This window comes from Scyliorhinus torazame, chromosome 15 (genome assembly GCF_047496885.1).
Source record: "Scyliorhinus torazame isolate Kashiwa2021f chromosome 15, sScyTor2.1, whole genome shotgun sequence".
NCBI lineage: Eukaryota > Metazoa > Chordata > Chondrichthyes > Carcharhiniformes > Scyliorhinidae > Scyliorhinus > Scyliorhinus torazame.
The window spans coordinates 198982789-199092014 of NC_092721.1; the positions used below are offsets into that span (position 1 = coordinate 198982789).

The following is a 109226-nucleotide window of genomic DNA, read 5'->3' on the forward strand; positions in this document are numbered from 1 at the left end:
GGACACCATTTCAGAGTTAAAGTTCCACAGAAGTAAAATAATTTCCCAAACAGGCTGAACCCAGTCAGACTAAACCAGCACCAAAGGTGCGCAAGTGCTGGTCAAAAATGGGATCTGCGTGTCTAACAACTTGGTTGAATCTTACCATGAAATAGCAAAATTAAATCCGGTAGTACATTAAGACACTAAATTAGGGTTGCAATCTGGGGAATTTAGAAGATTAAAGGGTGATTAATTGATGTTTTCAAGATTCTAAGAGGAACAAATAAGGTAGATTGTGAGAAACTATTTTCACTAGTTGGGTAATCAAGGACTGGGAGCATAGTATAAAAAACAGAGGTCTTTCAGGAGTGGAATTTGCAAACATCTCTCACAAAGGGCAATTAATAGACTTTTAGGATCCATGGGTATTAGAGGACATTAGGGAAAGGCAGATATTTCTGTTAGATGAGTTAGGATGTAGATCAGATATCATCTCACTGCATAGTGAAACAGGGCAGAGGAGTTAAATGGTCTACTCCAATCCCCAAGTTCCTAGTCAAAAAATGGTCAATAGACCAAAATGAATGATTAGTCAATTCTGTAAAGGGGCAGAGCCACTTGTTCATACTGACGAAGTTCAATTTGGTATCCATTGCATGGTATTCTTAGGATGAGAGCTACATTCCAGATTTGTCTCTCTTTCGATGGAAACCACAAACCACTGCACTTTTCAGAAGATTGAGAATCTTTCTTTGTCTGCTTCCACTGATAGCCTGTCGCCCTTTCAAAGTTTCTGCTCACCATTTGGGTGCTGAAATTTCCCCTCCCTTCAATAATTACAAAATAAACAATTTTAACTCTTTCCATTGTCAGTTCGGCAGGGCACAGCAAATAATTACCCACATATTGGTTCATGTATTTAGAAGCTGAGTGCTGTAATCCTGGGGCATCTCCCAGGTGCCACAGCCAGCCTTCTGTAGCGCAAAATTGGAATTTATCTGAAAACAGACAAATTCATGTGCTTATTATATGTTTTAAATCTAAAGGAATACTCCAGGGAAGACACATATACACATGTACACGCACACACACTTGTGCTGATTTGTTTAGCTGAGGACAATTCTCACTATGTTTTGGACTTAATTTTTGTTATTCTCCATCTGTTTCCATGTAATGTCCTATGAATGCAACTATACCCTATTCATGCATATTGTTGGAGTGCCAACAATCACCTCAGATAAAATTATTATTTATTGTTTAGTGAGTTCGGATCTCCAGAAGCAGGTAGAGGGAATTGAAAATTAGATGAGGCATGGGATGGGCTTGACTGATAACATACATCTGAATGGTCACTTGAAGTCTCTTTTGCACCATTGCCCATTTGTACAGGAAACGCATAACATCAGCGATACTGGTGTTACGAAACACCCAAGTGTGCAGCACAGTGGGTTAGCACTGCGACCTCATGGCGCCGTGGTCGCAGGTTTGATCCTGGCTCTGGGTCACTGTCCGTGTGGAGTTTGCACATTCTCCCCGTGTCTGCGTGGGTTTCGCCCCCACAACCCAAAAATGTGCAAGCTAGGTGGATTGGCCACGCTAAATTGCCCCTTAATTGGAAAAAATGAATTGGGTATTCTAATTTTTTTTTTTATTAAAACAACACCCAAGCAAACTTTATTGCTTATCCAAGTGCTCTGTAGCAAACAGTGAAACAACCCTAAAAAAAAATCTTTAGTTTAAAAATAAAATTATGGTAGGCATCGAAAAGTCCAAAGAAAATGCACTGCTAGTGCACTAGCTGCACTGCAGGCTGCATCTGAATAAATTTTAAAAGGCCAGGCCACCAGAAAAGAAATGGGTCACTGGATTAAGAATTGTTTCGGGTCAGTCGGCATATTTTTGTGCCTCGCACCTCCACATCACTGTCATTTTAAGCAATCTCGAAACTTGCATTTTTATTCATTAAGTTTTACCATAATTTCTTACCCATGAATTTAGCAAATACAAGATGAAGTCTTTTTAAAAATCCGTTTACATGTGCCATACCTCTCGAGTAGTTTTATTGAAGTAGAGGTAATAATCTACTTACCATGCATAATACTTACCCATAGATTTCACCATCTTTTCAAATTCTGCGGAACCAATATCCCCACACGATTTTCATAGCAAATGAAATAATTAATGCTACTAGTTTAAAGCAATGACCAAATAATCTTAATGTAGCATTCTCCTGGTGAAATGTGACCGTGTAATTCTGGGTCAATGAGTAGATCTTCTGGCTGTCTCAGATTATCACGGTGGGAATTTACTTCACTGAGCTGAATTAGAGAGATATTTCTTCTTTATTATTAATGGTACACGTGTCAAACATGCCCCTGCCTCAACCCCCCCCCCCCCCCCCCCCCCAGGAAATTTCATTCTGAAATCCTGATATGCTACTAGCACAATACTGTGTGATCTCTGAAAGTTACTGGAAGGGTCACAATAATGTGCCGAGTCCTAGTATTCCAATAGGAATGTTGAGCAGAAGAATTCTTAGAGATATGACCAATTGTCAGGAAGGTGGAAATGTTGGGACCTTCTCCAAATTGTCCAGAAAAGTTGTTTTTTTTACAAAAAGGACTTCCTACACAAGTTTCACTTTTAAAAGTCTAAATGTATACAGAAATTTCTTTACAGATTTTTCCTTTTTTAAAAATGTTTCTATGTACACTTTTTCTAAAATAAAAACACAAAATGTTCGTCTCTTGTGGACAAATTCCTCCAGACTTTGAAGCGTTTTGTTTTGCCCCTTTTCCTCTTAATGTGGCTGTCCTGTGGTGCTGTCTGTTGAACTGGGTTCCATACATTCTTCATTACTACTATCCACATCGTGTTCCATGGCTGAATACTGTACAGACTCTTCATCGGCGATTCGCTGGCTGGTAAAGTTTGTGATGTCCAAGAGACCACTGGGTTCGACCACTACATTTGAGCTGGATTGACTGGGTATGGAATATTGAGGTATAGACTAGGAAAGAAAGAAAATAATCACAACATTTGACCCACTCTACCTGTGCAGATGCCAGCTCTTCAATTGAGTTATCAAAGTTATCCTACATCCTATTTCGTTGTGTTTTTAAATTATTGAATTTTCTTGAAAATAATGTTACAGAAAATAGTCACGTGCTCTAATAACCCAGTGCAGTAAAATAATTCAAATAACTCTCCCCATCAATATTCTAGAATTAAATCTAAATCTATAAAGGAAATAATTTGCTTTTGTATAACATCCTTCATGGCCTCAAGACAAACCAAAGCATTTTCACAATCAATCTTACAGTAATTGTGAAATTAGTCACTGCTGAAATGTGGGGAAATGCACCAGCCAAACTGGGCACAGCAATGAATGCACAACCAGACATTCTGCTTTTTCGGTGATGTTGCTTAAGGGGTAACATATCCAGTAGCACAGTGGTTAGCACAGTTGCTTCACAGCACCAGTGACTCGGGTTCGATTCCCGGCTTGGGTCACTGTCTGTGCAGTGTGCCCGTTCTCCCCGTGTCTGTATGGGGTTCCTCCGGGTGCTCCGGTTTCCTCCAAGTCCCGAAAGACGTGCTTGCTAGGTGAATTGGACATTCTGAATTCTCCCTCAGTGTACCCGAACAGGTGCTGGAATGTGGCGACTAGGGGATTTTCACAGTAACTTCATTGCAGTGTTATGCATGTCTACTTATGACACAAACAAAGATTATATTATTATTACATATTGGTGAGGAAACTGGGATTGGATTAGGGTTAACTCCCCTGATCTTCAAATAGTAACTATGGGACTTTTGTCATCCAGCTGAGGGGGCAGATAGAGCTTCTGTTTAATGTCTTATCTGAAAGAGGACAACGAAAATCTCCCTCAATGCTGCATTGAGGTGTCAGTCTTGATTATATGTCAACGTTTCTGGAGTGGGGTTTAAACCAGGACCTTCTGACTCAGAGGCAAGAGTGTTACCACAGAGTCAGAGTCCCTGATTTGTGAAAACAGCTTCACATCACCTACTCCTTCACATTTTGTGACTTTGAAAGCCTCTATTAGACTTTCCCCCTTAACCTTCTTCATTCCAAAAATATTCCAATTGCTCAATGACTCATTATAGCGATACCCTCTCATTTCTGGTATAATTCTGTTGAAATTGTTAAGTACAGACTGTGCACACAGCAACAAAAGACAAATGAATATAAAATACTGTTGTATATAATAATAATTTTTCCCCAATACACTATCCCTTCTGATTGCTGGAAAACTACAACAACATATAAGTGAGTCCTGGATTATGAGGTGAAACCTTAAAATGTCCAAACATATTGCAGCATTTAAAATAAAATCGCTCTATGAAGGACAAGGCTCAGTATTAGAAATCAAAGCTTAGAAAGAAAACAACAGAAAAGAAGGATAACATGAGACCACACTTGGGTTTCAAATTGAATGAAGTAGGAGAGGGAAGCTGTTTCCAATTTTCATATCCTCAGAAATGACCAGGTAAACCAGTTCCTGATGAAAGATCATCAACCTGAATGATAATCTATTTCTCTCAACACACATGTTGCCTGCCTTGATATGGATTTCCAGTATTTCCTGTTTTTGCTGTAAATGCTTCATTATTGTATTAACCTCATATTAGTAAACTTCATTCTCATTTTATTGCGAACTACTTTTACCTTCAGCTAAGATTTTCTGCTAATGCCAAATATCCTTAAAAAATCTTTTTTTACAGACATGAACTTAGGAAGTTACCATTTACCGATCTTCATGGTTAGCTCTTGCCATGATTTTCCCCATTCCCTATTGCTCCAGAAGTCAGTAACTACAGCTAATTGCAGTCCCACATGTACTGGTTATCGTTTGATAGTCAACTTATGCCTTACTTAAATCATAAATCAACCTTGAAGGTGAGCACCAAGTCAATTCAATTAATAGGTGCCAATCACAGCCAAGCTAAATCCTGCCCTCAACTGGCATTCTTACACGCGCATTTCCAGTGGGAGTTGCTGGATAGCAATCAGGAGCAGAAGGCTGGGAAATATCCCCCTCCAAAATACAGACACCAAGGCTAATTGTAACAGCTATGTGACAACCACAGGCAGGATAAGCTAAGTTCGGACAGACCAAGCATCGGATCTGGGACCTACTTGTGCTGCATGGCTCAGCTGCTCACTGACTGAGTGGGTTTCTTAATCTGGTTCGAAGGCAAGGATTGGGGTGCAAGAGACTGTCATAATCTCCTAGTCATTAAATAAATACATTTTAGGCCTTTCGTTAACCTGCTTTATCCTGGTTATCTATTGTCCGTTTTGGGAATGGGAGCACTTGCTACAAGTATTGCACTTTCTCAGCCAGACTTTGGAAGACAGAAGGCGATACATTATAGATGGGACAATATTAAATGTTGACACTTTTTAGCAAATTTGGAAGCTAACCCATCAGTGGCCCCCAGAGTTGGCAACAGCCAGATGAGTAAGCTCACCTACACTAGGATTTCTTTTTGCTGTTTCGCTTCAGAACGTTCATGTTATGATAATCATCAGTATCCTTGTGTGTAGTAACATATTTTCAGTGAATCCAGACATCATGATTTAGAACTTTTAAACAATATTTGTAAGGGAATTTTGCCAGATGCAGACTACAGTAAACCATAAACGTGCAGGTCTGTAACCCAAGCTCGGTATTCAACAAAAATGCACGAGCCATTTACAACTGCATCTGGAATGACATTTTTCCCTGGTACTGTTTATGAAAAATGTGGTTTAATCGGTCTTGGGATCATTTCTTTTTGTGTTGTTGACACATGACAGGACAGAATGCCTGTATGTTGCACGCTCTTCCAGGCTGCGTCAAGATTTTAAACAGATACGCATGCTTACCTGAATAAGAATATCTGCAGATATTTCATCGGACTTCTCTTGTGTTACATTCTGAATTTGAAGAAAATGGCTTTGAACAGCCTTTCCAGATCCCTCAGATTCCCTAGGTGGAAGGGTCTTCTCTGGGAGCTGTATGTTTTGCTGTTCTTTTAGCACAGGGGTCACAGATGGTTTCTGGAACTGATTTGAAGGGCCTGACTGCAGTGAGCTTACTTTCTGTGCAGTGGGCTTCCTCACTCTGCTAGCGTCTACACTGGAGGCTTCCGCATTCATTTCGATCTGGGCCTCCATCATGGAAATCTTTAAAATGTCTGTTTCCATTGACTTTTTGGAAGATTGCACCGTATAATAGTTTGTCGCCATTATTGAACTCTTTGAGCTGCCACTGGCCGTTTTCGTGATGGTAGTGGCTTGGTAATTTCCAAAGGTTATTTTGGTGACCGTTGTTCCTTGCGTTATGATGGGTGGCTGTGCCTGCAAACGTCAACAGAAGCCCTACAGTAACCATTAAATGACAATGGGAGAACAGAGCAGAACAGTCTGGGATGGTTTTAAAAGTTAGTCTGAATCAGACCAGTTCTGATGCAGGGTCTACAACTAAAACATTTTTCCAGATTTCCTCTGTGTTGCTGTGTATTTCCAGAATTTTCTGTTTTTATTTCAGTTTCCAGCATTTGAAGCTTTCTTTGCTCTGTCTCTCTGAATCAATCAAGATCTGGAATGTCACAGTAGGCTGATCTAAGGACCGAGCCCTCTCCTCCACCTGTAGTTCCCTCTCCCCTCAATCCCATCAAACTCAACATCAGTCTTCCACCCTTGGATCAGTTCTACGTAACTTTCCAGTGTCAAGCTGAATCATACTTTTTTTTCAGGCCAGGAAATTCCCAGGTTTGATTCCGGTCTGTACTGAGCGACTGAATCTTTAGACAGGGAAGTAGGAAGGATTCTAAAATTGGTCATGGTGCCCTAGAATAGCGACAGAGATGAATCATAAATGCTATCCGTTCCTGATTGCTATTCAGTGACCGTTCCTGAAAATTGCTTGTGCGCCGATTGTCAGTAAACGCAGGATTAGACTCGGCTGTGATGCTGTCCACAGTCAAATAGCCTCCCCATTTAACCTCACACTTGAAGATTGGCCAATTGTGCAAGATATGAGAGGGCAGTCAGAATTCATGAAATTGTAATTCAACATGGGAGGGAAGGAAAAGCAAACTACCTACAGAAGGAAATGAGAATATTCACAGTACTTATAAAATAAAATATTAAATTTGTAATACTTACAACTTAGACTGGCTAAAAAGGAAGCATTACCTTATGCTTAACTCTCCAAAAGTATTTTTTTTAAAAATAATTTTAAATTAACCTGCTTCATCAGCCTTGTTGGCTGAGATACAGCAAGTCCATTCCTGTACACAATGTTACTAGGAAAGTGCGAAGAGGCTACAACAAACAAGGTGCAAGTCTTGCCTGCCTGTTCACTGAAAAAGGAGTTCAGTCTCAATTCAGCTCCTGGTGGGCATCACCCATTGCACCAAACTGCTCCTATTTTGACACTACACTGACAATCTCAATCGCCGAGCCACACAATGTCTGTCCCAGGAAATGGGAAACTCTCATGCTATAATATGGGGTACCTTTTTGAATGAGATTGAATGTCGAGGCATGCTAGAATCCAGAAGTAAAAGACCCGTTTTCAATCCAAAGACCAACAACGTGCTGGCTACAGGGCAAGTAGGGGGAGATGGTGGCATGGTGGTAATGCCACTGGACAAGTAATCCAGAGACTTAGGCTAATGCTCTGACAGGGGTTCAAATCCCACTGTGGCTGGCAGCTGGTGGAATTTAAATTTAATTAGCCTGGAATATTAAATAAATATACTTTTAAAATATAATTATCATCGGTTGTTGTATAAACCCATCTGGTTCACTAATGACTAATGTCCTGTAGAAAAGCAAATCTGCCATCCTGCCACAGGAATGCAGGTTGATTCTTAACTGCCTCTGAAATGGCCAAGCAAGCCACTCTGTTCAAGGCAATTAGGGATGGGTAACAACTGTTGGCCTTGCCAGTGATTAAAGGATAAAGAGGGGGGGGGGGGGAAGAGAGCATGCATTACATAGTTCGAGTAGAGAAATAGGCCATTCAAACAGGTCTATAGCAGTTCTTTTATACTCCACATGGGCCTCCTCGCACCATATTTCAACTAACCCGATTGGCATTCCCATCCATTTCTTTCTCTTTCATGTATCTATCCAGCTTTCCGTCAACACAACAATGCTATTCACCTCAATTAAACTGTGAGGAAGTCTAGATGCAAAGATTCTATAAACTACATACAGCTGGAGCTCCAAAGCACTATGCTTCTTTATTTAAAGGTGCTACTTTTAGCTTCAACTCCCAAGTTATCACACCTGGAAGGGTATTACTATTCCAAGTGAGCAGGCTCACCTCATCTACTGTTGACACCACAGTCTTAGCAAAGCAGGTCTTGCAATTCTCATGCTGCAACTGAAATTAATAAATATTCCAGAGTGTCTTTTACTGGATAGAGGGAAGAAACACTAAGCTAATTAATGCAAGATGCAAAGGCCAAGTGTATTTATCAGCTACAGACTTTCCGTGCAAAAACAGAATGACAAAATTTTAGAATTAGAACAATGTTGGCAAATAGCAGACCGAAGAAAACCATCTTTCAAAACAAGGGGTTGTGAAATACAATGCCACGGGAGATAGTCACAATGAAGTACAGGTATTAAGGAATATGGAGAAAAAGTCAAGGAATCTGGAGTAATAGAGTAAGACTCACCTACAGCTAACAGAATGGCAGACTCACTGTCATACAAATTGTTCCAAGAGACCAAAATATTATATTACATATTTAGTAGAGTACTGATAGAAAATTAATTGTGGCAACTTCTAGCAATCTCTAATCTCCTGAAACCATTCTGATTTTTACAGTGCACCTACTGAATTCATCTGCCAAGCCATCCTTAGCAGAAAAACCTGTATTTTTTAAAAATGCAGTGGTCCTGGCAAACAGAAATAACGAGGCATGTCTAATGTATAAAACAAATATTTATAATTAGTAATTAAACTTCTTAAAGTCCAATCTCTGTGTCAAAGCAAGTCAGTAACTTTCAATAGAATAGTAGCAGGTTTGCTACTTTTGGCCTCATACTCCTGGTTTGGAGTGGGATTGGGAGATCAGCAAAGTTTTCAGCTACTGATCATTATCCACGAGAGGCATAAATAATCAGGTTAAGACACACACACATACACACCAAGTGCACTTATCATAATCGAGTCCAGATCACTTCCGAAAATTCCAGTGCGTACATCACAAACATTGTGTGAATGTTACCAACCAATTTCATGCAGCAAACAGACCATTGCACACTCTGGTCCCTGCTATCTTTAGATCACTGTAATGAGCAAAAACTTGCCGAGTGGTATTATACGCTCCCAGCTATTATGCTTTGGTATTACCTGGCCAGGAAGAGGTTGTTCGGATGAGATAGACTGCTGCTTTATGGTTAGCTGGGTCCTATCCGGCTGATGCTGAAAATGTGTTGGGGGCTGTAACTGTGGCTTGTGTTGTGCTTGCTGCAGCAGTTTAGGAAGCTGCTGCGGCTGTTGTGCTTTCACTGCGATCACCTGCAGCATGGTTTGTTGTGTCTGGGTCGTCGCTGTGGACACTTGCTGCAGTGCTGGGGATTTGGTCTGTGCCACGTCCTGAAGTTGCTGTTGTTGTTTCTGTTGCTGATGGGATGGCTGCATTGAGGTGTTCGACCTGTAGAAGAGGCCGGTTTGCGGGTCCAAGGTGTCCCCTTCCTCTACTTCACTTTCTTCAGCCTCAGAGTCGTCTTGCTTGACAACAACACCCTGGCCAGTAACTGCTTGTAATTTTATTGGGATCTGGATGCGGAATTCAGGAATAAAATAACCAAAAGATTAATGCAAGACATAATTTTTAAGGCAGTTTCAAGTTTTTCATTCTTTTGAGATAGGACAAAGAGAAACACAAACCATGTTATGTTGCTCCAAACGTTTAGCACTATCGTAAAAATTATCAACTGCAATGAAATCCTTACACCAGAAGAATGGGTTCAAGTCCTATTCCAGGATTTAAGCACATGATCTAGATTGGCCCACAACAGTGCAGTACTGAGGATTGTTCTACAGATGAAGATGCACCATCCTTCCAAATGAGACATTAAAATGAGGCGCCGTTTATCTGTTCCAGTAGGTAGAGTTGATCTTAAATCCCGTAGCACTTCTTGAAGAGTAGAGTTTGGCTAGCTTTATGCAAATACATACTCCTCGGTCAACGCAACCATCAAAAACGTGTAGCCATTTGCCATGACAAGTTACTACACTTCAAAGAAATTCTTTGCAAGTGAAGCATTGGCATTTCTAGGATATGATAAAGTGCCAAGTAGTCTTGTAAAAATAAAGTTACAGTTGGTTTGCATATTTTAAAGTAAGAAACTTGTTTTTACCCTTCTAGTCTTTGAATTACTTAAATCAATCATGTCTCAAAATGTTTTAAATTTCACCTTTGCATTACTGCCAAGTATGTAGCCAATAAGCATGATTGAAATTGACAATTTTAAGCTCCCCCATATTTGTTCATAGGGTGTTGTGCACGCTACATGTACAAAAACCTGAACTGGGAATAATGTTTTGAAAGCAAACTAAATTAAAAGGGACTGTGTGGATGAGAAAATCACTTGTTCTCAGTTTGCAGATGCTGCTGACAAAGCAGCATTTATTGCCCATCTGCTGCTTATTGAGCTTGCTTCCAGATTTTTAATGCATGGTTTTTGCTGATCCACTTCAAGGTGCAACCGAATAGCACAAATCTGGAGTCACCTGTAGACCAGATAGAGTCAGTAAGTATGGCAGGTCCCCTTCGCTGAATGACATTAGCGAACCAACTGCATTCCAGCAATTTCCATGGTTCTTCTCCCTGCTTCAAATCACAAATTCAATTTCACAACTCACTATGGTAGAATTGGAACCTAATCAGAATGGACAGAGAACATGGGGGTATATTAGGGGTCTTTGCCTGTAATGTTCCCCCCCAAGAAATTCCAGACCTCGTCTTCACTGGGCGAAGAACAAGGCTCTGCACTATAGGGGGTAACAAAGCTGGATGATTTTGGCTGCCCAATGTTACTGTGCAACATTGCCAGATGCCTGGGGAAAGTACATATGCAGCAAAACTATAGGACAGGAAATGGTGGAGGGGGGCGGGGGGAAGGATATACAAGCAAAATAGGAGAACTTAATGTAAATGAGACAGCAGCAGAATGGACTTCCCACAAAGTTGAAGGCTTAGATTTTCATTGTAATTATTAATAATTTCAAAACAGGATATTAAACACAGATATTAAAAACAGGATAAGTGGTTATTGTTTAATTGCTGTTTGTGGAATCTAGTGTGGAAAATGACTGCCTCATCAAGTCTATTTATGTATGAGATGCAATTGGCACTATACAAATCAAGCGGTTCTTTATTCCAGTCACTTACACTGACCAAATTTCACATACAATGCAAAACAATTGCATTCCCAACACTCGAACCTACATAACAAGATTAAAAGAGGGCTGGATATGCCCAGCATGCCCATCAATGCGCACTCAGTCATTAGACGGTAGAGTCTCCTGCACAACGCTTCCCAACTACCCAGGCAAGGGGAAAAACCTGTGACCAATTTTGGGAAAAACCCTGGGAAATTCTTCCCCACTCCCTAAAGCCTTCATTAAGCAAGTGTGGAAAGCCAACTCAATTGATTTATGAAGCACCATGACTCCACTTTCTTGTAGGTGACATTTTTCTGAGTGACTTATAGTGGTGCTGCAAGTCTGAGCAGGTGCTTTGAATCTATTTGCTCAACCTGCCCTTGGTCAATGTGCTGTGCAAGGTTGCAGTGCAAATGGAGTTCTGAAGAATATACTAAAACACAATGACAGCCTAGTAAACCAAAAGCGCGTCTCAACGAGATTGTTTACCTCACATCAGTGACTCTATTACTTTTAATCCGCTTCTTGCTGGTGTGAAGTACCAAAAGTACTGTAGCAGCAGTTGTCCTCCGATGCCTCACCTAAGTGATCAATTATTCTACCTGAGGCTCAAATGTTTAGACAGCTTTTTAAATCATGGGTCAGACCCAGTCATACTCTCACCTCGCAGCCACATGCACAAGGCCAAAAAGATCGTTGACTAGCAATCAGGAGTGGAAAGTCTAGTTGATTTTCCTCTCTCTAAGGGAAGCAATTGTACTGCAATATGATTTTAAAGCCAGCAGCTCCCAAGCGCCAATTGCAGGAGAAACTATGAGGAGATCATTGGAGCAGAGTGCACAATATCTTGAACTCTAATCTCTCCAGCTGGAGTGCTCAGACTTGGATCTGGGAAACATTTTTGGCTGCCTCCTTTGAGCCTGTTGCAGGTCCTGTGACTGTAACTGGGAGAGCTGAGAGTCACCGGTGCACTGAGCAACAATTGATTGGCGCTACTCCTGCAGCAACAGCAATGGCTAGGAGTACTGGTGAAGATGGCAGAAGCAGGGGACAGCAAGAGCCAATACTTACAAAATTCAAAACAGTAAGCCCGAGTGCAATTATGGTACTTTAATATCTACCAGCTTCCAACCCAAGAAGCAACGGGAGCTCTCCATTACAGCAAAAAAAAATCCCGTTAAATAATTTTCTCTGAACTAACCCTGCTGGCAGTCCTAATTGTAAAAATATTGTGCACTGCCAATCCGAAAGACGTGCTGTTAGGTGAAATGGACATTCTGAATCCTCCCTGGATAAAAGCAAATTACTGCGGATGCTGGAATCTGAAACGAAAGAGAAAATGTTGGATGATCTCAGCACGTCTGGCAGCATCTGTAGGGCGAGAAAAGAGCTAACGTTTCGAGTCCGATGACTCTTTGTCAAAGCTCTTGACATTGAGTCATCGGACTTGAAACGTTAGGTCTTTTCTCCCCCTACAGATGCTGCCAGACTTGCTGAGATTTTCCAGCATTTTCTCTTTCGTTTCTGAATCCTCCCTCCGTGTACCCAAGCTACTGGAGTGTGGCGACTAGGGGATTTTCACAGTAACTTCATTGCAGTGTTCATGTAAGCCTACTCGTGACACTAATAATTATAACATTAATTAATTACCTGCTGTAGAATGTGAGTCACTGCAATCGCTGAGGATACTGGAACTGATTTAATCATTGCAGGAGGCTGTGTTGTTGGCTGCTGTTGACCACTTGGTAAAAGCGATGTCAGTGCTACTTCGCCAGGACCAATACTTGAACTGGACACGACTGGTTTGATACTTTTCCCTATATGAAAAACGACCCTCAGTCATTAATGAAAATATGCGAAGAGGTAAATAATAAAATTGAGCAAGGCAAAACTGCATGAGTTTCATGTGCAAATAGAGCTGGAAGAAAGTTGTGAAAACAAAGTGCGGCACTTTCCCTTCCTGCCATCCTCCCCTCTCAGACGTGTGGAGACCAACTCCCCTAACCCTTAGCAACTTGACACTGATGATAGACTGAATTTACAAATGGGGCAGGGGACAGCTTGTTTCTACTTCAATATTTCATTAAAAAATTCCATGGCTTTCATGCATTTTTAAACAGATTCAACAAAAATGATACTATGGGTGGCACAGTAGTTAGCACTGCTGCCTCAGTGCCCCCAGGGACCCAGTTTCAATTCTGACCTCAGGTGACTGCGTGGAGTTTGCACTTTCTCCCCGTGTCGGTGTGGGTTTTCTCCTGGCGCTCCGGTTTCCTCCCACAGTCCAAAAGATGTGCAAATTAGATGGATTGGCCTTGGTAAATTGCCCCTTAGTGTCCAAAGGTGTGTAGGTTACATTAAGGGGTTACTGGAATAGAGTGGAGGAATGGACTTTGGTGGAGTGCTCTTTCAGAGGGTCGGCGCAGACTCGATGGGCCGAATGGTCTCCTTCTGTGATACTAGCAGCCAACAGACCAACGTGCTTTCTGGCTCAATTGCCAACAAAATCACCAATTGTGTTTCAAAACAGGCTTCAAAGAATTGGCTTCTTCATTTTGTTGGGTTGGTTTTGCAGACAAATACATTCTGCTGTATCGGACTCAGAAATTCTCTACCTCAGAATCAACTTCAGGCTTTACAGATAATTTTTCATGAGGTAGGTTGCAGGAATTTAGTGCTGAAATTAATAGTGCAGCACAGAGTGACTACAGGCATTTGAAATCACTATCTGTCTTTAGATTGAACAAAATGCTGGTCAGGCTACAAAGGCTAATCCATGGGGTCAGCTGTGCCAGGCTCCCCATGTCCCAGCCATGTTCTGGTGCTCATCATCACAGATAGGCTATGAGGAAGAGAGACGGATAAATGAACCGGGAAACACTGGTTCATCTGGAGCTGCGCCATTACAATCTTCGTAACAACACAGCTTAATTGCTAAAACACGTATGCAAGGAACACCTGAAAAGTAACCTAAACCTGCCCTGTTATTAAATAAAAATGTTCTCCCTGAACCACTTTCGCACAGAAAATAAGTATGTTAGTGTGATGACTCAAGTTCTTTGCGAATGTGCAATGTCCCCTTTGAGACCAAGGATGAACTGGGAATTTCTGAAAGAGGGTTAATTGGTTTCATGATTCTGACACCATTAGGTTCCAAGAAATGCCCATATAACTGGAGGTTGCCATGGGAGTGAGCAGCTAAGAAGCAAAGGGTAAATAGAAAGCTAATTGCATTGATGTAGGGTTTTGGCCTGACTTACTTTTTCGCGGTTCAAAACACAGAATGAGAGAGCAGGGAAACAAGCATGGTTCTCTCCGAATAGAAGTTATTTTTGGCACTTTTCAAATAGGTCCTTGTGGTGAAACAAGTCTCTGAGAATAGAACAGAGACTGTATTACTGGGACTGTTATACAGTTGGAAAGAGCAGAATGCTGAAGAGCAATGGATTGCAGATTGGACACGACCATTGCTGCTGTTTCAGTGTTGCCAGGGCACAACCATGTTGGTGGGAGAAGGAAGTCTGAGGATTCTGCACCATTAGGACTGTTGTGGCCCGAGTGAGGGGGGCCTTTGTAGGTGTGCACCTTCTCAATGCTAACCGTGTCCCAGTGCTTTGGATGAAATACAACTGCTCGTGAATGTGACTTAAGGACCAAAACAACTGAGTAAGAAGTGAGATATCCGACATAGTCTTCCCAACTCGGCCTCTGTTACAAAACTTCACAGGGTGCTCCATTTATGTGGAAGTATTGCAAATCTTGTAAATATGTGCTGCGTATCTTTTCTGTGTTGGCTATTTACGGGAAATTAACCTTTTTGTTTAAAATAAGATTCACCTATTAATTACTGTAATTTGGTCCAGTGGTTTTCTTTCCGTTTGTCCATGGGATTCCTTTTTTGAAAAGTTATCAATTTCTATGCGAATTATAATATTAGTTTAGCAGATATTTCAGAATAGACAAAAGGCAGACATCCAAAATCTGTCAGCGAGTGAAAACATGCTGGCCAATTGCTCGAATAATAGAAACTAAACCTTCAAGTGTTTAAGTTAAGCTCAAACATACGTACATCTATAGTTTGCCAGGTTGTTTAGGCAAGGACGGCAGGTAATGCCACAAAGGGAACATTTAACACAAATTACAAACATTTGATGATGGCAAGCGAGAATTCAAGGCACGCAAGTACAGATCACTGCATGCTGTCAATTCTCCTGTTCAGATGTACAAGTCCAGTCAGTGCCCAATATGCAAAGCAATTTCATAATGACCCAGCACCATTAAGGTGTCTACACTTGCTGCAGGAGTTCTGGCCCCAACACAACTAACACACACACAAACACACTAACAAACATACACAGACACAAACAAACATACACAGACACAAACAAACATACACAGACACAAACAAACATACACAGACACAAACAAACACACACAAACAAACACACAAACAAAAACACATACACACACAAACACAAACACGCGCACAAACAAACGCGCGCACAAACAAACGCACACACACACAACACGCACACACACACAACACGCACACACACACAACACGCACACACACACAACACGCACGCACACACAACACGCACGCACACACAACACGCACGCACACACACAACACGCACACACACACAACACGCACACACACACACAACACGCACACACACACACAACACGCACACACACAACACGCACACACACACACAACACGCACACACACACACAACACGCACACACACACACAACACGCACACACACACACAACACGCACACACACACACAACACGCACACACACACACAACACGCACACACACACACAACACGCACACACACACACAACACGCACACACACACACAACACGCACACACACACAACACGCACACACACACACAACACGCACACACACACACAACACGCACACACACACACAACACGCACACACACGCACACACACACAACACGCACACACACACAACACGCACACACACACAACACGCACACACACACAACACGCACACACACACAACACGCACACACACACAACACGCACACACACACAACACGCACACACACACAACACGCACACACACACAACACGCACACACACAACACGCACACACACACAACACGCACACACACACAACACGCACACACACACAACACGCACACACACACAACACGCACACACAAACACACACACACAAACACACGCACACAAACACACGCACACAAACACACGCACACAAACACACGCACACAAACACACGCACACAAACACACGCACACAAACACACGCACACAAACACACGCACACAAACACACGCACACAAACACGCACACAAACACACGCACACACGCACACACGCACACAAACACACGCACACAAACACACGCACACACGCACACGCACACGCACACACACGCACACAAACACACGCACACAAACACACGCACACAAACACACGCACACAAACACACGCACACAAACACACGCACACAAACACACGCACACAAACACACGCACACAAACACACGCACACAAACACACGCACACAAACACACGCACACAAACACACGCACACAAACACACGCACACAAACACACGCACACAAACACACGCACACAAACACACGCACACAAACACACGCACACAAACACACGCACACAAACACACGCACACAAACACACGCACACAAACACACAAACACACGCACACAAACACACGCACACAAACACACGCACACAAACACACGCACACAAACACACGCACACAAACACACGCACACAAACACACGCACACAAACACACGCACACAAACACACGCACACAAACACACGCACACAAACACACGCACACAAACACACGCACACAAACACACGCACACAAACACACGCACACAAACACACGCACACAAACACACGCACACAAACACACGCACACAAACACACGCACACAAACACGCACACAAACACACGCACACAAACACACGCACACAAACACACGCACACAAACACACGCACACAAACACACGCACACAAACACACGCACACAAACACACGCACACAAACACACGCACACAAACACACGCACACAAACACACGCACAAACACACGCACAAACACACGCACAAACACACGCACAAACACACGCACACAAACACACGCACACAAACACACGCACACAAACACACGCACACAAACACACGCACACAAACACACGCACACAAACACACGCACACAAACACACGCACACAAACACACGCACACAAACACACGCACACAAACACACGCACACAAACACACGCACACAAACACACGCACACAAACACACGCACACAAACACACGCACACAAACACACGCACACAAACACACGCACACAAACACACGCACACAAACACACGCACACAAACACACGCACACAAACACACGCACACAAACACACGCACACAAACACACGCACACAAACACACGCACACAAACACACGCACACAAACACACGCACACAAACACACGCACACAAACACACGCACACAAACACACGCACACAAACACACGCACACAAACACACGCACACAAACACACGCACACAAACACAAACACACGCACACAAACACACGCACACAAACACACGCACTAACAAACACGCACTAACAAAAACTAACACACACACAAACACACACACAAACAAACACACAAACAAACACAAACAAACACAAACAAACACACAAACAAAAACACAAACAAAAACACAAACAAACACACACAAACAAACACACACACACAAACACACTAACAAACACACACACTACACACTAACAAACACACACACTACACACTAACACACAGCGTGTAAAACTACCGGAATGCTGTCACCTGGTGGATTTCAAAAAAACTGACTGGAAAAATTGTATTCCCAATTATTAGATGAATTACTGAGACGCACCAACTTAAACACAGATTGCCTAAAAAAAAAACTTTCATGACAATAAAGGCATCTTCATGGAATTGTTCTTTTCCCACTCTTGTTCATGTTAATTGCATCGTTGTCTAACGTTCACTGCCTGCTTACGACTCACACGCAATCATACTGTAACATCCGCAGCTCCGTTTCTGAAGGAGTTTCCCGTCTGCCTTTTCCTTTGGTTTCCCAGTAATTTTGTTTGCCACTCGTGCATCTTCCTTCACTGATGTACTCAGTCTGTCTCACACCTTTTTAAAAATAACCCTCCATCCACATTACTACCCACCATATGCAACATATATTCTGATTTGGTCCAAAGGGATTTTTTTTTTTTTTTTTAAACAACATACTGAGCAATTTGTCTGATTTCACTCACCAAAGACTGTTTCCCCAGAGGAAATGATCCAATTAGGTTCAAATGCAGCAAGTAATAAAAGAGAAATAAAGAAAGTTTGGAAGTGGAAGGACAAAGACACGGGGTTAGTTGCAAGCTACTGAGTTTCTTTCCCCTTAATTGGAAATTGGAAAATAACTCCTGTCAAGCTAGCTGGTGAGCACACTTTCCAAGCCTAATAGCTTTAGAATCTTACTTACACACTGGAGTTGCTGCAAATAACTACTGCAGAGTGAAGAAAATAAAGTTTGGTGAATAATTCAATGGCCTTTTCACATACAACTTAAGTGACACCTCAGTTACTTAGGGGTACAGTAAATCCCTAAAGTGTTAAAGGTTTAATCAGTTTGCTGCTTCGACGCAATGCTCATTTGGCACAAGGAATCAAAGTTTCTGAGAATTCAGTACAGCAATGCTTCAGACACACGAGGGAGGCGAGTTTGACAGCAACATGGATCACAGTACCATAATGAAACTGGATACTTCAATAAATGCAAAGCTGAGCTTGAAACTCCGCATTGTTTCCTCCTGAAGACCATGGCATTTGTTGGTGTATTGTGACAAGGTTGCTGTTCAACATTTATCATTGGTGATTTTAAGACAACAAGTGGTGCAGGCTCTTTAACCATGGAAGCCATCACAACTAAACCCAAAATTGTCAACCAATGCCTGTAACCCCAAACCTATTTTAAGTATCAATGAAAACTAGTCAGTGGAGAGAACCCTTGGTTGTCTCTTGTTCCGCTGCTCCTCAACCTAGAGTAACTAATTGTAGAACACTGCCTCAAATGAGCCCAACTGCAATCTAAGAAATCTGCTTTATTTTCATAGATTATCATAGAATTTACAGTGCAGAAGGAGGCCATTCGGCCCATCGAGTCTGCACCGGCTCTTGGAAAGAGCACCCTACCCAAGGTCAACACCTCCACCCTATCCCAGTAATCCCACCAACACTAAACCTCAAGCCACCTTGAAGGGCACTTACCAGAGCTGAAGTACTCTGAAGCCAGCTCCGAGTCGAGTGCAGTGATGGCTGGACTTTCTGGTGACAGTCTCTTTTCCTGTGTCATTTGGATTGGGACCGCCATCTGGCTGAGATCGATGGTAGGCTGCCGAGATTTAGATTCCAGCTTTTCTTTACCTATACCTAAAAAAAAAAAGTGTTGAAAATCATTTCCGTCAGCCCACTTGGTTCCTCATCAAGATCAATCCAAACAAACTGCTCAGGAGTCACCCAAATTAGCACAGGAGGGGCTGTTTAGCACAGGGCTAAATCGCTGGCTTTGAAAGCAGACCAACGCAGGCCAGCAGCACGGTTCAATTCCCGTAACAGCCTCCCCGAACAGGCGCCGGACTGTGGCGACTAGGGGCTTTTCACAGTAACTTCATTTTGAAGTCGACTTGTGACAATAAGCGATTTTCATTTCATTTCAAATTTAATCGAAGCCTAAATGCATAAAAACTTCAGTGAAATCTTGCCCAGTGGGTTTCTTTCTGTTGGTGCATGGGACTCCTTCCTTTTTTAAAAAGTTCTGCTTTAGGAGTTACTGGATTACAATCTCTGGCAGGAATACTGGCTAATTTCTTTGCACCAGAGGAGGTCAGCGAAGTTAGTGCCGACCAGAGACCAATATAGGTGGCTATCTACTCACTCCTGCTGCAGTGTGCATGGGTGCGCACGTGTACAATGTCAATGAAAATACAAGATGATAAAGTCACGGGGTCGAAGTTAAAAAAGTAAATATGCAACAGTAAATTTGTATAAAGCAATGGGCAGGTGGCAGCTGGCATTGTGCATCCTTTAAGACACCCTATCATTGTAAGAACATTCAAAGCAGAGATTGCAGAGCAGAGAATGGCAATGACAATGCACGGTGGCGCAGTGGGTTAGCCCTGCAGCCTCACAGCGTCGAGATCCCAGGTTCGATGCCGGCTCTGGGTCACTGACCATGTGGAGTTTGCACATTCTCCCCATGTTTGCGTGGGTTTCGCCCCCACAACACAAAGATGTGCAGGCTAGGTGGATTGGCCACGCTAAATTGCCCCTTAATTGGAAAAAATGAATTGGGTACTCTAAATGTTTTAAAAAAGACAATGCTAGGGATGCGAAACTAAGGGCGGGATTCTCAGGCTTCCCAGCTACATGTTTCTTGGCGGCTGGATTCACTGCACCGTTCACTGGCGAGGATTCTCTGCTGCTGTCACTGGAATTTCAGGGAAACCCACGGCAGGGGATGCGCTGCCAACGGGACCAGAGAATCCCGCCGGAGTGAACAGCCGGAGAATTCTGGTCTATATTCATGAAGGTCAGAAAGATACTGGGTCAAGTTTCACTGGAGCAGAGAAGGGCAAGAGAAGATTTTATAATGATTTTCGTATTAGAAAAGTTTTTAGTCATTTCCGGTGGTGGCAAAGTACTGAACAGTTGCAAGAAAGGTGACTCTCCCTTGGGAATTTCGAATTCGGCCCTCTTAACCCGAAAACCAGACACAGAAACAGCAAAAGAAACCCCCACCCACCCTTACCCTAAATTAACAACCACCCGAGGAAATGCCCTCAAACAAGCCAGAGTCAGAAAAACCGTAAAAGCAAGAGTCAGGAGAACAAGATCCAGACCGCAGACATGCGGAGCAAAGTGGAGCAGGATATGGCAGATTGAGAGGGATCGCCAGCGCAAACTCTGGCCCACCCAGCGGGGCAGTGTCTGGAGCTCCTTACACAGGAGCACCAAAAACACAGGGACTCCATCAAGGAGGACCTCATGGCATCCATGAGATCGGCCATAGAAATTGCAATGGGTCCTTCAAAGAGGCGCTGGAATGAACGGAGATGAGACTGGAGAACCAAGAGGCGACAGCGAGGGTGCTGCAGAAAGTGGCCACAGACCAGAGCAATTGGATTGCCTCGAGGTAGAAGTGACAAGGTTGGTGATGACACAGAGACGGCTCAAGGAGAAGATAAAAGATCAGGAGCACAGGTCTTGCCACCAGAAGTTAAGGATTGGATTGTTGGACCAACTCGGGGCACAGAGGGCAGAAACCAATAGGAAGGGAGGAAAGATGCAAACACTAGCCACTGCAAATTCAAATTAATTGCAAATTCAAATTAAACTTAATTTCAGTGCTACAGCATGGGGAAAATAAGAACAAACATTGAATGCAAGACCATTTAAAAACTTCCCCGTGGTCAGAGAAGCAGAGAGAGGGGCACACAGTCAGCACATCCGTGATTGAAAATGTGTTGACGAATGCAGGAATATTTGGAGAAAGACTTTTTGAGAGCAGTGAGCTGAACTAGATGGAAATGGAGGAGTAATTATTGAGGACTTGAGATGTCTGGAGCTCCAGTAATCCAGGACCTGGCTATACTGTAACAATTCAAGATTAGCAGCAAGATAAAGAAGTGTTTTCTAATGCAAGTAGTTTGAACATCCCAAATCACAACTTGACCCGACTGCCTATTCCTAGGTCACCTTCCCCTCCTTTGAGCATCTCACCTTGTTCTCCACCTCACTTTCAAAATGATAATTTTCTCCTGCCCTCCCAAGTATGATAAAGATTTTATCACTTGGGTCTCCTCCATCCCATCATGATCTTTCCCTCAGTTAGTTCACTGCCCTCTTATCCTCCCTAATTCTCTATAATGTAAACAGATCTCTCCAGGTGCTGTCGCTTTCTCCTTTAAATCTATTGTCATCACCCATCTCCTCAAAAATCCAACCTCTGACCTCACCACCTAACCTCCAAGCTCCCTGTCCCTTCCAAAGTCCTTGAACATGTTGTTTCCTTCCAAATTCCTGCCCATTTTTCCTAGAAGTCTAATCCCGCTAATCAGGTTTCCACCGCTGCCACAATGTCACCGTAGCTCTTATCCGCCTCACAAATGACATCTTGTGACTGAGACAAAGGTAAACTTTCCCTCCTCATCCTTCAATGGCAGTCTGTGTCTGTTTCAGCTTATCTGCTGCTGAAACCCTTAGTCATGCCTTTGTTACATCTAGATTCAACTATTTCAACACTATTGGCTAGGCTCCCCCACCTGACCTGCACATCTTTGGACTATGGGAGGCAACCGGAGCACCTGGAGGAAACCCACATAGACACGGAGAGTCACCCAAGGCCGGAACCGAACCTGAATCCCTGGCGCTGTGAGGGGCAGCATTGCTAGCCACTGCTCCCCACTTTATAGCAAAATTAAACTAGCAGTTTAAAAGGAAAAAAAATGCACACCCGTCTGCTGGAGTTCCAGCAATGCTTTAATGGTGGATGTTGCTGATTGTGGTTCCCCAGAAACATCTTGATAAATAATTGTGGGGCTGGTGTCCATGGCAACTTCATGTTCTGCCCAATCCTGGCTCCTTGATGAAATAACATGAACCACTTGCTGAGAGTCTGCAATTAAAAGCAGAATTTTATTCAAACTGCAGGATGTTTCAACTTTCACTTTACTAAACCAGAAATAAACATGGTTAAGGTATTATGTGGCAGTTAGCACGCGAAGCCAAACACTCTCTCATAATATATGCATATAGGTTTTCCTAGGCTCAGTTGATAATGATTGCGTGCTGTTGTGCTGTATAGACGAGATTGAGTTCCCGCTTGTGCCAAGTTCATTGATCTCAGCTGGGTTCGCTGTGAGGAGACAACAACCTACACCAGCACTCCTCAGCTGGAGTAAGCCAAGTTCCTACTTGTGATCTTCATTCAGGGATATCACTTTTAATGACCAAATAACCCACTAACAGATCATTTTAGCTCTCAAGAGAACAAATGTTGTTGGAAATCAATTCGCCATTGATATCTTCATAGTGAAAACGGGAGAATGTTAATGTATTTGCTTAGGAAAAGGTGAACTGATGCATAGGCACAGGAATATAGGCCACTCAGTTCCTTAAGCTTGCTCCACAATTCAAACCAATCAGTTCAAGGCTGGTCTGTACCTCAACGTTCCATTTACCCACCTTCAACTGCTTCCTGATTTCACTCTGAATGGCTTACCTTTAATTTAAGATTAAGCTTTCTTGATTTGGATTTCCCACCAGAAGAAATGATTTTTCAATGTCTACTCTTCTTAAATATTATTACTTTAAATATTGGACTTTTAAAATTATTTCATTGGATCTGCTGGTGTTGGCAAAGTCACCCATTTCTTGCCTACTCATAACTAGCCTTGAGAAAGGGACGGTGAGCAGCTAATCTTTACCCCCCCAACCGTCTAAACTGAAGAGAATAGAAGGCAAGTTTATGCAGTCTATCCATTTAATTTAATCCTTTAAGTCATGCTATAATTCTGGTGAATCTATGTTGCATTCATTCCAGGGCCAATATAGCCGTATGTAATTGCCCAAAACAGAATGCAGCCTGCCAGATGGGGTCTAAACAAGGGTCATTACAACTAAGCATCACTTCCTTCTCTTTGCATTCCAGTGCCATTGAGATAAAGTCTAACAGGCTAATAGCATTTCAGATTACTTAATGTACGCTAACCAAAGATATTTTGCACTAACAGTGTTCCACTTATGGTAATGTTCAACATCCCAACCAAAAAAAAAACCAGTAATTCTGGGAAATGTGCAAGTACTTTGTGAGGACAATGTGGGGCACAATGCAACAGTTATCAATGTTTTCTTAACTTCACTTCCTGATGGAAGTTACAACTTCTCTTATCACAAGATAACTCAAATAGGTACAAGTAATCTGACTTTACCTTCCAAAACATTAATATAACATTGTTCACTCTTCAGGATCGCCTAAAGCCTCAACAGTTGTTAAATTAGTCACTGTCATAAGGTAAGGAAATACAGCAACAAATGTGCACAGTCGAGGCTCACAAACATCAATGAGATAAGTGACTAGGTAAACCTCTTCAGTGATATTGGTTGGGGGATAAATATTTATCAACACATTGGAAGGAACACTCCTGCATTTATTTGAATAGCGTCATGGAATTTTTACATCTGCTTGAAACGGCAGACAGTGCCTTGGTTTAACATCTCATGTGAAAGGTGGCGCCTCCGGCATTGCGGCACCCCGTCAGTTCCACAATGAAGCGTCAACCTAGATTACAAGTCTCATGAATGGAGCCGGAACACACAAACCTTGACTCAAGACTTAAAGAGAGATTCAAGTCATTGGACTGAAAACGTTAGCTCTTTTCTCTCCTTACAGATGCTGCCAGACCGGCTGAGATTTTCCAGCATTTTCTCTTTTGTTTCAGATTCCAGCATCCGCAGTAATTTGCTTTTATTTAATGGAGGGCTTCAGTTACAATGGAAATGTGTCAATAGCTTGGTGGGAAGATAACTGGGAGGCTGGCGGTGGTAGGAAAGGGGGTTGGATGGAGCAGAAAATGTTCTAACCCTGGTAGTTTTTATGTTCTTTACAAACGTCAGCAGATTCTTTAAAAATTGGGTTCTTCCATCAAAACCATTTGATGTCCCTTAGAACACCAATTTATTGTCATCTGCAAAGAATATTTTTGGGGAACTGAAACTTGTCCCAATTTGAGTGGGGGAAAAAGTATTTGAGCTTTTGAAATTTGCACGCTTACACACCTGGATAAGACATAAATTAGGGTTCAGTAAAAACTCTGTTGCTCACCACCCTCAGCTCGTCTATTCCAACTACCGGAATTTCTGTCATATCAATTCAAGTGACAAAAGAACTAGCAACTTGGTTGGTCCCTGATAAAACTCAGCTCACCAGCCATATGCAGGCACTGTATAGACAGCCTGCCTCAGGGATCTCACATTGCTGCATTCCAGAACAAGACCCAACCCTGGCGTTTATTCGGCTATTTTCCTGTTGCTTCAAAGAATGAATACACCTTGCAGAAATTAACAAGTGGTACGGCAACTGGCCCATTAAAACTACAGCATGTGTAGTTAAAGTAGAAGCTAGATTTTGCAGACCCATTCAAAATTTAACTTCCGGGATATTCAAGGAAATACAGAAGCTTTTTTGTTTGATCAAATAGAATATACTACATAACAAAGTGTTATGCCGTTAAGGATCAAAACCTTCAAGAAAATCAAGTTTGAATGGAAAAGTATTTAAAACAGAAAAAAAATCTTTAAAACAAAGAGGAGCCAAGGGACCTATGTACTCCAGAGGATTAGTGCCAGAAAAGAGCATGCTTGCCTTCATTAAAACATCCTTCCATTTAAGAATATACAGAGATTATTATATGCACCCAGCACAACATTAATTTAAACTAAATGTCAACAATTTCCTTACAACTCACTTATATCACTTATGACTGATCTGACAAAAATCGCCATAAAGCAATATTAAGGATAAAGCTCCTCTATATCACTTTAACTTAACCATATTTTTCTGGAAAGGTGTACTGATTTATTTTTCCACAACAACACATCCAGGGAGAATAGATCAACCTACATGTGTACATGTGCATACAGTTTGTTGTTTTCAGAATAGCCAAAATGTTGAACTGTGTTAGTTTAAACAGAACAATTCAATTGAAAAGGGAGTAAGGAATTAAAGCAGGGTGATGTATGGGAATAATATGATGGCCTTGTGATTTAACAAAATGATTCCACACGAGTTGAAATGGACAATAAACCTTATAATCAAAAGGAAAAACTAAAAAGAGGAAGCAGATACAAAATACATGTTGTGAAAGATATCCCACAGAGACTTATACATGGTGGGCAGTTTTACAAAGTAACAGGGAAGGCATAATGTCTGGACTTACTCAAGTAATTATTTCGGGTTTTCTGTATCTCGATGTACGATCTGGTTTTGCCTAATATGACAATTAAGACAAAACAACAAGCAGGGGTTAAGGAAGAGCACATAGCTTTGTATTTAAAATGCTACCTCAACAAAGTAACTTTCAAATCTACAATGCACTTCGTCCTCCACTTTACTTAATGAGTAGAAGACTAAATTCCTTATCGATCAATCCTGAAAACTGTTCTGCATCATTAACAAGATACCTCTTCACATATCAGACTACAGTCTACTCTTATATATGTTGAGGTCCCATACTAACCCTCATTTAGCTACAAAACCACCCCTTTAAAATTTTAGACTAATGCTTTCCTTTCACATGACCCTGTACCTCACACCATTTCCAGTTGAGAGGGGAGACAAACTTCACTGATCCTGCTCTGCCATCAACCACAAGGAGAAATGCAGGAGCAAAGACAGGAAGAAGCACTTGCATTTGCTTAGCAACCCAAGAGACCTTCATTCAGTGGAATTACTTCAGGAGTGAGGTAGTCACAGCTTGCAGCAAAAAAATGTCTTGGCTCCACTTAGCATCTTTCACAATGACAAGGTAGAGATGAGGAAATAGTTCCGTGTACCATCAAAAACCACTCTGAGACACAGCTTGATGGAACACCAATGCACCAAGATATATTTTGTATTTAAAATACTACCTAAACCGCATGATGGACGTTCACCAAAATGGGTTCATACAAAATACGAGAGAAATATTTGAGCACAGCTACATATGAAATAAATCAGCCTTTCGCTCTACGAGAAACGCATGTGAAATATGCAAAAAGTCAGTAGAAAAGTAGATGCTAATTTTTAAAATGTGGGACACAATGATAAAAAGCATGAATTTACAACATTGGAGATATCGAGTTTCTAAACCAACATCTAACATAGCGTAACACAAAATTAAAATCATAATCCGTGTGTTAGTTCAAAATTTTAAAAGCATGCATTTTATCTACTGAAACTTTGCGGAAACATAATTTTGTAAACTTAATGAAATTAGGTTTATTATTCACACACCATGGTACATTCAAAGCAAGACATGGAAATTTCCTAGCTAGACAACTGAAAACTAAAATTAAAAATCCACTACCCAATGTCGATAGGTACATGGATTTCTAGAAATACTCAGCAGGTCAGGCATCATCTGTGGAGAGAAAAAAAGAGTTAGTATTTCAAGTGTACGTTCTAACAAAATATCTGCTTCTCTCTGCACAGGTACCACCAGACCTGCTGAGTATTTCCACCATTTCAGGTTTCCAGCATTCTCAATATTTGCTTTTACATCTGACAATGGAAATTCCAGTTAATCGTGTCTTTGATTACAGACCTGCATGAAAAGTGTGGTCATTAGGCTAAAATTTTAATCAACTACAGTTTAACAACAGGTATAGTTTTTTTTGATTATGCAAGGGCTCAAAACACTGTAGATTTGGGAAATGTGCAGGAAATCTGTTGGAAAATACTACACACTATTTCTTGATCAGAAAATAAGGTGTAGTCAGGGAGTTGGCAGGGAGGGGTGGATGATACAGCCCATTCCAAATCAGAAAGGGTGTTGAATTTACTGAGTTACAAGGTGACCTAATAATAACTGGCTGTGGCTTATAGCGACTGAATAGTCAAAATACCTTTGCAAATTCTTATTACTATTGGTGGTTTTGTGATTGTACCTCCCCATCCGCAAAACTCATTCCATAAAAAGGGTAAAGGGTAGCATAACAGCAATTTGATTATGCATTACTTAATTCAAGTACACTAAACAAGATTGCATTTTAAGTTATAAAAATACAACTGGTACCAGTAGGAATAAACCTTTTGCCCTTTGCTTTCCCTTCCAGTAACTTGAGGCTTATGCATGGTCTAAGTTGCTGCTTTGGGATTTCCTACCTACCAAAGTAAAACACAAGGCCGTTGGGGGGAGAGATGGTGGAATGGAGACGCACAGACATAACTACTGTAACTGTATCCTTTTTTCTTTATTGTCCCATTCGGCTATTAAATCTGCTGTTCACACTTCAACTCCACATCCTCTGAAGTCTGACCTTCCTTCCTTCCTTATCCGGTCATATGCATTCACAAGCCTCAGAAGATATATTCCAATCTTCACTTCCCCCAAATAAAAAAACCCATAAAAGATAAAGCATTTTGAGAGTTTGTACCATGCGAGATTTGTACGGTGTCACTAGAGGAACCACTCCCACTGCTGCCCTCAGCAAAGGATTGTGCCTCTTCCTTCAGGCTGCCTTCTTGTCCAGACAAGCTACTTCCCTCTGTGACCCTCGAGACCTGCTGAAGAGTTTCACTCACCAGCTGCCGGGTCTGCTCACTCACCATCGTGGCCTGGAAAGCTACAGGCTTTGGTTTAATTAGAACCTGTAATGTAATGAAAAGTATCCTTTATTAGTATAGAGGCCACAGGCTATTAAAACCTAGCAATTAGCAGGAAGACCTGGGAGGTAAGGAGGGAGGATTCTAAACTGAGCAAACCGTAACAGCCTCATCTCAGTTCCCCTATGTACTCCATATATAGAATATACTGTGCTTAATTATATCCACTTATTCAAACAACATAACAAAAGGCATCTTTTACACTGCCCATCCAATATTCCAAATCATTTACCATGCGTGTTCCAAGATCATAAAGTACCATCTCCAAAATGATTTGCAGTTCCAAAATGTGGGCAAACCCCATCTCAATTCTCTTTTCTACCAGCTCTGACACACTGAACCATAGAAAAGTGACGGTGCAGAAAGAGGCCATTCAGCCCATCGTGTCTGTGCAGACCAAAAAAAAAAATAACTAGCCACTCATTTTAATCCTATTTTCCATCACCTAAACTGTACCCTGGCAACATTCTTGTAAATCTCCTCTGCACCCTCTCCAGAGCAATTATGTCCTTCCTGTAATGTGACCAGAACTCTACTCAAAACTCCAGCTTTTGTATTCAATACCTTGTCCAATAAAGGAAAGCATTCCATATGCTTTCTTGACCACCTTGTCCACCTGTTCTGCCACCTTCAAGGGCCTGTGGACATGCACTCCAGGGTCTCTCACTTCCTCAACCCTCTCAATATCTTCCTGTTTATTGAGTATTCTCTTGCTTTGTTTGCCCTCCCCAAATGCGTCACCTCACACTTTTCCTGATTGAACTGTATTTGCCACTTCTCTGCCCACTCAACCAAACCATTTATATCATTCTGGAGTCGACAGCTATCCTCTTCACTATCAACTACAAAGCCAATTTTCTGTCATCTACAAATTTCCAAATCATGCCAACCACATTTAAGTCTCAATCATGAATATATACAACAAACATCAAGGGCCCAACACTGAGCCCTATAGAACACTATGGTTAAGACGGCAGCTTTTTCCCTACTGATCAGATGCCTGCCGTCAAGTACGTTACTTTGCGCAACTGCAATTTGGGAATGAGTGTCCCAATGAGTGTTTGAGTATCTGTTCCGATAGCTCTCTCACTATGACTGACCCAATTCAGTAACATCTATAGTGATGAACATCCAACCTTCTCTCCTTGTTTGACCAACAAGCAGCTCAGATTTGGGGAGGTTAGGTTGACTAGGTCTGTATTCACTGGAATTTAGAAGAATAAGAGGGGATCACATTGAAACATATAAAATTCTGAAACTGATGGATAGGCTAGATGCAGGGATGTTGTTTGCCCTGGCTGGGGTCTAGAACAAGGGGTCACAGTCTCAGGATAGGCCATTTAGGACTGAGATGAGGAGAAACCACTGAGCTCAGAGGATAGTGAACCCTCAGAATTCTCTACCACAGAAGGCTATGGAGGCCAAGTTACTGAATATATTTCAGGAGGAAATAGATTCCTAGAAACTAACAGCGTCAAGGGGTATGGGGAGAAAGCAGGAGTACGGCATTGAGGTAGAGAATCAGTCATGATCATATTGAATGGCAGAACAGGCTTGAGGGATGGACTGGCCTACTCCTGCTCCTATCTTCTGTTTGGTAACTCGCTGATGGAAACTCAACACTAACACTGACATGGCCGGTGAAGGAAAATAAGCACAGGACATGCTTGGATAGCTGCATGAAAAAATAACGACCTCATTCCTGCTTTCACGAGTAACATTTACACACGCAGACACATATTTGGGCTGGGATGGGGAAAGAGAGAGAAGCGGGGAGTAAGGAAGAATTTGGTTTTACCTCAAAACTTAACAGGTCCTTGCAAGGAACCCAGACTGCAGTTGTGGTGCACCCCAATCAATGACTCATCATTGAAACCATCGATTCGCCCCCGGGAACATGGATGGAGGGTTGCGAATATGGCGGCGGGCGGGGGTGGGGAGGGTAGGCGATATGTTCCTGGAGGGAGCTTTGCGAGTTTGAGGGGCTTGGAGGAGAAATTTGGGCTGGTAAGGGGAAATGACTTTAGGTACTTACAGGTGCGGGACTTTGTACGCAGACAGGTCCCATCCTTCCCACGCCTCCCGCCAATAGGGATCCAGGACAGAATAGTCTCTAGAGGAGAAGGAGGAGAGGGTAGAGTCTCGGATATCTACAAGGTGCTCATGAAGGAGGAAGAGTCCCAGACGGAGGAACTGAAACTCAAATGGGAGGAGGAGTTTGGCGGGGAGATGGAGGACGGGCTGTGGGCGGAAGCTCTGAGTAGGGTAAACTCAACCGCAACATGTGCCAGGCTCGGCCTAATTCAATTTAAGGTCGTTCACCGGGCCCACGTGATGGTAGCTCGGATGAGCAAATTCTTTGGGGTAGAGGACAAGTGCGCTAGATGCGCGGGAGGACCAGCGAACCATGTTCACATGTTTTGGGCATGTCCTAAGATTAGGGGGTACAGGGAGGGATTTGCGGCGGTCATGTCCCGGGTGCTGAAAACAAGGGTGGTGATGTGTCCAGGGGTGGCAATTTTGGGGGTTTCGGAAGACCCGGGAGTCCAGGGGGAGAAAGAGGCAGATGTTCTGGCCTTTGCTTCCCTGATAGCCCGGCGGCGAATACTGCTGGCCTGGAGGGACTCAAAACCCCCGAAGACTGAACTATGGCTTTCGGACATCTCAAGTTTTCTGGGTATGGAAAAAATTAAGTTCGCCTTGAGGGGATCTGTATTGGGGTTTACCCGAAGGTGGCAACCATTCATCGACTTCTTCGCGAGGGCGTGAATGTCGGCGTGGGGGGTTGTGAGATTAGAGTAGGAGGGATAAATAGGCGGGTAGTGTCTAGGGGAGAGGAGCGGGCATGTGCAGTATGGTTTGATTGAAGTATTGGTTTTATATTGATGTTTGCACATTTCTGTTATCTGTAACTGTTTACCAATGCCAAAAAATACTTCAGTAAAATTGTTTGTTAAAAAAAAAAGACTCATCATTGAAGTCAGCCCTCTGACCAAATTCAGCGAAGTACACATACAGCTCCATTTAGGCACTGCGGAAGCTATTACCTGACACGGTGATTACTGCACACACTAAAGATAAACTCAAAAAACGTAATCCCGGGGGTGGGGGATTTTCTGGTCGCTCACACTGGCAGGATCTTATGGTCCTACTGATGGCGCATCCCCGCTGCGAATTTCACGGTGGGGAGGGGTGCATTCAATGGGAAGCGGCTGGATAAGATGATCACGCCACTAGCAAGCCACCCTCCATGGCAGCAGAACATGCCACTGGGAGGAGGGGGATTGGAGAGACTTCTGACATGTATAAATCAATGTAAAAGTCAAAGCTTTCCAGTGAACAATGGTAGCAAAATGGAGATCATGTGTGACAACAGATGTTGTTCTTCAATGTCACAGTTTAACAAAAAGAACATTCTTACTGACACATATGTCAATACTCTTGGGGATGAAAAGTAAATGCGAATATGACAAAGGATTGATGATAGTGTACTACTCAGATAGGATCTGAGGAAGACCAGGTTAAGAGAGCGAGTTCAATATTTCAGGTATCCCTCTTTGTCACCCAGCATTTTCCACTTTTTATTTCTGCAGCTTTAGAACCCACTCACCTGTGTTTTCCCTTGCTGGCCGTAGAGAATTTTGGTGGGGATGATTTTTGTGGTGGGTTGTACTGACGAACATACCCCTTTTGGCTGAGCCACAATCATTTTAGTGATGGGCCTTGTTGCAGTGATAATTGCTGGTTTTGTCCCTGCGGGTACTGCCTGAATGGTCTTTTCACCCTGGTAGGCAGATTGAAAAAGGAGAAGTGGGGGAAAAATAGACAAGTCAATGTTTTGAGGGCTAATGTACAATTTTTCAACCCAAATTAAGCATGCACACATTAACACAAAAATACCCAAAACTTTGTCTTTTTAAAAATTATTTTGATAAATGTTACAGAACAGGATCAACTATATATTTGAAAAATGCCAAAGTATCTCAGTGCAACGAGAGTTACTTAAAACACTTTTCAACGCTGCTCTAGTCAAATGCCACAACACAATTTATGGCTTGGTGTCATATTTGGTCTTGAATTAAGCATCCGACCATATTCTCAACATCAACAAGAATTTAGTAACATCATTGAACTCCAACTATGTCTCAGCTCACCTGCTGTTGAAACACTCATTTACGCTTGTTATCTATGGGCTTGACTAATATAACACACCTGTCTATCCTCCTATGTTTTACCCTTTATAAACTAAACATTATCCAAACCTCTGCTGCCTGGGTCTTTACTTGCGCAGAGTCCCATTTACCCATCACCCCTCTGCTCCCTGACCTACACTGCCTCCCAGTTAAGCAATGCCATGCTTTTAAATTGCTTCACAGCTTCCTCCTCACTATTTTTTGAATCTCCGCCAGCCCTAAAACGTTCAAAAGCTTTACGCTTCTCTAATTCTAATAATAATAATCCTTATTAGTGTCACAAATAGGATTACATTAACACTACAATGAAGTTACTGTAAAAATCCCCTAGTCGCCACACTCCAGCGCCTGTTCGGGTACATGGAGGAAGAATTCAGAATATCCAATTCACTTAACAAGCACGTCTTGCGGGACTTGTGGGAGGAAACCAGGGCACGCGGAGGAAACACACGCAGCATGGGGGGAATGTGCAGACTCCGCAGACAGTGACCCAAGCTGGGAATCGAACCCAGGTCCCAGGCGCTGGGAAGTAACAGTGCTAACCATTGTATAGTCAATATGCCTTCAGTTGCCTGGGCTCCAAGCTCTGGAATTCCATTGCTACACCTCTGCATCTCTCCCTGTCCCACTCCTTAAAACATACCTCTTTGATCAAACTTTCCCCAACAGCATCTTAGATGACTTGGTATTATGTTTTGTTTTAGATTTTCCCTATAAAGGCCGGCACGATAGCACATGGTTGGCACTGTTGCTTCACAGCAGCAGGGTCCCAGGTTTGATTCTCAGCTTGGGTCATTGTCTGTGCGGAGTCTGCACGTTCTCCCTGTGTCTGCGTGGGTTTCCTCCAGGCGCTCCGGTTCCCTCCCACAAGTCCCGAATGACACGCTGTTAGGTAATTTGGACAATCTGAATTCTCCCTCTGTGTACCCGAACAGGCGCCAGAGTGTGGAGACTAGGGGCCTTTCACAGTAACTTCATTGCAGTGTTAATGTAAGCTTACTTGTAACACTAATAAAGATTATATTATTAAAGCATTTTGGAATGTTATATATTAAAGGCACTGCATTAATACAAGTTTGTTATGTTAACTATATAATTATTTTAGAAGAGAGATATTGTCTATATATAAAGTTTAGTTTCCAAGCAAACGTAGATATTTTCTTATGAAATCCCAAATTATTTTTCCACTCTTAACTGGATCAGCTTCCATCTCTCTTTCGCCCCAAACCATCCAGATAAGCAAACATAACCTCTACCTTTTAAAGGAGCCACTAGGAGATACGTAGCAGCCTCCCAGAACAGGCGCCGGAATGTGGCGACTAGGGGCTTTTCACAGTAACTTCATTTGAAGCCTTCTCGTGACAATAAGCGATTTTCATTTCATTTCATTTCATAACACTGGTTAGAATGACTTATTACTTTCTCCTCATTCCTTTTTTACTCAGGGTTAATACTGGGAATCAGTGACGCTTGGGAATTATCAGTGCACATCCATATTCAACCACCTTCTGCCGTAACTAAACGCATGTGCTGATGTACCATTGTTGCATGTTTCCTTATCTTATGACGCATTAAACTTTTTAGTGACCTACACCTGGGGATCAAACAGCAGGTGAATGGAATTACATGAGAGTGGGAACTTGATAGTCTGGAGGTCAACTGTGAACTTACCCCAGCATTCAACAACGTGGTGACTACGTTTTTACCCGGAATACCTTGGATAGTTGTTCCCTTCCCTGCAGTCTTCTGCACAACAATTACATTTGGCTTTGACGTCATAGACGTCATTGGGATAGTAGTTATTTTTGTTGTTGTTCCTAGAGGAAATGCATTAAAAATGATCAATACAATTAAGATTAGACTGACTGGAATAGGAGCACAAAATCAATGATGCTACATGCTTGTATGCCCACGGTTCGCTACATGAGAAAGGCAAGCAGGACAAGTAAGAGATATAAAATAAAGGGAGCTATAAAACAAGGTACACTGACATATAAACCAACTGATAGCTATTGTTCCCACACGTTGAGGCCAAGAAAAGTAAGAAATAATTTAAAATAAGTAAATAAGGGCCGCGTGCTGGAAAATGGGATTAGAACACTTGGGTGTCCTCGGGCTGGCATGGACAAGATGGGCCCATTTGATCCTTCTGTGTTTTAACTTTTCTATGGTTTCTAGGTGGTTGATTTTGACCAGTGCAGATGCAATGGGCCGAAGGGCCTTTTCTGTGCTGTAGTCCTCCATGACTCTAAGGCAAGGGGAGTGATGTACTCTATATATAGGACATGGCCTGCTTCCATGCTGTAAATACTTTGTAATTCTAAGAATCTGACCACGATTTAAATACTAATCAACAGTCCACATGCTTTGCTTAATCAATGGAGGCCACACCCTGATTAATTTAATTTCAAATAATCCCATCTTCCCTCTTACGTTCAGTGATGCCTTGCACTATGAACTGCATCCCTTCACAAAGGTGACCCACTTTATGTTTAATAAAATGAGAAATTGCTGACACACAGAGCAAAAAGGTATTCTGTTAGGAAGGCAACGTTCACTAAGAGAAAGTTCAGTAACTTTGTTCCTAAGCTTTCCCTCCACCAATTTTCCATTGCCTTTCCTCTATTCCCAAATTCCTGTAGATGATGAATACAAAGACCGGCGTAAGTATACAAATGATACACGGGCTTGAAATTGATGTCAAACTGACAGCACTAGAAAACCTTTTAAAAAGGATGGTCAGAAAACTGTGCCAAAGGGAATAGGATGTACTGAAGCGTTAACTACATAATTGCAGTCGCATAGTTTAAGTCAATAATTTTACCAAATGAACCAACACTTCCTGCATAAATGAATTTAATTAATTTTTGAACAAATTATCTATGGATGCAGGAAAAGATTTAGGCTTCAGGAAAAAGGAATTGCTTCAAATTTAAATATGTTTAAAATGTTCCAATACCACAGAACTGCAGGGTATACAAAGTGTATACAGTGTAATCCCAGCCAAGTGACTTTGGCGTTCTTTGGGAAATTTTCATCATTAACAGTTGTGCAAGTGAACACTAACCAGATATGATACTGCTGCTGATAATCTTTCCTCCGAGGGATGTGGCTAGTGACTTTGGTACTACAGTGATGATGCTCCCACTCGTCGTTTTCATGTAGGTAGTAGATCCTGCAGATGCTGCCATACGGGCACTGAGGGTAGGATTTAATGTAGGACGTGTGTAGGTAGTTTGGGTACCTGTTATATTCAAAGAGACACTTATTTTAAATAACATAATTCATGAGCTCCACAATTTAAATTGTAACTAATTTTGACAAAAACAAAAAACGTCATCCCCTCGCAAATGACAAGAACAGAACCACTGATGAGATAACCTCTTGACATGTTTGTTAATGGTTTGCTATGCCAAGGCTTACCTGTTGGTGTCGTAACCAACTTGGTTGTCATGATGGCACCATTGCTACTAACCACCATGATGGGCGAAGTGCTTGTACTAGGCATCGTAACTGGTTTGGGCAGGATTTTACTCGGCTGCATTTGCTGGGTTATAATCTTGACGCCTGCCAAAAATGTAAACTACAATTAAGGTAGTCAATGACACGGTTTAACATAACACCTTTCCTATCCCTAAGCAAAACACAGATTTAACGGCGATGACTAACATGCACTGAAACAAAAAATATTGAGCAGAGACCAAGTGATCTCTGTTGAAAAGGATTATGCCATGTAGAACAAAGTACATTTTAAAGATAATCTGACAGTAGGAACAGAGATTGCTATTCTCCAACGTACAGCATCTGGACAGTTAACCAACAGGAAAGATAATAGGATGTGGCAAACATCACAGGATAAATGGCCAAAACATTTGCAACAACAAATTTGCCTCAATTCCAGTCAGTTCTTCCCCCATCCACTGGTGCTTTAAATTTAACAAACATTTGTCCTGAAGTACCGGTGTTCTGCCACTCTCAAAAAACTTTCAATTAAAGAACGGTTCCAGCTGATTACAGACATGCCATGACTCAGCTGATGGCATCATTTAAAATTAAGTTTGAATATGAATCACATACAACTGTACAAGAAGCTGTTAACAGCACTCATCTGGAAACATCCTTCCTGAGGCCATAAAACATACTTGATTAAAATTCATACAAGCAGCAAAATAGATAGATAAAGTTATGCAGGGGTGATAGGACTTCTTTTGATACACTGATGATAATCTCTTCTGTTAAACAGCATAAATACATATTTGTTGTGCTTCCCTCCGATTACAGCACATAATCACTAACAAGTCTAATTGGAACAAAATCTGCATCGGAAATGGTTTTCTAAGAGGTGTGAGGAAAAAGATCCTTTAGAATCGGAGACACCAGGGCGGAAAACTCTTTCGCAGGAAGGAGCGTGGGTGCAATGAAGGAGCTGAAGCAGATGGGGCAGGGGCAAGGTAAAGTAACATTTCCACTTTTCACTGTGTGCAGACTCTTGATGGCCCCATGCATGTCTTACTCTCCCCCACCTCCTCTATTTGTGTGCATCACACCATTGCTGTCTCTCTGTTCACAGGTCACATACCTCTACTTGCTCTACGCTTATGAACCATACTAACGTCCCTCAGGCAGGAGACATTAGGAGCCTTGCAGTATGACTGGCAGGAGGTGATCCATCAGAAAAGGGCACTTAGGAGTTTGCAATGGAAATTTTTTTTTAAGGACGTAATGAAAACCTTTACAATGGGGTGTGAATTACACCTGGACTCCCCCATGCTCCAAACCCTGAAGAACGAACTTCAAGTGCAGTCAATGTCGCAATGTAAATTTCAGCAGCCAATTTGCACACAGCAGGAACGCACAAACAATGAGGTGAATTGCAAATAATTTGTTTCACTAATATTGACTAAAGGATAAATATTGACTAGGACACCAGGGAAACACAATGTTCTTCTCTGAAATGGTGCCATGGATCTTTTATATCCATCGGAGAACATAGACCAGGCCTTGGTTCAATGTCTCATCCAACAGACGGCACCTCCAAAAATATAGCACTTACTCAGTTCTGCATGGGCAAGAAAGCCTAGATTATATGCTCAAGTCTCTAGACTGGAGCTTGAACCCATGACCTAAAAATTCAGAGGCAAGAATTGAACCTACTGACACAAGATCTCAATCTGATTCTGCTTTAAAGTTAAAGATTAATGTCTCGCTTTGTACTGGCTTATCTGCGTCAGGACCTCTGTGATATTGAGGTCTAATTTGATACAATCCACATCTGCTGTGCACACCTGAAATAACAACGCCCTCCGGCATCATCTTGGGACCAGGGGCCGCAGGACGAACAGCGCTAAAAGGTGCTCTTAGTACTGAATAAATCAAGAAAGAAAGAAGTTGCTTTACTTGCAATTTTGTTCCTCCCCACCCCATGTCTGAGATTCTTCTCTGAAGGTGGACTGGATTACAGTTTCACGACTATTGGAAGCCCGCTATGCCTCAAACAGACACCACCACCTTCTCAAGGGCAATTACGAATGGGCATTAATTCTTTTTTCTTTATTCTTCATGTGATGTGGGCATCCCTGGCAAGGGCAGCATTTGCTGCCCGTCCCTAATTGCCCTTGAATTGCATAGCTGTTATGAACCAACCACATAATAATAATTTAATAATCTTGAATATTGTCACAAGTTGGCTTACTTTACACTGCAATATAGTTACTGTGAAAATCCCCTTGTCGCCACACTATGGGGCCAGTTTGGGTACACTGAGGGAGAATTCAGAATGTCCAAATTACCTAACAGCGACTCTTTCGGAACTTGTGGGAGGAAACTCACGGAGACATGGGGAGAACGTGCAGACTCCTCACAGAGTGACCCAAACTGGGGACCCTGGTGCTGTGAAGCAACAGTGCTAACCACTGTGCTACCATGCAGCCCTTTGTTGTGAATCTGGAGTCAAATGTAGGCCAGACTAGGTATGGATGGCAGGTTTCATTCCCTGAATGACATTAGTGAACCAGATAGATTTTTGGACAGTCATTGATAGTTCCATGGTCACTATTACTTAAATTAGTTTTCAATTCCAGATTTATTAATTGAATTTAAATTCAACCAGCTACCGTGGTGGGATTTGAACCCACGTCCCCCAGAGTATTAGCCTGGGCCATTGGAGCACCAGTTCAGTGGCATTATCACTACACTGCTGTCTCCCCAATGTGTCTGCCAGCGGCACTCATATCCCACAAACATGAGGGCATCACAGTCAATTTTATCCTGTCTCCACCCAATGATCACATGCATGGACTTTCCAACAGGAATAACTGGATAACAATCAGAAAATGGGATGTTTTCACCACACTCATTAATCAAAAGGTACTAATGCCAATCTTCTGCTCTATCCAAGATGACAGTGGCTCATGACAGAGGTTAGGAGCTTCGGTCTATATAATTTGGTACCGTACTGGACGGTGTATTTAACTACCAAGATCAGGATGCCCAAATTACAGCTCCTAGGTCACACACAGCTTGAAAGCCGTGGCAATCTAAATTTCAAAACACAGGCAACATCAACCTTTTTATGTTTGTATTGCTGATTATTGCTGAGTAATTTTGCAGATGACACTAAAGTCGGTGGAGTTGTGGACAGTGCGGAAGGATATTACAAGTTACAGAGGGACATAGATAAGCTGCAGCGCTGGGCTGAGAGGTGGCAAATTGAGTTTAATGCAGAAAAGTGTGAGGTGATTCATTTTGGAAGGAATAACAGGAAGACAGAGTACTGGGCTAATGGTAAGATTCTTGGCAGTGTGGATGAGCAGAGAGATCTCGGTGTCCATGTACATAGACCCCTGAAAGTCGCCACCCAGGTTGAGAGGGTTAAGAAGGCGTACGGTGTGTTAGCTTTTATTGATAGAGGGATTGAGTTTCGGAGCCATGAGGTCATGTTGCAGCTGTACAAAACACTGGTGCGGCCGCATTTGGAGTATTGCATGCAATTCTTGTCGCCGCATTATAGGAAGGATGTGGAAGCATTGAAAAGGGTGCAGAGGAGATTTACCAGAATGTTGCCTGGTATGGAGGGAAGATCTTATGAGGAAAGGCTGAGGGACTTGAGGCTGTTTTCGTTAGAGAGAAGAAGGTTAAGAGGTGACTTAATTGAGGCATACAAGATGATCAAAGGATTGGATAGGGTGAACAGTGAGAGCCTTTTTCCTCGGATGGTGATGTCTAGCACAAGGGGACATAGCTTTAAATTGAGGGGAGATAGATATAGGACAGATGTCAGAGGTAGGTTCTTTACTCAGAGAGTAGTAAGGGCGTGGAATGCCCTGCCTGCAACAGTAGTGGACTTGCCAACACTAAGGGCATTCAAATGGTCATTGGATAGACATATGGACAATAAGGGAATAGCGTAGATGGACTTTAGAGTGGTTTCACAGGTCGGCGCAACATCGAGGGCCGGAGGGCCTGTACTGCGCTGTAATGTTCTATGTTATTCAAAATTCTACTACAGAATTTCATGGGTCTGACAGTTTGTGATGGCCTGTTAGTAGTGCCGTTTATTTATTAGTAGGTAAACATAAATCACAACACGAGGATGTGCTAGTATCTTAGGATGGCTGCGCATCAATGGGATCAAGAATTTTAGATTTATAGCAATTAAGCTCTATAATCCTCATCTAAACTGGTCCCAAAGATTAATAAATTTGCCACTGAGCCTCTTTCTGCTTTGCATTCACAATTACAGGCTTTCTTTATGCCGACACACTGCCGTCTCCAAAGGGGTGTCAGATCCTCTGATTTACAACGCATTCCTGCAACAAATTCTGCATTTTAAAAAGATACATATAAAAAATTGCAAGCATGGTCACTCTAGGTTACACATTCAAATGAGCTGTTGTTGCCAATTTTGCTACCAATGAAGAGTATATAGCAGGCAATGTACTGAACTATCATGTTTACTCCAAAACACAGGACAGCATTATAAGTTTGTTAAAGAAGCTAAACACAATCCCCTAATGCCTGCACATCATGCATTATGTCCATGACTGCGAAAAAAAAATTGTAAATATAAACTACGAACCTGAAGAAAATGAAGTGATTAACTGAAAAAATGACTAACTTGGCATCACTAAATCTCAGAGAAGACAAAACATGCTGTAAGTTGATGCATCATATAGAAGTAAACACCCAGGTTATAGACATTAATTTTTATAACGCACACACGAAAAAAGAAAACACATTTAATCTGAGATGGATACTACAAAATATATTATGCATTGAAATCTATATTTTTTGCCACTGCTGGGTATCTCACGTTTTCCTCACAAATGAAATGCATATAAAATCTTTTTTGCGTTTTTAACTTACCTGATTCCTGTTTGATTTGAATGGTGGGTTTGATACCAGGTGATGTTTGAGACTGTTGGGACTGTTGCTGTGGCGATTGTGACATTTGTTGCTGTTGCGTTTTGGGAAACTGCGTCAAGATCTGGGTTGGGGAGCCCATAAGTGCTTTGGGGGATTGAAGCCTGGCTGCGGTAACTTTAACTGCAGTACCAGATGCACCTTTTATAAAGACAAAACAATCAGGGTTTTTTTTAAGTGCTATGACTAAAGTTGAGTCTGGCTTCTTGACTTAGGATTCCTTAAAATTACCAACAATATAATACAAGTTCACTCTTGGGACTTGAACAATTGGTCTAGGTTGTATAGTATGAGGAAGTCCTACACAGTCAGTCTTTCAGATGAGATGTTAAACCAAGATTCTCAGATGAGTGCAGACTATCCAAGGTCACCCTGGTGGTTTCTGGCCAACATTCATTCCTTAAAATTTCTTAAAAAGAATACTACTGAGACAGATTATCTGACCATTATCTCACCGCTGTGTGTGGGATCTTGTGTACAAATTGTTTCTCTACAGTGTTAATAGTAGCTACACTTCAAAAATATTTCATTAACTATAGAGCGTTGGTGGTGCTTTAAAAATTCAAGATCTGACTTCCGGTTGCGGCCATGAGCTGAGCGGTTGCACGGAAAGTGGCTCTCGTCTAAGAACTTTGACTATAGCCTTTTAACCCAACAAACGGACACCAAAAGTACCTATAATTCCCCCAGTTTAACCCCCCATTGACCGCACTGCTAAGCAGAATGGGAAAGAACCAGCCACCCAGCTGAAAAGTCAATAGAGACCAGGGGAGGGAAACCTCAGCCTCCGAGCAGGGAACCGCACGTGAAGGCACAGAACCGGTGAGGGAGAAGACTCTGGATCGAGGCGCTGCACAGGATCACTCCACCTCCTCTTGCACCAGATGAAGCCTGATGCAGCTCAAGGTGGTGCACAGAGTGCACCTCACTAAAACACACATTTCCAGAGGTGGAGGACAGGTGTAAACTGTGTCAGGGCCAACCACACCCACATGTTCTGGTCCTGCCACAGACTCGGAGTTCCGGGCGGCCCTTTATTGAGGCTATGTCCAGGGTGGTGGGGTTCGAGATGGAGCCGGGCCCATCTGTGGTAGTCTTCAGGGTGTCAGAGCATACCAAGATCTGGACAGGGAAGGGGGCTAACGCCCTGGCCTCGCCTCACTGATCGCCAGTGGAGACTTCTGCTAGGCAAGAAGTTGGCAGCGCCACCCAGGGCCTCGGAGTGGCTCCCTGACCTGGCCAAATTCCTGCAACTAGAAAAAATAAAATTCTCGATAAACGGATCCGAGTAGAGATTCCACAACATGTGGAAGAGGTTCGCAAGCCTCTTTACAGACCAACAAGTGGGGGGCGGTGGATAGCAAAAGGAAGGGGGAGGAATAGGAAGGGGAGGGGGTTAGAAAATACCACCGGATGAAAAGGAGCCCGCATATAGCAGAGAAGGAACTGGAGGGAGGCCATTCAAAGCAGGAGACACAGATCCCTCCCATACGGGCAAACCAGGAGAATGGATCTAACCTCCCCCGAGAACTCGAAATGAAATGAAATGAAAATCGCTTATTGTCACGAGTAGGCTTCAATGAAGTTACTGTGAAAAGCCCCTAGTCGCCACATTCCGGCGCCTGTTCGGGGAGGCTGGTACGGCCTCTTAAAGTGGGAGATTTCCCTCCCCACTAGACAAATGTAATTGTAAGTATAAAGTATGAATGATGTAAAGAGTCCTGGCAATACATATGTAAAGTTGTGTGTAACTCGAATCACTAAATGTTAAAAGTCCCGATAAGAACACTTCTAAACAAAACTATAAGATATGCACTAATATAAATAGAGGAGGGAAAAGATAGAATAGGAACAACTGTCACATATGCGGGAACAGTCTGTGGTAACCTGTGTTGATGTTGCTACTGTGTTGATTATTATTTTTGTTTGTGATGTTCTGCAGTTTGGATATTAAGTGCAAAATGCAAATAGAGATATCTTTCAAAAAAAAATTCAAGATCTTTTTCTTTTGATCTGTAGAACACTAATAATTTAGAGCAAAATGAAATCTGGTGGACTGTAGCTGAAATTATTAAGTACAGTCAGTTCATATCACACCAATCTGATTGCGGGAGCCTATTCTTAATCTTTATGAACCAGGGAAATGCTACTGTAAAAAAATGAAGATCATCATCATCATCCTGAAAATATAATGTTGCAGTATCTAACACATTTTGATTGTTGAGAAAAAGAAATAGTCTCCAGAGTAAGGATCAATTCAGGACCTACTTTTAAAAAAATATAAATTCAGAGTATCCAATTATTATTCTTTTCCAATTAAGGGGCAATTTAGTGTGGCCAATTCACCTTCATTGCACATCTTTGGGTTGTGGGGGTGAGACCCACGCAGACACGGGGAGAATGTGCAAACTCCACACGGACAGTGACCCAGAGCCAGGATCGAACCCGGGTCCTTGGTGCAGTGAGGCAACAGTGCTAACCGCTGCTCCGCCATGCTACTCTTAATTCAAGACCTTCTAACTCAGATGTGAGAGTGAATGACTCAAGCAAGGTTAAAACCTTGCAGGGTCTCAACAAACAGCTCAAACTAGGGCCGCACGGTGGCGCAGTAGTTAGCACTGCTGCCTCATGGCACCGCGGTCCCTGGTTCGATCCCGGCTCTGGGTCACTGTCCGTGTGAAGTTTGAACGTTCTCCCCGCGTTTGCGTGGGTTTCGCCCCCACAACCCAAAGGTGTGTAAGGTAGGTGGATTGGCCGCGCTAAATGAGCTCCTTAATTGGAAAAAATGAATTGGGGACTCTAAATTTATAGAAAAAGAACACAAACAGCTCAAACTTCATTCTTTTAATTTATTTTATCACTTCAATCTCAAAAGTGATTCGAGTTCATTTATGTAATCTTCACATAGAAGTGAGGAGGATTTCTTGAAAGGATGCACAATGATGAAGAGAGATTTCTTAAACCAGTGGATTCTTTCAATTACCTTGGGCTATTGTTGACATCACAACAGAAGATGTTGATGAAATCATAGATGTGGCAGCGGCACTGATGGATGTGGACGAAGGAGAGGGTACACTGCCAGCTGTAAAAGGCGGCTGCGTGGCAGTAATGACCACTGGCTGTCTTTGAGTGGCAGTGGTGATAACAGACGTTGGCACAAGCTTGGTGACAGCTGCGTAGTTGTGAGACTTGGACAAAATATTAGGTACAAACGTCGAGCTTGGTGATGTAGTCACGATTATCACCTATTTTTGAACAAACACATTTATGCCGTTAGTTGTGGCTGTTGATGGGAGTAATGTCACTGACAATATTCAGAACTGGTCCTGATTTGTTCAATCAACAGAAACATGCAGTTAAAAGCAAACTATTTTTATTCCCACGTGTATACCATGCAACACTGAAGAGCTTCTGTTTAAAAAACAAAATCCCATTGGGGACATAACAGGACCAAAACAAAAGGTGCTGAAAGGAAACCTGTTCCCGGCAGTGAAAGTTTTGTGTTCTTCAGGATGCTGTACTTGCTACAGTGTAAATTTCCAAAATCCTGTTTTCCAGGACACCTGTTACCAATTTTGTTATCAATAGCAACCCCTCCTGGAGACGCTGATTCTTGTAGCAGTTTGGTTCCTTGATCTTCAGCAGACCTCTTGCATCGTCACCCTTGTGCCCGTTCGTCAAGTGAGCATGGGGATGAATTGTAGAAGCAAGGTGAACACTGAACCTAGCCCATACCGCCCACTCTGCCAAAGGCCTTTTCTGCGACCAGGGAGACAATCACCTCTGGTGTACTGTCCCCAGATGGGGCAAGTATAACATTCAGCAGCCGCGTGATGCTCACAGTTAGCCGTCTACCCTTAACAAAGCCTGTCTGGTCCTCTGTGGCCACCTCTGGTATGCCATTCTCCAGTCTCTTGGCCAGGACCCGAGTACTTTCACGTCCACGTTGAGCAGCGAAATTGGTCTGTATGATCCACATTCTGTTGGGTTTTTGTCTTTTTTGGGTAGCAGCGATATGGTGGCCAGTGTTAGCGTTAGAGGCAGGGTGCCCCTCGCCAGTGAGGCTGCGAACATCTCCTGTAGGTGTGGGGTGAGAACCGACGCAAATGTTTTGTCAAAGTCCGCAGGGAACTCATCGGGTCGTGGCACCTTCCCTGCCTGCATGGAGTTGATACTCTCCATGACCTCTTCTAGTCCTATTGGTGTTGCCAGCTCCCTCCGTCTATCATCCCCGAGAACAGTCCATCAAAGAACTATTTCATCCCCGAGTCCCCGTTGGGGGGCTTGGAGGTGTACTGCCCCCGGTAGAACGCCTTGAAAGATTTGTTGACTTTTTTTGGTTCAGCTTCTAGTCTGCCTCTGCTTCCTTCACCTGCGCGATTTCCTTTGTGGGTGCCTGCTTTCTCAGCTGGTGAGCCTTCTCTCCATGCTCATAGAAGGTCCCTGGTGCCTGACGGAGTTGGTGCACTTCCTTCCTGGTGGGTAGCAGGTTAAAGTCCACCTGTAGCTTTTTCCTCTCCGCCAGAAGCTCTACGGACAGGGCCTCGGAGTATCTTCTGTTGACCTCCAGTGTGGAGTCGATCAGTTGTTGCCCAGGCGCCCTCTCTTCCCTATCTCTACAAGCCTTGTACACAATCATTTCTACCCTAATCACAGCTTTCAGTACCTCCCAGAACATGGAAGGTGAGAATTTGCCCTTCTGGTTGTTCATAATGGCATGGTGGCACAGTGGTTAGCACTGCTGCTTCACAGCTCCAGGGACCGGGTACAATTCCAGCCTCGGGTGACCGTCTGCGTGGAGTTTGCATTTTCTCCCCTGCATGGGTTTTCTCCGGGTGCTCCAGTTTCCCCCAAAGATGTGCAGGTTAGGTAGGTTGGTCATGCTAAATTGCCCCTTAGGTAGGGTTAATGGGTTACGGGGATAGTGTGGAGGCGTGAGCATAAGCATAAATAGGGTGCTCTTCCAAGGGCCAGTGCAGACCCGATGGGCCGTATGGCCTCCTTCTGCACTGTAGGGATTCTATGGCCTGTGATGCTTTTTGGTAGAAGACCTTGTCGGCCAAGAGGGTTTTGTCCAACCTCCATATTAGGTGTTGGGCAAGGCCCGTCTCCAACCTCACATCAATATAATGTGGAGCGTGATCGGAGATTACGATCGCAGAGTACTCCGCACTGACTATTTCTAGAAGCACTGATTTCCCCACTACAAAGTCGTCCATGCATATGTAGACCTCGTGTACTGGTGAGAAGAATGAAAATTCCTTCTCCCCTGGGTGCAGGAGCCGCCATGGGTCCACTGCCACCACCTTTTCCATCAACGTTCCCAGTTCCCTCGCCATGCCTGCCATTTTCCCCGTTCTGTGGTTTGATCTGCCCATCAGTGGGTCCTGTACACAGCTGAAGTACAGCCCGCAAGATTAGTCGGTGCGTAACTACATCTGGGATATCCACCATGGTCTTCTTTATAAATTCCGTGTCGTCCCAGTTGGGCACGTACACGTTCGCCAGGATTACCGGTGCCCCGTCTAGGACACCACTGACCTTGACGTATCGTCCCCTTTGGTCTCATTTGGTTTCATTGGTCAGAACATTGAATACAGGAGTTGGGACGTCTTGTTGAAGTCGTACAAGACATTGGTACGGCCACACTTGGAATACTGTGTGCAGTTCTGGTCACCCTATTATAGAAAGGATATTATTAAACTAGAAAGAGTGCAGAAAAGATTTACTAGGATGTTGCCGGGACTTGATGGTTTGAGTTATAAGGAGAGGCTGGATAGACTGGGACTTTTTTCCCTGGAGCGTAGGAGGCTTAGGGGTGATCTTATAGAGGTCTATAAAATAATGAGGGGCATAGATAAGGTAGATAGTCAACATCTTTTCCCAAAGGTAGGGGAGTCTAAAACTAGAGGGCATAGGTTTAAGGTGAGAGGGGAGAGATTCAGAAGGGCCCAGAGGGGCAATTTCTTCACTCAGAGGGTAGTGAGTGTCTGGAATGGGCTGCCTGAGGTAGTAGTAGAGGCAGGTACAATTGTGTCTTTCAAAAAGCATTTAGATAGTTACATGGGTAAGATGGGTATAGACGGTTATGGGCCAAGTGCGGGCAACTGGGACTAGCTTAATGGTAAAAACTGGGCGGCATGGACTGGTTGGGCCGAAGGGCCTGTTTCCATGCTGTAAACTTCTATGATTCTATGGTCCGTAACTGTCTTTGTTGCCATAAACATCATCCTCTCGCTCGTCAAAATAGCTATCCCACCTAGTCCTCGTCCCATAGCAGGAATGTCGTCCCATAGCAGGAATGGTAGGTATGTCCCACCCAGCCCTTTCTTCCCTGCAGTCGGTCCTTCTCTCTCAAGTGCGTCTCTTCGAGGAAGATTATGTTGGCTTTCATACTTTTCAGGTGGGCGAAGATTCAGGGTCTTTTCACTGGGCTGCTAAGTCCCCTAACCTCGCAGGTGACTATCCTGTGGTGGGGGGGGGGGGGGGGGGGGGGGTTCTGCCCCCCTTCCAGCGGGATCAACCATATTTACCTTATGGATGCGCCCCGCAATCTGGGATTTCCCTCTGCTAGGAGGCCATCCAAAATGGCCGAGGTCACAGTTCTCACCATGAGGCTGTGCCCCTGCGCTCCGGTTTCCCTTTCTCCGGGGGCCAACCAGCATGGCTGCCAACTGTCTATACGCCACATGGGTGCGCCCCTGCACTCCGGGGTTTCCCTTTGTTTAGAGACTCTCCAAAGTGGCTGCTTACAGTGCCATCTTGTTCCACCTTCCCAAACCTGACGTACTGAAGCCTGTCTAGAGCATTCCCATCCTTATCACTATGTTCGTCCCTTGGTCCTGATACCCTCTCTATACCCTTCTCTGTCCTTCCCCGCCCCCCACCATTCCCCCCCCCCAACCCCATCCCCCCTCGCCCCTTCCTTCCAATGAGCTAGTATCCTTACTCATAGCGAGGCAGTGCAGCCTGCGCAAAATTGTCCTTTTCCAACACTTTTTTTCCCTGCATCTTCCTCACCGCTGCCTCGTTTTACTTTTGTCCAGTCCTTCTGTACAAATGAACCCGGCCGCCTCTGCCAGAGTGGTAAAATAATGTTACTTATTCTGGTATGTCATCCAGGGCCTGGCTGCGAAAAGCATCCCAAATTTAACACAGGGCCGACTTTGCATGTTTAAACTCAGCCCTGCGCTTTGCCAGGTCCGCCAAATATCCTGGTATACCCTTATCCTGTGTGCCTCCCAACTGATTGCTTTTGTCTGCCGAGTCCACTGCAGGATCCTCTCCCAGTCCTGGTACCTGTGCAGCTTGGCTATTATCGCCCACCCCGGCCCTGGAGTAACCCGTGTGTGTGTCCTGTCAATCTCTGGCGGCTTGGGAAAGCTGCCCCTTCCAACCAAGTTGTCCTGTATCTGAGTCACGTAGTCAGTTGGGTCTCTGCCCTCAACTACCTTTGGCAGGCCCACTATTCAAATGTTCCATCGCCTGGATAGGTTCTCTTGGTCCTCGACCTTCCTTTCAGGCTCGCGGGACTCCACGAACCTCTTTATCTCAGCCTCCAGGGTGACGATCCAGTCGCTCTGGCCAGTCGATGCCTTTGAGTTCTTGGATCGCTTTCCCCTCCCTTCCCATCTCGAGCGGTGTCCGTATGGCGGGCAACGCCTGCCCACCACCACCCCGAGCGCCGTTTGGATCTCCACCTTGATCTAGTCTTTCACTGTAGTAAGTTCCTTAGTTAGGAATGTCTTCCAAGCATCTCCAGGTTTGGGGTGAGGGGGAGGGGAGATAGAAGGCCACTGTCAGGGTCGCCAGTCTCCCTTTCTCAGAGGTACAGTAAGAAGTCTTACAGCATCAGGTTAAAGTCCAACCAGTTTGTTTCAAATCACTAGCTTTCGGAGCACCGTTCCTTCCTCAGGTGACGGAGCAGTGCTCCGAAAGCTGGTGATTTGAAACAAACCTGTTGGACTTTAACCTGGTGTTGTAAGACTTCTTACTGTGCTCACCCCAGTCCAATGCTAGCAACTCCACATCATTTCTCAGAGGTGGCTGGGGACCCCTCGGCCCACTTGCTTGCTACTCCTGCCCTTTACCACCATTTCTGGCTTCCCTGCAGCCTCTCGAGCTACTGCTGCCTGGCATGCTTTTCTTTTTCTCTGTTTTTGTGGGTGAGAAGATGAAGGAGTCCGATTTTCCTGGATAAATTTGGCCAAGAGTGCCTATTTTCCTGAGGAGAGCCACCTGATGCACGACTACTCAGCATATCCCCGTCACCTGAAGTCCTCGATATATGCAATTTCTAATGGGGATTAGCAGACAGTGAATAGATACAGGGGCACAAAGGTTCATTGTAGCAACCCACCTGAACCGAGCTGACATCAGATAATACAACAGAGATAAATGATTAAATATAAAGATCTGAATAATTTAGTTCCACATTGAACAATGCAAATAACTAAATTATTGAGGGAAAATTAACATTTTTTTAAAAAACTACAGTTTAACTAAAGGCCACAGCAGAGTCCTGACTCACCTTCTGAGTAGTTGTATTTGTTGTTTGGGTGGTCGGTTTAGTAAAGGTAATTTTCACCGGTGACATGTGCGAAGGAATAGAGTTTGCGATGCTCTGCATAATGTTGCTTACTTTCGGGCTGTTTCCCATGGGCACTGCAATCGATTTGGCTACTGGCATGACCGACTTGGGAACTTCTTTAAGCACCACAGGGGAAGAACTTGATGAATTTGTACGCCTGCGCTTGCGAGGTTTGTCATCTTCATCAGCACAGCTAACACCTTGGTTTAAAAGGAAGTATCGTCATTAATGAAGTGCAGAAGAACCAATTTACTTTCACTGAAAAGGTTATGAATTCCTCCAGCCCACATCGGTCAGTTCCACTACTTCTTCAACCAAATATACATTTTTCATTTGTGAGGCTGGAGGGGAATACCAGAAATCTTTCAACTATGGTGATCAAACCCCAGCATGATCCTGTCATCACCTACCATCCACACACACCCATCCACCCCCACACACCAGCATTTTCTCCAAAGCGGGGGTCCATAAATAGAAAACAGGTTTGGAAACTGTTTCTCCCCCCCCCCCCCCCCCCCCCCCCCAAAAGCCCTGAGGAACGGAGGTCAACTTTGACATTTTACTGGTGTCACAAATGAAATTAATTAACCTCAGCTCAGTCTACGGTCCAAATTTGCAATCGTCACTGCCACGACACCTAGTAATCCAAAGACCCAGGAGCTCTGGAGACTCGGGTTCAAATCTCACCATAATGGATGATGGAATTTGAATTCAATAAAAGTCTGAAATTAAAAGTCTGACGATGACCATGAAACCATTGACGATTGTCGTAAAAACCCATCTGTTTACTGATGTCCTTTAGGAAAGCAAACCTGCTCTCCTTACCTGGTCTGGACTACATGTGACACTAGATCCACAGCAATGTGGATAAATGCCCTCTGAAATGGCCCAGCAAGCCACTCAGTTGTATCCAACCGCTACAAAGACAACACAAAAGGAATGAAACCAGACGGACTACCCAGCATCAACTTAGACACCAGAAATGACAATGGCAAACCCAGCCTTGTCAACCCTGCAGTCTTCCTTACTAACGTCTGGGGGTTTGTGCCAAAGTTGGGAGAGCTGTCTCACAAATTCATCAAGTACAGCCTGATATAGTTATACACAGTATCATATCTTACGGAAATGTCCCAGACACCACCATTACCATTCCTGGGTATGTCCTGTCTCACCGGCAGAACAGACTCAGGAAAGGAGGCAGCACAGTAATATACAGTCAGGAGGGAGTTGCCCTCAACATCGATTCTGGACCCCATGAAGTCTCATGGCACCAGGTCAAACATGAGCAAGAAAACATTCTGCTGACTGCCACGCACCGTCCCCACTCAGCTGATGAATCAGAGCTCCTCCATGTTGAACATCATTATTATTATTTGGAAGAAACAATAACAGGGGCAAGGAGGCAGAGTGCACACTGGATGGGGGGCGTCACTGTCCATCACCAAGGGTGGCTTAGTAGTACCACCACAGACCGAGCTGGCTGGGTCCTAAAGGACTGGATCTGCAGAAGGTGGTGAGGGAACCAACAAAAGGGGAAAACATACTTATCCTCACCAACCTGCCTGCTGCAGATGCAGCTGTCCATGAAAGCATCATCAAACAGTCCTTGTGGAGACAAAGTCCTATCTTCACATTGAGGATACGCTCCATTGTGCTGTGTGGGAAGGACTTCAAACAGGTCTAGCAACTCAAGACTGGGCAGCCATGAGGCACTGTGGGCCATCAGCAGCAGCAGAATTGCACTCATCCACAACTGTAACCTCATGGCCCAGCATATCCCCCAACAGGCCAGGGGATCAACCCTGGTTCAATGAAGAGTGCAGGAGGGCATGCCAGGAGCAGTGCCAGGCATACCTAAAAACAAGGTGTCAACCTGGTGACTACTTGCATGCCAAACAGCATAAGCAGTAAGTAATAGACAGAATTAAGCAATTTCACCATCAATGTATCAGATCTAAGCTCTGTGGTCCTGCCACATCCAGTGTTGAATGGTGGTGGACAATGAAACAACTCACTGGAGGAGAAGGTCCCACAAATATTCCCATCGTCAATGATGGAGGAGACCAGCACATCAGTGCAAAAGACAAGCAACATCTTGAGCCAGAAGTGCTGATTGGATGATCCATCTTGGCCTCCTCTGGAGACCCTTGCATCAGAGATGTCAGTCTTCAGCTAATTCGATTCACTTCACGTGATATCACGAAACAGCTGAAAGCACTGGATGTTTGAGCATTACAAATTTATATACTTCAAAAATTTAAAAATACTGCACAGGTCAACTTACCACAAGCAATGCCGCGGGGAAACCATAAGAGTTTGGAGTTCCTCCCCAAAAGCATAACCCTGTCTTTTTCCTTTCGTTAAATCAAGGGCCTCCTGTGGATTACTGGCAGTGGTTGTATTTCAGCATTCCCAGAATATCACAGAGCAGACAATCGGCTCTCACACTCTGTGAGGGAACCGTGCAGTAGAGCATGAAGAATGCCTGATTTCATACAATCTTAAACCCAGCATACAGTATTTTCAAACAGACAATCTCTATACTTAAGAGTTGGGCATAGGTGCTGGCCTGAAATATTAAGTTTAGACTGAACAAATGGCACTTACTTTTGACATACACCGTGCTACCGCTTGGTAGTACAACAACATTGGAAGCTGGACTGGCAGGTCTGGGAGATTTGACCGTTGCTACACTCCCACCGGGTACTGCAGTTGAAGCTGGCGTGGGAGTGGTACTCGTGTAGGAGTAACAGACAATCACTAGAGGAAGAAAATTTGTTTTTGTCTTTTAAAACACAAATAAAATCTTTGCTCAAAATCACTATCATTACAAAATCATATTTTTTCAACTTTAGCAGTCCGTCAGAGGTTTTCATTTGGTTCCACCATGTGGTCAAAGTCTATACTGCGATCAACACATTGACCATGTCACATAGGAAATAAATCCAATTCAGCAAGCTGAGGGTCATTGAATCACTAAAACTGACTGGAAATACAACTTATTTATCATCAGGAAAGAAAACATAACAACCCTTACAACAGTCAGTGTCATCTGCAGGCAAATTTCGATTTTAAATAGGTTTGATCTTAGGTGACAGCTCTTTAGTCAACTGGTCTCTTTCTTTCATACTAACCCTACTACCTTTCCATTAAAAAATACAGTTGAGGAATCATCACCCTGCACTTTCAGTTACAATTGAAGTGTTGTGAATCACTTTGGACATAGCCACTGATGCATGTGGGTCAGAGTCAATCTACAGCAATCAACCATGCCTCCAGTTACCCTGGTTATCTTGCCACTGGAATCTGCAAAATGCTGCAAAGATGGAGAATTAAATGCTCATCATTTTCCTCATACGAATTGTCTTAATATTCAAATGCCGGTTCCTGTCCAAGCTAAATTTTATTAACACGAGTTAGGGCATCAAAGATAAAGATAGGTGTAGCTAACACTGGCAGTCGAAGGTGCAAGAACAAAAAAAACAAGAAACAGGAGGAGTAGACTGCACGGCCCACTAAGCCTGCTTCACCATTCAATCAGGGTTGATCTTGGGCTTCCGCTCCATTTTGAAAATGATTGGTTCCTTATCCCGAGACTGCAACCCTGTGTTTTAGATTCCCCGACCTGCAGAAACAATCTCTCAGCATCCACCCAATCAAGGATGCAGTAGTTACAAGCAGAAACTTTGAATTGCTGTGTGACTGGCCAGTCTTAAATAAGACCCAGGTATGTGTTCGATGATCGCACTTATTCCAAAATGTGTCAACCAAAGATGGCCATCCATCTAGCCTGCACATGCTAAATTGCCCCTTCGTGTCCAAAGGTTAGGTGGGGTTACAGGGATAGGGCGGGGGGGGGTTGTCCTCTGTGCGGTGCTCTTTTGGAAGGCCGGGGGGGGGGGGGGGGGGGTTGTCCTCTGCGCGGTGCTCTTTTGGAGGGTCGGTTCAGACTTGATGGGCTGAATGGCCTTCCTCTGTACTGTACAGATTCTATGATCATTGCATGGCACTTATGGGGTGTGAATGTTACTTCACACTTATCAACGCACGTCCAAATAGTGTCCCGGTCTTGCTGCGTATGGGTACAGCGGAATCCAAACTGAACATCAGTGAGCTAGTTTTTGCTGTGTAAATGCAGCTTGATAGCACGGACAATGACACTTTCCATCACTTTTTAAAAATTCTTTCATGGGATGTGGGCATCCCTGGCTTAGCCAGCATTTATTGTCCACCCCTAATTGTCCTCAATCTGAGTGTCTTGCTAGGCCATTGTGGAGGGTATTTAAGAATGAACCACATTTTTTTTTTTTTTTTAATTTGATTTATTATTGTCACATGTATTAGTATACAGTGAAAAGTACTGTTTCTTGCATGCTGTTGTAGCCATCGAAGATGGCCACCTTCAAAGGACCATGGGAATTATGGCCAACCCAGGACTCAGACAGATACAGAGCTTCTGTGCATTTTAAACGCAGGTAGCTAGACCTGATCGAAACCCCCGCTCGTTTGCATTTTAATGGCCCGTTCCCCAGGACAATAGAACTCCAATCAAGAAACCGGTACAGCCACAGACTGATCGGCGCCACTCTCTTTACTCAGAAAGCACAACTGCCAAAGTCAATGACCGCTAAGGACCTGCCCAGCCACCAAGGGACCCGCCCCTTTATTGGCCAAAATAAACAGCAGTGATCGAAGCCTGTCAAATTATTGGGTCCAAGATTAAGGACTGCCCCAAAGAGCACGAAACCCTAGAGGGATAAAAGCCATGTGTTCAGTGTCTTTTGGACCCAGCCTGTGCCAGACTCCTTTGAATCCGGCCTGTGCCAGCCCAACTGCAGCATAACGACCAGACAGCCAAGTTCAAGGCCAACGATCGCTATCTGACGGATGAGCCCAGCAGAGACAGAGACACTTCTTCAAACCAGCAGTGAGAGCAAGATAACGGCCTTATCCACTTGCACAGTGCCGGTCGCCTGAAGTTAAGCGTAGGTTATTGTAGTTGATAGGTGTAGTTTAACTTGTAGTATATTGTGCTTGCATGTCGAAGTAACCCTTGTGTGTAAATAAACCATCTTTGAATTTGAACTGACTAACTGGTTGTGGTCATTTGACCGATATACGGGAAAGCCTTGTGGTTCAGTAAGAGAAATAGAAACACACACAGTATTGGCGACGCTGTTGGGACAAAACATCATATTATAAAAAGAGCCTCAGTATCATATTGGCGACTTTAAAGAGCAACATTATTGGTGACGCTGGTGGGACAGTATTCCATTAAATTGGCAACACTGTACAAACAATGCATACTGTATATAGGGAAGGATGGAGAGACTGCAGAATATAATGTTACAGATATAGCAAGGTGTGGAGAAAAGATCAACTTAGAGAGTTTAAAAGAGTTAGAATTAAGTTTTAGAAGAATAGAACAAGAGTAAAAGATAGAATTAGAGGGTATGGTGGGCACAGCTTGCAAGAAGTCGCTTCGCTCCAGCGACATCTTGGAAATATCCATTGCTGTGGATCTGAAGTTACATGTAGGCCAGAACATGTCAGGATGGCAGATTTATTTCCCTAAAGGACATCACTTCGCTGATGATTGAGAGTCAACTGATGGGACAGTAATTGGTTGGGTTAGATTTGTCCTGACTTTTGTGAATTGGGCAGTTTTCTACACTGCCGGATAGATGCCAGTGTCGTAGCTACAATGGAACAGCAGCAAGTTCTGGTGCACAAGTCTTCAGTACTACTGTCAGAAATTTGCCAGGGGCAATAGACTTTGCAGTACCCAGTGCCTTCAGCGTTTTTTGATGCGACACGGATGGAGTGAATGGAATTGGCTAAATACTGGCATCTGTGATACTGGGGACCTCCAGAGAAGGCAGAGATGGATCACTCACGCAGGACTTTGAAATAGCCTGAAAATAGCTGATGCTTCAACCTTGGTTTTTGCATGGATGTGCTGGGCACCCGCATCATTGAGGGAATATTTATGGAGATTCTGTCTCCTGCGAGTTGTTTATTTATCCAACAATATTCACAACTGGATGTGGCAGGAGTGCGGCGTTTATATCTGATCCATTGTTTGTGGGATTGCTTAGCTCACTCCATCGCATGCTGCTTTCGATGTTTGGCACACAAGTAGTCCTGTGTTGTAGCTCCACCAGGTTGACACATCATTTTTAGATATGCCTGGTGCTGCTCCTGGCATGCCCTCCTGCACTCTTCATTGAACCAGGGTTGATTTCCTGGCTTGAGGGCAATGGTAGAGTGGGGGAATATTCCAGGCCACGACATTACAGTGTGCTTGAATAGAATTCTGCTGCTGCTAATGGCCCACAGCATCTCATGGATGACCAGTCTTGAGCTGCTAGATCTGTTCGAAATCTATCCCATTTAGCACGGTGGTAGCGCATAATGGATGTTATCCTCAATGGGAAGGCGGGGACTTCATTTCCACAAGGACTTTGCAGAGGTCACTGCTACCAATGCTATTATGCTCAGATACATCGGCGACAGGTAGATTGGTGAGGATGAGATTTTTCCCTCTTGTTGGTTCAGAGTCAATGTTGAGGACTGTGGGGCAACTCTTTCCCAACTGTATACCAGTGTGCCGCCAACTCTGGTAGTGCCTGGGATATTGGATGTAAAGTATGTTTTGGTGAGTAAGCCTATTTCAGGCTGTAGCTTGACTGGTCTGTGGGACAGCTCAAATTTTGGCACAAGCCTGCAAATGTTACTATTTTTCAGGATCAACCGAGCTGGCATTTGGCATTTCCGGTGCATACAACTGGCTTGATAGGCCGTTTCAGAGGGCATTCAAGAGCAACCACATTGACCAGGTACGGACAGCCAATTCACTTATGAATCCAGATGGATTTTTAGGACAATTGGCAATGGTTTCATGGTCATCATTACTGAGTCTAGCTTTGAATTCCAGATATATTAAGTGAATTCAAATTCCACCAGCTGCTATCGTTCCCGAGTATTAGCCTAGGTGTCAGGATTACTAGTCCAGCTACATTACCATTACACCATCCTGGTGTTCGGAATAAAAAATGTTCTGCAGTAGAAGGAAACTATCTATCCAATTTTCTGTGCTGTGCCAGTTGTCGTAAAGCAAGCCAACTGTCCTGCTCTTTACCCACACCTCTGTATCTGCCTCTACTTCAAATATGTACCTACTTTCCATTAAAAACACAATCGCTTTCATAAATACTGTTTGTGTCAAAGCATTCAAACAACACTGCTTTAACAACTCTGAATAAAGACGTTGTTCCCTAACAATGTCCTCCCTTGGTGTGATTTTAAATTGGCAAACCCTCATTAAAATGGGGATCCATACAGACTTCCTGGGGATCCATGAAATGTGAACTCGGAGGCAGGAACTGAGTGCAGCTACACATAGTGGTCTGGCTGTCTCAGTCCAATGGGGGTCATGCAAGGATAGATACAGTCTACAGCATGCAGGGTCAGGAGGCATACCTCTCTCACTGGTATAAGTAAACACATGTTTTCTTAAAAGCTCCACATGTAGCAGTTTTACATTGACTGTTATCTAGCATTATTATAATTAGATGGACGGAGGGGGCGGTGAGGATGAATCAATTTTAAAAAGGGCCCCTCAATCAGAGAAGTTTGAGAACTGAACTAGAAAAAATATTTTCAAAATGCTTCACAATGCTAATAGCCTTGGTTAATGATATGAAGCTTACTTTCAACACTACATACTGAGAAAGCAAGATGATCGCCAAAGCTTTTCCTAAAGTATTTGGAGATTTCTTTGATTTCATTTCTCATTTTAATGGTAGTTTGCTGACTGACAACTTCTGATTACAACTAAATCGACTGTGAATCTATTAATTTGTTGCTGCTTCATACGAAATTTAGGGACGCAAGTGCAAAAATGGATTAAAACTTTTGCGAGTTAAGCATGCTGCCTGAAGCGCAATTTGTTCTGTTGTGACAGACAGAGGCTGACCAGATACAAAACCTTCCTGTATACAGATAAATTCTGAAGCAAACAAGAAAAATTATATTGCAGCCCCAGTGCTCCGTAGCTGTGAAACATCTTTGACAGAAGACGGTTACCACCAGAAACAAATCAACAGCTGGAATACCAATAGCAAAGAATGCATCCCCCAAACAGAAATTCTTAGCATAGAAATGAGTAGAAAATCAAGAAAATAATCAACTGCGATTTGGAGTGACTTGTATAGGGTTGAAATGTGGGCCTTTGGAAAAGTGGACATCCAAAGACTATGAAGTTGTGGAATGCGGTTCTGGAGAAGGATGAAGCGGGACATTTGGAGAGAACATTGAAACAGTTTTTAGGATGGTGAAGGAGGATCATCATCAAGAAAGGGCAGCAAGGTTAGACTGGCCATTTCTAAGGCATGAGAACTTCCTGAAGGTGGTGATTGAAGAAGATGCGAGTGATGCAGACCAAGAGGGAGAAAGAGAATGATGATGTTGGCAAACTGGAGATTGCATATGGGAGACACTTATGAGCATGAGCACATAGATTATCATAGAATATACTGCACAGAAGGAGGCCATTCGGCACATCAAGTCTGCACCGGCTCCCGGAAAGAGCACCCTACCCAAGGTCAACACCTCCACCCTATCCCCATAACCCAGTAACCCCACCCAACACTAAGGGCAATTTATCATGGCCAATCCACCTAACCTGCACATCTTTGGGCTGTGGGAGGAAACCGGAGCACCCGGAGGAAACCCACGCACACACAGGGAGGATGTGCAGACTCTGCACAGACAGTGACCCAAGCCAGAATCGAACCTGGGACCCTGGAGCTGTGAAGTAATTGTGCTATCCACAATGCTACCGTGCTGCCACATGAAGAGGAAAACGCAAGACCCCAAGGCATGGGAAATAAAGCAAAGAACCAAACCTTAAACAGATCACTACTAATATTAGTCAGAGCAGAATTACAACACCAAAACTAAACAACCAATCCCACATATCATTTATAACCACCCTTTCTAAATGGCAATTTATATGTTCCTGAGTTTTAAAAGAAATTATGAAAAAAAATTAATCCTCGGTTAGTAGAAAAGCAAACTCACCTTCTTTGTTACCAGTTTCAGCTGGTGAAGGAAGAGTGGCATTATGCAGAGCTGCCACGTTAGCTACTGCATTCGCTGTCACAGTGAATGCTGTCTGAGGTACCAGCCTGGGCATGAGAGGGACAAGTCGACGACCTTCAATGGACCATTCAGCTGAGCTGTTAGGCCCAGACATACTGTGGGTCACAGAGTGTATATGTTTGTCAACACATCACCTTATTTTTTTTAAACTGTCTATACTTTTCATCGTAAGAGGTTTTACAACACCAGGTTAAAGTCCAACAGGTTTATTTCGATGTCACTAGCTTTCGGAGCGCTGCTCCTTCCTCAGGTGAATGAAGAGGTATGTTCCAGAAACATATATAAAGACAGATTCAAAGATGCCAGACAATGCTTGGAATACGAGCATCAGCAGGTGATTAAATCTTTACAGATCCAGAGATGGGGTAACCCCAGGTTAATGAGGTGTGAATTGTGTCAAGCCAGGACAGTTGGTAGGATTTTGCAGGCCTTCAGAACTGTGACCACGACACCACACAACCCTGCCATGGCAATCTCTGCAAGACGTGCCAGATCATCGACATGGATACCACCATTACACGCGAGAACACCAACCACCAGGTGCGCGGTACATACTCGTGCGACTCGGCCAACGTTGTCTACCTCATACGCTGCAGGAAAGGATGTCCCGAAGCATGGTACATTGGCGAGACCATGCAGACGCTGCGACAACGAATGAACGGACATCGTGCGACAATCACCAGGCAGGAATGTTCCCTTCCAGTCGGGGAACACTTCGGCGGTCGGGGGCATTCAGCCTCTGATCTCCGGGGCGGCCTTCAGGGCGCACGACAACGCAGTCGCCGAGCGGAAGCTTGTGGCCGGGTTCCGCACACGAGTGCGGCCTCAGCCGAGACCTGGGATTCATGTCGCATTGCATTCATCCCCCACCATCTGGCCTGCGAAATCCTACCAACTGTCCTGGCTTGACACAATTCACACCTCTTTAACCTGGGGTTACCCCATCTCTGGATCTGTAAAGATTTAATCACCTGCTAATGCTCGCATTCCAAGCATTGTCTGGCATCTTTGAATCCGTCTATATATATGTATATATATATATATATATATGTTTCTGGAACATACCTCTTCATTCACCTGAGGAAGGAGCAGCGCTCCGAAAGCTAGTGACATCGAAACAAACCTGTTGGACTTTAACCTGGTGTTGTAAGACTTCTTACTGTGCTCACCCCAGTCCAACGCCGGCATCTCCACATCATACTTTTCACCAGAAGACTAATTTAATTCAAATTTTATTACAGTTTTGTTTGTCAGGAGAAGATCCAAATTAGGTCAAGTTGGTGAATTTCCTTCACATTTGTGAAGTGCTGAAGTGGCTGCATTTTCCTCCATTTATCATTTCCCGACCACAGTTAAATGTTTCTTCCTAATCATTTCATTAAGAAAAATTTCAGCAAGAAATAACTATCCAAAGTTTAGCCACCTACTTTGTCCTCAAATACAACACGCTGAGCAGTGCTTGCGGCAGGGAAACAATGTGTTAATAACAGGAAGTCTTAGCTTCCCCCAACAGCTCAGCTGAAGGGAATCTTTAACTCAGCAATACTGAGCACATCTCGGAATTGAATCCATGTTCAGAGAGTTTGTGTCAGGCATCGTTCACTTGGCTGCACTCCCACCTCTGAGTCACATGGTTCCAGGTTCAAGTCCCGCTCCCGAGCACAAAAATCCAGGCGGATACTCCAATGCAGTATTGAGTGAATGCTGCACCGCTGGAGGTGTTTCTTTTGGATGTAATGTGAAACTGAAGCCCCATCTATCTTCTCGGTGGGATGTAAAAGGTCCCATGCCACTAATTAGAAGAAAATCAGGGGAGTTCTCCCTGGTGTGCTGGCCAACATTTATCCCTCGATCAATATCTAATCCAGATCACATTTGTTTGTGGGAGGTTGCAGTTTGTATATTGACTGTCATGTTTCCTACATTACAACATTGACTACATTTCAGAATGTGGCGATGCCGGCGTTGGACTGGGGTGAGCACAGTAAGAAGTCTTACAACACCAGGTTAAAGTCCAACAGGTTTGTTTCGATGTCACTAGCTTTCAGAGCGCTGCTCCTTCCTCAGGTGAATGAAGAAGTATGTTCCAGAAACATATATACAGACAGATTCAAAGTTGCCAGACAATGCTTGGAATACGAGCATCAGCAGGTGATTAAATCTTTACCGATCCAGAGATGGGGTAACCCCAGGTTAAAGAGGTGTGAATTGTGTCAAGCCAGGACAGTTGGTAGGATTTTGCAGGCCAGATCAAGGGCTACAGATCACAAACCCACTCAAGTCGACCTACAACACAGACTACGCTGAGAGACTCTGCCAGCGCACCTCTCTCACACTCCTCAACCACCTCGCACGCCAGCTTTACAGCAGACGACGCAACCTGGAAACCAAGATAGAGGCCATATTCTCAACTTGCGCTCAGGACACAGCAGACCAGCTGCGGAACACCGCCAAACAGATGAGACAACAATACTATGCCACCTATATGCACACCAAGAACAGGAAGCTTGAGAAACTCGGCATCACCACCAGCAGCAGCCAAACCACAGTAGAAAACAATACAGGGAAATCTATTGTCAACTTGTCAGACTGCACCTTTCAACCAGACGAAATCGAAGTCCTCAGCAGAGGGCTCAATTTCTGCACCACCACAAAAATGGACCCCTCAGTCTCGCGGCAGACACGGAGGAATTCATCAGGCGAATGAGGCTCCGGGAGTTCTTCCACAGACCCCAAGAGGCCAACAGCGAACCCAAGCAGGCTACCAATGAACCGGAACAGCAGACCGAGAGATCTGCGGTGCGGCAACCGAAGAGGAAAGAGTCGAATTGGACCCCTCCGGAAGGCCGCTGCCCTAGACTTAACATGTATGCTCAAGCCGTCAGGAGTCGTGTCAATGCCAGATTCATCAGTCGCATTCACAAGACAGCCCCGAACGCCACCCAAGCACAACGCAATGCCATCCGCGCTCTCAAGACCAACCGCAGCATCGTCATCAAACCAGCAGACAAAGGAGGTGCCACTGTCATACTAAACAGAACGGACTACTGCAAAGAAGTATACCGACAACTGAACACCCAAGAACACTACAGAGAGTTACCCGCAGATCCGACCAAGGAACACATCCGCCAACTTAACAGACTGATCAAGACCTTGGATCCAGATCTGCAGAGCACCCTACGTGCTCTCATCCCACGTACTCCCCGCATTGGAGATCTCTACTGCCTCCCGAAAATACACAAGGCCAACACACCAGGCCGTCCTATCGTTTCAGGCAATGGGACCCTGTGTGAGAACCTCTCTGGCTACATTGAGGGCATCTTGAAACCCATCGTACAAGGTACGCCCAGTTTCTGTCGCGACACGACGGACTTCCTACAGAAACACATCACCCATGGACCAGTTGAACCATGAACATTCCTCGTCACAATGGACGTCTCGGCACTCTACACCAGCATCCCCCATGAGGACGGCATTGCTGCAACAGCCTCAGTACTTAACACCGACAACTGCCAATCTCCAGGCGCAATTCTGAAACTCATCCGTTTCATTCTGGATCACAATGTCTTCACCTTCGACAACAAGTTCTTCATCCAGACGCACGGAACAGCCATGGGGACCAAATTCGCACCCCAATACGCCAACATCTTCATGCACAAGTTTGAACAAGACCTACTCACCGCACAGGACCTTCAACCGACGTTATACACCAGATACATCAATGACATTTTTTTCCTTTGGACCCACAGTGAAGAATCACTGAAACGACTACACGATGACATTAGACATTAATAAGTTCCATCCAACCATCAGACACACCATGGACTACTCTCCAAAATCAGTTGCATTCTTGGACACACTCGTCTCCATCAAGGACGGTCACCTCAGCACTTCGCTTTACCTCAAACCCACGGATAACCTCACGCTGCTCCACTTCTCCAGCTTCCACCCTAAACACATTAAAGAAGCCATCCCCAATGGACAAGCTCTCCGTATACACAGGATCTGCTCAGATGAGGAGGAGCATAACAGACATCTACAGACGTTGAAAGATGCCCTCGTACGAACGGGATATGGCGCTCGACTCATCGATCGACAGTTCCAACGCGCCACAGCAAAAAAACGCACCGACCTCCTCAGAAGACAAACATGGGGACACAACCGACAGAATGCCCTTCGTCTTCCAGCACTTCCCCGGAGTGGAGAAACTACGACATCTTCTTCACAGCCTTCAACATGTCATCGATGAAGATGAACATCTTGCCAAGGTCATCCCACACCCCCACTACTTGCCTTCAAACAACCGCACAACCTCAAACAAACCATTGTTTGCAGCAAACTACCCAGCCTTCAGAACAGTGACCACGACACCACACAACCCTGCCATGGCAATCTCTGCAAGACGTGCCAGATCATCGACATGGATACCACCATTACACTGGAGAACACCACCCACCAGGTACGCGGTACATACTCGTGTGACTCGGCCAACGTTGTCTACCTCATACGCTGCAGGAAAGGATGTCCCGAAGCATGGTACATTGGCGAGACCATGCAGACGCTGCGACAACGAATGAACGGACATCGTGCGACAATCACCAGGCAGGAATGTTCCCTTCCAGTCGGGGAACACTTCAGCAGTCAAGGGCATTCAGCCTCTGATCTCCGAGTAAGTGTTCTACAAGGCGGCCTTCAGGAGGTGCGACAATGCAGAATCGCCGAGTAGAAATAGCCAAGTTCCGCACACATGAGTGCGGCCTCAACCAGGACCTGGGATTCATGTCTCATTACATTCATCCCCCACCATCTGGCCTGCGAAATCCTAACAACTGTCCTGGCTTGACACAATTCACACCTCTTTAACCTGGGGTTACCCCATCTCTGGATCTGTAAAGATTTAATCACCTGCTGATGCTCGTATTCCAAGCATTGTCTGGCAACTCTGAATCTGTCTATATATGTTTCTGGAACATACCGCTTCATTCACCTGAGGAAGGAGCAGCGCTCCGAAAGCTAGTGACATCGAAACAAACCTGTTGGACTTTAACCTGGTGTTGTAAGACTTCTTACTGTACATTTCAGAAGTTATTCATAACTGTAAAGCACTTTGAAAGGCCGGTGGTCCTGAAAAGTGCTACACAAATGAAAATCCTTCTTTTCTTTTATTCTCCGCTGGTAACAACTTGCCTCTGCATTCCAGAATATTTACTGACCTTTGGAGGAAAATAGAAAACATGTGAATAATGAGCTCTATAGGAGTAGGGTTAACTTCAGCTGTGATATTCTTTCTCCCCACCAACCTCCCCTGCTCCTCCTCAATCTTGATGACATCTTCCAAGGTCAGTCTAGACAGCTAAAGTCTAGGCCACTTGAATGAAGTACAGAGGGTTACCGTTTTCTGCAATATAATACCCTACTATTGAGCAGCAGGTTCCTCAAAGTGAAGAAAAGTAGAGGGAATTGTTTTGTTTTTTTTGTTAAGTCTCATCCTCGAAATACGCAGGTACATGCAGAATATCGTGCTCAATTGGGCAACTACTGAGTCCACATAAGTTGATATCTGTGGGACTCAATATAGAAAATTATGACTTGTTAACAGAGGGAACTGGAAATTAAGGAGTAAGATGAAGATGATGCTGCTGCACATGTGCCAACGCCAAGTTAGGATGCTATGGAAGTGATCCTTGCAGGCAAACTAGTATGTTGTGCTGAACAATAGAAGAGATTTTAATTTTCAAAGCCAGATAAACTGTAATAGAAAATGCTTCAGAGAAAGGAAACTTACTGATGTGCAATGGTCATCAGTCTTTCATCATTAACTGCTCTACGAACTTCTGCACGGTGACGCTCTGTTGAAATGCTATCAAGAAAGAAAAGAAAAATCGTCAATGTATCCATCTAGAATGGTTGTCAGTTTTGCCTATCCCAAAAGTCCTCCAGCTGGCCTCCCACCTTCCACCCTACATAAACTCAGTCTCATCCAAACCTCCACTCACCACATCTTAGTCCACATCAAATCCAGTTGTTCCGTTATCCGAGCTTGCTGACCTACATTGATCCCCCGACAGCAAAGCCTTGATTTTAAAATTCTCATCCTGTTTTCAAATCCCTACATGGACTCCCTAACTATGGAAACTCAGGGCAGCACGGTAGCGCAGTGGTTAGCACTGTGGCTTGACGGCACCGAGGTCCCAGGTTCAATCCCGGCTCTGGGTCACTGTCCGTGTGGAGTTTGCACATTCTCCCCGTGTTTGCGTGGGTTTCGCCCCCACAACCCAAAGATGTGCAGGGGAGGTGGACTGGCCACGCTAAATTGCCCCTTAATTGAGAAAAATGAATTGGATATTCCAAATTTATTTAAAGAATATATGGAAACTCCTCCAGACCTACCGCCATTTGAGATTTCTGCACTCCTCCAATTCTGGTACTTTGCGCATCCTTGCACATCGTTCCTCTCCTGGCACTATCTGGAATTTCCTCCCTAAACTTTTCTAAATCTCTCTCGTGCTTTAAAACAGGACTTAAAATTCACCTCTTCGATCTAGCTTTTGATCATCTGTCCTGACAACACCTTTTGTGCCTCAGTGCGAAATTTTGAATATGACACTCCTGTGATGTGTCTTGCGTGTTATGCTTTGTTAAAAGCTGTATAAATAAATGGTAAATGTTGCTTTTGTTTCTGTACTTCAGACTGCCACTTGCTTCTAAGCAGCCTTGCTAACTGAACAGGAGATAGGGCATATATAAAGATACCTTCTTCAATTTCACAGATAGCAAGGCGTGGATCCTTTTCAGTGCAACTGAGGTTCTTCCATTTTTTAATTTCTTTTTCCCAATTAAGGGGCAATTTAGCGTGGCCAATCCACCTACCCTGCACATCTTAGGGTGGTGGAGGTGAGACCCACGCAGACACGGACAGTGACCCGGGGCTGGGATTGAACCCAGGTCCTCGGTGCCGTGAGGCAGTAATGCTAACCACTGCGCCACCATGCCGCCCTCAAGGTTTTTCCTTTTGACAGAAGTAGCAAAACTAGTATTTGATTAATTTTACATATAACATGATTTCATTACATAAATTATTTTTTTTGTTGTGTGGTGACTTAGTGAAGCCCTTTGAGGCATTTTAGAATCCCTACAGTGCAGGAGTCCATTCGGCCCATCGAGTGTGCACCAACCCTAGAACACCCTACCTAGGCCCACTCCCCCTGCCCTATTACTACGATAATGTGTGACATAAATACAAGCATTAAGTGTCACAACCAAAGAATTTCACCGCAGGAAAAAGAAACAAGCACAATTCAAGTTAATACAAAGCCACTGCAGGATCACAGTAAACTACCTCAATGCAATAATCTGCTTTTAGAAAGGCATGAAGGAAGAAATACATTTCTACTCCATTTCAGATGAGGTAGGTGGGATAATATACAGAAAATAAGAAATTACAATTATGAAACCAAAACAAAACTCAGGAAAACAGATTTAGCCTCCTTATAAGATTTACCTAAGAACCTTGGCCAATTCTCCAAGGAGGTCCTTCTTTTCTTTCGTAAGGTCGCCTTGTGCTCGAAGCGCACTGATAGCGCCAGCATAAGCTTCAAGTTCTAAAAAGCGAGAGAGAAAATAGCAAAACACATCTCTAATCTACATACTTCCTATTTGTTCCAAGGAAAGGTTAACATTTCTCTTCATAAGCGATCGTTCGGTACCTGCATCTCCTGAGATTATTTTGTATAATAGTCTGCTTTACAGCATTTATCAATTTATTTGCTAATTAAGATTTTTGATTTTAGTTGAATGTTTCACTCAACTTATGCCTCTAGAACATATTACTGTAAATTCAAAGAGAAATCATGAGAAAAAACATCAGTTATTCACTACACAGAATCTGATTGTAGCAGAAAAAGAAAAGAATCCACAATGTTTTACCAAGTTTTCGAAGTATTCTCTTGCACTCATCCCTGCTGAGATCCAGAAGACTCGGCCAAACAGCAGGCATAGTGGTGGGCAGTGTCCTACACGTTCAACCTAACTCTGCAACTTAATTGAAAAGAGTGAGATTTAATTCCTGACCTACACAGCAACGTTTTAAAAATTAAATGCATGCATATTTTTGAAATATAAGTGACCACATGATTTGGGAACACTGGAATGGCAAGACGCCATGTTTATTTGGGAATTTTTTCCAAATAAATTGAAACTGCAATTCATTGTACAAATGCAACAAAATCTACCCATTTACATCCATTAAGATTTCAGAAAAAATTAATGGGGGATAGTTGGTGTATGCATGCGTGTATAATTTCCAAAGCCCTGAGAGAATTATGAAAAATAACCAGCAGAACAATTACAGATTTTATCTTATCCAATGTGGACTGCACCTAACTAAAACTGTGAAGGAGGATGAAGTGTTAGCGGTCATGGACTGCAATTGGTAAAAATAAAGAATGCCACTCAAAACTCTGTGTTCATAAACATAAAGTGCAAAGTTTATTTGCCAGAACAGATAAAATTACTTTTGAATGTATTGCTTAACAGTGGCTCAAAAATATTAGCTTTCAAAAAGTTAGGATTTTTAAAAATTGGCAAAGATCATCTAGATATCTTGGATCCTGTTACAGGACAAAGGTTACAAAATTAAATGCCTTATTTCTATACTGTGTCATTCCTGAAGCTTCTTTCAAACATATCGGTGAGCAGCTACTACTCATTGTAATCAGCAATGGTGATGGACACATTTGTCAGTCTTTCATACTTTTGCCTAGCTTAAATACCGTTGCTATCCTTTCTCCTTTTAAGTCTGTCTCCATTCCATCATTTGATCCCTTGGGTTTTCTCTCATCACTTTCATTCTCAACTCCACTTCCATGGGATACTTTCACCCTCCACCTCTGGCCTTCAACCTCCAACCTTTAGCTTCATTTTATCAATACTATCCCTACTATGCTGCAAACACACCATCCCATATGGATCTGCATACTCAACAATTAAGGCTCAGCATACATTGTCGTACTTACTCTCTGACAGACATCTGAAGGGAACTTCTAAACCTAAGCTGGACATCATGCAAGCCCTATTCCTTTATTGAACCTTTCATGCCGGTTTGTATCTTGCACCGTGGGTCCTAACAATTGTGCGCTGTACTGGCTGAGGTTATTCATGTAGACTCCGCCTTCTCAACCTTGCCCCTCACCTGAGGTGTGGTGATCCTCAGGTTAAATCACCACCAGACAGCTCTCCCCTCAAAGGAGAAAGCAGCCTTTGGTCATCTGGGACTATGGTGCCATTATTTGCTTACTTACCTTGCATTTTACCTCAAGGTTTTCCATTCAAAAAACATATCTGCCCAAGTGGCACTCATTGAAAACCACAGCAAAATCATGATATCATCTTCAAACCTCTCACTTTATTCTGACCTAATGCCACCATTTCTTTAATATCTCTAGATCATAATCCTGGAATGTCCTACCTAACACTATCAGTACAAGTTCCAACAAGTTCCAGAAAGCCTATCACTACTTCCTCAGAGCAACTAGGAATGGGGATAATTATAGCTTTTCTAATAACATACACATTTTAAAAACGCATTTTAAAAATTTGTTATTCAATTTGTATTATGGCGAGGGATGGTGAGGAATACAAATACATGCTGCTGTGCAGAGAGACCTGGGTGTGCTAATGCATGAGTCGCAAAAAGTTGGTTTACAGGTGCAACAGGTGATTAAGAAGGTAAATGGAATTTTGTCCTTCATTGCTAGAGGGATGGAGTTTAAGACTAGGGAGGTTATGCTGCAATTGTATAAGGTGTTAGTGAGGCCACACCTGGAGTATTGTGTTCAGTTTTGGTCTCCTTACTTGAGAAAGGACGTACTGGCACTGGAGGGTGTGCATAGAACATAAGAGGAGATTCACTAGGTTAATCCCAGAGCTGAAGGGGTTGGATTACGAGGAGAGGTTGAGTAGACTGGGACTGTACTCGTTGGAATTTAGAAGGATGAGGGGGGATCTTGTAGAAACATAAAATTATGAAGTGAATAGATATGTTAGATGCGGGCAGGTTGTTTCCACTGGTGGGTGAAAGCAGAACCAGGGGGCATAGCCTCAAAATAAGGGAAAGCAGATTTAGGACTGAGTTTAGGAGGAGCTTCTTCACCCAAAGGGTTGTGAATCTATGGAATTCCTTGCCCAGTGAAGCAGTAGAGGCTCCTTCATTAAATGTTTTTAAGATAAAGATAGATCGTTTTTTGAAGAGTAAAGGGATTAAGGGTTATGGTGTTCGGGCCGGAAAGTGGAGCTGAGTCCACAAAAGATCAGCCATGATCTCACTGAATGGTGGAGCAGGCTCAAGGGTCCAGGTGGCCTACTCCTGCTCCTAGTTCTTATGCCGACATTACACCACTGTAAATCAACCAGGTGCGTCTCCATACCAACTGCAAGTTCAAATATAAAAGCATTGTAATCACAACCAAAAGCTTGTGTCAAATGGACTGCAAACATGATTCACAGTGATGGGACCACAGTGCATTCCAACAATTCCTCATTTGCTGATGGAAAGTAGTTTGATAAGTGGAGTAAAGGGACAAAACAAAATCCAATCAAAACATCAACAGCAACCATTTTTCCAGAGCACATGCAGACCACTGAAAGGTCAACCACCCTCATAAGTACATGGCGTCCACAGAAAGGGGAGAAAATAAACACACCTTTATAAGGAATTTCTTGATACTTATACGGTATTCAGTTCATGGATTCCAGGCAGGCCAGCCTGGATACCCACTCCTAATTACTATCACCTATTACTATTGCCAGTAACTTCCACTGAATGCATACATGAAGCAGCCACCAGATTATGGTCAGAATCATCCTTAGCCATGATGCTCTCCATGTTGAATACTTGGTCATCACTTACAATTAAGATTCTTAGATGACTATTAGAGGGCATCCAGAATATGTGGAACTGTATTCCAGAAATGTTTCATTGCCTTAAAGGCAGGGAAGAAACGCTAAGGGAAAAATGGCTGACTTCCCCCCCAAAATATTCAATATCTTAAAAATGTTTACATTTGGGAAAAGCATCATGAAAAATGTGGTGTTTTTCATTTAGATCCATCTTTTCCTCTCAATGTGTTGGACAGATTTAGGTGAGGGAACTAAATGTAATATCTCCAAATTTGCAGATGACATAAAGCTGGGTGGGAGGGTGAGCTGTAAGGAGGATGCAGAGATGCTTTAATTTGATTTGGACAAGTTGAGTGAGTGGGCAAATGCATGGCAGATGCAGTACAATGCGAGGTCACCCACTTTGGGAGCAAAAACAGGATTATCTGAATGGCCATAAATTAGGAGAGTGGAATGTGCAATGAGACCTGGGTGTGCTTGTACACCAGTTGCTGAAAGTAAGTATGCAGGTACAGCAGGCGGTGAAGACAAATGGCATGTTGCCCTTCATAGGATTTGAGTACAGGTGCAGGGGTGTCCTGCTGCAATTATACAGAACCTTGGTGAGACTACACCTGGAATATTGTGTGCAGTTTTGGTCTCCTTGTATGAGGAAGGATGTTCTTGCTAAAGGGGAAGTGCAGCGAAGGTTGACCAGACTGATTCCTGGGATGGCAAGACTGATGTATGGGGGGAGATCAAGTCGGTTAGGATCATAATCATTGGAATTTAGAAGAATGAGGGGTGAATCTCATAGAAACCTATAAAATTCGAACAAGATTTAGACAGGGTAGATGTAGGCTGGATATTTCTGATAGTGGGGGGACTCCAGAACCAGGGGTCATAGCCAAAGGATATGGGGTAAGTCATTTAGAAATGAGATTAGGAGAAATTTCTTCACCCAGAGTGGTGAGCCTGTGGAATTCATTCACACAGAAACATTGTATGTTTTCAAGGAACTAGATATAGCTCTTGGGGCTAAAGGGATCAAAACATATTGATGGGGGGCGGGGGGGAGAAGACAGTAGGAACAGGTTACGGAGTTGGATGCCACGGTCATAATGAATGATGTAGCGGGCTCGAAGGGCCGAATGGCCTACTCGCTCGCACACCCATTTTCTATGTTTCTATTTAGCTCTTCTATTTAAAAGCTTTGGACAGCGTAAATCACTGGGAGGAAACTATCACCAACAATTACAAAAGCATATATTTCTACCCCTCAAATGATACAAAATGCAAACCATTCATGTATTTTAAATAGCTGTTCATAATATTTAGAAATAATGTCAAATATTCAAGCGCTTCCAGAACTCATTCTCAATTCCTTCCTGTAAAGATATTTTTGTCAAAATACAGACCCTTTCCAGGAGTATCTTTGCACAAAACAGGAAAACAACCTAATCCAAAGAAGCACAAAGTTCAAAATCTATAATGTTGGTAAATGAAAATTGCATAGCTACAAATCTGTACGGTTAATTCTATTTCTGAAGGTTTAGACTCTGCTCAACACAGTACCGATGCCATCAACTTTCCAGGACTACGCACAAGTTGCCTTATACACTTTGATGAGAGTCAGCAGATAAGCCTCTCCAGCACCAGCACACACACAGTGGCAGCAGTGTGCATCATCTTTAAAATGCACTGCAGCAGCTTGTCAAAGGTGTCTTCGACAGCATCTTCCAAACCCATGAACCCGACCACTTAAGGCGGAAAAGTGCAGCAGTCGTGTGCATACACGAGTTGCAAGTTTCCCCAAGTCATTCACCATCCTGATTTGGAACTATATTGTCATTCCTTCAGTCACTGGGACAAAATCCTGGCACTCCAATATTTTGTACCATGGGTATACTTTCACCAAATGGACTGAATGGGTACAAAAAGGCAACTCACCACCATCTACTCAAGGGCAATTACGAATGGGAAACAAATGATGCGCAAATCTCAAAAACAAATGAATACAAACAATTAATCACGGAAATCAAATTCAAACCTGGTCCTGTCCTCACCGAAAATGCACACATATTCCAGTGGGAACATGAATGATTTTCCTCCTTTCCAATTAGATAGGTTAACAGTGATCAACTTCAAACTCCTGCCCACGCTGAGATCACAAGATAGCCATTCAACCCATCCTATTCAGAAACTGCCTTACAGTCAGCTCCAGGGGCGGTTTCAGGTCAGACTTTGAATCGTACATTCCTGCTTTGCATAGCCAGAGCCTGTGAATGGCACAGAGTCAGCTCACTTCACTGGTTGCCAAAATTTGAGCTTAAAATAGCACACACAGAACACAGAAGAGTAGGATAGGGATTATTTAATGGTACTAGTAACCCAGATGCTTGAACAAATGATCCAGGGACACGAGTTCAAATTCCATCACAGCAATTAGGAAATTTAAAAAAGTTAATGAAACAAATCAAGAATATAAGGCTAGTGTCAATAATGGTGAACATGAAACTATCAAATTGTCAAAAAAATACATGTGATTCACTGGTGCCCTTTAGGGGAGGAAATCTGCCACCCTCACCCAAGTCGATGTGATAAAAACAAAATACTATATATGTTGGAAATCTGAAATAACAACTCAACAGGTCTGGCAGCACCCGTCAACAGAGAATAGAGTTAAAGTTTTGCGTCCATTCCTTTTTGTTCTACCTCCCCCCTTTCAACAGCATATAACTCATCACATTCATAGCTCTCTTCAGTTCCAAGAAAGTCATACTGGACTCAAAATATTAACTCCTTTTCTCTCCCTCTCCACAGATAATTTTTTAAAAAAAATTTAGAGGACCCAATTCATTTTTTCCAAATTATGGGCAATTTAGCATGTCCAATCCACCTACCCTGCACATCTTTGTGTTGTAGGGGCAAAACCCACGCAGAGGGAGAATGTACAAACTCCACACGGACAGTGACCCAGAGCCGGGATCGAACCTGGGACCTCGGCGTCATGAGACTGCAGTGCTAACCACTGCACCACCGTGCTTGCCCTCTCTCCACAGATACTGGCAGACCTGCTGAAGTTTTGTCCAGCTCTGATTTTATTCCGGTCTGGCCTACAGATGGCTCCAGACCCACTCCAAGACTTCACCGCCCTCCGATATGGCCCGGCAAGTCACTCAGCCGTATTCAAGACAGCGGGGCTCACTGCCACCATCTCAAGAGCAGTGAGGGTTGGGCGACAGATGATGAATGCTGACTTTGCCAGGTCAATGAATTGAAACTTTAAAAAAAAGAGTGGCTTCCTCATCCATAGTAAAGGGAGAAGATGCTGGGAAAAGGATCAGCGTGTCTGGAAGCAGCTGTGGAGACAAGGGGCCAGGGTTAACATCAGAATCCAACCTAATAACTTGTACATTGTTCATTCAATGGGTTGGCTTGATCGGGACGCGCGCATGCGCAGTGGTCAATGTTTACCTCCCTCACGGGGGGGGGAGGGGGGGTACCAGGCGACGGTTAAACATAGAAGCAGCTTCAATCGGTCACCGATGAGCAGCGATGACATTCCCCCTTTCCAGAACCTTCTCTGAGGGCCCTAAGCTTCGAGTAAGAGGACGAAAAAAAGGCCACACAAGAGCCGCCTCACCTCTCGGCGTCTCTGGGCAACGGAGCTCGGCGCTGATCCTGCTGCGGTTCAGGGCTCCTGTGGAGACTCGGCATCCTTCACTGCGTTCCTTTATTCATTTCCCCCAGGAGAAATCAGAAAGTGCGCAGATACTATTTTATATATTTATTTATTTTTAAATAATTACAAAGCGGCCCACGCGCTCCCCACAGTATCGGCGCTGCAGCTAGCCGCCGGCATTGCCAACAACGACCGCCATTCCGAACAGCGACCGCCAACATCCGGTCAAGTCCTCCAATATCCCACCGTGCACAGCGCCAACTCCCAAAGGGGCGGGGCCTGGACGGACAATCAGCTGCTCCCTCCCCTTCACCATCCAACAGGCATGCGCACGAGGGCCAAGCACCATCCGACACGCATGCGCTCAATGGCAGAGCACCATCCAACACGCACGTGCACTAGGGCAGAGCACCATCCAACACGCATACGCCCAATGGCAGAGCACTATACAACACGCATGTGCACCAGGGCAGAGCACCATCCAACACGCATACGCCCAATGGCAGAGCACTATACAACACGCATGTGCACCAGGGCAGAGCACTATCCAACACACATGCACGCAATGGCAAAGCAACATCCAACATGCATGTGCACCAAGACAGAGCAACATCCAACACGCATGCGATCAAAGGCAGATCAACATCCAACACACGTGCACCAGGGCAGAGCACCATGCAACACGCATGCGTTCAAAGGCGTTAGCAGCACGGTAGCATTGTGGATAGCACAATTGCTTCACAGCTCCAGGGTCCCAGGTTCGAGTCCAGCTTGGGTCATTGCCTGTGCGGAGTCTGCACATCCTCCCCGTGTGTGCGTGGGTTTCCTCCGGGTGCTCCGGTTTCCTCCCACAGTCCAAAGATGTGCAGGTTAGGTGGATTGGCCATGAAAAATTGCCCGTAGTGTCCAAAATTGCCCTTAGTGTTGGGTGGGGTTGCTGGGTTATGGGGATAGGGTGGAGGTGTTGACCTTGGGTGGGGTGCTCTTTCCAAGAGCCGGTGCAGACTCGATGGGCCGAATGGCCTCCTTCTGCACTGTAAATTCTATGATAACATCCAACATGCATGTGCACCAGGGCAGAGCACCATCCGACATGCATGCGCTGGAGGGCAGAGCAGTTTGCAGAGGATCTTACTTCATGGGATGTGGGAAAGGCCAGGGTTTATCGCCCGTCCCTAATTGTCCATGAACCGAATGCCACCTGGGCCATTTCAGAGAACAGTTATTGTAATCAGTGAGAACTCCCAGAAAGATAAGTTTAATTCCCACTCACAATAACGAAATACAGCAGCAACTAACAGGCCCCCCCCCCCCCCCCGGCCCCCCCGCCCAGTCCCAGCCGGACCAGCCGAAGATACCGGTTCCCCTCTGGGCCGATTTCATCTCGAGGAATTAACAAGTCCCGCTGCTGGGCCTCCGCCCCTCAGCGAGGGAGCTTGTGTTCCGCAGTCTCAAACTGGCTTTCTCCTTTTAATCAGCTCACAGCAAAACAGCCAGACACTTTTAAACTGCTCTCAGCAAAACCAGCCAGGCACTTTTTAGCTGCTCTCAGTAAAACCAGCCAACACTTTTTAGCTGCTCTCAGTAAAACCAGCCAGGCACTTTTTAACTGCAAAACCAAACTGCAAAATGGCTGAACCTGAGCTGAGCTCCACCCACTCACTGACATCACTGTTTTCTTAAAGGTACATTACTTAAACATCCAGTTCTTAAAGGCATTCTCGCATGACACCTCCCCCCAAGAAAAAAAAATAAACCATCAACTTCAAGATGGTTCCATTTTTCACTTTTGCACCATCCACTAAGAAATGTACACAGTAAATATACCTTTTCATTTTTTTAAAAAAACAACACATGCAAACAGGTATAATATAGTCCATTTTTCTTTGTTCTTCTTCCTCCAACCGAAATCCTTCTCGATTGACAGTCTCTTTGAACAAAGTCTCTGCACGATCCATCCATTCCTCTACTCCTCGGCATTTCTCTTCAAAATCAGATAATTTAGTTCAATCTGACCACAGAGTCCCTTGCAATTCTCCAATACAGGAACATTGGTGATCACAGCTTTCAGGCAGTCAAATGCCTGTTGAAAGTCCGCTGTCCATTGAACTATACCCACACAAGTAAATTCTTTAAAGACATCAGGCACCTTCTTAACAATCACTTCTTGAACAGGGTACAATCGTTTGCACCACCTTCGCTTCCCTTGGGCTTTCCTTTCCCACTCTAACAAACCCCACTGTCTTATCCTGTTTTACCACATCGGCCTTCCCAGTGCTTTTCTTCAACCACCAACACTGTGACTTTACATGGCCTAGTTTATTGCAGTGAAAACATCTGAAATTTTTCATTTCTTTTCCACCCTCCTGGATTTCTTTTTTAATCTGAGGTACATTCTCTTTATTGTCTCCCATCAGATCACCTTTACCTTTACCACTTGAGTATTTCTCAGGTCCCCAGTTTCTATCCCTCACCGGCTGAAACTGATGTCGGAAACCAATCTTTGATTTATGAACTAATTCATAATCATCTGCCATTTCCGATGCTAATCTCGCAGATTTAACCCTCTGTTGTTCCACATGAGTTCTCACGACATCAGGAATTTTTAAACTCCTCCAAAAGTATAATTTCTCTGAGAGCTTCATACGTTTGGTCTATTTTCAAAGCCCTTATCCACCTATCAAAATTACTCTGTTTGAGCCTTTCAAACTCCATGTATGTTTGACCAAATTATTTCCTTAAATTTCTAAACCTTTGTCTGTAAGCTTCAGGCACTAGCTCATATGCACTTAAGATGGATTTCTTCACCTCCTCATACGTTCCAGATACCTCCTCCGGTCGTGATGCAAACACTTCACTAGCTCTACCTACCAGCTTTGTTTGAATCAGTAACACCCACATGTCCTGTGGCCATTTCATTTGTTTAGCTACCTTCTCAAATGAAATAAAAAAGGCTTCCACTTCCTTCTCGTCAAACCTTGGCAATGCTTGGACATATTTAAATAGATCCTCACCACGTCTTCAACTATGACGCTCTGTCTCATTATCCTCATCCATCTGTACTTTTCCCTTTACGTCTGCCAATTTTAACTGATTGTCATGTTTCATGGCCATTTTCTGAAGTTCAAACTCCCTCTCTTTATCTTTTTCCCTGATCTGTATCTCCCTTTCTTTTTCTTTTTGTTCTGCTAGGGCTATTCTTTCTTTTCTCCTTTCTTCTCTCTCCTTTTCTTTTTCCTCTCTCTCTCTTTCTTTTTCTGCTCTCTCTCTTTCGTATTCAAGCCGTTTTAATTCTTTCATATGTTCCATTTGTTTAATTTGCAACTGAATTTTTGCCGTTTCCAATGAGTCAAACTCTATCTCAGGCAACTTTAAATGATTAACCACCACCATAATTACCTCATCTTTTTGCATTTTGTCAGATAATGTTTTTTTTTAAAATAATTTTTATTAAGCTTTTCATAAAATATCAATAACAAAATGTAAAAGGAACCCAACAGGGTTAAGTACAAAACACGGTCTAGAAAAGCAACCCTCCATAGCCCCCTCCCCCCGTACATAAATAATAAATTAACATTAACACCCCGACTTAACACAACAGGTATATACACCCCCTCAGACCCTCCAGTGTAAATAACAAAAACAAAAATCAAGTAAACCCCCCTCCCCGCCGAATTGCTGCTGCCATTGACTAATGTCTACCGTTCTGCCAGGAGGTCTAAGAACGGTTGCCACCGCCTAAAGAACCCTTGTACCGACCCTCTCAAGGCGAATTTCACCCTCTCCAACTTAATAAACCCCGCCATATCGTTGATCCAGGATTCCACGCTTGGGGGCCTCGCATCATCCACTGAAGAAGAATCCTTCGCCGGGCTACCAGGGACGCAAAGGCCAGAATACCGGCCTCTTTCGCCTCCTGCACTCCCGGCTCCCCTGCAACACCAAATATTGCGAGCCCCCAGCCCGGTTTGACCCTGGATCCTACCACCCTCGACACCGTCCTCGCTCCGCCCTTCCAAAATTCCTCCAGCGCTGGGCATGCCCAGAACATATGGGTGTGATTTGCTGGGCTCCCTGAGCGCTTAACACACCTGTTCTCACCCCCAAAAAACCGGCTCATCCTTGTCCCGGTCATGTGTGCCCTGTGCAGCACCTTAAACTGTATGAGGCTGAGCCTCGCGCACAATGAGGAAGAGTTCACCCTCCCAAGGGCATCTGCCCACGTCCCCTCCTCGATCTCCTCCCCCAACTCCTCCTCCCACTTACCTTTCACCTCCACCACCGCGGCCTCCTCCTCCTCCTGCATCACCTGGTAAGTTGCCGAGATCTTCCCCACTCCCAACCACCCCCCCGAGAGCACCCTGTCCTGTACTGTGTGTGGCAGCAGCCACGGGAATTCCACCACCTGCCGCCTGGCAAACGCCCTTACCTGTAAGTACCTGAAGGTGTTCCCCGGGGGAGCCCGTACTTCTCCTCCAGCTCACCCAGGCTCGATAACTTCCCGTCCACAAACAGGTCCCCCAACCTTTGTATCCCTGCCCTGTGCAACCCCGAAAACCCTCCATCTGTTCTCCCTGGGATGAACCGGTGGTTCCCCCATATTGGGGTCCATACTGAGGCCCCAACTTCCCCCCTGTGCCGCCTCCACTGCCCCCAGATGTTGAGGGCAGCCGCCACCACCGGGCCCGTGGTATACCTCCTTGGAGGGAACGGCAGCGGCGCCGTTGCCAGCGCCCCCAGACTCGTACCCACACACAACGCCGTCTCCAGCCTCTTCCATGCAGCCCCCTCCCCCTCCATCACCCACTTGTGCACCATCGTCGCATTGGCGGCCCAGTAGTACCCCCAGAGGTTAGGCAGCGCCAGCCCCCCCTATCTCTACTCCGCTCCAGGAACACCCTTCTCACCCTCGGAGTCCCTCGCACACACACAAACCCCATTATATTCCTGTTGACCCGCCTACAGAAGGCCTTCGGGATAAACACGGGGAGGCACTGAAACAGGAACAAAAACCTTGGGAGCACCGTCATTTTGACTGACTGCACCCTACCTGCCAAGGACAGCGGCAACGCATCCCACCTCTTGAACGCCTCCTCCATTTGCTCCACCAGCCTTGTGAGATTAAGCTTATGCAGGGCCCCCCAGCTCCTGGCCACATGGAGCCCCAAATACCTGAAGCTGCTCTCCGCCATTTTTAGTGGGAGCTCGCCAATCCCCCTCACCTGGTCCCCTGGGTGAACCACAAACAGCTCGCTCTTCCCCATGTTAAGCTTGTACCCCGAAAAATCCCCGAATTCCCTAAGGATCTTCATTACCTCCGGCATTCCCCCCACCAAGTCTACCACATATAGCAGCAAGTCATCCGCATAGAGCGACACCCTATGCTCCTCCCCACCCCGCACCAACCCCCTCCAGTTCCTCGACTCCCTCAGTGCCATAGCCAGGGGTTCAATAACCAGTGCGAAGAGCAGAGGGGACAGGGGACACCTCTGCCTCGTCCCTCGGTGCAACCGAAAGTACTCGGACCTCCTCCTATTTGTGGCCACACTCGCCATCGGGACCTCATACAACAGCCTGACCCACCTGACAAACCCCTCCCCAAACCCGAACCTCTTCAGCACCTCCCACAGGTACTCCCACTCTACCCTATCGAAGGCTTTCTCAGCGTCCATCACCACCACTATCTCCGCCTCCCCCTCCCTTGCCGGCATCGTGATAACGTTCAAAAGCCTCCGCACATTCGCGTTCAACTGCCTCCTCTTCACGAACCCCGTCTGGTCTTCATGGATGATCTGCGGCCCTCAATCCTCATGGCTAAGACCTTCGCCAGCACCTTGGCATCTACATTTAGCAACGAAATCGGTCTGTAAGACCCACACTGCAGGGGTTCCTTGTCCCGCTTCAGGATCAAGGAGGTCAGTGCCCGGGGCATCGTCAGGGGCAAAGTCCCCCCCCTCCCTTGCCTCATTAAAGGTCCTAACTAGCAACGGGCCCAACAGGCCCATATCTTTTTTATAGAATTCAACCGGGAAACCGTCCGGCCCCGGTGCCTTCCCCGCCTGCATGCTTCCTATCCCTTTGATCAGCTCCTCCAGCCCAATCGGGGCCCCCAATCCCGCCACCAGTCCCTCCTCCACATTCGGAAACCTCAATTGGTTCAGGAAGCGGCCCATCCCTCCCTCCTCCCGTGGGGGCTAGGACCGGTACAATTCCTCATAAAAGTCCCTGAAGATCCCATTGATGCCAACCCCACTCCGCACCACACTCCCTCCCCTGTCCTTAACTCCCCCGATCTCCCTAGCTGTGTCCCGCTTCCGAAGCTGATGCGCCAGCATCCGACTTGCCTTTTCCCCATACTCGTAAATCGCCCGCTGGGCCTTCCTCCACTGCACCTCCGCCTTCTTGGTGGTCACCAGGTCGAATTCGGTCTGGAGGCTGCGCCTCTTCTTGAACAATCCTTCCTCGGGCACCTCCGCATACCTCCTGTCTACCCTCACCATCTCCCCCACCAGCCTCTCCCTCTCCCCCCACTCCCTCCTCTCCTTGTGGGCCCTAGTGGAGATCAGCTCTCTCCTAACCACCGCCTTCAGCACCTCCCATACCATCCCCATTTGGACCTCCCCGTTATCGTTGGCCTCCAGGTACCCCTCTATACTTCCTCGGACCCGCTCGCTCACCTCCTCGTCCGCCAACAGCCCCACCTTCAAGCGCCACAACGGGTGCTGGTCCCTCTCCTCCCCCAGCTCTAAGTCCACCCAATGCGGGCCGTGGTCCGAAATGGCTATCGCCGAGTACTTGGTATCCTCTACTCTCGCTATCAGCGCCCTGCTCAAAATAAAAAAGTCGATTCGGGAATAAGCCTTATGGACATGTGAGAAGAATGAAAATTCCCTAGCTCCCGGCCTTGCAAATCTCCAAGGGTCCACCCCTCCCATCTGGTCCATAAACCCCCTCAGCACTCTCGCCGCCGCCGACTTCCTCCCCATCCTAGACCTGGAGCGATCCAGTGCCGGATCCAGCACCGTGTTAAAGTCTCCCCCCATTATCAGGCCCCCCACTTCCAAGTCTGGGATCCGACCCAACATACACCGCATAAAACTCGCATCGTCCCAGTTCGGGGCATACACATTGACCAGTACCACCCTCTCTCCCAGCAGCTTACCACTTACCAATATGTACCTACCGCCATTATCTGCCACAATGCTCGATGCCTCGAATGACACCTTTCCCACCAAGATCGCCACCCCTCGATTTTTGGCATCCAGCCCCGAGTGAAACACCTGACCTACCCACCCTTTCCTCAATCTTACGTGGTCTGCCACCTTCAGGTGTGTCTCCCGGAGCATAACCACATCCGCCTTCAGCCCCTTCAGGTGCGCGAACAGGCGGGCCTGCTTGACCGGCCTATTCAGTCCCCTTACATTCCAGGTTATCAGCCGGATCAGGGGGCTACCCGCCCCCCCTCCGCCGCCGAATAACCATAACCCCTCCTCGGCCAGCCACGCGTCCGGACCCCACACCCGGCCCATTCCCCACGGCGGCAGACCCCCGTCTCGACCCCCCCCCCCCCCCCCCACCCGCTCCAGCACCCCCTTGACCATAGCAGCAGCAACTCGATTCCACTCCCCCCCCCCCCCCGGGCTAGGACCCATCCTAGCTGTTTCACTCCCCACATTGCACTTCCGCAAGTCAGCTGACTCCTGCTGACCCCGGCCACTCCCGCCTCTCCTTCGACTCCTCCCATTGTGTGACACACCCTCCTCTTCCGTTCCCCACCCACAGGCTCTCCCCCTCCCCCTTCCATCCTAAGCATGGGAAACAACCCTCGCTTCCCCGCCCCGGCCCCACCCCCTTCAGTCTTCAGCGAGGGAAAAAGCCCGCGCTTTCCACCTACCCGGCCCCGCCACCTCTGACACAGCTCCTTTTACAGGCCCGGTCCCCTCACCCCCGACTCGGGGTTCACCCTCCCCCAGGGACCCCATCTCACCGCCGGCCATTCACACCTGTTCCATTTGCTTACCCCCCTCCAAGAGCCCCCCCCCCCCGACCAACCCAACCAAAACAGTGCCCAACCCGCCCTAACCATCCTCACCAACCAGAAAGAGAAAAACACAAAGAAAAAGAAACCAAGAGCAAAGGACCCCCCCCCCCCTCAAAAAGTAACATATCAACCGCAGTCCCCAAACGCCCATCCCAACCCTCAATCTGTGTCCAACCTCTCGGCCTAGAATCCGCAGATTCTTCCGCCTCGACCGATTCTCCATCTCCTCCAACCGCTCCTGCCATTTCTTGTGGAGCGCCTCGTGCGCCTCCACCTTTACCGCCAAGTCTAAGATCTCGTCCTCGTTGTCGGAGATCTTTTCACGGGCCTCGCGGATCGCCACCTCCTGGGCCATCTGTGTCTCCAGCAGCTTATCAATAGAAGCCTTCATCGGCTCAAGCAGGTCCGGTTTAATCTCTCTGAAGCAGCGCTGGATACCCTCCTGCTGCTCCTCCGCCCACTGCATCCACGCTGCCTGGTCTCCACCCGCCGCCATTTTGTTCTTCATCCCTCGCACCTTCTTCGGGTCCACCACTACCTTTTTAGTCGCCCCGCTCCTGGTAAAAGCCATATACTATCGGGGGATTGTTGGAATCTCCTTCCCACACCGGGAAACGTCGAAAAAGTGCTGTTGGGGGCCCTGAAAAGAGCCCAAAAGTCAGTTTGTGCGGGAGCCGCCAAATGTGCGACTTAGCTCCGCATAGCGGCAACCGGAAGTCTTGTCAGGTAATGATAACTGCAATGTTCTTGCCAAATCTAATAGTCTGCATTTCGTTTCTGTCCGTAAAGTACGATGTGTAACATTCTCCACCCCCAAAAACTTCTGAGCCTCTGAAAGAGCCATTGTTCACAACACTCTCCCCACATAAACTAAAATACCACACCGGAAAAGCAACAATCCTTCACTGTCTTTAAGTTCACAAAAGTCAATCCAATAGATAGACTTTTATCCCGGACGAGCCCCCAATTGTTATGGGCGAGGCGTTTTCAGAACCCCAAAATGTATCATGGAGTTCACCCAACCTCTCCCTTTAATGGATTTGTTGCTTTTCCTAGCACACGGCTTTTTCCCGAGGTGTGGGAGTGCAATTATGGACACGTGGGTTTTTAAACACAAATCACTGTTTATTCCATGAACTCAACGTAACATCTTAAATAAACATTGGATCTCTTAACACCCCTTACTTCAAAGATAACTCAGAAAATATTGCAAAAGTAAATACTTCCTTAAAATGTTCCTTCAAACTTCCAAGAGACTTAACACCTTTAAACAGTATCACATCAGGTTAAAGGATATATATTTTTTCTGTAGAATGGCAGAGATATATTAGCTTGAGTGACTTCAGCTCCAGCACCTTGCTTTCTTCCTGCAAACTCTCTGGACACACACAGGCACACCCAAGCTGCTGTCTCAAACTGGCTTTCTCCTTTAAATCAGCTCACAGCAAAACAGCCAGACACTTTTAAACTGCTCTCAGCAAAACCAGCCAGGCATTTTTTAACTGCAAAACCAAACTGCAAAATGGCTGAACAGGAGCTCAGCTCCACCCACTCTCTGACATCACTGTTTTCTTAAAGGTACATTGCTTAAACATCCAGTTCTTAAAGACACTCTCACATGACAGTCTGCACTGATTATTCAGCCAAGGGTGGTCTGGGGCGGTCCAGATGTGCTTCACCCCATTTGACTTCATGAAGCATGCAAACTCCTCGCTAGTAAACGGGGTACCATTGTCTGTGACCAATACCTCAGGGATGCCATGGGTACTGAATGAGAGGCATAGCTTCTCGGTGGTAGTCTTCAAAGTGATGAGCGGCATTCGATGGATGTCTAACCATTTGGAATGGACATTCACTATCAGCAAGAACATTGAGCCGTGAAAATGTCTGGCGAAATCAGCAAACAGGCCAGTCTTGCCACTCCTATGGGTGGAGGGACGTGATTGGTGGTAGCTTCTGATGTTCCTGGCACATGGTGCATTGCTGGACCAGCCGCCCAATGTCGCCATCCAGGTCTGGCCAACGTAGCCACCCCCTGGCTAGCATTTTCATCTTCGACACCCCCAGGTGTCCATTGTGTAGGTCTTGATGTATGGCCTTCCTACTCTGACTCAGAATTAGAAAGCGAGCTCCCCACAGGAGCATGCCAACCTCCACTTTTCACTGTACATCGGTACACGTGACAATGAACAAATCCATCCATCCATCGATACGGTACCCAAAGTATGTGGCCTCTTTTGCATGAAAAACGCATTTTCCTCTCTTGAGGTGGATGCCTCTCTTGGAAAACAGGTGGAGGACTTTCTCTAAGTTGCTCAGGTTGTAGAGGGTGCCATCTCTGCTACTCCACTACTGGGCCGATATCTGGGGTTTGAATATCTGTGTGTGTCTCTCTCCAGCTGACACTGAAACTTCAGAGGCCAGGGGATGCCGCACTGGGACACTTCCTCTGAAGAGAGCACTGAATCGAGCCTGCCGTTTATCCCTAACCGGCAGCCTGAGGCTTATATCACACAGATCTACAGACCCCTACCAATACCCAGGTGATTCTCTCTCTTGCCGGTGGTGCAACACCCACCCGGTTCCTACTTCGCTAGAGTAGCTTTCCCAAGAGAGAGAATAGGACACTGCTGTTTATTCCCTAACCAGCAGTCTGTCCTGAGTGAATCGCTCAAGATGACCCTTGATTCTTGAACCCGGAATTAAGGTGAGGAATATTTTAACAATGACTTGGTCAGAGATCGCTGGTGAAAGATTGAAGAATTTAAACGACTCCAATTATCAGCAAATCAAGGTTTATTGCAAAACCCAGGTCAAAATCATCAACAGAAGAAAATATAATAAAATCTTAAACTCTAAACACAAACTAAGCCTATTCAAAAAGCACTATAACGGACACAACGAAAATTCTTATGATTACACAGTTTTAGCAATAGCACAAGACACAAAACAAGTTCCCTTCCCCAAAGCCTCAACCACTATTAAAGTCAAGGGAGTTTCGCAAGCTGCTGCAGGGTACTTACGGTCACAGGCTGCAGAGGTCAAGTCAGGGGTGCAGAGGTCGAGCCAAGAACGAAGAGACCCTCAATCCAAACACAGCCCCTTTTATATTGTTTTACCTGGCTTTGTCCTGTGTTTGGCCAGCCCCTTTTGCATTGAAAAGGTAAGGTTTTAAAGTTCCCGCTGGTCCCGCCCCCTTTGAGCCGGTCAGATCTGTATGTTTCCGGGTATTCCTCGCAGGTCCGCTCCTTCCAGCTAGGCAGACCTGCGCGATTTGAATTTGGCGCCTGGCTCCGCCCCCTCCTTCCAGTGAGTTTCTGCCGGTAGCTTCTGTCAAGATTGGAGTACCTCCCCCAGGTCCGCCTCCAACTTGGTTTTTTCTACCGTCCGCGATTTGAATTTGGCGCTGACTCCGCCCCCTTCTTCCAGTGAGTTTCTGCCGGTAGCTTCTGTCAAGATTGGAGTACCTCCCCCAGGTCCGCCTCCAACTTGGGTTTTTTCTACCGTCCGCGGTTTGAATTTGGCGCTGGCTCCGCCCCCTTCTCCCAGTGAGTTTCTGCCGGTAGCTTCTGTCAAGATTGGAGTACCTCCCCCAGGTCCGCCTCCAACTTGGTTTTTTCTACCGCTTATCTCCAAGGGCTTTTCCAGCGCAATATACTGAGCCCAGACAGTCTGTTTTCTAGGATAACGAGGTTAAGCTCTCTGGTGAAGAATTTCAGTGTCTTCCAGCTGCTCCGGAGATGGCTGCTATTCTCACCTCGCTATGTTGATGGGGTGTTAATTGGATTCTGCTCTGGTGGAGGCCAGGTCATTTACATTTGCATGGGGCTATGACCATCCCATTGTCCTGCTTGCAGGCAGGCCTCCTGTGTATTCCCGTGCCCCTTTATCTGTGTTTTGATGTTATCTCGTTGTCTGGCTCCTTCTTCCTTGTAGCTCCTAGGGGGGGGGGGGGGTTTGTAAATACTTATGTACTTATGTCCCTACTCAGCTCAGCGGACCAAGCCTGCTGGGAAAACTGGTTCCGTTCTCTTGGCTGAAAAGTCAGTTTACAGTCTCTGAGTTTTTATTCTTGGGCAGTTCCAAAAAGGCCGAATTGCCCGAAAACCTTGCAGATGCCCCTTCGATACGTCCCTACCTGCTTGGACCGTATCGACACAGGTGAAGGGCAATTATTTCCTTTTGTGTGGACCGTAGGCCCCCCCTCAACAACATGCGAAACTACAAGTCCCAAGACAGTTCCCTTAATCTAGGCTACCCCTGATTTCAATGAAAGGGAAAGACAAGACCATACTTAATTCAAACACACAGTAACATATACACATTTCACCGGAACCCCAAACGTAAGGGTCCCTGTACATATATCACAATCAAGTAACTGAAACCCGCGAATCCATACAACTATTTACAATTGCATCTCTTTATTTCACCAAGGATCCTCCTTTCTTGGCTGCACTTCGCTTCTTCCCGTTGAAGGCTCTTCATTTTTCCTCCATCGTCGATACCTGCAGCTGAGAGGTTTAGTCCAACTGAGGCGACAGCATAATGTACCCCCTGTACAACATTTTCTTTGTGGGGGCAAACACTAAACCATTCTCAGGCCCCCCCTGGTGGTGATCGGACAGTTGTGAGGGTCGACCGGTTGGGCTGTGGGCAGGGGTCGCTTTACCTGAACCAGCAGTTCGGTAGCTTTTACAGTCATCCCTTCCCTGGGCGTTACACATCCCTCCCCACTGCGGTCAATTTATCCCGTTCCCTGGGTACTGCCACCACCTTACAAAAGTGATTAATGCCCCTTGTGGACATGCCTTGGTAGATCCCCATAAACACAAATAAATGTCCTGGTCAGAAGCCCACCACTTATCCCAGCAAACGGTGATCCTACCCGGTGACCCCGTGATGGTCCGGTAGGTGTCGTTGTCCATTCGTTCCCAGTCCGAGGTCCGATCCCTCATGTCCAGGCTCAGCTTCCTGAGCCACCACCATCTCCCCAAAGGAACGTCCCCCTCACAGGTTAAACACACCCGCCTGCCCTCAGTCACCCTAACCCGGTCAGTCGCCACCTGTATCTCCTCGCAGAGTACCGAGGCCTCTCCATAGGTGAAGCTCTGGTGGCTGGAGTACCTGGTCGAGTTCGACCCCAGCCACCCAGGCCACCTCCCCAGGTGTGAGTAGCGGGCCTGCTCTATGGTCACCTGGTTTCCCTGTCCGGTAGTGACCAGGGGGGCTCTGCCGCCAGAACACCCATAGACAAAGGACTCTTCTGTCTCGCCTCTGCGGAGTTCTCCCGGTCCCACCATCGCCAGGATCAGCAAACTCCACATCGTCGGGTGCCCCATCTGTAAAAAAAACCAAACACATCCTTGCCTCTACAGAACTACCTACCTCAAAGTGCATGGGTTCTATCCAGCGGCAGCAGCAGCTCCCGCTTTGAAGTTGCCGCAGCCTGTCTGTGATTCTGTGTTTACAGCCCGGCTCCCCAGGGTCCTAGTGCCTGCCGCTATCCGGCGGCAGCAGCAGCTCCCGCTTTGAAGTTGCCGCAGCCTGTCTGTGATTCTGTGTTTACAGCCCGGCTGCACCAGGGTCCTAGTGCCTGGTGCTTCATCATTTTACCATTGCACCAGGCGCTTCTGTGTTCCTACGATCCTAAATACTTCACACACCACTACACACTAATTAGAACTAACAGGGGGGGAATGCTATATACAATGCCACCCGTCTCCGGGTGGCCAAATTAAAACTGTGCCCCGCTAAACTGGGGCAGTTCACCTGTTTGGTCCAACGGCTCGGGCCAGACCGTCCCCTCCCGGGGGTTCGGGCTGCCCCTTGCCTCTCCTTTCCCAACAGGGTTCGGTGATCCCTCATCGCTCCCTTCTACTCGGGCCCCCTTACTGCGGGACCGGGTGACAGGGAGGTGTGATGGGGACCATCTTACCGGGGGCTTGGAGACCCGATTGCTCCTTCGTCCCCTGACTGGTTCCCAAGCCCAAGGTGATACCTCCACTTCCTCCGCCTCCTTAGCCTCTATACTAAGGCAGGCCACCTGACCCACAGGTAAGGGCTTGGGAATCGTTACTGTCCCTGGGCTGGGTGCTTGCAGCACTGTCGGTCTCTTTGGGACTGCCCCTTCGGGACAGCACCTTGTCACCGGTTGTGTGACCGTGGAGTCAGGGACCTCCCCCACCGTCGTTAATTCTACGGGGGGTTTCTCCACTACCACCCCCAGTCTTCCCCCCACCTTGCTCTTACCGGCCCTGGTGGGGTCGAAAAGTTTGCACTGGTTCACGTGGAACCATTTAATCTTCCGGGGGAGCTGTACTGCGTAAACCATGGGGCTGGCCTTGTCCACTATACTGTACGGTCCCGCGTACAGTGGCTCAAAGGCTCCTACCCGTGCAAAATTCCGGACCATTACTTGGTTCCCTATGGCCCATTCCTGGGTAGTGTGGGGCTCGAGTAGCAGCTTGTTCCTCCGGTGCTGGGTTCCCATATTAAACGCTGCCTGCCAGTTAATTTCCTTTAGCTGCTCCATCAGCTTCTTAGCAAACCTGTCTCGGTTTACCTCCCTAAGCTGCCCCTCTGTCAGGGAAGGTATCCTGACATGGATCGGGGTTCTCATGACTCTCCCTGTCATGAGCTCGTGCGGGGAGTACCCTGTGCTCCTGGACTGGCTTGCCCGGATCCCCATTAAAACTAAGGGTAAGATTTCTACCCACCGGTTGGGCGAGCTGCCTGTTTCTTTCCTGATCCTCTCCTTTATGGTCCTATTTAACCTTTCCACAGGACCTGAGGATTGAGGGTTATAAGCCACATGCCACTTTGCCTTGATCCCCAGGACTTTCAGGGTCGCTTGCATCACTTGTCCCGTGAAGTGACTCCCCTGATCTGACTCCACAAACTGTGGGAGTCCCCACCTCGAGAATACCTCCCTGACCAGTATCCTGGCTGTGCCTGCTGCGGTGGCTGTTCGGCAGGGGAAGGCTTCTACCCACTTGGTGAAAATATCCACCAACACCAGACAGTACTTGTAACCCCCTGCCGCTGGGGGAAGGGGTCCAATATAGTCGATCTGTATCGACTGCCAGGGCCCCTCCACCCTGCGGATGTGCCCCAACGAGACCTTTCTTTTATTGGGATCCGGGTTATTTGTAGCACACACCAAACAGCTCGCGCAGAAATCGCGAGCATCCTCCCGGAGGCTCGGCCACCACCCCACCCTCTCCACCCGTTGCCAGGTGGTCTCAGGGCCGGGATGTCCCGCTCCGGGGCTCTCATGGGCCATTTCGATAAATTCCCTATGGTGCTGGGAAGGCACTATCCACTGGTCCCCTCTGAAGAGCATGCCCTCCTTCAGGGTGATGTCCTTTCCCCCATAGGGCCCCTCTATCCTTTCCTGTCTACCCATGGCCGTTATGACTTTCTTTAGCTCGGGGTCCTGTCCCTGGGCAGTGGCCAGATCTGGGGCCAAACTCGTCCCATCCCCCCTCTGGGGCTGTCTTGTAACGGCCGCTACCTGTCCCTCTTCGTACGGGTCCCACGCTATCCCATTCTTAGCCCCCTCTCGAGCCAGGCCGTCTGCTTTCTGGTTCCCCTCGCCCCGTGGCTCTGTTTTGGAGTGAGCTTTCACCTTCAGGATATACCTGTCCTCCCCCTGCCCAACTGCCGCCACGATCTTCTCGAGGAGGGGTTTTGTGGCCAGTGGCTTCCCATCCGAGGAGGTGTATCCTCGGCGGGACCAGATAGCCAGGTACTCCGTGCAGGAGTTACATGTAAACATGCTATCTGAGCAGATGGTATACGGCGTGGGAAAACGGTCGGGGTGGGTCACCACATACATCACTGCAGCCAGCTCTGCCTGCTGGGCGCTGAGTGTATGGGGGAGTTTAAGGGCCAGGGCTATGTCGGCATCGGGGTCCCAGATCCCACAGCCCGTGAACCTGACGCCCTCTGCTACCGTACTGGACCCATCCACATAGATCTCCCTCCCTGTCGGGTGCAGCCCTGCCCGGAGTCCGAACCCTACCTCCCATACCCCTTCTACGGAACAGTGGTGTGGCTCCCCGGGGTATATCAGGTTGGCTGCGAGCTGTGGCTCATTCAGCCCTTTTACCTGAAGGGCCATTTGAGACAGCAGGAGGGTCCACCTGGTGATTCTGGCGCTGCTGACCGTGCCATCCTTAATCCGGCCGTCCAGCAGCATTTGGGTCGGGGTGTGATGTGTCAGGAGAGTGATGGGGCCCATCCTAACAAATACCTGCATCCGCTTTACCGCCCAGTGGGTGGCCAGCAGATGCCTCTCACAGTTGGAGTATGCCCGCTCCACGTCTGTGAGGACCCGAGAGGAGTATACCACCGGCCTCAACTTGCCATGCCGGGTCTGGAGGAGCACAGCACTCAGGCCATCACTGCCTGCGGCCACCTCCAGGAAAAACTCCTCCCGGGGGTTAATGGCTCCCAGGGCTGGGGCTTTCTGCAAGTCCTGCTTGAGTTGGACGAACGCCGTCTCACATTTACTGTCCCAGTCCCACTCCACCCCCTTGTGCAGCAGCCTAAGCAGAGGCGCTGCGGTGGTGGCATAGTCCTCAATGAAATCCCTGCAGTAGCCGGTGATTCCTAAAAAGGACCGTATCCCCTTTACATCTACGGGGACTGGGAGTTCCTGCACTGTTTGTCTCCTGGCAGTGTCAATCCCTCTCTCCCCAGCTCTCAGGGTTAACCCCAGGAACTTCACCTCTCCTAGCCCGATCTGTGCCTTTTTAGGGTTAACTTTCAGCCCTCCTTTGTGTAATATCCCCAACAGCTCGTCCACTAGGGGCCCATGCTCCTCACTATTACTGGTGAACAACAGGATGTCGTCCACATACTGCACCAGCTTGTGTGGCTCACTGAAACCCTTTAAACATTCGGCCATGCATTGATGGAAAATGCTCGGGCTGTTATGGAATCCCTGCGGGAGACAGGTCCATGTGTACTGTTGCCCCTTAAAGGTAAAGGCAAACTTGTATTGGTCCTCCCTTCTGACCGGGACGGACCAAAATCCGTTTGAAATATCCAGCACCGTAAAAATTGAGGCGGATGCTGGAATTTCTCCTAACAAGTCTGCCACGGCCGCCACCGTTGGGGCGCAGGCCGGAATGTGTTTATTCAGGACTCTGTAGTCCACGGTGGCCCTCCAGGAGTTGTCCGGCTTCCTCACCGGCCAGAGCGGGGAGTTTACATGGGTTGCAATTGTCCTCAACACCCCTTGCCGCACCAGTGAGTTTAGGGCCACCTCCAAGTCTGCCTCTGCTTCCCGGGGGAAGCGGTACTGTTTCTGGGGCTGGGACATGGGGTCCCCATCTACCCTGACCTCTGTCCCAGTAACTCTCCCACAATCATGCTTGTGGGTGGCAAAAGCAGCCAGATTCTTGCGGACATACTCCCTGAACTCTTCCGGGGTATTCCTCTCCAGGGCTTCTAGATCGTACCCTTCCTTTGGCTGTACCACGCACAAAGCTCCCTTCTCCTGGGCTCTGTCTATTACCCTCAACTCCCTTTCGGTCCCTTCCGTTGCTGCACCCCAAAGGCAGTGATTTCTTAGGTCCACCAGGATCTGATGAGCCACTATGAAATCAGCTCCTAGGATCCCTTTCCCCTCCTGTTCCCATCTCATCAGGACGCATTTCCAGTGCGCCTGGAGTGCCCCTAACCTGATAGACAGGGGAACAGAGAAAAAACCCATTTTTTCGTTCCCGGTAAATCCAATGAGGCTATAGGGTACCCCGCTAGACAGAGGGGATGCTCGGGGATTGTCCGTGTGGACTATAGTACTGGAAGCACCTGTGTCCAGTAGGTAACTCCCGACCGTATCCTGGACCTCCATTTTTACCCAGGGTCTCCCGCATGGGCCATACTCCAGTGGGCATAGAAAGGTGGGTTGCTGAGGGGCTAGTCATTCGGAGGCTTCCCTGGGTGCGGGGGCGGGCTGACCCTGGCCCGTTGCCATAGCCACCTGTCCTGAGCCTTGCAAAAGGGCTAAAATTTTACTTATCTCGATGGTTCCCGGGGCAGCTGCTCCTGCCACCGGGGTCTGACTCTCTACTGCGGGAGCCCTCTCCTGCTTGCTGGGGTTTTTACATTCCCTCTTGAAATGCCCGGCCTTCCCACACCCGTAGCATACCGGTTTCTTGTCGGAGGTCCGGGTGCCCTCATGCTTCCACTCTCTCTTAGGGGCTGCTGGCACGATTTTGTGCACTTTACCCTTAAGGGGCTTGTCCTCACCCCTCTCCCCATTACGATATGCAAGGGTAAGTTTCCTAAGGACCTCTTCCTCATTAAGGGCCGGACTCTGCGGGTCGAACCAGTGTTCGGCTTTTGCCCTAACGTTAGGGAGACAGTTGGCAACTAGGGTCTTCAGCCAGTGGGCGGTTCTTTCCCCTAAATTCCGTCTATCCGCGGGAACCCCGCATGCCTCCATATAGACAGTCCACAGTCTGTCTGCGAACATGGTGGGAGATTCCCCTGGTTGCTGCTTGGTTTCCCCCACCCTCATGAAAGGGCTCCCCAGATTCAAGCCCATCGCCTCCAGAACAGCAGTCTGTGCGGCCGCCCATGTGTCAGGTCTTCCCCCATTCCCAGAGGTCACTGTCCTGCATAGCTGTGCATCTAGGGTCATCAGGAGCATCCTTATTTGCTCCCCCTCGTCGCAGTCATTAATGCTGGCTGCCTGCTCCACCTCCATAAAATGAAGCGACGGATCCCCTTTTGGAGTTAGCCTGGGAACGTGGGCCACCATCCCCCTGAGCGCGGATGCCCCATGAGGAATGATAATGTCGCCCTCAACCGGTCCCCTATTCGCCAGCCCCGCCGGGGGACCATACCTTCTTTGTCTGACAGGGCACATCCGCCCTACCTGGGGTTCCTGCTCCTCCTCCCCACTGTCCAGCTCTCCTGCCCCGTTGGGTAGCCCCCCTGTCCCCGGGCTAACTACCCATATAGGAGACGCCGCTATCTGGGGATACACCACTGACCCCCCTTGGACCTGCCCCTGACCGGGCGGTCCAAACCCTACCTGCTGACCCGGCCCCATCACCGGCATCCCAGGCAGCGGTCTGTCCCCATCCCATGGGGACCCACATACGAAACCAGGCGGACACGCCGCCAGCTGGGGGTACCCTGCCGACCCCCCTTGGACTTGCCCCTGAACGTGCAGTCCGATCCCCCCCTGCCGGCCCGGACACAATCCCGGTGCCTCAGGAGGCGGTCTATTCCCCTTGGCCTTTGGGGAATCATCCGCTGCGAGGAGCACCTTGCCCCTAGGGAACCCCCCCGGACCTACCAGGTGTATCTGTCCCCTGAACCTGGACAAGGTCTCCTCCAACTCCGTTATTCGTGCCTGGCACGGCCCGTGGGCACAGTCCCCTACTTCCTCGCGGGCCACTCGGTACGCTGCCTGGATGTCCCGGAACTTCCCCTCCAGCTTCCTACACTGCTCTGTACTCCGAGCATAGAGTTCCTGGAGCCTCCGTTCCTTTTCTTTACCCTCCACTATCTGGCAGTGGAGATAGTCCTTCTCACACCGGTTAGACTCGCTTTCCTGTTTCATTTCTGCCAATTCCTCCCGCAGTCGTTCCGCTACGCTCGCGCTGTCCTGTTTAATTTCTGCCAATTCCTCCCGCAGTCGTTCCGCTGCGCTAGCGCTGTCCCCTGCGCTGGCCCTCACTTCTCTCAACTCCTGCTCTAACTCTTCGACCCTATCCTCTGTTTTGACTACCTGCTCGGACAGGCAAACCAGCCAAACTGCCTTCTCCAAGTGCCTTTTGTGCGCCTTACTGTCTGTCCATGCAGCCGCTGCCATTACCGGTTGCTCCGCATTGATTAATTCTGAGACCCAAGGTTTGGTGAGGTTGACCTTTTGCCACAAATACGAGGATATTCTCTCCTCCATTTTGCTTCGTTCCCTCACCCCCTCTGCCAAGTCACATACTCCAAACCACCGGGGTCCTGCCGCGGTCGCCATTGTAGAGGGTGCCATCTCTGCTACTCCACTACTGGGCCGATATCTGGGGTTTGAATATCTGTGTGTGTCTCTCTCCAGCTGACACTGAAACTTCAGAGGCCAGGGGATGCCGCACTGGGACACTTCCTCTGAAGAGAGCACTGAATCGAGCCTGCCGTTTATCCCTAACCGGCAGCCTGAGGCTTATATCACACAGATCTACAGACCCCTACCAATACCCAGGTGATTCTCTCTCTTGCCGGTGGTGCAACACCCACCCGGTTCCTACTTCGCTAGAGTAGCTTTCCCAAGAGAGAGAATAGGACACTGCTGTTTATTCCCTAACCAGCAGTCTGTCCTGAGTGAATCGCTCAAGATGACCCTTGATTCTTGAACCCGGAATTAAGGTGAGGAATATTTTAACAATGACTTGGTCAGAGATCGCTGGTGAAAGATTGAAGAATTTAAACGACTCCAATTATCAGCAAATCAAGGTTTATTGCAAAACCCAGGTCAAAATCATCAACAGAAGAAAATATAATAAAATCTTAAACTCTAAACACAAACTAAGCCTATTCAAAAAGCACTATAACGGACACAACGAAAATTCTTATGATTACACAGTTTTAGCAATAGCACAAGACACAAAACAAGTTCCCTTCCCCAAAGCCTCAACCACTATTAAAGTCAAGGGAGTTTCGCAAGCTGCTGCAGGGTACTTACGGTCACAGGCTGCAGAGGTCAAGTCAGGGGTGCAGAGGTCGAGCCAAGAACGAAGAGACCCTCAATCCAAACACAGCCCCTTTTATATTGTTTTACCTGGCTTTGTCCTGTGTTTGGCCAGCCCCTTTTGCATTGAAAAGGTAAGGTTTTAAAGTTCCCGCTGGTCCCGCCCCCTTTGAGCCGGTCAGATCTGTATGTTTCCGGGTATTCCTCGCAGGTCCGCTCCTTCCAGCTAGGCAGACCTGCGCGATTTGAATTTGGCGCCTGGCTCCGCCCCCTCCTTCCAGTGAGTTTCTGCCGGTAGCTTCTGTCAAGATTGGAGTACCTCCCCCAGGTCCGCCTCCAACTTGGTTTTTTCTACCGTCCGCGATTTGAATTTGGCGCTGACTCCGCCCCCTTCTTCCAGTGAGTTTCTGCCGGTAGCTTCTGTCAAGATTGGAGTACCTCCCCCAGGTCCGCCTCCAACTTGGGTTTTTTCTACCGTCCGCGGTTTGAATTTGGCGCTGGCTCCGCCCCCTTCTCCCAGTGAGTTTCTGCCGGTAGCTTCTGTCAAGATTGGAGTACCTCCCCCAGGTCCGCCTCCAACTTGGTTTTTTCTACCGCTTATCTCCAAGGGCTTTTCCAGCGCAATATACTGAGCCCAGACAGTCTGTTTTCTAGGATAACGAGGTTAAGCTCTCTGGTGAAGAATTTCAGTGTCTTCCAGCTGCTCCGGAGATGGCTGCTATTCTCACCTCGCTATGTTGATGGGGTGTTAATTGGATTCTGCTCTGGTGGAGGCCAGGTCATTTACATTTGCATGGGGCTATGACCATCCCATTGTCCTGCTTGCAGGCAGGCCTCCTGTGTATTCCCGTGCCCCTTTATCTGTGTTTTGATGTTATCTCGTTGTCTGGCTCCTTCTTCCTTGTAGCTCCTAGGGGGGGGGGGGTTTGTAAATACTTATGTACTTATGTCCCTACTCAGCTCAGCGGACCAAGCCTGCTGGGAAAACTGGTTCCGTTCTCTTGGCTGAAAAGTCAGTTTACAGTCTCTGAGTTTTTATTCTTGGGCAGTTCCAAAAAGGCCGAATTGCCCGAAAACCTTACAAGGTGCTCCTTTTCATTGGCGCTGGTGATCAGGGCATCATCCAAGTAAACAGCCACTCACAGAAGCCCTTGGAGGATGCTTTCCATGACTCTCTGAAAAATAGCACAAGCCGATGGCACCCCGACTGGCATCGTGTATTCGTTGAGGGCCTTATGGGTATTAATGGTCACAAACCTTCTGGAAGTCGCATCTAGCTCCAATTGGAGGTATGCGTGACTCACGTCGAGTTTAGAGAAAGAGTATCCTCCAGCCAGCTTTGTGTAGAGGTCCTCTATTTGCAGCATCAGGTATCCATCCAAAGGAGAGGCCTTGTTCACTGTTTGTAATCCCCTCACAGGCGGATGGGTGTATCTGGTTTTAGTACCCGGACTCCAGGCGCTGCCCACTCTGCAAATTGTACCGACCGGTTGAGCTCATCCCCGACTTTTGTCAGCAATGCACAGGGATTGGATGGACCCTTAAGTACATCAGTTGGGCCTCAGGGTCTATGTGATTCTTACCTAGGCCCACATGGAAAACTTCAGGTACTTCCCCAGGACCTTGTGTAATGAACAGAAAACACGCCCATCCAGTGCCCATCCTGAAAATCTGCTGCCAGCCCAAATAGAGCCTCTACAGCCAATCACGGCCCCGTGATCGCAGAGCTCTGCCGGCTTGTGTGCCAGAAACCCAGTAACGGCCTCCCCCAGGGGTCTCCCGGCCGTATTGAACTGATATCTTTGGACAATGACCGACAGTTTGGGTTCATAGTGGTCCATCACAAGCGCCACCAATTCATCAAATGTCTTGAAGTCTGGGGCCGCAGGGTATGTTAAGCTCTTCACGACTCTGGACGTAGAGGCCCCTCAGAACGTCAAGAGAATAGAATAGAATAGAACATTACAGCGCAGTACAGGCCCTTCAGCCCTGGATGTTGCGCCGCCCTGTGAAACCACTCTCAAGCCCATCTACACTATTCCATTTTCATCCATATGTTTATCCAATGACCATTTAAATGCCCTTAATGTTGGTGGGTTCACTACTGTTGCAGGCACGGCATTCCACACCCTTACTACTCTCGGAGTAAAGAACCTACCTCTGACATCTGTCCTATATCTATCTCCCCTCAATTTGAAGCTATGTCCCCTCATGCTAGCCATCACCATCTGAGGAAAAAGGCTCTCACTGTCCACCCTATCCAATCCTCTGATCATCTTGTATGCCTCAATTAAGTCACCTCTTAACCTTCTTCTCTCTAACAAAAACAGCCCCAAGTCCCTCAGCCTTTCCTCATAAGATCTTTCCTCCATACCAGGCAACATCCTGGTAAATCTCCTCTGCACCCTTTCCAATGCTTCCACATCCTTCCAATAATGCGGCGACCAGAATTGCACGCAATACTCCAAATGCGGCCGCACCAGAGTTTTGTACAGCTGCAATAGGACCTCATGGCTCTGAAACTCAATCCCTCTACCAATAACACCGTACGCCTTCTTAACAACCCTCTCAACCTGGGTGGCAACTTTCAGGGATCTATGTACATGGACACCGAGATCTCTCTTCTCATCCACACTACCAAGAATCTTACCATTAGCCCAGTTACTCTGTATTCCTGTTATTCCTTCCAAAATGAATCACCTCACACTTTTCTGCATTAAACTCCATTTGCCACTTCTCAGCCCAGCTCTGCAGCTTATCTATGACCCTCTGTAACCTGCAACATCCTTCCGCACTGTCCACAACTCCACCGACTTTAGTATCATCCGTAAATTTACTCACCATCCTTCTACGTCCTCCTCCAGGTCATTTATAAAAATAACAAACAGAGGTGGCCCCAAAACAGATCCTTCTGCTACACCACTAGTAACTGAACGCCAGGCTGAACATTTCCCATCAACCACCACCCTCTGTCTTCTTACAGCTAGCCAATTTCTGATCCAAACCGCTAAACCACCCTCAATCCCATGCCTCTGTATTTTCTGCAATAGCCTACCGTGGGGAACCTTAGCAAACGCTTTACTGAAATCCATATACACCACATCAACTGCTTTACCCTCGTCCACCTGTTTGGTCACCTTCTCAAAGAACTCAATAAGGTTTGTGAGGCACGATGTACCCTTCACAAAACCGTGTTGACTATCCCTAATCAAATTATTCCTTTCTAGATGATTATAAATCCTATCTCATAGAATCCTTTCCAAAACTTTGCCCACAACAGACGTAAGGCTCACTGGTCTATAGTTACCGGCGTTGTCTCTACTCCCCTTCTTGAACAAGGGGACAACATTTGCTATCCTCCAGTCTTCTGGTACTATTCCTGTAGACAATGACGACATAAAGATCAAAGCCAAAGGCTCTGCAATCTCCTCCTTAGCTTCCCAGAGAATCCTAGGATAAATCCCATCTGGCCCAGGAGACTTATCTATTTTCACACTTTCCAGAATTGCTAGCACCTCCTCCTTATGTCTAGCGGAATCACCTTATAGCGGACCTCCCCAGTAATGGTGTTGACCCTGAAAAAAATAGCACACACTCTCCACGTACTGAGACCAGTCTTCTATACTCGCGTCAAACGCGTTGAGTGGCATTATTGATGCAGTGCTAACCTTGCTCCTCTCTGTTGAGGTGCAGCCGTGGTCTGAGTGTTCAGCAGTGCTACCAGTAGCTCCATTTTGTCCTCGTCACAGAGTCCCGAAAAGATAAGTCAAAGTAGTTTATTTCCTACTGACAGTAAGAAAATACAGCAGCAACGATCACCCCAAGTCCCAGCCAGGACTATCCTCAGGTGCCGGCTCCCTCTGGGTCAGTTTCTATCTCGCGGAATTAACAAGCCCCGCTGTTGAGCCTCTACTCCTCAGTGGGGAAGCTCGTATTACACAATCCCCACGGGAGATCGATCGTGCCATCTCCGTGGGTCTCATTGGGGTTACAACAGCAGTTAAGAGTTAACTACATTACTGTGAGTAGGTAAGGGACATTAGTGAACCGGATGGGTTCATCCAACAATTGATGATCATTTCATGGCCACCAAGGGCAGCACGGTGGCGCAGTGGCTCAGCCCTGCTGCCTCACGGCGCCGAGGTCCCAGGTTCGATCCCGGCTCTGGGTCACTGTCCATGTGGAGTTTACACATTCTCCCCGTGTTTGCGTGGGTTTCACCCCCACAACCCAAAGATGTGCAGGCTAGGTGGATTGGCCACGCTAAATTGCCCCTTAATTGGAAAAAAAATGAATTGGGTACTCTAAATTTATTTTTAAAATAATTTAAAAAAAAAAAAAACACATTTATGGCCACCATGAGACTACCTGAGACTATCTTTCAATCTCAGATTTCTTGAATTTAATTTTTTTTAAAAATTACTTTTTTCCAATGAAGGGGCAATTTAGCGTGGCCAAACCACCTACCCTGCACATCTTTGGGTTGTGGGGGTGAAACCCACGCAGACACAGGGAGAATGTGCAAACTCCACACGGACAGTGGCCCAGGGCAGGGATTCTTACCCGGGTCCTCAGCGACGTAGTCCCTGCGCTAACCACTGCGCCATTGTGCTGTTCGTAGAATTCACAGTGCAGAACTGCTGCCCTCAGATTTTTTTAATTGCATTTAAATCCCACCAGCCGCTGTAATTTGAATCCCTGTCCCCGGAGCATTAGGATAAAAGCAAATTACTGCAGGTGCTGGAATCTGAAAACGAAAACGCTGGAAAGGCTCAGCAGGTCTGACAACATCTGTGGAGAGGGAACAGAGTGAATGTTTTGAGCCTGAATAACTCTTCATCAAAGCTGTCAGACCTGCTGAGATCTTCCAGGGTTTTCTGGCATTAACCTGGACCTCTGGAGTACTTCTCCATGGCATTCAGAACTCCCACGGCGTTTTTACAGCCAAGGAAGTATTGTTTGGCGCGGATCCACTGCTGCACAGTAATTTCCCACCATCAGCAACGAGATAATAACCATCAAGATCCACGGTGAGCCCCTGGACAATGTGGATCATTTCCCATATCTCAGGAGCCTCCTCTCGGCGCGAGCAGACATCGACATTGAAATCCAGCATGGACTCCAATGCGCAAGTGTCATCTTCGCCGCCTGAGGAACAGAGTGTTCGAAGACCGAGACCTCAAATCCAGCACCAAGCTACAGAGCAGCCGTGGTCCCCGGCCTCCTGTATGCATCAGAAACGTGGACAATGTACAGCAGACACCTTAAATCCCTGGAGTTTTATCACCAACGTTGCTTCCATAAAATCCTGCAAATCCACTGGTAGGTATACCAACGTGAGCGTCATCTCTCAGGCCAATATCCCCAATATCGAGCCACTGGTCACGCTCGGCCAGCTGCGATGGGCAGACCACATTGTCCACATGCCCAACACAAGACCCCGAAACAAGTGCTCCGAGCTCCACCATAGCAAGCGATCACTAGGAGGGCAGAGGAAACACTACAAGGACACTCTGAAAGCTTCCCTAAATAAATGCAACATCCCCATCGACAAGTGGGAATCGCTTGCTTTAGAACACAAACTGGAGAAGAAGCATCGCGAAGGTGCCAATCACCTCGAACGTCACAGAGTGGAGCACGCGGAGCTCAAGCGTAAATAGCGGAAAAGAGAGCGCAGAATCCAGAGTGTCCCACCCACCAACCTCACCAAACACCACCTGCCAAACCTGTGGCAGAGTCTGTGGATCCAGAATTGAACTGTTCAAACACGTAAAACCTGAGAGACTGCCCAAGAAGAAGACTTGGAGAAATCTCCTGACTGAAGGGAGAGAATTCTTCGAGGATACCTGACAGCAAGAAGTTGGCCGGAAAAAGAGCCTGAGAAAGGAATACCAGCAATCTAGATACCCAACAACAAGAATCCCCGACCATCCCCACACCCGACTCCCCATCCCGACCCTCAGTTTGTGTCCAGCTTCTCGGCCTGAACAAAGGCCCACACCTCCTCCGGGGACTCAAAATAATGGTGCAAGACACGCCGGCTGCAGCATGCCAAACTTCACCTCCTTCCTGTGCAGCACCTCCTTCGCCCAGTTGTACCCGGCCCTCTTCTTTGCCACCTCCACGCTCCAGTCCTGATATATTCGAACCTCCGTGTTCTCCCACCTGCTGCTCCTCTCTTTCTTGGCTCACCTGAGTACGCACTCCCGATCAGCGAACCGATGAAACCGCACCAGCACCGCCCGTGGCGGCTCGTTAGCCTTGGGCCTCCTCGCCAGCACTCTATGGGCCCCTTCCAGCTCCAGGGGACCCTGGAAGGACCCCGCTCCCATCAGCGAGTTTAACATGGTGACCACATAGACCCTCACGTCCGACCTCTCCAGCCCCTCCGGGAGGCCCAGGATCCGCAGATTCTTCCGCCTCGACCGATTCTCCATCTCCTCAAACCGTTCCTGCCATTTCTTGTGGAGCGCCTCGTGCGCCTCCACCTTTACCGCTAGGCCCAAGATCTCTGTCCTCGTTATCTGAGATCTTTTGTCGGACCACACGGATCGCCACCCCCTGGGCCGTCTGGGTCTCCAGCAGCATATCAATAGAAGCCTTCATCGGCTCCAGCAGGTCCGCCTTGAGCTCCCTGAAGCAGCGCTGGATAACCTCCTGCTGCTCCTGCGCCCACTGCATCCACGCTGCCTGGTCCCCACCCGCCGCCATCTTGCTCTTCTTCCCTCGCACTTTCTTTGGCTTCACCAGCACTTTTTAGTCGCCCCGCTCCTGGTCCAAGCCATACACTGTCGGGGGAATGTTGCAGTCTTCCCCCCACACCGGGAAATGTTGCAAAAATGCCGTTGGGGGCCCTGAAAAGAGCCCAAACGTCCGTTCCAAGCGGGAGCTGCCGAACGTGCGGCTTAGCTCCGCAGAGCCGCAACCGGCAGTCAGCAATCTAGATACTAAGGACCAATCCCACCTCCCGGAAAGACCAGCCAAGTGTGCGGCCAAAGATGCAGCTCTGGGATCGGGTTCATTGGCCATGCAGAAACCCACAGAACCCGTGACCAGTAACATGGAGCTTCTTGGGGAGACAACCGTATTTGTTATCGAGTGATCGCCAAAGAACAAGGAGACTCTTTCACTAATATCCCTTTGGGGAAGGAAATCTGCCAACCTTACCTGAACGGCACAATAGTTAGCACTGCTGCCTCAAAGCACCAGGGACCCAGGTTCAATTTTGGCCTTGGGTGACTGTGCGGAGTTTGCACTTATTCCCCGTGTTTGCGTGGGTTTCCTCCGGGTGCTCCGGTTTCCTCCCACAGTCAAAAGATGTCTGTCTGCAAAACATTGTCAAAGATAATGACTTCGGGGGTGTATTTTATTTAATTAATTTAGGGGATGTTGGCATTGCCCATTATTGCCCATAAGACCATAACATGTCGGAGCAGAAGTCTGCTCCACCATTCATTGAGATCATGACTGATCTGAAATGATAATCTTCAACTCCACTTTCCCACCTTATCCCTATAATCCTTGAATCCTTTACTGATTAATAATCTGTCTAACTCAGGCTTGAACATATCGAATGACCCAGCTTCCACAGCCCTCTGCGGTAAAGAATTCCACAGGTTCACAACCCTCTGAGAAGAAATTCCTCATCATCTCCGTCTTAAATGGGGAACCACTCACACTGAGATGATGCCCCCTGGTCCTCGACTGTCCCACAGGGGGAAACAACTTCTCACCATCTACCCTGTCAAGCCTCCTGAGAATCCTATATGTCTCAATAAGGTTGCCTCTCATTCTTTGAAACTCCAATAAGTACAATCCCAACCTACTCAACCTCATCTCATAAGAAAATCCCTCCTTACCCGGGATCAGCTTCGTGAACCTTCTCTGGACTGCCTCCAATACCAGTAAACCTTTGCTTAGATAAGGGGACCAAAACTGTTCACAATATTCCAGGTGTGGTCTAACTAGTGCCTTGTATAGTTTTAGCAGGACTTCCTTTGTTTTATACTCAATTCCCGTTGAAATAAAGGCCAACATTCCATTTGCCATCCCTATTACCTGCTGAACTTGCGTGCTAGCTTTTTGTGATTTACATAGGAGGATATCCAAATCCCTCTGTGTAGCAGCTTTCTGCAGTCTTTTACCATTTAAATAATATTCAGCTCCATTATTCTTCCTACCAAAGTGCATAATTTCACATTTTCCTACACTATATTTCATCTGCCAAGTTTTTGCCCACTCACCTAGCCTGTCTAAATCCCTCTGTAGACTCTTTGTGTCATCCTCAATACTTGCCTTTCCAACACTTTGTGTTGCTACCACAGTGTGTCTTTAACCCGTATGCTGTGGACAATTGACTGAGTGTCGACTTTCTTTTAAATAAATAGTCTTTATTCACACACACACAATGTTAACGTCAATCACACTATCAGCGTAAGTTAGACTACAGAATGCTAAAGTGCAATACTAGACTTTGACTTAACTTTGAGTGACCGACACGCACCCAAACAGATATTGGCCTTTATCCGTGAGTTGGTTTCTGTCGTCCTTGGCCTGGTCTGATACTCTGGCTCTGGTGGTCCTTCCATTGGTGGTGTGATGGTTCTCCTTGTAGTGGCCGGTGAAGATCACCATTGTTCTGTTCCTGTTGCTGGCTGCTGCAGAAAGAAATTCAAGGTGGTGCGGCACCTTTTACCTTCATTGATTTTGCGCCCTTTTGGGCGGTCTCTGGGTCATTTCTAATCAACTGATCAGTGTTCGATCACCCTCATTGATCAAGTCCAATCGGGGGCTGCCACATCGATTTTGGGGTGTGCACTCACCGGCCATGTCTGCAGGTGTTGGGGGCATGGGTTTCCAAATAAGGAGTATATGAGGGCAGCACGGTAGCACAAGTGGATAGCACTGTGGCTTCATAGCGCCAGGGTCCCAGATTCGATTCCCCGCTGGGTCACTGTCTGTGCGGAGTCTGCACGTTATCCCCGTGTCTGCGTGGGTTTCCTCCGGGTGCTCCGGTTTCCTCCCACAGTCCAAAGACGTGCAGGTTAGGTGATTGGCCATGCTAAATTGCCCTTAGTGTCCAAAAAGGTAAGGAGGGGTTATTGGGTTACGGGGATAGGGTGGAAGTGAGGGCTTAAGTAGGTTGGTGCAGACTCGATGGGCCGAATGGCCTCCTTCTGCACTGTATGTTCTATGATTAACCCAAAGATTAAAAAAAGATAATTTAGAGTACCCAATTAACTTTTTCCAATTAAGGGGCAATTTAGCGTGGCCAATCCACCTCTCATGCACATCCTTGGATGTGGGGGTGAGACCCTCGCAAACATGGGGAGAATGTGCAAACTCCACATGGACAGTTACCCAGAGCCAGGATCGAACCTGGGACCTCGACGCCGTGACACAGCAGTGCAAACCACTGCGCCACCATGCTGCCCCCCACAACCCAAAGATATGCAGGCTAGGTGGATTAGCCACGTTAAATTGCCCCTTAATTGGAAAAAAGTAATTAGATACTAAATTTTTTTTTTTTTTAATGTAATACGTGATCTTTCACAGCTCTTTATTCATGAAATATCTAAATGAACAACTAAAGCATTTCAAAATGGTCACGACAGAAAGTGCAATAAGCAACCTTTCTCCTGCCTGTTGCATTGTGAAGTGCCTGGATACAATTACACTATATGTGATACTTACTATATACATTCTATGTCCAGCATACAGGAGTAGGGGTTCTACAGTTTCCAGCCCATTGGTGCACTATGGCTGAAAGACTTTAGATGCCCACCTCTCCCCACTGCATATTTGAGCTAGCTAATGTTTGGTAAAAATATACTTTATTCATAAAATATCTGAAAGAACATTAAAAACATTTCAAAATGGCAACCACAGAGAGTGCAACAATATTCAAGTTTTTGGGGCGACACGTGGCGCAGTGGTTGGCACTGCTGCCTCATGGCACCAAGGACCCGGGTTGGATCCCGGCCCCAGGTCATTGTTCCTGATGAGTTTTCACTTTCTCCCCGTGTCTGCGTGGGTCTCACTCCCACAACCCAAAGATGTGCAGGGTAAGTGGATTGACCACGCTAAATTGGATTTGTTTATTGTCACGCGTACCAAGGCACAGTGAAAATTATTGTTCTGCGTAAGTTCAGACAGATCATTCCATACATGACAGAAATACATAGGACAAACGTGAATACAGAATGTAAATACATAGACACAGGCATTGGGTGAAGCATACAGGAGTGTAGTATTGGTCAGTCAAAAGATGTGTGAAGAGATTAGTTTGGTCCATATGACGGTCATTTAGGAGTCTGGAAACAGCGGGGAAGAAGCTGTTTTTGAACCTGTTAGTGCGTGTTCTCAGACTTTTGTATCTCCTGCCTGATGGAAGAAGTTGGAAGTGTGAATAAGCCGGGTGGGAGGGGTCTTTGATTATGCTGCCCGCTTTCCCAAGTCAGCGGGAGGTGTAGACAGAGTCAATGGATAGGAGGCGGGTTGGTGTGGTGGACTGGGCGGTGATCACGACTCTCTGTAGTTTCTTACGGTCTTGGGCCGAGCAGTTGCCATAGCAGGCTGTGATGCAGCCAGAAAGGTGCTTTCTATGGTGCATCTGTAAAAGTTGGTAAGAGTCACTGCAGACATGCCGAATTTCCTTAGTTTCCTGAGGACGTATAGGCGCTGTTGTGCTTTCTTGGTTATGTCGACATGGGTGGACCAGGACAGATTGTTGGTGATATGCACACCTAGGAATTTGAAGCTGTCAACCATCTCCACCTCGGCCCCGTTGATGCAGACTGGGGTGTGTACGATACTTTGCTTCCTGAAGTCAATGACCAGCTCTTTGTTTTGCTGACATTGATGGAGAGATTGTTGTCGTTACGCCACTCCACTAGGTTCTCTATCTCCCTCCTCCCTTGTTACCAACCTCGCAAAGCACTTCATAATGATAGATATCAAGGCCACTGGACAATAGCCGTTGAGGCACGTTGCCTGGTTCTTCTTTGACACCGGTATGATAGTGGTCTTCTTGAAGCAGGTGGGGACCTCAGAACGGAGTAGGGAGAGATTGAAGATGTCCACGAACACATCTGCCAGCAGGATTTGAGTGCACGGCCAGGGACCCTGTCAGGGCCCATTGCTTTCCGAGGATTCACTTTCAGAAAAGCCTATCTGACTTCGAAAGCTGTGACGGTGGGTATGGGTGTGCCCGAGGATGCTGTAACGGTGGGTATGGGTGTGCAGTTGACAGCAATTTGATGGTTTCGTACTCGAACCGAGCATAGAATGCATTGAGTTCATCGGGGAGGGGTGCGCTGCCAGAGATTCGACTTGGCTTCGCTTTGTAGCCCCTTAATTGGAAAAATTCAAAAACAAATATTCAAGTTTTCGACATAGATCACATTGCACTTCAGTATAATAAAAGGAACAGTATTAACCCTGAGTAAAAAAGGAATGAGAAAATAAATGAGGAGAAAGTAATAAGTCATTCTAACCAGTGTTATGAAATGAAATGAAATGAAAATCACTTATTGTCACAAGTAGGCTTCAAATGAAGTTACTGTGAAAAGCCCCTAGTCGCCACATTCCGGCGCCTGTCCGGGGAGGCTGGTACGGGAATTGAACCGTGCTGCTGGCCTGCCTTGGTAGCCAGCTATTTAGCCCAGTGTGCTAAACCAGCCTATGGCAGGATGAGTAGATCCATCCTTCGCAATACCGGGGATAGGTAGAACCTCGGCACATAGTTACACTTGGTGTTTATGCACCGAGGGTTTACACCTGTCTTATTACAGCCACACACAAGGGTAACCAGCACGATGAGGGCCATGTTAGACACGTTTTTCCCCCCCTTTGCACATCACCATTTGTGCGCATTTGGACTAGCTGACAACGTAAAGTAGTTGTGAAGGCACAACAGGACTCTGCAACTTTGCAGCGAAAAACACAACAGGGTTTCCCCTTCCTGTTCTTTCTAGTGAACCAGGCTAGAAGGGGAAATGTTGGTGGATGCCGGATGATCAATGGATCAGCTTAACCATGTGGTCTCTGTGGTTGAAATGCACGCAGGCATTTACTATTCAGACTCACACACAAAGAGGGGCCACTTGTACGAGCGAGCAGCAGCTTCCGGCACCCACTTTCAGGTAAATTGGGAAAATGAAAACATTCAGCAGCAATAAAAAAGGATCTATTCCAATTGTTTTTACAGGGTATTGGGATCAAGCAGGAAACTGCAACTAATTAGGTAGTTCTTTCAGAGAGTCACACAGGTACAATGAGCCGAATGACCTCTCTCTATGCTGTGAGATTTTATTCTCGAGGATTCTATCGTTTTGAATTTGATTATTGTAACCAGTGATTGCTTTTCAAAAGGTCACTGATTACAAAACTTGTCTTCTTTAAGATGTCTTCCATTCAGAGAGTAAGAGGCAGCTCATTACTAATTCATTGTTTGTCAGAGTTTCTAGTAGAACGTGCAAAGTTTTTTTTAAAATGCAAGTAAACAGCCCACACAAGCCTATCTACAGGCACCACAACTTCCTGTATGGTAGTTGGTCAATTTTAACAAAAGTAACAAGAAGCTGTATAATGACTTTAGGAAGCAAAGTACTGTACACACCCCTGTCAGCATCAACGGGGCCAAGATGGAGATGGTTAGCAGTTTCAAATTCCTAGGGGTGCATATCTCCAAAAATCTGTCCTGGTCCACCCACGTCGACGCTACCACCCAGAAAGCACAACAGCGCCTATACTTCCTCAGGAAACTAAGGAAATTCGGCATGTCCACATTGACTCTTACCAACTTTTACAGATGCACCATAGAAAGCATCCTATCGGGCTGCATCACAGCCTGGTATGGCAACTGCTCGGCCCAGGACCGCAAGAAACTTCAGAGTCGTGAACACCGCCCAGTCCATCACACAAACCTGCCTCCCATCCATTGACTCCATCTACACCTCCCGCTGCCTGGGGAAAGCGGGCAGTATAATCAAAGATCCCTCCCACCCGGCTTACTCACTCTTCCAACTTCTCCCATCGGGCAGGAGATACAGAAGTCTGAGAACACGCACGAACAGACTCAAAAACAGCTTCTTCCCCACTGTCACCAGACTCCTAAATGAACCACTTATGGATTGACTTCATTAACACTACACCCTGTATGCTTCATCCGATGCCTGTGCTTATGTAGTTACATTGTATATGTTGTGTTGCCCTATTATGTATTTTCTTTTATTCCCTTTTCTTCTCATGTACTTAATGATCTGTTGAGCCGCTCGCAGAAAAAATACTTTTCACTGTACCTCGGTACACGTGACAATAAACAAATCCAATCCAATCCAATCCAATCCAATGAACAGGAGTCTGCAGTGGTAGAACATAGAGCACAGCGAAGGATAATGAATTTTAGAAACTTACAACAAAGGAGCCCATTCAGTCCACTGTCCTTCTGCTGGCCCTTTGAAAGATCTATCCAATTAGTTCCACTCCTCTGTTCCACCCTGCAGCCATTTAACTTTTATCTTTTCAAGTCTATTTAAAAAAATTCTTTGATGGGATGTGGGCTTCGCTGGCAAGGGCAGCATTTGTTGCTCATCTCTAATTGTCCGTGGAACTGTGTGGCTTGCCACACTATTTCACAAGGGTAGTTAAAAGACAACCACATTGCTGCGAGTCTGGAGTTACCTGTAAGGCCAGATCAGGTGAGGATGGCAGATTTCCTTCCCTAAAGGACATTGGTGAACCAGTTGGGTTTTTATGACAAATGGCAGCGGTATCTTTTAGATTCTGGGCTATTTATTGAATTTGATGGAATTACCAGAACCTGTGTTCCCAGAATATTAGCCTGGGTTTCTGGATTACCAGACCAGTGGCATTAACACTACCCCTTCCCCCCCATAGGTCGATATAGAATTCTATTTTGAAAGCTACTACAGGTATTCAATCTGTTTCCACCACTCTTACAGGCAGCATATTTCAATTTATTGAAAGATAATTAATATGTCAACACAGGTACGAACAATGACAATCGCTTGGAAGAAAAAATACTCTACCACATACACAAGTGATTAGGCAGCAAGATATTAATGCAAAAATAAGTGTCACTCAGATTAGAGAAGGAAAGAAAGCAAGCTCTCACAACTCAAGCTCTGCTGGAGGCTAGATTTAGCACTGGGCTAAATCGCTGGCTTTTAAAGCAGACCAAGGCAGGCCAGCAGCACGGTTCAATTCCTGTACCAGCCTCCCCGAACAGGCACTGGAATGTGGCGACTCGGGGCTTTTCACAGTATTTGAAGCCTACTTGTGACAATAAGCCATTTCAAGATGCCACAATAAAGTGGAAGAGTGTAGCATGTTCCTTATTTTGCAATAATAAGTCATACCGATTGAAAGAAATTAATTTGAACATAACTGATTCTTCTTCATCTTTATTATTCATGTCACAAAGAGGCTGACATTAACACTGCAATGAAGTTACTGCGAAAATCTTCCTTACTATTAGTGTCACAAGTCGGCTTACATTAGCTGACTTCCTAGCTCTGCAGCTGGCAGCTTTGTCTTTAACTTGGGAGTTTCCATCTGGTCCTCACTCTCAACTTTACTGGGCAGAAACTTTTTTCCAGATTCCTGTTCTTT

At 46.0% G+C, this 109226-nt stretch overlaps 1 protein-coding gene across 7 annotated transcripts; it reads right to left on the reverse strand.

The window, feature by feature from the left end:
* Positions 1 to 2381: 2381 nt before the first annotated feature.
* Positions 2382 to 74070, reverse strand: emsy (EMSY transcriptional repressor, BRCA2 interacting). Of its 7 annotated transcripts, none has more exons than XM_072477400.1 (22): positions 73807 to 74070; positions 67212 to 67316; positions 66787 to 66886; positions 65071 to 65145; positions 59205 to 59380; positions 52728 to 52880; positions 50061 to 50320; positions 44514 to 44775; positions 41474 to 41671; positions 38395 to 38472; positions 36533 to 36676; positions 36177 to 36353; positions 34781 to 34926; positions 32527 to 32700; positions 28688 to 28901; positions 26491 to 26541; positions 23007 to 23168; positions 19763 to 19924; positions 13059 to 13225; positions 9369 to 9797; positions 5879 to 6352; positions 2382 to 2992 (listed from the first exon to the last, which is right to left on the reverse strand). In XM_072477400.1, exons 2-22 carry the CDS (start codon positions 67279 to 67281, stop codon positions 2783 to 2785), a joined length of 3882 nt encoding a protein of 1293 aa, XP_072333501.1. In that variant the 5' UTR covers positions 67282 to 67316; positions 73807 to 74070; the 3' UTR covers positions 2382 to 2782. The 7 variants fall into 7 exon arrangements, with proteins under 7 accessions (XP_072333501.1, XP_072333500.1, XP_072333504.1 ...); XM_072477399.1 differs by having other exon boundaries at positions 67212 to 67322; XM_072477403.1 differs by lacking the exon at positions 52728 to 52880 and having other exon boundaries at positions 67212 to 67322.
* Between the last annotated feature and the right edge of the window lie 35156 nt (positions 74071 to 109226).

Coding starts and splice junctions, on each gene's coding strand:
- emsy (XM_072477400.1), bottom strand. CDS start 67,281: ATGCCTGCTGTTTGGCCGAGTCTTCTGGATCTCAGCAGGGATGAGTGC. Junction 36,677..38,394: donor GGAGGGCGTTGTTATTTCAG/GTGTGCACAGCA, acceptor CATTTTTGGCAG/GCGTCAAGATTATAACCCAG. Junction 26,542..28,687: donor CACCGTACAAATCTCGCATG/GTACAAACTCTC, acceptor TTGTCATATTAG/GCAAAACCAGATCGTACATC.